Source organism: Hyla sarda, chromosome 4, assembly GCF_029499605.1.
Source record: "Hyla sarda isolate aHylSar1 chromosome 4, aHylSar1.hap1, whole genome shotgun sequence".
NCBI lineage: Eukaryota > Metazoa > Chordata > Amphibia > Anura > Hylidae > Hyla > Hyla sarda.
Genome location: NC_079192.1, coordinates 167,106,061 through 167,250,239, shown reverse-complemented (window position 1 = coordinate 167,250,239; position 144,179 = coordinate 167,106,061). Strand labels below are relative to the sequence as shown.

General features: G+C 43.4%; 3 protein-coding genes across 6 annotated transcripts in view; 2 read left to right on the top strand and 1 right to left on the bottom strand.

Moving 5' to 3' along the window:
• Positions 1-6,055, bottom strand: part of TRIP4 (thyroid hormone receptor interactor 4) — a 47,319-nt gene extending 41,264 nt beyond the window's left edge. The window contains exons 1-2 of the mRNA XM_056572656.1: positions 5,874-6,055; positions 725-891 (exon numbers count right to left, since the gene is read on the bottom strand). Of these exons, the coding sequence (XP_056428631.1) occupies positions 725-891; positions 5,874-5,953 (247 nt within the window). The 5' untranslated portion in view covers positions 5,954-6,055. The remainder of the gene's footprint in view (positions 1-724; positions 892-5,873) is intronic.
• A 27,655-nt stretch (positions 6,056-33,710) lies between these two features.
• PCLAF (PCNA clamp associated factor) lies at positions 33,711-40,930 on the top strand. Its single transcript, XM_056572659.1, has 4 exons — positions 33,711-33,949; positions 36,763-36,846; positions 39,257-39,434; positions 40,628-40,930. Exons 1-4 carry the CDS (start codon positions 33,895-33,897, stop codon positions 40,668-40,670), a joined length of 360 nt encoding a protein of 119 aa, XP_056428634.1. The 5' UTR covers positions 33,711-33,894; the 3' UTR covers positions 40,671-40,930.
• A 15,014-nt stretch (positions 40,931-55,944) lies between these two features.
• CSNK1G1 (casein kinase 1 gamma 1) lies at positions 55,945-141,386 on the top strand. 4 transcript variants are annotated; one of them, XM_056572643.1, is made up of 14 exons: positions 55,945-56,567; positions 85,836-86,225; positions 98,282-98,322; positions 102,279-102,348; positions 109,956-110,107; positions 111,057-111,291; positions 120,898-120,983; positions 122,048-122,132; positions 122,508-122,656; positions 123,720-123,827; positions 125,910-126,020; positions 127,307-127,413; positions 128,890-128,913; positions 139,332-141,386. In XM_056572643.1, exons 2-14 carry the CDS (start codon positions 86,045-86,047, stop codon positions 139,387-139,389), a joined length of 1,407 nt encoding a protein of 468 aa, XP_056428618.1. In that variant the 5' UTR covers positions 55,945-56,567; positions 85,836-86,044; the 3' UTR covers positions 139,390-141,386. The 4 variants fall into 4 exon arrangements, with proteins under 4 accessions (XP_056428618.1, XP_056428620.1, XP_056428619.1 ...); XM_056572645.1 differs by lacking the exon at positions 125,910-126,020 and having other exon boundaries at positions 55,948-56,567; XM_056572644.1 differs by lacking the exon at positions 128,890-128,913 and having other exon boundaries at positions 55,949-56,567.
• The last annotated feature ends 2,793 nt before the right edge of the window (positions 141,387-144,179 follow it).

The following is a 144,179-nucleotide window of genomic DNA, read 5'->3' as shown; positions in this document are numbered from 1 at the left end:
CCGAGCTATGCAGAGTGCTCAGTGGCTGAGTGCGCGTCATAACCGGGACCTGCATTCACCTTTTAGATGCCGCAATCAAAGCTGATGACGGCGTCTTAAAGTCCTGAAATTAACTGCCGGTTAGCTCAGGGATGCTGATCGGGATCACCACGGTGAAATTGTGGTGTCCCGATCAGCTGAGAGGATGGCCGGAGGTCCCTTACCAAGCTCCATGCCATCCGATTGTCGCTCCTTTACTGCAGCCATCCATGGCAGGCAATTGTAAGGGAGCGCCAATAACCCTGATCAATGCTATGTTATGGCATAGCACTGATCAGTGTATGCAATCTATAGATTGGGAACTTAAAAATAGTGAAAGAATTTTGTAATAAATAATTATAAATGCAAATTAACCCCTTCCCTACAAAAAATTTTAATCACCCCCCATTTTCAGAAAGTTTAGATACAATAAAAAATATATAATTTTTTTACTTAAAAAAAAATCCCCTCTTTCTCTTAAAAAAAAAAATTTAAAAAAAAAAACACCCCTTTTTCCCCATTATATAAAAAAATAAAACCCTGTCACATGACATTGAAAAAAGTATCGGTAATTGGCATCAGCGAGTACTTAGAAAAAAAAGTATCGGTACTCTTAGTTGGTCTTAAAAAAAAAATAGTGGGACATCCCTAACGCAGTGTTACAAATTTTGGAGCTACAGATGATAGTTCCGCAGCAGTCACTTACCATCTTTCATATTGCTCGAGGTTGCGGACGAGTTGTGAAGATTCCTTATTCTCTGCCAGCGTATCTTTAAGTCATTGATGAAGTCTAGTTTCTGACCATCAGAACCTTGAATAAGGTCATTAATGTATTCTTCAATTTCTTCCTCTGTGTCGATGGAAAGGATATACCTGAGAGCAACAGTAATACTAAATATTAAATCAAGTCAAATACAAGTCCTTTATTTCTGAGAGAGCTAAAACAGAAAAATGAGTAATGGAAGTTTCAAGTGTTCCTCCAAAGTTTCTGGCCCATGTGATCTTCAGCTCCAGCTTTTGGAGATGCAGTCCGCACTGGGCATGGAAAAGGGGTTGTGTTATGCATGTTACTCACTGGACATTACACAGTTGCCTTGGCAACTGTACCACACAATGTGGACTACGTCTCCCCATGCTGGAGCTGAAGATTGCACAGGCCAGAAGCTTTGGCGGTACACTTTTACTATGCAGCTATCAGGGCATATTAGGGAGAGAGCCAGGTTTGACATCATTGCTATACAAGCGGATAAAAAAAATAATAATAATAATAAAAAACACACTCAAGTCTAAAGTTTCCTTTTTTTTGTAAAACGCCAAGAAAAATGCCAATTTTGCCGCATGCCGTTTTTTCATCCAAAAACCGCTGCGGACAGATGTAAGCTGTAAATCAATGAGAAACCTCAAAATTCTTTTTCAGTTTGGCTTTATTTTTTAATCCTTTTGGCGTTTTTTCACTCTTTTCTGGTGTTTTTTTGCAAAGTTGCAGCATGTTGAGCCTATGGCATTTTTCTCCCTGAAATCAAGGTGTTTTTCTCCCATAGAAGTCTGTGGGAGTAAAAAAACGCCAAGAAAAACCACATGTGGGTTTTAACTTTTTTGCCGGCAAATTAATTATTATTTTTTTTTTACCTTAGCGATCCAAAAGAGTGATGGAGATACCTTTTTTAATAAAATTTCGTAGGGCACCATTAAAAAAATATATATATTATAAAAGATACAGTAGTGATGGAAAAAAATTGTATTTAACAAAATGTATTTTAATTATAACGAGCTGGTTGGTAATGTAACTGTGCGGGAAAACCTTGGTAATAGCGACCACAATATAGTTACTTTTGACTTAAAATGTAGAAAACAAAGACAGACGGGGAAAGCAAAAACATATAACTTTAAAAAGGCAAATTTCCCTGGGCTGAGGGCTGCACTACAGGACATAGACTGGGGGGAGGTGTTCTCAAATACTGATACAGAAGGTAAATGGGACATCTTTAAATCAACTCTAAATAACTATACAGCTAAATATATACCAAAGGGGAACAAATATAAACGATTAAAACTAAATCCTACATGGCTGACACATGAGGTTAAAAGAGCAATAAACAACAAAAAAATAGCCTTCAAAAAATACAAATCTGATGGGTCAGCGATAACATTTAAACAGTACAAGGAGCTTAATAAAATCTGTAAAAATGTAATAAAAACAGCAAAAATTCAAAATGAGAGACAGGTGGCCAAAGAAAGCAAAACTAATCCTAAATATTTTTTTAGATATATAAATACAAAAAAACCAAGGACAGAGCATGTAGGACCCCTTAATAATGATAATGGGGAGGTTGTCACGGGCGATCAAGAGAAGGCGGAGCTACTGAATGGGTTCTTTAGTTCTGTATATACTATGGAAGAAGGAGCTGACATTGGTCAGGTCAGTGCTGGTAACACATCATATAATGTATTGAACTGGCTTAATGTAGAGATGGTACAAGGTAAGTTAAGTAAAGTAAATGTAAGCAAATCTCCAGGGCCGGATGGACTACACCCAAGAGTTCTTAGAGAGGTAAGTTCAGTAATATCTGTACCCTTGTTCATGATATTTAGAGATTCTCTGGTGTCTGGTATTGTGCCAAGGGACTGGCGCAAGGCTAATGTGGTACCAATCTTCAAGAAGGGCTCTAGGTCTTCTCCAGGCAATTATAGACCGGTAAGTCTAACGTGCATTGTGGGTAAATTGTTTGAAGGACTTATAAGAGATTACATACAGGAATACATAGGGGATAATAGTATTATAAGTGATAGCCAGCATGGGTTTACTAAGGATAGAAGTTGTCAAACCAATCTAATTTGCTTTTATGAAGAGGTGAGTAGAAGCCTTGACAGAGGAATGGCTGTGGATATAGTGTTTCTGGATTTTGCCAAAGCATTTGATACTGTCCCTCACAGACATCTGACAGGTAAGTTAAGGTCCTTGGGCTTGGAAACTTTAGTTTGTAACTGGATTGAACACTGGCTCATAGATCGTACCCAGAGAGTGGTGGTAAATGATTCGTACTCTGATTGGTCCCCGGTTATTAGTGGTGTACCCCAAGGTTCAGTACTGGGCCCGCTGCTGTTTAATTTATTTATCAATGATATAGAGGATGGTATTAACAGCTCTGTTTCTATCTTTGCAGATGACACCAAGCTTTGTAGCATGGTACAGTCTATAGAGGATGTGCATAAGTTACAAGATGACTTGGATAGACTAAGTGTCTGGGCATCCACTTGGCAAATGAGGTTCAATGTGGATAAATGTAAAGTTATGCATCTGGGTACTAATAACCTGCATGCATCGTATGTCTTAGGGGGGATTAAACTGGCAGAGTCACTGGTAGAGAAGGATCTGGGTGTACTTGTAGATCACAGACTACAGAATAGCATGCAATGTCAGGCTGCTGCTTCCAAAGCCGGCAGGATATTGTCATGTATCAAAAGAGGCATGGACTCGAGGGGCAGGGACATAATACTCCCCCTTTATAAAGCATTGGTACGGCCTCACCTGGAATATGCTGTTCAGTTTTGGTCGCCTGTTCATAAAAGGGACACTGCGGAGTTGGAAAGGGTGCAGAGACGCGCGACTAAACTAATATGGGGCATGGAACATCTTAGCTATGAGGAGCGATTAAAGGAGTTACAATTGTTTAGTCTTGAGAAGAGACGTTTAAGGGGGGATATGATAAACGTATATAAGTATATAAATGGCCCATACAAAAAATATGGAGAAAAACTGTTCCAGGTTAAACCCCCCCAAAGGACGAGGGGGCACTCCCTCCGTCTGGAGAAGAAAAGGTTTAGTCTAAAGGGGCGGCACGCCTTCTTTACCGTGAGGACTGTGAATTTATGGAACGGTCTACCTCAGGAACTGGTCACAGCAGGAACAATTAACAGCTTTAAAGCAGGGTTAGATACATTCCTGGAACAAAATAACATTAATGCTTATGCAGAATTATAAAACTACATCCCTTTCCCTTATCCCCTTACATCCTTCCCTTCAATCCCCTGGTTGGACTTGATGGACGTATGTCTTTTTTCAACCATACTAACTATGTAACTATGTAACTATGAAATTTTTATAAATTTTTAAACAGGAATCAATTTATGTGGGCGGGCAGGGCACCAAAAATGTAACAGACAATAATAAAAATGTAGTGTGTGCGGGTTTTTCACTCCTTTTACATTTTTTTTTAGGTAGTACTACTACTCCCAGCATAGAACACACTGTTCCATGATGGGAGTAGTACCTGTACTAATTGACAGATCGCCCCGGGTTCGGTTGCGATCCTTCTGTATAATGTATAGATGCCATATATATACACACACCTATTCATATTTCCCACAGAGAGTTGTGATTAGCCAGATGGTTCCAGCCAATCACAACTCTCTGCGGGAAATATATACACGTCAGTGCAGGGGACCATAGAAGAGCGTCCGGACGCATCTATACATTATAATCAAAGCGGGTGACACTCGCAAACTGTCTATTAATGCAGGTACTACAGCTCCCAGCATTTAGCAGAGTGTGCTCCTTGTTGGGAGTAGTAGTAGTACCTGCAGTTAAGGACGGATCACAGTGGGTGTCACTCCTGACACCTGATGTGATCGTCCTTCATCCCTGAGATGCGAATCGGCTTTTTCCTGCGCTGGCATTTCTGCTCTGTACTCCGGCCGGCCACTCATTCATAATTACCGCTGAGAGCAGTGATTGGCTGCCACCATCTGACCAATCTCCATTCTGGGCGGAAAATATGAATGAGTGATCAATGGCTGGCCCAGAGTATAGTGCAGAGATGTGAGCGCTGTATAGAGCCACATCTCTGCTATATTACGGACGATCACATTGGGTCTCAGGAGTGACACCCAGGGTGATCTGTCTATTAGTACAGGAACTACTACTACCATCATTATGGAACAGTGTGTTCCATGCTGGGAGTAGTAGTACTACCTACAAAAAAGATCTAAAAAAAAAAAAAAAAGTACACACACACACACACACCACATTTTTATTATTGTCGGCAACATTTTTAGTGCCCTGCCCACCCAAATAAATTGATCCCTGTTTTAAAATTAAAATTTCGGTATAAAAAAAAATATATAAATTTCATTAAATACATTTTTTCCCATCACTACTGCATTTTTTTATTTTTTTTGTGCTCGACAAATTTTGATTAAAAAAACAACAAAGATGCCAAAAATTCTATTTCCACTCAAATGCAAAAACGCCAGAAAAAAACATCAGAAGCAAGACATTTTTCACAAAAAAAACGCAAGAAAAAAAAAAACTATTGGAAACTTAGCATAAGAATTTTTCTATGTCAGGGTTTCCAAACCAGGCTGCCTCCAGCTGTTGCAAAACTACAACTAACAGGCTGTCGGGGCATGCTGAGAGTTGTAGTCTTGCAACAGCTGGAGGCAGCCTGGTTTGCAAACATTGATGTTGAAGTCCGCCCAATCATTGAATGCAGGGAGATGGAAGAAGACTATATGCTAGTGATTACTGGCCCATACATTCAGAGAACACATTCCCATATGGACAAGAGCAGGGTATCCCCTCATCACAGTATATGATGGAGTGTGAACACTTCCTGACATCTCTGCTGAGCCCTCTGACTCTTTACATCAGTGTTTCCAAACCAGGGTGCCTACAGCTGTTGCAAAACTACAACTCCCAGCATGCCCAGACAGCCAAAGGCTGTCTGGGCATGCTGGGAATTGTGGTTTTGAAACAGCGTTGGGAAATGCTGCTTTACAGACTTCAATGCTCAGTCAGAGGGCAGTGCCACGCGTAAAGCCGGTTTGTGCCCGGTCACCCCGCAGAGCCCACTTACTGTACGATGTCCTCGCTGACACGTAATCCGAAGCGGCGCTCCAGTTCTCCCACACACCAGCTCAGCAGATCCGCGGACATGATCCCAAGACACACTGTATCCGCTCAGCCAGTAACAAGCTACAGCGCTGTCACCGGTAGAATGTGTCATGTGACCGGAAGTGACCGCGGCACCGTCCACGTGACCTGTGTAGGCTGTACAGGATAAGTGTTACTAAGCGGGATGTGTCATGTGACCGGAAGTGACTACGGCTCCGCCCACATGACCTGTGTAGGCTGTACAGAATGTTACTCTGCGGGATGTGTCATGTGACCGGAAGTGACCGTTGCTCCGCCCACGTGATCTGTGTAGGCTGTACAGAATATGTATTTTTGCTGTGTTGACAGTTTCCATCCTTGGTCCTACAATACTTTATTGTATATATGGTTTTATATTTAATAAACATACCCTTATTCTCCATAAGGCAGGTGTCTGGGCTCTGCTCTCAGAGTCACTGTTGGTAATGGCATTTTGGGAGGCAATGCTTCTGGACATGCCAGGTAGCTTGATCTGTATTATAACTATACCAGTAGAGAACTGAGGCAAGTCCCAACGGGCTTCAAAACCTAATTTGCTTATCTTTTTAGTGCAATCACATCAGTAGTTATAGTGACCTATATGATGCTATCAGTTTAGACCATTTTCCCCATCATCCCCACAGACCAAAAGTTGGGCTGTATTTCCATGAGGGAGACTTATCAAAACCTGTCTAGAGGAAAAGTTGTTAAGTTGCCCATAGCAACCAATCAGATTGCTTCTTTTATTTTCAAAGACTCCTGTGAAAAATGAAAGAAGTGATCTGATTGGTTGCTATGGGCAACTGCACCACTCTTACTCTACCCTGGTTTTGATAAATCCCCCCCATGTGTATAAATGGCTTTGTATAAGGAGCTGCTGCTGTTTGCTGTCAGGGATTTCTCTTTTGATCTAAAGGAATCAATAGTCATCACACCACATACCGCAAACAAGCAATAGAGCTCAAACTTTGGTTTCCCAAACGGGTTACCCTATAGGAGTTATAGAAAAAGCCTATTTGAGAGCTGGACAGATAGAAAAACAGAATTTACTGTTCTGTAAAAAGAAAGATCAGAAGAGAGAGAGAAAAAAAAGGTTGTTTTCAACTTTAGGAATACCCTGTTCTATCATACAGCTTTTTCTGTAAAAATTGGATTATTCTGGAACATGATGTATACATTTACATGATGTTGCAGTTAGAAAACCAATAGTTACATATAAAGAGATCAGAGATGAGCGAATTTACAGTAAATTAGATTCATCACGAACTTCTCGGCTCGGCAGTTGATGACTTATCCTGCATAAATTAATTCAGCTTTCAGGTGCTCCGGTGGGCTGGAAAAGGTGGATACAGTCCTAAGAAAGAGTCTCCTGACTTCCGGTTCCGGCGCGGCCTGATGTAGACGGCGAGCGCGTGTGCTCCTCCACCCCCGACTCCTATCAGCTAAGTACCGCTGCACTAACGGGCTTCAGAAGTCCCCGATCACCGCCCGACACCTCAGCCAGTCCGAGGGGATGGACAGGTACCTCCAACGTGGCGGCTCCTCCGGTACATCACAGCCCGCGCCTCCCCAGCACACACCACAAAGCGCACCTGTCATGGCGGCGACGGCGGGACAGAAGCTGCGACCCGCTGCGGGAGTCCCCACACTGCCACCAATGAATGATACCCGCGTGGGGACACCGGGGACTGACGGGGCGACACCGCATGGCGGTTCCCAAAAACAGACACCACCTGCAGTCCCAGAATTGGCGCAGCCCGACTCTGCAGTGATGGCGGAGGCCGCATCGGGGGTGACATCACGGCCACCACAAACGGAGAGGCAGTTAAGCTCTGAGGTAACCGCTATGGAAGTCAGCCTGCCAGCTGACCCACACTTGGGACCGCACACTGCCACCGTGGGCCCCTCACCCCCCGGGACTACTATTGCAACCCCTCAACTTTCCTCAGGGCCGGCCTTTTCCATAGACTACCAGCACCTGGCGAATGAAATGGCGTTGCGTATTACCCCAACTGTACGAAATATAGTGGAGGAGGTCCTAAAAGCAACTCTCCAAAACCTAAAACTGGAAGTACAGGAACATACTGGCCGCCTGTCAGAATTGGAGCACAGAACCTCCCAATTGGAGGATACCGACACGGCTGCAGCTAAACGCCTACATGGCATGGAATTGGAGATGATCCGCATTGGCGAGAAAATGGAAGACCTAGAAAACCGCTCTAGGCGCAATAATTTACGTATAGTGGGGGTTAAGGAGACAGTAGCACCTCTTGACCTGCAACGCTTTTGCGAGCGAGATCTTCCTAAGTCGCTTGGCCTGTCTCATCCCTGCAGGGTGGAACGAGCCCACAGAATTGGCCCATCTTCACACCCCCAGCCTAACCGACCATCTTCCACTCCGGAGGCCCGCCCCCGTCAAGTCATTCTTCGACTACTGGATTACAACGACAAAGTTGACATTTTGAGGGCGTACCGCCGTCTGACACAACCCCTGGAAATTCATGGAATGCGCCTGTTGATTTTTGAGGACTTCTCGGTAGAAGTGGCGAAACGTAGGAGGGCCTTCAGCACTGTTTGCACTAAGCTATTTCAGGCGAAATATAGATTCCAACTTCAGTATCCAGCCACCCTGAGGGTGTTCCATCCTGACGGCTCTACCACCACTTTCAAGACTCCAGAGGAAGCATCTTCATCAATAGACCAGCTGCTGTCCTCTTCCTCCACGTCATCTTCCCGTCCACCAGCCCGGACACCCACTCGTCGTTCGAGATCACCGAGAAGGAATCATCGTTCCCGCTCAGCACCTAGAGATTCGCAATTCTCTGCAAGCCAAAGACACCGACGTAGACGTCATCGCTCTCCAGGCCGTGGCTATGACAGCGACAGGCGATCTTCACCTGACTGAACACAGCTGTTCCTTGTTCCTTGTTCATGATGACTTCACCTTCTTGCCTTTGAGCCTTCTGCTGGGACTACGGGAATGATGAACCGGACGTCCAGGTTTTCTCTTTGTTTTTATCTTCCTCGCCTATATGGCGTTGTTATACGGAAGGTTTTCAATGTTGCCATATTCCAACCCGGCTTTGGTGCTGTAATGTTGCACGGCCGCACGGCAGGGTTGGCCTTTCACCTACCTGACTGAGGGACTCGACCATCTTAGAGGGGGTCGGGGGGAGGGGGGGGAGCATGGGCGTCCAGAAAGGTGTGATATTACTTTGATGCCTATGTCGGCCGAAAAAAGGAAGTCCATTATCCAAAAGGAAGGTTTTGCTAAATTAGCAACACTTTCTAGGATATTCTACAGGATGGTTAACTGTTATTTGCTTGTATACTGTTTTTGTTTTGTTTGTTCTTTCCCACAGCTTGGAACCTCTAGTGAAAACTACTGCCCAGTTTATTATCGGGCACCTATCCTGCCTTATAGAAACTTTACACGGTATTGCTTATTCAGGGTCATGTTTGGTATGCCCCCATTGCTGCTGTGCCCTTTCATATCTATTTACACATATAATATCTGCACAGCCCTCTATGAGGGATTGTCTGGATTGTCTTGATTTACCATGCCTAACATAATATCGTGGAATGTCAAGGGTCTTCGCTCCCCCCAAAAACGAAGACTTTTTATACGATATTTGAAGCGATTCCACCCGGACATTGTCCTCCTCCAAGAAACCCACCTAGCTGGCTCAGATTTTTTTAGGTTACAGCAGCAATGGGTGGGGCAGGTGTTTGGTTCTCAGGCCCAGGATGGGAAAGCAGGAGTGGTCACTTTGATCCACAAATCTTTTGCTTTTGGTCTTATATCACACGACACTGATGATGAAGGCAGGGTCTCACACTTACGACTTGACCACAATGGAGAGATCTTTAGCATTTATAACATATACGGTCCCAATGGGGAAAATAAGTCCTTTTTTCACGCTCTAGCAGACAGAATTCATGACGATAACACGACGAACAAAATAGTGGGGGGCGACTTTAACACAGTCCTCGACCCCCTAGTGGACAGAAAGGGCCCGACATCTCAAGCAATCCCCATACGTAGCAGAGACTGTGTATTGCCCCCTTTCTTAGACCAATTGGGACTGCTAGATGTGTGGAGAATGTCTCACCCGGATGATAGGGAATTCACCCATTTCTCCAATGCCCACTCTTCCTGGTCTCGTATAGACTATCTACTGACATCTCCGGAACTTTACCATAAAGTTAGCTCAGTAGACATTGGAGAACTGGCGTTGTCAGACCATACCCCTCTCTGTCTGCGGCTCCTGCCCTCCTACCCCAAAGGGACAGATATTCTTTGGCGTTACCCCTCACTGCTGGCCAAGGATGATACCTTTCTCGAATTACTTAGGGGTTGGTGGTTAGAATATACCGTATATAATGGGGAACACCGCTCAGACCCAACTCTGTTCTGGGAATCGGGGAAGGCAGTATTAAGGGGAAAATTGATGGCACACGTGGCCCACCTAAAACGCACCTCTCTGAAAAATCTGAATGAAGCCAGTGCTCGACTAAGGGATGTCTATGCCACCTTCGTAGCCCACCCTACTATTCAGAACCGGGAGGAATGGAAATCGGCTAGAGCCACTTTTGAATTATGGTGGGATAGAAGGGAACGCCTAGGGAGGTCCCACTTTGAGGTAGATCTCTTTAGACACGGTAACAAATCGGGACGTCTACTGGCCCGTATAGCTAGGGGAAAGATACCTACCCCTCACATAACAGCACTTAAAGACTCCTCGGGAGTCACGCACAAAAACCCTCACTCCGTTAACAAATTGCTGTCCTCCTACTATAGCTCGCTTTATGAAAACTCTCCCTCTGACCTTTCGGCGGGTGAGGCCTTCTTGAAACGGGTCCAACTTCCCACACTGACGGAAGAACAGAGGGAGATTCTTAATGCACCGGTGTCGGTGGAGGAAATACAGGGAGTTATCGGTCATCTCCATAACGGGAAGGCCCCGGGCCCAAACGGGTATTCAGGCGAATTTTATAAAGCCCTATCAGAGCAGATTGCCCCAGTCTTAAGGGATATGTTTCAGGTATTCATGTCTACGGGATCATTACCCACAGAAGCCTCTCTTGCACACATAAAAGTTTTGCCTAAACCGGGTAAGGACCTAACTGACCCAGGTTCCTATCGTCCGATATCTCTAATTAACCAAGACATCAAGATTCTATCAAAAATTTTAGCTGACCGTCTTTCTCGATTCATGCCAGCCTTAATCGGTTCCCATCAAGTGGGCTTTATTAGGAACAGATCAGCTACCATGAATTTGAGAACGGTTATGGCGGTTCTAGATCGCCTACAACATCAGCCCCAGAGGGGTGAAGCTCCTGCCTTGCTCACTTTGGATGCCGAAAAAGCATTCGATAATGTAAAATGGGATTGGCTGGGACTGGTGCTGGATGCGATTGGTATTCAAGGGTCATTTAGGAATTACATTTCTGGGATTTATGCAACCCCCAAGGCTAGAATACACACACCTGGTATCCTATCCACGCCCTTCCCTCTCTTCAAGGGCACCAGACAGGGTTGCCCACTCTCTCCCCTACTCTTTAATTTAGCGTTAGAACCCCTGGCGCTCTCCCTACTGTCTGAAAATATTTATCCTGGCATTAAGGTGGGGAAGAAGGAAGTAAAATTGACAATGTTCGCAGATGATATTTTATTGTTCCTTGATGGCCCGACTGCTTCCCTAGGACGCATTCTTGAACATCTGAGAACATTTGGGGCGTTCTCGGGTTACAAAATAAATGTGTCTAAATCGGAACTTTTACCCCTAGGCCCTTTCCGTCACCAGTGGCTTCCAGAGATATCAGGTATGGGAGTCCGCATTGCTGACTCCTCCATCACCTACCTGGGTATCAAAATAGGGAGAACGCCCGACACCATATATAGTTTAAACTATACTCCCCTCTTCTCCAAGATTAAAGCTGAATTACGTAAATGGGAAAAACTCCCCCTGAACTTTATGGGGAGATGTGCACTCATTAAAATGGTCAGCTTTGCGCGTCTCCTATACCCCCTGCAAACCCTACCACTTCTGTTAAAACATACTGACGTGAAAGGCTTAAACTCAGCATTCACCAAATTTATCTGGGCGGGGAAGAGGCCCAGAATCGCACTAAACAAATTGATGCTCAATAGGTCTGATGGGGGACTGAATTTTCCCAATGTAAGAGGATACAATCTATCATGTCTTTTTCGATTTGTTAATGACTGGATACATGGATCCTCTTATCATGCTCTTTACGGTCTAGAGAGTGAATTGGCGGCTCCATGGAACCTAGCAGTCCTCTTACATACTACATACTCTAAACTCCCCTCCATAGTGAAACGCTCTGTACTGCTGAGGGATACGGTGGCATCTTGGAAAGAGGTCAGGAAGTTATATGGACTGCCTTACCTCTTATCCAAACATCTACCACTGGCGAAACATCCAGAGTTTCCCCCAAGACTTCCTCCTGAGGTGCTTGGCCTTTGGTCGGACAAGGGCCTCACGACGGCCAAGCACTTTATGGACGTTACTCAGAAACGATGGCTCCGACCAACCACACTGCTCTCCCTACACAACCTTCCCCCGTCTCATGCATTCCCTATGCAACAGATATGCTCCTTCTTCTTTAGTCGATTGCGTAACCTGTCCAAAGAGGCCACAAAGAACGAACTAGACTATCTTATTGGTTCGGAACCCCGTAAATTGTCCATCTCTATGATATACACATCCCTTAGGAAAGTACTACTGAAATTTACACCCTCTTCTATTTTTTCAGCGTGGACCTCATGGGTACCAGGAGACGATATTTCGGAATGTATCTTGAATGGGTGGAATATCATCCGTAAATGCATTATCAATGAGAGATGGCGTGAAACCTACTACAAAATGGCTCACAAAGCCTTATATGGGTTTAACATACTGCCTTCCCCGGATTTCCCCGATCGTATCACGGCCTGCCCTAAATGTGCTACCCCTTTGACGAATATGTGGCATGGAGTTTGGACGTGCCCCCATACAGAAAGATATTGGCAAATGATTATATCATACATCAGAGAGAAATGGGAAATGTCACTACCACATACACCAAGAGCCCTATTGTTTCATCAGTTTAGACCACCTGACTTGACCGACCAAGGCCCCACCAAAACACCCCAACTAGTTCACATTGTCCTCTTAGTGGCACTTAGGTGTATCTTCGCAGCCTGGCTCTCCCCTTCTGTTCCCACCATCACCATGGTCATATCGCAACTTAAATTGTTATGTGGGATAGATAGGCTTGATACTGAACGACACATGAACACAAACACGGCAAAATATTTCGCCAAATGGCAAGATTTTATTGTTACACACTACACATCAGCTGAAATCGAGGACATAGTTAAGCCCTTTAGCTCGACAGACTGGTACTGTCTTGGGGTTTTGAGTGATTCACTGGGTCCATTACGACTTACCTCTTGACCTTGACTTCTAACATACTACGAACATGGCACGCCTAATTAGAGCGAGGCGAATGAATATTGTGATACTGCCGCGCATGTCCACTTGGGTTATCCATTAGCTGTGTGGAGTTTACAGTTTCTGGTTTTGTAATTTATTGAATGTTCTTATGGCTCCTATTCGACGATATTCCGCACTTAACTATCAATGTGTGATGTTTGTTTATAACAATGAAAATTCAATAAAATTTGTTTAAAAAAAAAAAAAAGAAAGAGTCTCCTAGGACTGTATCCACCTTTTCCAGCCCACGGGAGCACCTGAAAGCTGAACTAATTTATGCAGGAAAAGTCATCAACTGCTGAGCCGAGAAGTTTGTGACTAATCGAATTTACTGTAAATTCGCTCATCTCTAAAAGAGATGGTACCAAAGGTGATTTAAATAAAGAAAGAAAAAAAAGTCTACTAATTGGTTAAATAGAATAGACCTCATAGGAAATCATACACCAAGAAACTTCTCCTTTTGTCAGTAAAAAATTTCAGTCTGGGAGGTAATGACATTTGCTAATGTATTACTTGTAGAAGTACCCATGTCACTTACAGTATCATTTGCCCCTGTGTGTGTTACTTTGTGGGTAAGACAAAAATACATCTCTTTAAGTGCATACATGAACACTTGTATTCTTTAAAACCTTAAGGACAAAGGGCATACGGGTACGCCCTCAGTCTTTGGTACTTAACCCCTTAAGGACCAGGGGTATTTCTGTTTTTGCACTTTCATTTTTTCCTCCTTACCTTTAAAAATCATAATTCTTTCAATTTTGCACCTAAAAATCCATGTGATGGATTATTTTTTTTGCGCCACCAATTCTACTTTGCAGTGATACCAGTCATTTTACTCAAAAGTGCACAACGAAATGGGAAAAAAAATCATTGTGCGACAAAATTGAAGAAAAAACACAATTTTGTAACTTTTGGGGGTTTCTGTTTCTATGCAGTACATTTTTCGGTAAACATGACACCTTTTCTTTATTCTGTAGCTCCATACGATTAAAATGATACCCTACTTATATAGGTTTTATTTTGTTGTACTTCTAGAAGAAATCATAACTATACGCAGGAAAATTTATATGTTTAACCCCTTGGGGACAGAGCCCATTTTGACCCTAAGGACGGGAGCATTTTTTTGCACATCTGACCACTGTCACTTTGAGCATTAATAACTCTGGGATGCTTTTACTTTTCATTCTGATTCAGAGATTGTTTTTTCGTGACATATTCTACTTTATGTTAGAGGTAAATTTTCAGCGTTACTTGCATCATTTCTTGGTGAAAAAATAAAAAAATTTATGAAAATTTTGCATTTTTCTAACTTTGAAGCTCTCTGCTTGTAAGGAATATAGACATTCCAAATAAATTATATATTGATTCACATATACAATGGGGGAGATTTATCAAAGGATTTAGACTGTTTTTTCCTGTCTAAATTTGTCGCACAGAAAGTCGCAGTCTAAATATGTGCGACTTTTCTGCGACTTTTGCTGTAGAGGATTTCTAGAACATGATGCATGCAAGTCTATTTTAGACGGAAATGCATTGGAAAATGCATTGGTGCTGAATTTATCAAGTGCGACTTTTGTGCGACAAGTCGCATCTGCCCAAAATACGCTGAAATGTCAGACCATGTTGGAGCAGGTCTAAATGCAGTTTAAGCTGTAGACCCTGAAGTCTGAGCACAGAATTTATCAAGGGCTGTGAGACCTTTGATAAATTAGGAGCACAATAGACAGGAGACTACCACATACGCTGGTCTATAAGCATACCCAGAATAGACTAGATTAGGAAATGTCCCCCAATATGTCTACTTTATATTGGAATCAGAAAGGTAACATGTTTTTACATTTCAATGACATTAGAGGGCTTCAAAGTAAAGCAGCAATTTTCCAAATTTTCATGAAAAATTCAAAATATGATTTTTTCAGGGACCAGTTAAGTTTGAAGTGGATTTGAGGGGCCTTTCTGTAAGAAACCCTCCATTATGGACCCCATTATAAAAAGTGCACCCCTCAAAGTATGTATTCAAAATGACATTCAGAAACTTTGTTAACCCTTTAGGTTTTTTTTTTTACACTAACATGTTCTTGTAGCCCCATTTTTAGACTTTTTACAAGGGGTAAAAGGAGTAAAAGACTCCTAAAATGTGTAGCCCAATTTCTCTCGAGGATGGCAATACCTGTGGATGTTAAGTGCTCTGCGGACACACAACATGGCTCAGAAGGGAAGGAGCAGCTTTGCGATTTTGGAGAAAGAATTTTATTGGAATGGTTTTTGGGGGGGCATGTCGCATTTAGGTAGCCCCATGGTGCCAGAACAGCAAAAAGAAAAAAACACATGGCATTCTATTTTGGAAACTACACCCCTCAAGGAACGTAACAAGGGGTAAAGTGAACCTTAACACTTCACAGATGTTTGACGACTTTGCGTTGAAGTTGGACATGAAAATGGAAAATTAGATTTTTAACACTAAAATGATGGTGTTACCCCAAACTTTTCTTTTTCACAAGGGGTAATAGGAGAAAATGGACCCCAAAATTTAAAGCTTAATTTCTTCCGATTAAGAAAACACCCCAATATGTGGATGTTAAGAGCTCTACTGACGCACTACAATGCTCAGAAGACAAGGAGCAAAATTTGGCTTTTTGAAAGAGAATTTTGCTGAAATGGTTTTTGGGGGGGCATGTTGCATGTAGGAAGCCCCCATGGTGCCAGAACAGCAAAAAAAAAAAAACATGGCATACTATTTTGGAAACTACACCCCTCAAGGAACGTAATAAGCATTACAGTAAGAACTTATACCTCACAGGTTTATTGAACAGTGCGTTGTAAAAGTGAAAAATTTGATTTTTAACACTAAAATTCTTGTGTTACCCCAAATTTTTCATTTTAACAAGGTGTAATTGAACAAAAAACAAAAACAAATTTGTAGCCCAAATTCTCATGAATAAGTAAATAACTCATATGTGGAAATAAATTGCTCGGCAAGCACACTACAGGTCTCAGAAGAGAAGGAGCGCTGTTTGGCTGTAGGAGAGAGAATTTTGCTGTCATTGAAGTTGGGGGCAATGTGCATTTACAAAGCCCCCATGGTGCCAGAACAGCGGAAACCCCCCACATGTGACACCACTTTGGAAACTACACCCCTCAAAGAACGTAATAAGCATTACAGTAAGAACTTATACCTCACAGGTTTAACAAGGTGTAATTAAAATAACTCCCCCCCCCAAAAAAATTTGTAGCCCAATTTCTCATGAATAAGTAAATATCTCATATGAGGACGTAAATTGCTCGGCGAGCGCACTACAGGAGCGCTGTTTTGGCTGGAATTGTAGTTCGGGGCCATGTGCATTTTCAAAGCCCCCATGGTGGCAGAACAGAGGCCCCCCCCCCCAACTGTGCCATCTTTTTGGAACGTATATCCCTCAAGGAACGTAACAAGGGGTACAGTGAGTATTTACTAGGGATGTCCCGATACAATTTTTTTAAGACCGAGTACGAGTACCGATACTTTAATACTAGTACTCGCCGATACCAAGTATGAGTACTTATATTTTAAAGGGAATCTGACACCAGGGTGACCCGGTTTCTGGCGCTGTTTACCGTGCTGATATGTGGGTCCTTGTTGTGTACAATGGAGGCGGCTGCTGTAGTATGAGCCAAGATTTCTCTCTTCTCCATTGGACAAAACAGGGAATTTGCATTGGTGGTGAGACCTGTGACCACATGGTGAGCAGCGGTAGAAACCGGGTCACCTGCACTATCTAAATATATATATATATATATATATATATATATATATAAAACTCAATGGCCCACATTTATCATTAGCTGTCTACCTCCGTGTTTTTGTTGCGCCTTTTTAAACCCTGTATATTTCCCTTCCTTGCGCCTTTTTTATTAAAAAGGTGCACGCATCTTGATGATTTTGGCGCAAGCACAAACCTCAAAAACCAGTGTAACCTTTCTCTTACACTGGTTTTTGTGATAGCGCAGTGGACACGTAGAAGGATTTCCTACACCACCTTGAGCTTGGTGTATATTTTTGCCGTATTTCTGGTCTTTGCGCCTTTTTATGCGCCTTTTCATAAAAAGCACAATTGATAAAACACGTTCATATTATGCGTACTGCCCAAATCAGTGGATCGTAACTCAAAATCAGCAGAAACTTCTAAACAAAAAGGCGGAAAAATAGGAGCAAAAAACATACTTTGCGCCAAATTAGTGCCAAATATAGAAGGAAAAAACGGTGTAAACCCATTGATAAATGTGGGCCAATGTGTGTATGTTCCAGCATCACGTCCAAACAGCTAAAGATATTAACATGAAACTTGGCACACATGTTACTTATATGTCAACAACAAACATAGGATAGGTAATTTAACCCTTACTCACCCCCATTTGCCAGGGGCCGGGTTTATGTTTAAAGTCCCATACAAGTCAATGGGAAATAAATGTTACTGCATAACTTCCAAACGGCTGGAGATATTTCGATAATACTTGGTCACATGTTACTTATATCAGGGGTGTGGAAATTTTATAAAAAAACTACTTGTCCACGAGACTAAAATGGAGCAAAATCTACTTGTTCCTCATGACGATCCACTTGTCCGGGCCAATTTTCGCTTTTACGCTCAAATTTTTTCCTCCTCGCCCTATAATAGCCATAACTACCTACTATAAGGATACCTTTTAATTTTTCAATAACATATTCTCTGAACCCCCAAAAAAATATATATATTTAGGGAAGTGAAATTGAAATAGTAAAAGATAAATTTGCAGATTTGGTGGTTTTCTTTTCTACGCCATTTACCTTGTGGTTGAGGTAACATGTTAGTTTTATACTTTAGGCCGCCTGATTACAGCAATACCAGATTTGTATAGTTTACGTCATGTTTTACTAATTCTGGACTATTTCTAAATTTTTTTAATTGCCATTTTTTAACCCCATGTAGCTCTATTTTGTTTCCGCATACAAGGCTGTATGAGGGCTCATTTTTTGCGCCATAATCTGTTTTTTGTATCGGTACCATTTTGGTATTGATCTGACTTTTTACCGTACGGGATACATAATGTTATATTTTAATAGGTTGTACAATTACGCACAAAGCGATACCAAATATGTTTATTTTTATTATGTTTGCATGTTTTTATATAGGAAAAGGGGGTGATTTGAACTTTTAACATGGAAGGGGTTAATGCAACGGTCTTCAAACTGTGGCCCTCCAGATGTTGCAAAACTACAACTCCCAGCATGCCCGGAATTGTAGTTTTGTAACATCTGGAGGGCCACAGTTTGAAGACCACTGGGTTAATGTGTGTCTTTCAAACTTTTATTAAAACTTTTTTTTTTTTTTACACTTTATTACACTTATATGAGGGGGGGCGATCCACCCCACTAGCCCACCAGGGAGCATTCACATGTCCCTTTAGACGCCGCTGTCAGCTTTGACAGCGGCGATCTAAAGGGTTAATAGCCAGCCATGGCGATCGCCGCATGCTGGCTATTAGCGGCGGCCCCCGGCTACTGAGAACAGCCGGGGGCTGCAGAGTATGGAGCGGGCAGGAATCCTGAGCCCGCTCCATACTCCCCTGTGAGCGCCGCATGCATCTCCCCGTGCAGACATGCCTCCTCCCCTCAGCTCTCCGAAGCTACAGCTGGGGGGAGTGAAGGCAGAGGACGCAGGTCTGCACGGGGAGCAAGAAGCCACGCCCCCTCATCTCCCCTCGCACGTCTGCAGGGCAGGGGAGAGAAGACAAATACACAGCTTCTCATCTCCCCTGCTCTACTTCGGAGGACACAGGTTTTTACAGCCGGGGGCTGCAGAGTATGGAGCGGGCAGGAGTCGGCAGCCCGCTCCATACAGACTGCAGAGGTCCGGGCGACTTGTCAGGTCCGGCCCTGCTTGCCCGAAGCTAAGGGCCGGACAAATTCACCTGCCCGGCGCCCGGAACTGCTTGTCCTGGGCGTCAGGCGACAGGAATTCCACATCCCTGTTATATGTCCACTTAAAATATAGGATAGTTAATTTAACCCTTAACTACCCCCATTTGTGAGGGTCAGGGTTTTTGTTTAAAGTCCCATGCAAATCAATGGGAAATGTATGTTCCCACATAACTTCCGTACAGCTGGAGATATTTCAATACCTGGCACACATATTACGGGTCGGGATAGGAGGTCGAGATAGGAGGTCGGGATTTGAGGAAGGGATATGAGGATGGGATATGAGGACGGGATAGGAGGTCGGGATAGGAGATTGGGATAGGAGGTCGAGATAGGAGCAGGGGATATGAGGATGGGATAGGAGGTCAGGATAGGAGGTCGAGATAAGAGGTTGGGATAGATAGATTGGATAGGAGGACGGGATAGGAGGTCAGGATTGGAGGTCGGGAGAGGAGGTCGGGATAGGAGGTCTGGATAGGAGGTCGAGATAGGAGGACGGATAGGAGGTTGGGATAGGAGGTCAAGATAGGAGGTCGCGATAGGAGGACGGGATAGGAGGTCGGGATAGGAGGTCAAGATAGGAGGACGGGATAGGAGTTATGGATAGGAGGTATGGATAGGAGGTCGAGATAGGAGGTCGGGATAGGAGGACGCGATAGGAGGTCGAGATAGGAGGTCAAAATAGGAGGACAGGAAAGGAGGATGGGATAGGAGGTCAGGATAGGAGGACGGGATAGGAGGTCGAGATAGGAGGATGGGATAGGAGGTCGAGATAGGAGGTCGAGATAGGAGGATGGGATAGGAGGTCGGATAGGAGGTCGGGATAGGAGGACGGGATAGGAGGACAGGATAGGGGGTTGGGATATGACAACAATATATGAAGTCAAAAGCTTGCTCCTTTGTTTATTTTTCTCCCCATTGTTTTCTTTGTAATATGTTCCAAAAAATGTTTTCAATAAAAATGATTTACAAAAAAATAACAAAAAAAAAAACGGGCAATGCCGGGTACTCAGCTAGTCTACCTATAAATTCAAGTTAGTGCAGGTGACTCTGCTGTAAGATTGTCTTTAATAGTAGGTAGTATCCCCTTGCAGACATTAGCAGCAGCCCCCTGGCAGTCATTAGTAGCAGCCCCCCTGTAGACAGCAGCCCCCCTTGTAAACAGCAGCCCCCCTGTAGACATAAGTAGCAGCCCCCCTGTAGACCACAGCCCCCCTTTAGCCAATGGGCCCCCCTTTAGACAGCAGCAGCCCCCCCCCTTTAGACAGCAGCAGGGCCCATCCCTTTAGACAGCAGCAGGGACCCCCGTTTAGACAGCAGCAGAGCCCCCCCAGTTTAGACAGCAGCAGAGCCCCCCCCCCCCCGTTTAGACAGCAGCAGGGCCCCCCACTTAGACATTAGTAACAGCCCCCTCCTTGCAGGCAGCTCACCTCCTCGGGTCGGGTGCTGGTGCTGCCACTCTGCTGCCCCATTCTCCCGTCCTCTGGTCCGCATCGTGTCGTCCTATGGAGGAGCATGTGACATACACGTCACTCTGGTTCCTCTGTAGCGTTACGCTGGGCGCAGGGGAGGAGGCGGAGTGACGTGTGTGTCACATGCTCCTCCATGGAACACTATGATGCGGACGGGAGGATGGTAAAACGGGGCAGCAGAGCGGCAACAGGTATCGGGCATGGTATCGGGGACATTAAACGAGTCCCCGATACCGTGCAAATGGCTAGTATCGGCCCCAATACCAATACCAGTATCGGTATCGGGACATCCCTAGTATTTACAACTCACAGGTTTTTTTTGAACAGTGGGCCGTAATAATTAAAAATCTGATTTTTAATACTGAATTGCTAGTGTTACACAAAATATTTCATTCTTAACTGGGATTATAGGAGAAAAATCTCCCCAAAGTTTGGAGCCCAATTTGTCCCGAGTAAGGAAATACCACATATGTAGATGTAACGTGCTGTGCGGGTGCACAACAGGGCTAATGAGTGAGAGAGCACCGAGCACCTTTGAGGCCTAAGATGGGGATTTGCCCTGCAATGGCAGGAGTTCTGGCCTAAAATAAAAAAAAAACTGGCAAGTGACCTGAATTTTAAAATGACACCCCTCAAGGAACGTAACAAGGGGTATAGTGAGTATTTACACCTCATGGGTTTTTGGATCAGTGGGCATTAAAACCGAAAAGTGTGTTATTTTTCACTAAAATGCTGTTGTTACCAAAAATTTTGCTAATTTACAAGGGTTAATCGGAGAAAAATCCCCAAGAATTTTTAACCCAATTTCTCCTGAGTAGAAAAATACCCCATATGTGGACATAACATGCTGTGCAGGCACATAACATGGCTCAAGACTCATAGAGCAATGTTCGCATTTTAGGCCTATGGCATATCAGTAGCTGACGGTTACATACATTCAGAGGAAAATAAAAGAAAGGAACACCCACATGTGACACCATTACAGAAAGTACAACCCCTGAGGAATCTTTATAGGGGTAAATTGGACATATGGAACGGTCGGTTGTTTCTTAAATTTATTTTCCAGGTATGGATGAAATGTATTTTTGGAAAATTAAAAATTGCAATTTTCCAACTGATATGCTATCTGTGTATGGAGTATGATGACCCAGAGCATAGGCAAAAGTAAAACGTGTGCCCGTCACAAACCCTATGCTCTGCTTCATCATTATGGGAATTTTTTTTTGGGGTGGCCATCCCTAAACGGTTACCTGAAAATGCGCACACCTCTCAGGGGAGGAGAGAGCACTGTGCATTTGAGGCCTGACGGTTACATACATTCAGAGGAGAATAAAAAAAAAGAAACAGCCACATGTGACCATATTTTGAATGGACGGGCATTTCCTAGATTTATTTTCCAGGAATGGATGAAGGGTAGTTTTTTGAAAAATGAAAATTGCAATTTTCATAATAATTAGCAAATTGGGTACCCAGAATGATGCCCAAGGGTATAGCCAAAAGTAAAAATGATGCTCGCCGCAAAACCCTGATTCATCATTCTGGGAATGTTATGTGTGTGGCTGTCCCTAGTCTGTTACCCCAAATGTGCACCCCGCTCAGGTGTAGAGAGAGCGCTGCGCATTTGAGGCAAACTGAAAACCCCCGATGCAAATGACTCTAATACAGTACTCAATACCACTAGAGGTCTTATCAGGGGTGTTATGTTATTGTTTTTTTTAATTTTTTTGGGAAGGGGGGGTTTAAAATTTGGAGGACAATGTGCTCTGGACTGGTACATTGGGGTCAAATCAAGGGGAATTAAAATGGGGAAAGATGATTTTAAAATTTTGTACTCCATGGAAGTGTGATACTCCCTGAAGCAATTTTTAATGCAGAGGCCCGGATGATCAGGGCAAGTGTCGCACTGAGTGGTGGTGTCCTTCCGAATACCTCTCCAACGACACACTCTGCACTTTTTGCCTGGAACCTCCAGTTTCGGAAGTGCTCGGGGCCGCTCCCCCCTGACCGCCAAAGATCAGGGCCTTTATGAGCACCTCCTGGAACTTGAGAAATCTCCCTGTGTTGACAGCGCTCTGGTATAGTACAAATGCATCGTACATGGCAACCTGGACCATGTAGATTGCAACCTTTTTTATATCATGCCCGGGTTTTGCGCATGGCATTATATGGCTTGAGGACTTGATCAGAGAGATGAACTCCCCCCATTTACTGATTGTAGTCCAGAATACAATCGGGCTTGAGGACCGGTGCCGCGGTACCTCGCACAGGGACAGGGGTGCTGCCGTTCCCATGAATTGTGGTGAGCATAAGGACATCCCTCTTGTCCTTATACCGGACCAACAACAGGTTCTCATGGGAAAAGGCACGGGATTCACCCCTGGGGATTGGTGCCTGGAGGGGATAGGTCGGGAGGCCTCTCTGATTTTTCTACACGGTCCCACAAGCGGACGTAGATCTGGCGGCGAGGGATTTGAACAGAGGGATACTAGTATAAAAGTTATCCACGTAAAGGTGGTAACCCTTATCTAGTAGTGGGTGCAAAAGGTCCCACACAATCTTCCCGCTGACACCCAGAATGGGGGGACATTCTGGGGGTTCAATACGGGAATCTCGACCCTCATATATTCTAAACTTGTAAGTGTACTCGGAGGTACTCTCACAGAGTTTATACATCTTCACGCCATATCTCGCCAGATTGGATGGGATGTATTGGCGGAATATGAGTCTCCCCTTAAAACTGATAAGAGACTCATCAATTGAGACTTCCTTTTGGGGAACATAGGCCTCCAAAAACTGGGGGGACATGCTACATTGTCATTGAAATGGAAACATTTCCTTATGGCCTCAAAACGTTCCCGTGCCATGGCCATACTATAGAGCGGGGTCTGGTAGAGGATGTCCCCGCTCCAGTACTGCCTGACACTGGGTTTTTTGACCAGGCCCATATGCAGCACGTTTGTCTGTGTCACCATCATGTTGACAAAGTCATCACTGAAATAATGACTAAAAAGTCTATTTCAGTGAACCCGGCAATGTCAATTTGGATTGCTGGGTTGCCAACAAACCCAGGAATCACAGGCTCAAAGTTCTCTGGTGTAGTCCAGTCAGGTTCACCGGTAGAGGGTACCGGTGGACTTGCCTGGTGGGCTGCCATACTAGTACTGGCGACAGGATCGCTAGTACTAGTATGGGGCACAGGGTCAGTTGCATGGGGGTTGTGGTCTCGCATGGTGGCGTCTCCGCCGCCTTGGGGGCTCATCATCACTACATGATGAGGAGAGCGAGGAAGAGACCAGGAAAGTGGGGTCTTCCTCGCCCTCACTGGCGCTTTCAGCGTCGGAGGCAAGTAAGGCAAATGTCTCCTCCACTGAAAATGCCCTGCAAGCCATTGACTAACACTTATGGGAAGGGGGAGGGAGTATATATATGTGTGTGTGAGTGTTTTACTTTGTGTGTACAGTGACCCCCCGACTTATGATGGCCCCGACATATGATCATTTCAACATATGATGGCCTCTCAGAGCCCATCGTATGTTGAATGCAGCATCGACATATGATGCTGCTGTGTGTCGGGGCCATCGTACAAACAGCTATCTGACAGCACTGACAACTTCAGCAAATGACAGATAGTTGTATAATGTGCCCCGTTCTGCCTCCTGTTACTCACATGCTGTCCTGCTAACTCATGCAGGCTTCCACTGTGAGCTCCGTGTAAGTCCCGCCCCCCCCCCCCCCCCCCCCAGTGCAGCCATAGCCAATAGCCTGCAGCATCTTGCTGCAGGCATCCAATGAGCTGCTGGCTGCCCTTCCTTTCCTATAGAGCTGTAGTCGGCAGGATGGTAATGGAGGACATTCTGTCCCCCCTGAAGGTATTTAAAGAACTGTACAGTACTGCATGTAATGTCACACATCACATACAATACATATACACACTATACACCCCATACATCAATGTTTCCCTATCAGTGTGCCTCCAGCTGTTGCAAAGCTATAACTCCCAGCATGCCCAGACAGTCAATGGCTGTACATGCATGCTGGGAGTTGTAGTTGTGCAACAGCTGGAGGCACCCTGGTTTGTTAAACACTCCCCATACACTCCACATACAATGGTCATCCCAGAACCAATTAGCAGTTTCCCATAGAGATATGTATTCAACATACAATGGTTCCAAGGCCCCAGAACCAATTACCATTTTTACATAGACATATGTACTCGACATATGATGGTTTCAACATATGATGGTTCTCCTGGAACCAATTAATATCATATGTTGAGGGACCACTGTATATGTGTGTGTGTGTGGGGGGGGGGGGGGGTCTACTTTATACCAAACCTAACAAAGAAAAAAAAAAAAAGGAAAAGAAAAATAAAGGGTGTTCTTCTAACGCAAGAAGGGTGTTCTTCTAACGTTGTGTGCGCCACTGATTAGGGCTCAGTGGCAGCAGGGGGCGCAGAAGACACTAAAAGGGGGGAGGAGGGAATAAAAAAGCACCTGCTTGAACCCTAAAAAAAAGGGAAAAACTTACACCCCAGAAAAAATATATGGGGGTAAGCGCCCCCCTGCAGCGCCCCTGTAAAGGCTGGGGCATGGAAAAAAAAAACTCCTCAGACGGAGGACTCTGCAAACTGCAAAAAAAGTATTTTTTTTTTTACTTATAGGAAGCTGTCCCTGCCTCACAACACTATCCCTCACAGGACAAGGGGACAGGGGGCTACAGGGGGGCTCCTAGGGCACAGTATGGAGAGGATTAACAAAATCACTTTACAGTCTCTGCTCTGCTCACCAACTACAAGCTTTTGGTGGGCAGAGCAGGACTTTGAGGTGATTTGGGGGCATCTGGAGGGCAAGGGGAGGGTGCTCCCCTTCCGCCAATACATTTGATTGGACGGTCGTACCGACCATCAAATCAAAGGGCTGTGGGAGGATCATCACTGATTCCTCTCACAGCTACCTTTGAAGAGAGCTAGGTCACGTGTGCTACGCCACACGTGACCCTTTACATCCGGATCACCGGGTCTATGAAGACCCTGAATGCCCAGAAACGCCTGTATTGACCGGCGATTTGCAGCTATCGCCGATATGGGGAGATCCCAGGACCTTCCTCGGCAATGTGCTGGGATGCCTGCTGAATGATTTCAGCAGGCATCCCGTTCCGATCACCGCCCGGCAGGGGTCAAGTCCTGGGAAAAAAAAGTGTGGGAACTTACCCATGATTTCCACTCAAGGGCTAGTCCTGCAGGACTCCTGCTAATGGGAACTGTGTTCCTGCTCTGGAAAAAGTGCAGGAACTCCATTTCTGTGCGTTCCTGCAGTACTTGAGCCCTGCCGCCCGGTGAGTGGCGGGGATCGGAATTGCTGCAAATCGCTGGTCTGAATTGACCGGCGATTTGCAGCGATCACCCATATGGAGTGGTCTCATGACCCCCCTGGGCGATGTGACGGGATGCCTGCTGCTGAATGTTTTCAGCATGCATCCCGTTCTGATCACCACCCGTTGAGCTGCGGTGATCAGAAATGCGGAGGGCGTACAGGTACGCCCTCCGTCCTTAACCTGTTGGGGAAGGAGGGCGTATGGATACGCCCTTGCGTCTTATCACTTAAGGATGGAGGGTGTACCTGTACGCCCTCTGCATTTCCGATCACCGCAGTTCGCCGGGTGGTGATCGCAACGGGATGCCTGCTGAAATCATTCAGCAGGCATGCTGTGTCAATGCCCAGGGGGGGTCCTGAGACCCCCCCCCCATGTCGGCGGTGACCTGGAAAATAAGGGGGATCGGGGGTGTCCAAGACACCCCCGGTTCCCCTGAAGGGATAGGAGATAGGTGGCAGGGGTGCCACCCCTCCTATCCCTGCTATTGGTGGGTCAGAAGCGACCAACCAATAGCAGATCGGGGGCGGGGGGTTAAAGTTCGGTTCCCCCGCTCTGCCCACCGACAGTAATCCGGGCAGAGCAGGGGTACCGTAGGTGATCGGCGCTGAAGGTCACTAACCATCACGGCGGCAGCAGGTAACGATCGGCTGCGGCAGCGGGCGGCGATGATGTGTGGCTTGCTCCCTGGTGAAGACTACGGAAGCTGGTAGGTTGTCTAGCAAAATCTGGAGGGCTACAGTTTGAGACCACTATACAGTGGTCTCTAAACTGTAGCCCTCCAGATGTTGCAAAACTACAACTCCCAGCATGCCCAGACAGCGGTTTGCTGTTTGGGCATGCTGGGATTTGTTGTTTTGCAACAGCTGGAGGGCTGCAGTTTGGAGATCACTGTGCAGTGATCTCTTAATTGTGGTCCTCTAGATCTTGCAAAACTACAACTCCCAGCATGCCCACACAGCAGTTTGCTGTCTGGGCATGCTGGGATTTTTAGTTTTGCAACATCTGGAGGGCCATAGTTTGGAGATCACTGCACAGGGATCTCCAAACTGCAGCCCTCCAGCTGTTGCAAAACTACAAATCCCAGCATGCCCAAACAGCAAACAGCTGTTTCGGCATGCTGGGAGATGTAGTTACGTACCTCCAGCTGTTACATAACTAAATCTCCCAGCATGCCCTTCGGCGATCAGTACATGCTGGGAGTTGTAGTTTTGCAACAGCTGGAGGCACACTGGTTGGAAAATACTGAGTTAGGTAACAGAACCTAACTGAAGGTTTACCGACCAATGTGCCTCCAGCTGTTGCAAAAGTACAACTCCCAGCATGCACGGTCTGTCAGTACATGCTGGGAGTTGTAGTTTTGAAACAGCTGGAGGTTTGCCCCCCCCATGTGAATGTACAGGGTACATTCACATGGGCAGGTTTACAGTGAGTTTCCTGCTTCAAGTTTGAGCTGCGGCACCGTAAACCGCCGCCAGTGCGAATGTATCCTAAAAACACTACACTACACTACCACATAAGAAAGGGTAAAACACTACATATACACCGCCTTACACTTCCCCCCCCCCTCAATAAAAATGAATGTAATGAAACGTATCGCACGCAGTGTTTCCAAAACGGAGCCTCCAGCTGTTGCAAAACAACAACTCCAAGCATTTCCAGACAGCCACTGACTATCCAGGCATGCTGGGAGTTTAGCAACAGCTGGAGGCACCCTGTTTGGGAATCACTGGCGTAGAATACCCCTATGTCCACCCCTATGCAATCCCTAATTTAGTCCTCAAATAAGCATGGCGCTCTCTCACTTCGGAGCCCTGTCGTATTTCAAGGAAACAGTTTAGGGCCACATATGGGGTATTTCCGTACTTGGGAGACACTGCACTACAAATTTTTAGGGGCTTTTTCTCCTTTTACCCCTTATGAAAAGGAGAAGTTGGGTCTACACCAGCCTATTAGTATATGAAAAAAAAAGAACTTACATTAACATGCTGGTGTTGCCCCATACTTTCTATTTTCACAAGAGGTAAAAGGAAAAAAAGACTCCAAAAATTTGTTATGCAATTTCTCCTGAGTACCGATATACCCCATATGTGGGCGTAAAATGCTCTGCAGGCACACAACAGGGCTCAGGAGTGAGAGCGCACTATGTACATTTGAGGCCTAAATTGGTGATTTGCACAGGGGTGGCTGATTTTACAGCGGTTCTGACATAAACGCAAAAAAAAAAATAACGTGTGACCCCATTTTGGAAACTACACCCCTCACGGAACGTAACAAGCGGTATAGTGAGCCTTAACACCCCACAGGTGTTTGATGAATTTTCATTAAAGGGGTATTCCAGGCCAAAACTTTTTTTATATATATCAACTGGCTCCGGAAAGTTAAACAGATTTGTAAATTACTTCTATTAAAAAATTTTAATTCTTCCAATAGTTATTAGCTTCTGAAGTTGAGTTGCTGTTTTCTATCTAACTGCTTTCTGATGACTCACGTCCCAGGAGCTGTGCAGTTCCTATGGGGATATTCTCCCATCATGCACAGCTCCCGGGACGTGACATCATCATTGAGCAGTTAGACAGAAAACTTCAGAAGCTAATAACTATTGGAAGGATTAAGATTTTTTAATAGAAGTACCGTATTTATCGGCGTATAACACGCACTTTTTAGGCTAAATTTTTTTGCCTAAAGTCTATGTGCGTGTTATACGCCGATACACCCCCAGGAAAGGCAGGGGGAGAGAGGCCGTCGCTGCCCGCTTCTCTCCCCCTGCCTTTCCTGGGGTCTAGAGCCCTGCTGCCGGCCCTTCTCTCCCCCTGGCTATCGGCGCTGCTGCCCGTTCTGTCCCCCTGACTATCGGTGCCGGCGCCCCATTGCCAGCGCCGATAGCCAGGGGGAAAGAAGCAGCGCCGACAGCCAGGGGGAGAGAAGGGGCAGCGGCACCCATTGCCGGCGCCACTGCCCCGTTGCCTCCCCCCATCCCCGGTGGCATAATTACCTGTTGCCGGGGTCGGGTCCGCGCTGCTGCAGGCCTCCGGCGTGCGTCCCCTGCGTCGTTGCTATGCGCTGCACGGCGCAGCGCATGACGTCAGTGTGCCGCGCCGTGCATAGCAACGACGCAGGGGACGCACGCCGGAGGCCTGCAGCAGCGCGGACCCGACCCCGGCAACAGGTAATTATGCCACCGGGGATGGGGGGAGGCAACGGGGCAGCGGCGCCGGCAATGGGTGCCGCTGCCCCTTCTCTCCCCCTGGCTTTCGGCGCCGCTTCTCTCCCCCTGGCTATCGGCGCCGGCAATGGGGCGCCGGCACCGATAGTCAGGGGGACAGAACGGGCAGCGGCGCCGATAGCCAGGGGGAGAGAAGGGCCGGCAGCAGGGCTCTAGACCCCAGGAAAGGCAGGGGGAGAGAAGCGGGCAGCGACGGCCTCTCTCCCCCTGCCTTTCCTGGGGTTGTATCGGGGTATACACGCGCACACACGCACCCTCATTTTACCATGAATATTTGGGTAAAAAACTTTTTTTACCCAAATATCCTTGGTAAAATGAGGGTGCGTGTTATAGGCCGGTGCGTGGTATACCCCGATAAATACGGTAATTTACAAATCTGTTTAACTTTCCGGAGCCAGTTGATATATATAAAAAAAGGTTTTGCCTGGAATACCCTTTAAAGTTGCATGGGAAAATGACGAAAAAAAATTTTTTCACTAAAATGCTGGTGTTACCCTAAATTTTTCATTTTCACAAGGGAAAATAGCCCCCTCCCCTCCAAATTTGTAACCCCATTTCTTCTGAGTAAGAAAATACCCCATATGTGGATGTAAAGTGCTCTGCGGGTGCACTACAATGCTCAGAAGAGAGGAGCACCATTGGAATTTTGGAGAGAAAAATTTCCGGAATTGAAGGCCACACGTGTTTACAAAGCCCCCATAGTGTGTGTGTGTGGGGGGGTCCTCAGTCACATGTGGGGGGTCCTCTGTTCTGGCACCATGGGAGCTTTGTAAACGCACATGGCCCCTTACTTCCATTCCAAACAAATTCTCTCTCTAAAAGCTCAATGACGCTCCTCCTCTTCTGAGCATTGTAGTGCACCAGCAGAGCACTTAACGTCCACACATGGGGTATTTCCATACTCAGAAAAAATGGGGTTACAAATTTCGGGGTTCATTTTCTCTTATTACCCCTTGAAAAATGTAAAATTTGGGGAAAAAGCAGCATTTTAGTGAAATTAATTTTTATTTTCATTAACACATCCGACTTTAACAAAAAGTTGTAAAACACCTGTGGGGTGTTAAGGCTCACTGTACCCGTTGTTACATGCCTTGAGGGGTGTAGTCTCCAAAATGGTATGCCATTTGGGTTTTTCTGCTGTTCTGGCACCATAGGGGCTTCCTAAATGTGACATGCCCCCCAAAAACAATTTCAGAAAAATTCACTCTCCAAAATCCCATTGTCGCTCCTTCCCTTCTGAGCCCTCTACTGCACCCGCCGAACACTTGACATACACATATGAGGTATTTCCTTGCTCGAGAGAAATTGGGTTTCAAATTTTGAGAGGATTTTTCTCCTTTTACCCCTTGTAAACATTTAAAAACTGGGTCTACAAGAACAAGAACAGTGTAAAAAATTAAGATTTTGAATTTCCTCCTTCACTTTGCTGCTATTCCTATGAAACACCTAAAGGGTTAACACACTTACTGAATGTAATTTTGGATATTTGAGGGGTGCAGTTTTTATAATGGAGTCATTTGTGGGGTATTTCTAATAAGAAAGCCCTTCAAATCCACTTCAAAACTGAACTGGTCCCTGAAAGATTCCGATTTTGAAAATTTTGTGAAAAATTGCTGCTGAACTTTGAAGCCCTCTGATGTCTTCCAAAAGTAAAAACATTTCAACTTTATGATGCAAACATAAAGTAGACATATTGTATATGTGAATCAATATATAATTTATTTAGAATATCCATTTTCCTTACAAGCAGAGAGCTTCAAAGTTAAAAAGCAAAAGTTTCAAATTTTTCATCAAATTTTGGAATTTTTCACCAAGAAAGGATTCAAGTATCGACAAAATTTTACCACTAACATAAAGTAGAATATGTCACGAAAAAACAATCTCGGAATCAGAATGAAAGGTAAAAGCATCCCAGAGTTATTAATGCTTAAAGGAGTAGTCCAGTGGTGAACAACTTATCCCCCATCCTAAGGGTATAAGTTGCAGACCGCGGGGGTCCGACCGGTGGGGCCCAGCGATCTCCTGTACGAGGCCCCCGACAGCCCGCAGGAAGGGGGCGTGTCGACCACTGCACGAAGCGGCAGCCGACACGTCCCCTCAATACAACTCTGTGACAGAGCCGGAGCGCTGCCTTCTGCAATCTCCGGCTCTGCCATAGCGATGTATTGAGGGGGCGTGTTGGCCGCCGCTTTGTGCAGTGGTCGACACCCGCTATGTGGCCGGAGAGCCTAGCCCCCCTGTACAGAGAGATCGCAGGGGGCCCCAGCGGTCGGACCCCGCGATCTCAAACTTATCCCCTCCTTAGGATAGGGGATAAGTTTTTCACCACTGGACTACCCCTTGAAAGTGACAGTGGTCAGATGTGCAAAAATGCTCTGGTCCTTAACCCCTTAAGGACCAAGGACGTACCGGTACGTCCTTGGTCCTGCTCTTCTGATATAACGCGGGGTTACACAGTAACCCCGCGTCATATCATGGCGGGCCCGGCGTCATAGTGAAGCCGGGACCCGCCTCTAATAGCGCGCAGCGCCGATCGCGGCGCCGCGCGCTATTAACCCTTTAGCCGCGCGCTCAAAGCGGAGCCGCGCGGCTAAAAGTGAAAGTGAAAGTTCCCGGCTAGCTCAGTCGGGCTGTTCGGGATAGCCGCGGCTAATCGCGGCATCCCGAACAGCTGACAGGACAGCGGGAGGGCCCCTTCCTGCCTCCTCGCTGTCCGATCGCCGAATGACTGCTCAGTGCCTGAGATCCAGGCAGGAGCAGTCATCCGGCAGAATCGTTGATCACTGGTTTCTTATGAGAAACCAGTGATCAGCATAGGAGATCAGTGTGTGCAGTGTTATAGGTCCCTATGGGACCTATAACACTGCAAAAAAAAAAAGTGAAAAAAAAAAAAGTGAATAAAGATCATTTAACTCCTCCCCTATTAAAAGTTTGAATCACCCCCCTTTTCCAATAAAAAAAAAAACACAGTGTAAATAAAAATAAACATATGTGGTATCACCGCGTGCGGAAATGTCCGAATTATAAAAATATATCATTAATTAAACCGCTCGGTCAATGGCGTGCGCGCAAAAAAATTCCAAAGTCCAAAATAGTGCATTTTTGGTCACTTTTTATATCATTTAAAAATGAATAAAAAGTGATCAATAAGTTCTATCAATGCAAAAATGGTACCGTTAAAAACTTCAGATCACGGCGCAAAAAATGAGCGCTCATACCGCCCCATACACGGAAAAATAAAAAAGTTATAGGGGTCAGAAGATGACAATTTTAAACGTATTAATTTTCCTGCATGTAGTTATGATTTTTTCCAGAAGTCCGACAAAATCAAACCTATATAAGTAGGGTATCATTTTAATCATATGGACCTACAGAATACATATCAGGTGTCATTTTTACCGAAAAATGTACTACGTAGAAACGGAAGCCCCCAAAAGTTACAAAACAGCGTTTTTTTTTTTTTAATTTTGTCGCACAATGATTTTTTTTCCCGCTTCACCATAGATTTTTGGGCAAAATGACTGACGTCATTACAAAGTAGAATTGGTGGCGCAAAAAATAAGCCATCATATGGATTTTTAGGTGTAAATTTGAAAGAGTTATGATTTTTTAAAGGCAAGGAGCAAAAAACGAAAATGCAAAAACGGAAAAACCTCCGGTCCTTAAAGGGGTATTCCAGGAAAAAACTTTTTTTTATATATCAACTGGCTCCAGAAAGTTAAAAAGATTTGTAAATTACTTGTATTAAAAAATCTTAATCCTTTCAGTACTTATGAGCTTCTGAAGTTTAGGTTGTTCTTTTCTGTCTAAGTAATCTCTGATGACACATGTCTCGGGAACCGCCCAGTTTAGAAGAGGTTTGCTATGGGAATTTTCTTCTAAACTGGGCGTTTCCCGAGACACGTGTCATCAGAGATTACTTAGACAGAAAAGAACAACATTAACTTCAGAAGCTCATAAGTACTGAAAGTATTAAGATTTTTTAATAGAAGTGATTTACAAATCTGTTTAACTTTCTGGAACCAGTTGATATATATAAAAAAGTTTTTTTCCTGGAATACCCCTTTAAGGCTAAACTGGGACTGGTCCTTAAGGGGTTAACAATACAGAGAAACTATTGCTCCGGTTCTGTATCAATCCGCCATATTGCTTCTACATGAACCGGAACCGTAGCCAGTCACACATGTGAGCGGGAAACTCAAGATCTGCACAGACCACGCCTCATCGCCACCAGCACTACTGAAGAGACTTCGGGCGGGAAGGAAACGTGACAGGTTGAATGACATCTTCTTCTCCGCTCTCATTGGCCTATTATCGAGGAGTGGGCGGTGCCTACGGAGATCTGTGCAATAGGAAGACAGGAGGCGAGGCGGAATTTCGAGCGCCAAACTGGGATCTTTAAAGTGCGCTATAGAGCGGCGTTCTGGTATTGAAGCGGTAACGTGTGTCACGGCGTGATCATGGTGCGAACCAAGGCGGACAGTGCGGGCTCATCTACCGGCAGCTACAGGAAAGGTGAGGCGTTTAACGTCAGCACCGCCATCTTTTGTGTGGTCACCGGGTTTCAAGTCTTTTCCTTACTTATAAAATCTGCGCTGTCCGTGTAGTTGGTGATCGATAAAATGTTCAAACTGGGGTCATGTGCGGTAGTGTCTGGGCTACATATGGTGAATGCCGAAAGGACGGGATGGTAAAGGTTAATGTGTTTTGGCGCCAAGGGGAGGAGCGCGCCAAAATACCTGTCAGTGCGCTATCTGTAAATGTCCAGTGCAGTGTTTCTCAACGAAGGTGCCTCCAGCTGTTGCCAAACTACAATTCCCAGCATGCCCGGACAGCCGAAGGCTGTCCGGGCATGCTGGGAGTTGTAGTTTTGCAACAGCTGGAGGCACCCTCGTTGAGAAACTTCTGTAGTGTGTGGTATGGGATACAGGGGGCTATAGAATCTGTTCACACCTTGTTCTGTACTGTGGTGCTTGTTGTAAGACGGTGTACCTCCACCTAGCTGGAGAAGGTGTCTCCAAAATGTTCATAGGTAATATGAGGTGCTGTCACTTGTGCTCTGAGCTCAGGTCTCCCTCAAGGTAGTGTTGCACATGCAGTGTTTTAATGTGTATATTTTCTGCTGCATAGCTTGTTAACTATCAGTCAATGGGTATCAAAATAGCAGCAAAACATGGCACTTGTGACCCTACCCTAAAAGTTTGAAATACTGTACTTTGGTTATGTTCTCACTACTGTGCTCAGCTTAAGGGAGCCCTGTCTCTGAAAGGATGGGACTGATCACTTCTAGTCCTCTGCTCAACTTACCTAACATACTGGACCTCATTCAAGTAAATGGAACACGACTGTATCTGCTGTGCTCTGATCTCTTCAGGGTCTCATTGGCACGAAGCTGAACAAGTCAGAGCATAACAGCAGTGTATACTTGGTATACAGCTCGTTTCACATCTATGGCGGAGAGAAAAATACTGCTAGTATGAACTACAGTGATCCTTCAACATACAATGTCTTTTCTGGACCATTGTAACTTGAAATTAGACTTGGCATACAATGCTACGAACAGTACAGATCTGCGAAACATGTCAATGGCTGGAACAACTGACCAATCAGAATGGGCGATTTACTGGGAAAACCCCTGTATTACTGAAGTGCATGCACTGACTGATCATCTGTACTACTCTTTACCTGTGCTAGGGTCAGATGCTCCGGGGGGGGGGGACGGGACGACAGCTCCATTTAACTTTTTGGACATTGTGTACTGTACAGGACCCTGAAGAAGCTCCTGTCCTCTACATATACAGTGATTACAGCTCCCAGCAGATCTTTATTACTTATATGTAAGGTTTTGTTTTATCTAGATTAGTATATTAGTTAACTACTTATTTTTCTTTTAATACTCACTTTTTCCTATTTTTGGAGGCTTCAGAACCAATTACCAGGTTTCCATAGTTAGGCTGCATTCACATCACGACTTCTCCATTCGACCTGAGTACACAATTTTTATAACTTAAAATCGTATATAAAGTCGGATCCATTGACCTCCATTAAAATCGGATCCATTACACAGATCCGATTTCACACGATTTTTGTTCAGGTCTGAATTCGTGGTCAGACCCGAACAAAAATCGTGATATCGGATGTGTGTAATGGATCTGACTTTATATATGATTTTAAGTAATAAAAATCGTGTGCTCAGGGTGGATGGAGAAATCCTGATATGAATGCAGCCTTAGTCTCCACATACAATGGTTGTTCTGGAGCAAATTAATATTGTAACTTGAGGGACCACTGTATCTACTCTGTAATATTGCTAGTATGGGCTCTAGTAAAGTCAATGGCACACAAAAAACTTATGTATCTTTATTTTTATATATTTTTCTTGAAATGTAGTCATGCAGATGTGAACCTAGCTAAATTCATACTGGTTAATAGAGAAGCCGATATACTGCCGTTTAGCATTTGACTTATTGTTTGCACCTTTTAAAGTCAATAGGTGTGCTGCAGTGTATTCTGGACTAAACTTTCACTTTACAAAAGCTTGTTAAAGGGGTAGTCCAGTGGTGAAAAACTTATCCCCTATCCTAAGGATAGGGGATAAGTTTGAGATCGCGGGGGTCCGACCGCTGGGGCCCCCTGCGATCTCTCTGTACGGGGCCCCGGCTCTCCGCCGAGATAGCGGGTGTCGACCCCCGCACGAGGCGGCGGCCGACACGCCCCCTCAATACATCTCTATGGCAGAGCCGGAGATTGCCGAAGGCAGCGCTTCGGCTCTGCCATAGAGTTGTATTGAGGGGGCGTGTCGGTCGCCGCCTCGTGCGGAGGTCGACACGCCCCCTTCCCGTGGGCTGTCGGGGCTCCGTACAGGATATCGCAGGGGGCCCCAGCGGTCGGACCCCCCGCGATCTGCAACTTATCCCCTATCCTTAGGATAGGGGATAAGTTGCTCACCACTGAATCACCACTGGACTACTCCTTTAAGAAATGAAAGCTGAACTGTGATTGTTTTTTTTTTTTTTTTTTTTTTTTTTTTTTTTTAAATGGGGAAAAAAGACAATTGGGGCTTCAGGCTGATTGAAAAAGCTCCTATTGTGTTTGAGTAAGTTCATATGTATAGAATCTGCCTCAGATTTCAACCACAAGCTTGGCCAAAACTTCTGATCTGCTGCCGATCCTGTTTGTGTGACTGTATGCTTAAAGGTATTCTCCGGTGTTTTATTACTTATCTACAGGTTAGGGGGGGGGGTGAGTGTCTGATTGGTGGGTTACCCAGTGCCTATTTTAATTTAAGAACTTTACCCCTGTATTGACTTTGATATATTTATATTAAGCTGTTGCTGCCAGAGCACCAAGAAAATCGTTTGGCGCCAGCCCTGGTTCCTCGAATCATTCAACATCTCCCACTGGAAAGAAATGTAAGTTATGAAATAACTGCACTTTGTAGAGATGACTTGAGATACATATGTGACTTTTTGTTGTTGATTGGTTTGCAAAGTTTGAGTTAAAGGAAACCTATGGTTATTGGTTAGTTTCAGACATGTTACACTCTAAAACACTGCAGCACTTAAGGAGTCCTAAGGGAAGTTCACTAAGAGCAGTAGTGTATAACACTGTTCTTTAACCCCTTAAAGACAAAGGACGTTAATCTACTTCCTGATTAAGTAATGAGACATCAGTGGTCGTGTTGATGTCCGCCATTAACCTCTAAGATGTCTTAATACAGATCATGGCATCTGTGGTAATTGCGGGTATTATATTATGATTCGGGATCCAATTGTCCAAAATGGATGCCGGAGGTCCCTTCAACTACCTCAGCTGCTCTCCCAGGGTCTTCTGCTCTGGTCCGACATCGAGCAGAAGATTGCTGATGATAATCATTTCTATGCATAGCACTGAACAGTATTGGCAATCAAATGATAGTTATAAATCCCCCTGTATGCATAATTGTCCAAACTATCATGTAGTAAACAAAGTCCAAAATTCCTGCATTTTTGTGTGTAAAAAATAAAAATAAAAAAAAAATTATAATTGCCTTAAAGGTCATACGCACAAACTACAGGTCATGGCACAGAAAATAAACCTTCATATGGAAAAATGGTAGGACAAATTTAAACAAATATTTAGTAAAAACGTTTGGCTTAAAAAAAAAAAAAAAAAAGTAAAATAGGAAAGTAGGTAGCCCCCCGGTGATCTCATGCACAGGGCCCCAGCATTACCGGTCTGAGCGGCTAATGCGCTTAGCGTCGAACTCTCTGAGGTTGATGGTACACCCCCCTCCCCATACAGTTCTCTGGGAGAGGTGGCGAGGCACGAATGCTGTCTCATAGAGATACATGGAGGAGGCGTGTCGGCTGTGGCCTTGTACAGGAGACTGGGGTTGGACCCCCACGATCAGATCCTTATCCTGGGGATAGGGGATAAATTGTTGAAATATCATTCACTAGCTATATAGGACAGCTAGTGAGTGAGGAAACATCATACAGCCATCTACTGTCCACGTCCTTCTCTAAAAGCAGCAACCACTCTCCTGAGATGCTGACCATGTGGTTTCTGGACTGTTGAGTCATGCTCTTTAGTCCTGAGAACTGGGAGGTGTGCAGCCTCAGCCAATCAGACACTGAATCTCTGCTGCTCAGAGCAGGATGTTAAAGGGGTTCTCCAGTGGAAAACTGATTAAAATCAACTGGTGCCAAAACGTTAAACAAAGTTGTAAACTACTTCAATTTAATAATAATTCTTCCAGTACTTATCAGCTGCTGTGTGCTCCATATGAAGTTATTTTCTTTGAATTTCTTTTCTGTCTGACCAGTGCTTTGACACCTGTCCATGTAAGGAACTGTCCAGAGCAGGAGCAAATCCACATAGCAAACCTATCCTGCTCTGGACAGTTCCTGACACAGAAAGGTGTCAGAGCACTGGTCAGACAAAACCCTGTGGAGCATAAAGTGGCTGATTACTTAAAAGATTAAGGGTGGGTTCACACCATGTTTTCAAGTTTCCCATATACGTTTTCAGTATTGAAAACATATGGAACCGTATTGAAAACCGTATGCATCCGGTTGCGTACAGTTTTCTCCTGTACTCAAAACCGTGGTTGACCACGGTTTAGTCTCTGGTTTAAGAACCATACTGCAACTGCATACACTTTAAACATGGACGTCAATGGGAAACGGACATGTATATACGGTTCCATACGGGAAACCATATACGGTTTTTACTTTGCACATGCGCATTTGCATCCTAAAGTCCCCACCCAACACCCCTCACATTTAAAATGGAAAATTTTCAAAAGTGTTTTTTAATAAAAACAGATGGAACTGTATGCACTTTTAAAAACTCACTGTTTACTCTTTCCCCATACTGTTACATCCGTGTTTGTTTTTACGTGTGTGAAAAAAAATTAAATAAAAAAAGTACCTCTTTAAGTGCTTCTGAGTGAGCTGGGTGCCAGAGCTGCAATGATTCCTGGGACTTGTAGGCAAGAGATGGGAAGGCTGGAGAATATCAAGCAGCCAGAGAAGACAAGAGGCCTCAGGAGCCATGCATATGTGACAGGATGGGTTACAGGGAACATATCCAGGTAGTGTGGTGGCTTTGGGTTTTAAAATGTATACTTAAGTACCCCTTTAACAGTTCAAAGCAATCAAATAACAAGATGCTTCAAACAGTCATCTATAGGGACTTCATGTTTTTAATAAAAACAAAACCCTAGTTAAGGCAAACATTTTGTACTGTTGAATAAATCTTATCCAAATATCCTTTTACAATGTGGCTATCTTAATCTACCAAACATTAATTTTTCTTTCTGCTCTCTAACATGTGAAGCTGAAGGCAAATATGCAGGGGGCAACCCTGTATGTGTTAGACCTACACCAAAGTGGCAGAAGGGTATTGGAGATTTCTTTGGTTCTCCATCAACAAGCCGCCCTGAAAAAGAAAACCGCGTGCCATCTGAGGATGAGGAGGAAGCTGGTGGCAGTGGAGTCGGGAAAGCCCCAAGGAAGTAAGTTGCTTATGCTGGTGCTGGTTAAGTGTGTGCTTATGGTCCTTGTTACACTGGAGAGAATGTATACAGACATTTATCAAAACTGTACTAGCTTTCTTGCTGAAAAGTTGCATCTTTAGTGGTGGTCGTGCAATATAATTATCAAATGTTGCCCAGACTCTGCTAAATGACGACAGAACTGTTCTACCTTTAAATGCCACAGAGTAGTGGCCATGCAACAAATGTATTAAATGTTGCATGGATATTAATATAATTGCTGCATAGTTATATATGGCAGGGTTGACCTGTCCTGTGATAACTTCTAAATCTGACCCGTGCAACTTTTCACAAAGTTATTGATCACTGCACAAAGTAATCTAAATAAGAACACTTCATGGCCAAGAAACTTGGTCTAAATGAAATGTTGCACGGGGCCAGCTTGTGACTTCCTGCGACAAATTTTGAATATAGTCTAGAGATGAGCAAAGTTACAGCAATTCGATTCACCGCAAACCTCGCGGCTCTGAGGTTGCTGACTTTAGCCTGCATAAATTCAGCTTTCAGGTGCTCCGGTGGGCTGCTGACTCTCTTCTAAGACAGTATCCACCTTTTCCAGCCCACCGGAGCATCTGAAAGCTGAACTAATTTATGCAGGATAAAGTCAGCAACTGCCGAGCTGCAAGGTTCATAAAGAATTGAATTGCTGTACCTTCGCTCATCTAATAGTCTTAACAGATTTCCCTCACTCACTTTTTAAGGCTAGTATCAATATAGGTGTGATGTAGTAGTTCTGTTTGCTTGGTATAATTTCTGCACAATTATAGAAACCAGTGAACTGCAGAGCTAGGTTTTAAGCTTTGTGCTCATCTGATCTTGTACTTGTCCTATTAGGAGATGTAGGTTTATCAAATCTTCTAAACTTAATTTGCGCAAATACAGCTAAACTGCAAGAAGTGGTAGACCGAACAGTACACAACTTTGAAAATGTCCATGTAGTTTACACAATTGTAATTTTTGCACATTTAGAACAATATAGTATAAAAACTGATGCGCCCCCCCCACTGTTGAAAATAGACAGTAAACTTGCCTCATATGACACTACCCTGAAGGCAGCTGAGTACAACTGCAGTTTAGTATGAGTGAATTTAACATTCGTCTTAATGAATATTTAAGCAGCTGAACTGTAAACACTTTTTTTTCTTCAATTGCAGATCTCGCCCTTTGCCTGAAGAAGATGGATCAGATGAAGACTAAAACTCAGGATATTTTAGTTAATGTAAATTTGTAAATATTTGCCTTTTTTGTATAAATGTCTATTTACAATTCATGTGACATGAATCATTTTTAGCAGTTTATTCTTTTTGTCTAAAACTAACTTTACACCTCACATTTAAAGTTTCCCGAAAACAATACAGCAGTTTCTCTATTGTCTGAAGTAGTATTCTGGTGGACCCCTAAATATATTACATTGGCTTATTTTGTTTAAAGAACTAGACTAATAAAACCATTTTGAATTAACAGTTGTACTTGTTCCTTGTAATCCTACTGTGTTAACATAAGTGGGTGTAAACTTCCAGGAAAGGTGCCTAATCGGGTTGTATAGGGAAAGTTTGATGGCCTTGCCACAAATGGAACATTAATTTGGTGCCTTAAAATTACGGGTCGACTAATTATCAGCTTGGCCGATATTCACAATTTTCTAAGTTATCAGTATCGGCATCTAACCTGCCGATAGCGCAGGTGCTTTTTAAATCATTGAACTGCAGCGGCTTTTGTAGGGCCGGAGACTGCCGCCACTCGCTTCTCTCCCCCTGCCTGTCCTCTCATGTAAGAGGAGGCAGGCGGGGGGCTCTTGAAGACATCATATTGCACTGACTACGCCTCTGCGGTTTGGGAGAGCTGTAAGGAGTATAAAAGGCAGCAAGGGGGGGGTCCAGAGGAGCAGAAAGAGGGAGTGCAGATGGAGCAGAACCTGTCCTGTGGGAGCTTCCCAGTGGAGTGGAGCCCAGATCCCCAGGCTGGAGGTGGAGGTACAGGGGTGGGGGGGGGGGGGGCTGAGCAGCTGGGAGCAGCTGCAGGGAGCATGTGTGAGGAGGCAGGCCTCTCACCAGGGAGTCCCAAGATGGCGGGTCTGCTCTCTTACAGGGAGAGGAGGGAAAAGGTGCCACTTGTGGGGGCAGCTGAGCAGCGCTACGGGGATCAGCAGTCCCTGCAAGCGAGCTGTTAGTTGCACTCACTGCCGGGTTCACGTGCTCAGAAGCCGAAGGAGTCTCCGTGGCAGGGGCTGCAGCAGAGAACTGGGGCTCCAGAATCTGTGCAACAGCACAGGGACAGGCGGGCCGAGACACAGGGCACAGACGGAGCAGCGGAGGCAAAAGGTGAGAGGACATCTCCGGCGTTAGCAGGCGGCAAGCAAGAGAATCTTCCTCGCGGAGCAAGGTACGGCCTCTGGAGCGGGAGCGCAGACCCTGCACGGGTCCAGTAATGGCCGGCAGGCGAGGAGGTGCAGAGGCGGGAGTTGTCTGCAGGAAGCGCAGGATGTCTTCAGGTGGGGTGGAATTCAGCCGGGCAGTAGTGGAAGGATTCTTAACCCTTCGGGAGGTCCTCCCCATTGAAATAGCAGGGTCACCAGGGGTTTAAGGGCTAATTCTCGGCCTCAGGAGCAGTCCTAATGTACAGCCATCTCAGTCGGCGCCAAGGCACGCCCCTAGGATGTCATTTTTCTAAGAAGGCAGAGGTGGTATGAATTTGCATGTTAAATATTATTTTGTGTGCGCATTTTTTTTGCGCTTTTTAACCCCTTAGGGACTCGGGGTTTTTCCGTTATTGCACTTTCGCTTTTTCCTCCTCACCTAGTAAAAATCATAACCCTTTCAATTTTGCACCAACAGACCCATATGATGGCTTCCGTTTCTAAACGTGATCTGAAGTTTTTATCGGTACCATTTTTGTTTTTAATCGGACTTTTTGAACTTTTAATCCTTTTTTTTTTTATGGTATAAGTGGTGACCAAAAAAATTGGCTATTAACTTTTGAATTTAAGTGTACGCCATTTACAGTGCGGTCTAATTAACAATATATTTTTATAGTTCGGACACTTACGCACGCGTCGATACCACATATGTTTATATTTTTATTAACATGTTTGGTTTTTACCCCTTAAAGGGGTATTCCAGGCCAAAACTCGTTTTAATATATCAACTGGCTCCGGACAGATTTGTTAATTATTTCTATTAAAAAATCTTAATCCTTCCAATAGTTATTAGCTTCTGAAGTGGAGTTGTTGTTTTTCTGTCTAACTGCTCTCTGATGACTCACGTCCCGGTAGCTGCGCAGTTCCTATGGGGATATTCTCATATGCACAGCTCCCAGGACGTGACGTCATCATTGAGCAGTTAGACAGAAAACTTCAGAAGCTAATAACTACTGGAAGGATTATTATTTTTTTAATAGAAGTAATATACAAATCTGTTTAACTTTCCGGAGCCAGTTGATAGATAGAAAAAAGGGTTTTGCCTGGAATACCCCTTTAACAGCGAAGGACCGATCGTGGTGATGCCCTGTATTAACCCTTCAGACGCGGCGATCAAAGATGACCGCTGCGTCTGAAGCGAAAGTATCCCGGCTGCTCAGTCGGGCTGTTCGGGACCGCCGCTGTGAAATCGCGGCATCCTGAGCAGCTTACAGGACACCGGGAGGGACCTTACCTGCCTCCTCGGTGTCTGATCGGCGAATGACTGCCCCGTGCCTGAGATCCAGGCAGGAGCAGTCAAGCGCCGATAACACTGATCACAGGCGTGTTAATACACGCCAGTGATCTGTGTGAAAGATCAGTGTGTGCGGTGTTATAGGTCCCTATGGGAGCTAGAACACTGCAAAAAAAGTGTTAATAAAGATCATTTAACCCCTTCCCTAATAAGTTTGAATCACCCCCTTTTTCCCATAAAAAAAATAATAAAACCGTGTAAATAAAAATAAACATGTGGTATCACTGCGTGTGTAAATGTCTGAACTATAAAATTATATCATTAATTAAACCGCATGGTCAATGGCGTACACGTAAAAAGATTCCAAAGTCCAAAAAAGCTTTTTTGTCACTTTTTTATACCATTAAAAAATGAATAAAAAGTGATCAAAAAGTCAGATCAAAACAAAAATTGTACCGAAAAAACTTCAGATCACTGCGCAAAAAATGAGCCCTCATACCGCCCTGTACGTGGAAAAATAAAGTTATAGGCTTCAGAAGAGGACATTTTTAAACGTATAAATTTTCCTGCATGTAGTTATATTTTCCTGAAGTACGACAAAATGAAACCTATATAAGTAGGGTACCATCTTAACCGTATGGACCTACAGAATAATTATAAGGTGTAATTTTTACCGAAATATGCCCTCCGTAGAAATAGAAGCCCGCAAAAGTTACAAGATGGCATTTTTTCTTCGATTTTGTCGCACAATGATTCTTTTTTTTCGTTTTGCCGTGGATTTGTGGTAAAAATGACTAATTTCACAGTAAAGTGGAATTGGTGACTCAAAAAATAAGCTATAATATGGATTTTTAGGTGGAAAATTTAAAGGGTTATGATTTTTAAAAGGTAAGGAAGAAAAAACGAAAATGCAAAAACTGAAACCCTGCGTCCTTAAGGGGTTAAATGGGCATTGTCATCAACATTTTTTTTATATGTTGTAGTACATGTACTACAACATATATCTAATTTTCATTTATTTATTTTTTTTTATTAAACCTTTTAATTTACGGTTGAAAACCGGCCACTAGGGGTCTTCCTCCTAGTGGCCGGCTGCAGGCTGGTGTGATGTCACGCCTGAATTCGGACCGATGCCGGCCGGGCAATCTGTCCGAATTCATTAAGCCTGCGCTCGCTCCCTGCCTGTCAGACAGACAGGAGCGAGCGCATTGGCTCCCTGGCCACTGCTCAGCACATGTCGCCGCTGCTGCTGCAGGATTCTGCGGCATGTAAGTATGTTTAGGGGGATCAGAGTTTTAACACGTGGGTTGGGGGAGAGCGGGGTTCGAGGTTTTAACATGGGGGGGGGGGCGGGGAAGTGCGGCCCTGACTTATTGTTTTCAACACAGGGTGCCTCCAGCTGTTTCACTACTACAACTCCCAGCATGCCCTGACAGCCAATAGATGTCAGGGCAAGCTGGGAGTTGTAGTGGTGAAAAAGCTGGAGGCACCCTGTGTAGATGAACTAAGGGTGGAAGTCGACCCCCCAGCAGGCATCAGTGACGTCGTGCCTGCTGGGGAAGTCTTCCTGGTAGTGAGCACACTACCAGGCAGACAAAATGGCATTTTTAATATAGTAAAAAGAAAAAAAATTAAAAGCAGGGAGGGGGTTAGGGATAGATGGGCAATAGGCAGGGACAGAAAAAAAAAGATGGTTTGAACTTTTATTAGGGAATGGGTTAGATTGGAGAATATAGACGGAAAATATTGATTTTATGAAAGACAGGAGACGAACATTATGCATTTCTTTCTTTACTGCAGAATGTATAGCAGCAAAACTTGAAGAGTTTTACAGTGAATCTGAAGAAAAAAAACTGTATAGGTACAGGTGTAAAGCCAAGGATGTTACCTGAAGACAGGTAACCAATCAGAGTGCACCCTAGTTTATATAAATCAGTGCAACATACATAACTTCCTCTTTCTTTGATGTGAGAAATAGAGAAAACAAAAAAATTATATAAAACATTAACATGAACTGAAGTCTAAATGGTAATCTGTTGATTGTAGGCATATTCCTCGTGCATCCAACAGGGAGGACAGAAGAAATCATGAATTCAGGTAAGTGAACTACTAAACCGGAACCGAGTTGAAGGAAGGCGGTAGAATATTCTGGATATAGGAATCCCATATGCAATGGAAATGGAAGCATTCTCGGGAAATGTTAATACGCTGAAAAAGAATATAAATATATAGTAATAACCATATAGGGATGAGTATAGGGAGGGATAATGCTCATCTCCAGTCATTCATAAAATCAATATTTTCTGTCACCAAGGGTAGGAAAATCTCCAATTTTATATTAAGACAGGAGGCATTCGCATTATGCATGTTTAAAGCTAGAAAGTAGTTACAGTACTACGGTATATAAAATGTAATAAGAAATTAATTAACATAAATTCATAGATACATGTTGTTCAGGTCTAAAATAAGATTGAACAGGTTTCGTTGAAACTGCACCTCTAGTGGAATGGGCACCAAAGACAGATGTGTTTGTTAGCAAGGGACATGACCTGTCTAACCCATCTGGCGAGAGTAGCCGAAGAAACTGGAAGGTGGGGTTTACAGTAAGAAATAAGGAGTTAAGATTGAGAAGAATGACGTAGAGTTAGTATTTTTGATTCATAAGCTTTTTCTTGATAGGGAAAAGAATAGAAAACATTTTGTAGGTTAATTTTTGTTCGTCTGTGAACAGAGAAATTAGCTCCCTGAGGGGTATACTGTCTTCAAGAGATGTCCAAAGGTTTGACATCAGAAATACGTTTAAAGGGGTACTCTGGCGCTAAGACATCTTATCCCCTATCCAAAGGATAGGGCATAAGATGCCTGATCGCGGGGGTCCCCCGTGATCTCGCACACAGCACCCCGTTACAATCAGTCCCCGGAGCATGTTCGCTCCGGGTCTGATTACTGGCGATCACGGGGCCGGAGCATTGTGATGCCACGGCCCCGCCCTGTGTGACGTCACGCTACGGCCCCTCAATGTAAACCTATGGAAGGGGGCATGAGCAAACATGCTCCGGGGACTGATTGTAACGGGGTGCTGCGTGCAAGATCACGGGGCAGCGGGACCCCCGCGATCAGGCATCTTATGCGCTATCCTTTGGATAGGGGATAAGATGTCTTAGCGCCGGAGTACCCCTTTAATAGATATAAGACAAAGAAGAGTGGTTAATTTGAAAGAGAGAAGTTTTAAGGATAAAGTGTCATTGTCTTCCCAAGAGATAAATAGATTGAGAAGAAGATTAACGCCCCAAGTGGATTGATAATTGGGTAAAGGTGGACGTTTATAACGAATGCCTTTTAAAAGTTTGCAGATAAGGCGATGTTTGCCAACTGGCAAAGATAGTCCCCCAAGATCTGATTCACCCTTTCGACCTGACCGTTGGATTGAGGGTAGTAAGCCGAGGAGAAGTCCAGTTTAACTTGTAGACGAGAACAGAGGACCCTCTAGAACTTGGAGACAAACTGGACTCCCCGATCGGAGATATGAGAAGGCAATCTATGGAGACGGTAGATATGACCAAGGAATAGCTTGGCAAGCTGCGGTGCAGATGGTAAACCTGGAAAGAGCACAAAATGAGCCATTTTAGAAAATCGGTCCACAACAACCCACATAACCGTATTGCCCCCAGAAGAAGGAAGGTCAGTAATTAAGTCCATTGCCATGTCGGTCCAGGGCAGCTCAGGAACTGGCAAAGGATGTAGTAGACCAGCAGGTTTGGCACAAGGGGTTTTGTCCCAGGCACAGATTGAACAAGCATGGACAAAATCAACAACATCTTGCTTTAAAGTGGGTCATCAGTAATGTCGGGAGATGAGTTGTTTATGTATTCCAGCATGACCAGCTAGAAGAGAGGAATGAGCCCATTTCAGGACTCAGCCTTAAAAAACTTTTTTTTTTTTTTTTTTTTTTTTTAAATCAACTGGTGCCAGAAAGTTGAACAGATTTATAAATTACTTCTATTAAAAAATCTTAATCCTTCCAGTACTTATTAGCTGCTGAATACTACAGAGGAAATGGTTTTCTTCTTGGAACACAGAGCTCTCTGCTGACATCATGACCACATTGCTCTCTGCTGACATCTCTGTCCATTTTAAGAACTGTCCAGAGTAGGAGAAAATCCCCATAGCAAACATGCTGCTCTGGACAGTTCCTAAAATGGACAGAGATGTCAGCAGATAGCACTGTGGTCATGATGTCAGCAGAGTGTTTTGTGTTCCAAAAAGAAAACCATTTCCTCTGTAGTATACAGACCCTAAAAAGTACTGGAAATATTAAGATTTTTTTAATAGAAGTAATTGACAAATCTGTTTAACTTTCTGGCACCAGTTGATAAAAAAAAAAAAAAAAAAAAAAAGTTTTCCACGGGAGTATCCCTTTTAAACAAGGCGGTATGAAAGTCTTCCCAGGAGGCAAGTGCTGAAGATATTCAGGCGCTGCAGAGATGAGACGATCAGGAAGATAGGACTCCTGGTCTAGTATATCAGAGGATCTGAACAGAGCGTCAGCATGAAGATTCTTCTCAGCATGGCGAAAGTGGATGAAGAAATCAAATCTGGAGAAGAATAGAGACCAACGAGCCTGTCAGTGATTGAGACGATGGGCTGACTGGAGATTGAGCAAGTTCTTGTGGTCTGAATAGATAGATAGTGGATGTACTGAGCCTTCCAAGAGGTGACGCCATTCTTCTAAGGCCGACTTTGTGGCCAAAAGCTCCCGATCTCCGATAGTATAATTTCTCTCTGCAGGGGAGAAGGTCTTCGAGAAGAATCCGCAGGTTACAGTTCTTCCTTTAGAAGATTTTTTGTGTTAAGACTGCACCTGCTCCAACCGAAGAGGCATCTACTTCTTGGAAAAATGGCTTGCTGGGATCGGTTCTAGATAAAACAGGAGCAGAAGTGAAAGCAGACTTTAGCAGTTTGAAAGCTTCTTCAGCCTCTGGAGTCCAGACCCTAGGATTAGCATTCTTCTTGGTAAGCGAGACGATGGGAGCAACCAAGGTGGAGTAGTGAAGAATAAACTGTCGATCGTAATTAGCAAAGCCTAGGAAGCGCTGAATAGCTTTCAAACCAGTGGGGCCTGGCCAATCCAGCACTGCGGAAAACTTTTTGGGGTCCATTTGAAGACCTTGACTGGTGACAATATACCCCAGGAATGGAAGGCTGTTTTTTTCAAAGGTACACTTCTCAAGTTTAGCATAGAGAGGATTTTCTCGGAGATGCTGTAATACTGGGCGATGAGACTGGACATTGGGCGAATAGTGAGTATGTCGTCCAAGTAGACGACGATACAAGAGTAAAGAAGATCATGAAAATGTCATTGACAAACTCCTGGAAGACTGCTGAAGCATTACAAAGCCCGAATGGCACGACAAGATACTCGAAATGTCCATCACGAGTATTGAACACAGTATTCCATTCATTCCCTTCACGGATGCAAATAAAATTATAAGCCCCTCGTAGGTCGAGTTTGGAGAAGATCCTAGCACCACGTAGACGATCAAATAACTCAGAGATCAATGGAAGTGGGTAGCGTTTTTTTACAGTAATTTTATTCAGACCGCGGTAGTCGATGCAAGGTCGCAAGGATCAGTCTTTTTTCTCCACGAAAAAGAATCCAACTCTAGCAGGAGAGGATCACTTTCTAATAAAACCTTTCTTTAGATTTTCTTGTATGTAATTAGACATGGCCTGAATTTCTGAAACCGACAAAGGGTAAATTCTGCCCCGAGGAGGTGTGGTTCCAGGCAATAAGTCGATTGGACAATCGTAAGGATGATGTGGAGGTAAAACTTCAGCCTGTTTCTTGCTGAAGACGTCAGCAAACTCCTGAATAAAAGACGCCAGACCGGGCAGAGGAGTGGAAGGAGACACCAACTTGGACGGCAGGGTATGGAAACAGTTATAGCAGTACGTTCCCCAGTGAAGTACCTCTCCAGTCTTTTAGTCAAGATGCGGGGAATGCATAGCCTCCACAGCGGGAGGCATCGTAGAAGGTTGTGGTGGTTGCTGGAAGCCGGGTGCCAGACGAGGGAAGCACCGAGGTCGTGCAGACTCCCTTTCTTGGCGAAGTTCCTCATGTCGTTCAGAGAAATGGATATCAATCTGAGACGCCAACTGTATGAGTTCATTCAGGCCAAAGCCATTCCAGTTAAAAGACTGAGGATGAAGTCCACCTTTGCTCGTTCCGTAGGAAACTGATCCGCCATGAGTTCTATGTGCATAGAGCACTGTGTCACGAAACCACAACAGGACTTGGGATCCCCCTCATATTTCTCGGGAAGAGACAGACGGAGTCTTGATCTGGAGACGACTGCCAGCGGAGCAGGAGGAGGCTGTGGTTGTGGTGGTGGTTGTTGCTGTGCTGTTAGCAACTGCTGCATCATGGCGGATAACTGGCTCAACTGCTGTGCCTGCTGAGCCAACTGCTGTGACTTGAGCGCCACAATGGAAGCAAGATCCGGATTATAAGGCAGAGGAACCCCAGCGGGATCCATGGCCGGATCTTGCTGTAATGGAGCGTGATGTGGATCCTCTTACCTGTGTGGCTGATGACTCGAACCGCATCGGGGAGTAGAGTCTAAGGTGCTGCTGGTCTTCACCCAGGTCGCTACCCCCGACACGGCTCGACCACACAGGTAGCTGGGCAAGGCGAGGTACCGAAGGATAAGGCAGTAGTGTAGTCAAACGTAGCAGAAGGTCAAGGCAGGCGGCAAAGGTGTGGAGTCTAGTGACGTAGCAGAAGGTCTGGATACACGGGAAGACAAACAGGCAATAGGGAATGCTTAATCTCAGGCTAGGGGCACTGAAGATCGGGCAGGGAAGTGTGGGAGGTGCAGGGATATATGATGTGGTGTCAGGTGCAAACACTAATTATGGGCGCTTTAAATTTAAGAGCTCCGGCGCATGCGCACCCGAAGAGACGGGGACGCGCACGCCGGAGCTGAGACAGGGTGACAGTGGAGCATGGTGAGTGACGGACTGAGATTCGCATGCAATGCGAATCCCAGCCCCGCCGGACCCAGGGAGGCCGGAGCGCAGTGTGTAACACAAGCAATTTAACAGGTGTATTTGATAAAGTGGCCAGTGAGTGTATGTCATCTGTATGTCATCCTCAGTTACAAGGTAAATCAGCAACTTTGCATTTCCAAAGGGTACAACATTTAAAAACAAAATATGTGCATAAATATAACCACCCCACTTCTGCGCAGTGCACTTTTTGGTAAAAAGACACCTTAGTTTTATTCCAAAGGGCCATACGGTTACAACCATACCCAACTTTATTTTTCCATGTACGGGGATGTGTGAAGGTAAATTTTTTGCACTGTGATCTGTAATTTTTTCAGTACTATTTTTGTTTTGATTGGACTTTTTGATCACTTTTTATACATTTTTTAGGGACTTTAATATTTTTTTACACCATTGTCTGTGCGGTTTAATTAACGCTACCTTTTTATAGTTCGGACATTTACGCATGCAGTGATACGACATATGTTTGTTTGATTTTGCTTACATTTTTGTATGGGAAAAGTGGGGTGATTCAAACTTTTATTACGAAAGGGGTTAAATCACTTTTATTAAGATTTTTTTTTTCACACAACTTTTTTGTCCCCATAGGGAACTATTACATGCAATCATTAGACTACATACACTGAACAATACTATGTCATAGCCGAGATTACGCCCTGTGTCCTTAAGAGGTTAATGTTCCTGTGACTACAGTTGTACGTTATTCACAAGTTTGAAGGGCACAGGACTTTAGCCAACCTCCCTGGACATGAAAAATTGATGACAGATAATACAAATGGAAACAAAAGAGCCCAGAACAACATACAAAGACATTAAAGGTGAATTCCAAGGTCGAGGTACATCAAGTGGACTTAAAGGGGTACTCCTGCCCTAAGACATCTTATCCCTTATCCAAAGGATGAGATGTCTGATCTCGGGGGTCCCGCCGCTGGGGACCCCCACAATCTAACATGCAGCACCCACTTGTGATCACTGCAGGAGGCGCTGGAGGCTCCAAGTCTTATGCCTCCCGACCACGGGAATGGAGTATCGTGACATCACACTCCGCCCCCGTGTGACGTCACGCCCCTCCCCCTCAATGCAGGTCTATTGGAGGGGGCATGATGGCCGTCCCACCTCCTCCCATAGACTTGCATTGAGGGGGTAAGGCGTGACGTCACACAGGGCTGGAGTTTCGTGATGTCACGAAACTCCGGCCCCTTAGTCGAGACCTTTCAGACACGGAGTAAACATCGCTCTGTGCAGCTGCCACAGGTGGGTGTCTGCATGAGATTGCGGGGTCCCCAGCGGCGAGACCCCCTGTTAGGATTCGGCTAGCTGGATGTGGATCCTCTGTGTCAGCAAGGGATTGGCGTGGACCGGTTCTAGGTTGCTACTGGTTTTCACCAGAGCCCGCCGCAAAGCGGGATGGTCTTGCTGCGGCGGTAGCAACCAGGTTGTATCCACCGGCAACGGCTCAACCTCGCTGACTGCTGAGAAGGCGTGGGACAGAAGGACTAGGCAGAGGCAAGGTCAGACGTAGCAGAAGGTCGGGGCAGGCGGCAGGGTTCGTAGTCAATAGCAATAGCAGAAGGTCTGGAACACAGGCTTTGGACAACACTAAACGCTTTCTCTAGCACAAGGCAACAAGATTATATGGTTATTATATGGAAGGTTATATGGACAGGGAGCAGGTGGAAGCTATTTAGACTGATTGGGCCAGGCACCAATCACTGGTGCACTGGCCCTTTAAATCTTAGAGAGCTGGCGCGCGCGCCCTAGAGAGCGGAGCTGCGCGCGCCAGAACGTGACAGCCGGGGACCGGGATGGGTAAGTGGCTTGGGATGCGATTCGCGAGCGGGCGCGTCCCGCTATGCGAATCGCATCCCCATCGTGAATGTCAGTGCAGCATTCCCGGTCAGCGGGTCTGACCAGGGCACTGCAGAGAGGAGAACGCCGCGAGCGCTCCGGGGAGGAGCAAGGACCCGGAGCGCTCGGCGTAACACCCCCGCAATCAGACATCTTATCCCTCATCCTTTGGATATGGGATAAGATGTCTTAGGGCCAGAATACCCCTTTAAGGACTAATGTTGCTATTATGTATCCAGGATTGAGAATGTGAATTACTGATTGGATTGTTTCCATACAGAACTTAAAGAAACCCATTGTTAGGAGGTAGATTTTTTTTATCCTTGGCTTCTCGGGAGCACCTTAAACCTCTTTGCTGTGCTCAATTCCTGGGCAGGCCTAGCCCTACGGTTCTGCCTGCCCACCCCCAAAAGGACTGTTGAGGAAGGCTCTTCCCCTTTTTGATGGACAGGCCTTCCATAATCTTTTCCAACTCGGATCTGCAGAATTTACTCAAAGTGTAAGCCACACAAGCTAGACTTGGATACATTGTCATCAACCCATAGATTCAGCCACAAGGGCCTGCGGGCTGCTGACACCAGGGAAATAGACTTGGCTGCTAGCTTTAGCTGAACTGTATCACAATGGTAATCCTAGGTTAACGGTCTTAAAAACTGCGAGAATATCATCTCAGGATACCTTTTGATCCACTGCTGTTTGCAATTGGTTGAGCTGGGACCTCAGGAAGGTGGAAACTTCAAAAGCAACTATGGCCATAGATGCTGAGGCTGCCATATCCGTGTATCCTCTTCTTAACGCACACTTGGCTCTTCTATCCAAAGGGTCTTGCAGACTACACCCATCATCTGCAGGGACCAGAGTGCGCTTAGGCAATTTAGCAATTGCCATATCAACCTTGGTGGAATCCCACAATTCCACCAAGGTGTTAGCCATCGGGAACATGGTCTTTTGGTTAGTACAGGACTTCCTTGTAGACTCTAGGTCTCCTAGCATTGGGATCATAAGGCTCCCCCATGTCAACATCATGGTCCCCCGACCTGATGGATTAACTCTGGGGCGGCAGCTCTCACATCTAGACAATTGCCAGTTGTCCTTCAGAGGGATGATACATTTGAAAGAGTGTTTCCTCTTGGAGAGGAAAACATCACTGCAGAAATAATCAAAATTCCGTATTGTCAAATTTCTAAGAACAAAGAGAGATGTCAGAAATAAATAGCACCAACCAGAGACTGGAGAAAAAACAAAACAATCCAGATGAAGCAAAACCATGGCAGGCAAAAACCAAGAACTAGTACTCAGATTAATGATTAGAGGACTCTGGGAGCTAGCTGAGGACTAGCTGAAGATTGTGCTCACAGAGGGCGAGCAAGGAGACTGGGCTGATAAAAAAAACGCACCCCCCCCCCCTTTAAACCTCATAAATTAGGAGGTAAGAAATAAAATTTTAGTGAAGAAGCAAAAACTTTTGAAAGACCGTAGAGGAAAAAAAACAGCAGCAACGAGCACTGCCGGAACCGCCGCTGGAAGTGACGTGACCAACATCCAATGTCACTTCTGGCAGGATGGCTGCAACCAACAGAACTGCTGGCCGGAGCTGGAGAACTGGGATGCCACCAAGGAGAAGGAGCAGGCACCAAGTGGAGACTTACAGCCATTCCCATCGGAATCGCCAGCCCCTATCGGAGGTGATGTGAACAGGGCAGACGGCACCTCTGGCAGGTTAACCCCATCTCTGCTGCTGGTAAGTCAGTTAATTTTCAGTCAATTTTTGTTAATTATTCGGCAAAAGAGTGCAGTGGAATTGTTTTCAATGGGAGGCTGCTGCAAGCGGATTCTACTTAACCTGTTGGGGGACGAAGGGCGTATGCATACGCCCTTGCGTCCTGGTACTTAAGGACGAAGGGCGTATCAATACGCCCGTGGGAATTTCGGTCTCCGCCGGGCGGGGACCGGGGTGACTGCTGATATCTATCAGCAGGCACCCCGTGCAAATGCCCAGGGGGGTCATTAGACCCCCCCCATGTCGGCGATCGGCGCAAATCGCAAGTTAATTCACACTTGCGATTTGTGCCGATTCTGGGTCATTACGGGTCTATGGTGACCCGGAATATAAGGGGGATCGCGGGTGTCTAAGACACCCACGATCCCCCTAAAGCGATAGGAGTGAGGTGGCACGGGTGCCACCCCTCCTATCCCTGCTATTGGGGGTCTAGACGCAACCACCAATAGCAGATTGGGGGGGGGGGGTTACTTTCATTTTCCCCGTCCTGCCCACCCACAATAGGCAGCCAGAACGGGGAAAACGAAGAGGAGCGGCGCCGGAGTCCACTTACCCATCCGGAGGCAGCGGAGCAACGGCGATCTGCGGGCGGCGTGCAGCAGAAGAGGACGGCTCCCTGGATGCGACGGAAGCCGATGAGTTGCCTAGCAACATCTAGAGGGCTACAGTCTGAGACCACTATAGTGGTCTCTAGACTGTAGCCCTCCAGATGTTGCAAAACTACAACTCCCAGCATGCCCAGACAGCTGTTTGCTGTGTGGGCATGCTGGAATTTGTAGTTTTGCAACAGTTGGAGGTCTGCAGTTTGAGACCACTGCACAGTGATCTCTATACTGCCTCTAGATCTTGCAAAACTACAACTCCTAGCATGTCCACACAGCTGTTTGCTGTCTGGGCATGCTGGGAGTTGTAGTTTTGCAACATCTGGAGGTCCACAGTTTGGAGATCACTGTTCAGTGGTCTCTAAATTGTAGCACTCTAGATGTTGCAAAACTACAAATTCCAGCAAACAGCTGTCTCGGCATGCTGGGAGTTGTAGTTGCGTACCTCCAGCTGTTGCATAACTACATCTCCCAGCATGCCCTTCTGTGATCAGTACATGCTGGGAATTGTAGTTTTAGAACAGCTGGAGGCACACTGGTTGGAAAATACTGAGTTAGGTAACAGAACCTAACTGAATGTTTTCCAATCAGTGTGCCTCCAGCTGTTGCAAAACTACAACTCCCAGCATGTACTGACAGACCGTGCATGCTGGGAGTTGTAGTTTTGCAATAGCTGGAGGCACACTGGCTGGAAAACCTTCAGTTAGGTTCTGTTACCTAACTCAGTATTTTCCAAACTGAAGGTTCCAGTACTTTTTAGCTTTATACTAAAGAGAAATCCAAAAAGGAAATGCATTTTCTCTGATGTCATGACCACAGTGCTCTCTGCTGACCTCTCCTGTCCATTTTAGGAACTGTCCAGTGCAGCATATGTTTGCCATGGGGATTTTCTCCTACTCTGGACAGTTCCTAAAATGGACAGCAGAGAGCACTGTGGTCATGACATCAGAGGAAATGCATTTCTTTTTTGGATTTCTCTTTAGTATAAAGCCCCCAAAAATTTCTGGAAGGATTAAGATATTTTAATAGAAGTGATTTACAAATTTGTTTAACTTTCTGGCACCAGTTGATTTAAAAAAAAAAAAAAGTTTTTCACGGGAGTATCCCTTTAAATTTCTGAGTGGAATTTACTTAGTGTGCATGGGTCCTAACTGAAATTGACAAGGAATGAGATGGGGAGCTATGTTGGGTACAAGAAATGAGATCAGTAGCCTTGTTGGGAACTATAAATAAAATGGGGAGAGATTAAACAGTTATATAAAAAAAGATGGGGAGAGATGCTGGGGACAAGCAAGTGAGAGATTGATTCAAACATTGTAGTTATTTGTCATGAACACTAGGTGGCGCTATACTCCCAAAGTACTAAAGAAACAATGAAGTGTGTTTCCGCATGGCAACTGGAGAAGCCGTCGCTATGGAAAGCCCAGGACGTATATGAGGTTCTGACGCGGAAATACGCAATGCGTCCATTTATTTACCCCGCCATCTTTAGTACTGGCAATTAAAGCAAAAGAGAACCTCCCGGTCTGTAAATAGTCGTATTGCATATATGTACACATGGATATTTCGTACGTAATTTATCCTCAGACGTAATACATTGGGGACCCACAAGACGCCCTCTAGCCCTTTTCTCCAGAGCAGACCACATGACGTCACGTTGTCTTCCCATGTGGTCCCCGCCCCTTTCCTTGTTGTGCGGGCGGGTGGGCGGAGCCGCTGGGCGAGTTTCCGGTTAGGCCCCGTTGTGTGTGTGTGTGAGGAAAGAAACCGGGACACCGGGGCGGAGCGAGTAACCGGAAACAACGGAGTTTGAGCTTGTGTCTTTTTTTGGGGGGCACCTGTCTAGTGAGCAACGAGCAACTTCCGGGTGCCTGAATGGTTTAGTGCAGGCTTGGCTGGCAGGGGATGGTCTAGTGTGGGCATCCGCCACCGCCCTGTGTGCAGAAGAGACCCAGGAAGTGCGGGGCCAGCGCCGGTGTGTAGAGGCCCGGGTTCCGCCATCTCGGTGCCTTATAGATAGGGGTACAGGTCCGCCCACACCGCGGTCCGGAAGCCTCTATGAGAGCCGACATCTGCCCGGGACATAGGTGGGAAGCCAAGCCATTGTCCCTGTGACACTCCCCGCTACCGAGCCCGAGGAGACCAGGTGAGAACGCCCTGTTCACGCTGCCCTGGGCACATCATCCATATGCTGCCTGGCACAACCAGGCCCGTCACTATACATCCATGTCTTCGCTCACACCACTATTTTAGGAGATCTGGGCATAGTAACATAAGCCTCTGTTCACACCTCACGATAAATGTCATAGTCCCAGAGTTGTCCATCCTGTGTAGCTATTCTTACTGCCAATAAATTGCCCTAAGACATTGCACTCCACTCTGGGCAGCTCCAAACTTTGCAAAGCTTCAACCCCCATTGTGCCCTTACAGGCTTCACTGTCAGGGCATGATGTTAGTTGTAGTTCTTCAACAGCTGGAAAGCCACAGGGTGGGGTACAATACACTACACCAGTGTTTCCCCACCTAGGGTACCTCCAGCTGTTTCAAAACTACAACTCCCAGCTTGCCCGGACAGCCTTCGGCTGTCCGGGCATGCAGGGAGTTGTAGTTTTGCCACAGCTGGAGGCTCCCTGGTTGGGAAACACTGTACTACACAATAGGCATTGCTGACAGCGCGTGCTGGGAGTTGTAGTTTAACATCTGGAAATCTCCCAGTTGGATTTTGGTCTTTTTATGGTTTACTTGTCTTCCATGTTCCTATTACAATGCTACTGTATATTGTTATGGTCATTGTATTATCAATTCTTGGAACAGGAAGCACAGGACAGAGTGGTAACAATAGGGGAGGTTTCAAGTTCGGGGTGGTCCGTCATCTCTCCCACAATTCGGACTATATCCTAGTGGACATGTTGAAGTCTCCACAGTTTGGAGACCTAAGATATAGTCCATCCAGACAGCAATGTGTGAATTGTAGGAAAGATGGAAAAATTCTATATTTTAGAGCAGTGTTTCCCAACCAAGGCACCTCCAGCTGTTGCAAAAACTACAACTCCCAGCATGCCCGGACAGGCATTGGCTGTCCGGACATGCTGGGAGTTGTAGTTTTGCAACAGCTGGAGGCGTCCTGGTTGGGAAACAGTGTTCACACCATGTTTTTGCAGTACAGTTCCTGTATCAGGTATTTCATGAAAAACGGATTCCTCAAAACCTGACTAAACTGTATCACAACGTGTGTACAAATTTCAACCCATATACAGTTAAAAAACATAGACGGTTTGAAAAATGATGTCCGGTTGCATCCGTTTTTTAAAGAAAAAAAAAATGTATGTTTTTAACTCTTCACTCCATTTTGAATAAAGTTTCACTTGTTTGATTGAAATTCCAAGAAAAAAAAACTGCAAAGTCAAAAACCGTATGGTGAAAACTGATGGAACCGTATGCACATACAGTTCTGTACGGTTCCCATTGACTCCCATGTTAACAAAAAAACGTATACGGTTTAATACAGTTTTTCACCCGGACCAAAAACCGTGGTAGGCTACGGTTTTGGGTACAGGAAAGAAAACTGACAAAACCGTACAGGATGCAAAACAGACACAACCTGATGCATCTTTTGGCATACGGTTTTCAATGGAGAGTCAATGCATATGGTTTTCACATTGAAAACGTATACGGGAACTGTATAGCAAAAACGTGGTGTGAATGCAGCCTTAGAGTGTGTGATCCCGGCAGCTGATTCTATACCTGCATATCACCGGGGTGGTGTATGAAAACTGTCGTACAGGAAATGTGGACCAGTTGCCTAGGCCAAACAATAAGATGTAATATCTAATGTTATTGAAGGGTCTTTTAAAAGTGAAGCCAGTGGTCTATATATATTGCTATAGACGGCTCCTCCACTTTTCCTTTGCATCCCCCCCATTATTCACTGTAATATCTCTTGGCTTTTTAAGTAGCACCAGTTTATGGTGATATTGATGGTTTCTAAATTCTGCTGTGTTGTCTTCTGTCTGCTAGAACTTGAGTCCTCTAGACCACTCCTTGTACCATGTACACTCAGTGGCCACTTTTAGAGATGAGCGAACTTACAGTAAATTCGATTCATCACGAACTTCTCGGCTCGGCAGTTGATGACTTTTCCTGCATAAATTAGTTCAGCTTTCCGGTGCTCCGGTGGGCTGGAAAAGGTGGATACAGTCCTAGGAGACTCTTTCCTAGGAGTGTATCCACCTTTTCCAGCCCACCGGAGCACCTGAAGGCTGAACTAATTTACGCAGGATAAGTCATCAACTGCCGAGCCGAAGAGTTCGTTTCAGTGCTTGGACCCCTTGTCCAAGAGTGGAGGGCTACTGCCAGAAGGATTCAGTACAACTATTTATTACATGGTCGTTCATTCACTTCAGTGAGGCCCCGGATGTTACTCTAAAGCGGTGTTTCCCAACCAGGGTGCCTCCAGGTGTTGCAAAACTACAACTCCCAGCATGCCTGGACAGCCAAAGGCACCAAGATGGGCGAATTCGCCACTGGTGCCTTGTGCTCTTCACAGTTGAAAGCAGGTTCATTCTGAGCACATGTGACAGGCTTGACAGTCAGGAGACTGTGGAGAACGTTCTGCTGTCTGCAACATTCTCCAGCATGACTGGTTTGGCAGTGAGTCAGTAATGGTGTGGGGTGGCATTTCTTTTGGGGGCCGCACAGCCCTCCATGTGTTTGCCAGAGGTAGCCTGATTGCCATTAGGTACCAAGATGAGATCCTCAAACCCCTTGTGAGACCATATGCTGGTGCGGTTGGCCCTGGGTTCCTCCTAATGTAAGTCAATGCTAGACCTCATGTGGCTGGAGTGTGTCAGCAGTTCCTGCAAGAGGAAGGCATTGATGCTATGGACTGGCCCACCCGTTCCCCAGACCTGAATCCGATTGAGCACATCTGGAACATCTGTTTCACTCCATCCACCAACGCCACGTTGCACCACAGACTGTCCAGGAGTTGGTGGATGCTTTAGTCCAGGTCCGGGAGGACATCCCTCAGGAGACCATCCGCCACCTCATCAGGAGCATGCCCAGGTGTTGTATGGAGGTCATACAGGACGTGGAGGCCCATACACTACTGAGCCTCATTTTGACTTGTTTTATAGGGGTACTCCAGAGAAAAACTTTTTTCTTTAAAATCAACTGGTGCCAGAAAGTTAAACAGATTTGTAAATTACTTCTAGTAAAAAATCTTAATCCTTCCAGTACTTATTAGCTGCTGAATGCTACAGAGGAAATTCCTTTCTTTTTAGAACACTGATGACCTCACAAACACAGTGCTCTCTGCAGATATCTCTGTCCGTTTTAGCAACCATGCATAGCAGATGCATAGTAGATGTATGCTAAGGGCAGCATGGTGGCTCAGTGGTTAGCACTGCTGCCTTGCAGTGCTGGGGACTTGGGTTCAAATCCCACTAAGGACAACAATAAATAAAACGTTATTATTATAACATCAGCAGAGAGAACTGTGCTCGTGATGTCATCAGAGAGCATTCCAAAAAGAAAAGAATTTCCTCTGTAGTATTCAGCAGCTAATAAGTACAGGAAGGATTAAGATTTTTTAATAGAAGTAATTTACAAATATGTTTAACTTTCTGCCACCAGTTGATATAAAAGGAAAAAGTTTTTCACCGGAGAACCCCTTTAAGAACATTACATCAAAGTTGGATCAGCCTGTAGTGTGGTTTTCCACTTTGATTTTGAGTGTGACTCCATATCCAGACCTCCATGGGTTGATAAATTTGATTTCCATTGATAATTTGTGTGATTTTGTTGTCAGCACATTCAACTATGTAAAGACGAAAGTATTTCATACGATTAGTTCATTCATTCAGATGTAGGATGTGTTATCTTAGTGTTCCCTATATGTTTGAGCAGTGCACTACAGCCCTGGTTAGTAAATGAAGCTGTGTTCCCTGCACATCAGATGACCAGAAGGGTCACTATGTGACAGCACAGTACTAAAGTTATGATCCGGATGGCAGTCAGCTCCTCACCTGTGAGGCAGTGGTGTCATATATTAGTGGTTTACCATCACTTTCTACTGTGGGAAAATCCATTTAAAGGAATCCTCCAATTAACAGATTACTTGCCTTATCTGGGGGATAAGACAGAAATGAGTGATCAGTTGTGGTCACATTGCTAGTACCTTTATTGGCTTATAAATAAGGAAACAGCTGAGCATGCTGCCATGCCTTCCTTTCTATTTTTTTTAAATAGAATCTGCTGGTCATTGTTGCCTCATTTGTGGTCTGTGCCTTCCGAGGATCCTGATGCTTCCTTGTCAGTCGTACCTGTTCAGTCTTCTATTAATGGGTTTGCTCATACTTACCATAACAATGCAGGAAATGGCTGTCTGGATTAGTCTTAAAGGGCTAGTTCGGATGAGAACTTAAGCTGTCCTGAGCAGCAGCATGCTTACACAGTGATCTTGAAGGGACATAGCATGAGCTCACACTGTGCAGGAGACAGAAATCTGTAGGTTCATGGCCTCCAGTGCTGTGAAAGTCAGGGGTCTCCAACTGGTGGCCCTCCAGATGTTGCAAAACTTCAACTCCCAGCATGCCCGGACAGCCGTTGGCCTCCTTCATTATCTCTCTGAAGATACTAATAGAGACCGAAATATCAAAATGTTGTAGAGCCCATGTAGCTTAAGTCATATTTGGGGTGGTGGGTTTGGGATCTGTTTCTATGGATTCCTATTGGGATCGACCAATTATCGGTTTGGCCAATATTATTGGCTGATATAAACGATTTTTGGACGTTATCGGCAATTACCTTGTCGATATGCCGATTATGCCCCGCCCCCCTGACCAGAGACCGCTGCTGCTGCCCCATTGCCTCCCCCATCCCCGGTTTAAGAATTACCTATTCCCGAGGTCCGCACTACTTCTGGCTCCTGCGGCATCCTGTGCTATTGCTGTGCGCTGCGCAATGACGAGTGACGTCCTCAATGCGACGTCACCGTCAGTGCGCACAGTGACAGCTCAGGACGCCGGAGCCAGAAGTAGCACGGACCCCGGGCACAGGTAATTATAAAACCGGGGATGGGGGAGGCAATGGGGCGGCGGTGGTGGCTGGACTCAGGACCAGCAGGAGGGAGAAGTGGGCAGCGGCGGTCTCTGGCCAGAGGATAGGCAGGGGGGGCAGCGGCGGTGGTGGGGGGGGAGAGAAGCGGTGACGGTCTGTGGCCCCGCAAAAGCCGCTGCAGATCATTGATTTAAAGCGCCCGCTTTAAATCATTGATCTGCAGCTGCTTCTGCAGGGGGGGGGGGAATAGCCGATAATTTATACCGGAGTTTCGGTATAAATTATCAGCCTCAAAGTTCACAGATTATCGGTATTGGCCCTAAAAAATCAATATCGGTTGATCCCTAGTTCCTACAGTTAAAGGGGTATTCCAGGCAAAAACTTTTTTTTTTATATATCCACTGGCTCCAGAAAGTTACAGATTTGTAAATTACTTCTATTAAAAAATCTTAATCCTTCCAATAGTTATTAGCTTCTGAAGTTGAGTTGCTGTTTTCTGTTTTCACGTCCCAGGAGCTGTGCAGCTCCTATGGGGATATTCTCCCATCATGCACAGCTCCCGGGACGTGACATCATCATTGAGCAGTTAGACAGAAAACTTCAGAAGCTAATAACTATTGGAAGGATTAAGATTTTTTAATAGAAGTAATTTACAAATCTGTTTAACTTTCCGTAGCCAGTTGATATATAAAAAAAATTTGTTTTGCCTGGAATACCCCTTTAAGCTTTTCCCTTTGCATTTTTTAATTTGTCATTGATCGTTGTTAGGGACAGCCTTAAACCTTCATAGTATCTTGGAATTTTTCTTGATCAATGCTAAAAGCCAATTTCATATTGTATGTCTGACATAAGGTGCCATTAACTTATTATCTGATCACTGGACATTTAGATGTACTCCATTTCAGTACATAAACAGCTACCCAGCATACATTCTCAATCAGTTCTTAGGGTTGTTAAGATGTCTGCGTGCTGTAATTTATAGTGTACTTAAAGTTTACAACAGATTTTGACATGTCAAAGTAACTTCTCAGTAGAGCCAGGCACAAATGGTCACAGCCCTTGTGCCCCCTTGTTTTAGGAGGGCATTGCTGCATCACCTTCGTGGATATTCCACAGCTCTAGAATAAGGACCTGTTCACATTTGTATTGAGGGTTCCATAAAAAGCCATTGCAGATTCTGGATATATATATATATATATATATATATATATATATATATATATATATATAATGAATTCTATGTGTATGGCGACAAGGTGATTGAAGAACTCCATAGATGCTTAGCTGATTCTGGTTTAGGACAGTTCACTTCTCCTATCGGGGTTGGATTTTCTGATGGAAGCCTTGTACTTGGTATAGGGTGAGAAGAAAGCCCTGCTCGGTCCTGGAGGTGTAAGAACAGTGTTAATGGCAGACGTCAGCAGTCTTGCATGAGTTAAGATTGTAGTTCAGTTCCAGAACAGGAGAAGGTGACTCACAAAGCAGACCTTTTTGTTTCCTTCTGTCTGTGCCCACACCCATTTATTTAATGTAAAACAAGCCATTAACCCATTATGTCGGAGACGACATTTAAGGCTTATTATTTATTTTTTTGTCTAGTAGCCTATTATGAATTAACAGTAGGACAGTGAGAGATTTGCATGGTTTTGTTGTTCCTTTACATAGTCATTTCTAGGGGTTATCCAGGAAAAACATTTTTTTTCCATATATATCAACTGAAAGTTAAACAGATTTGTAAATGACTTTTAGATAAAAAAAAAAATCTTAATTCAGTACTTATGAGCTCCTGAAGTTGAGTTGTTCTTTTGTCTAAGTGGTCTCTGATGACACCTGTCTCGGGAACTGTCCAGAGTAGAAGCAAATCCCCATAGCAAACCTATTCTACACTGTGCAGTTCCCGAGACAAGCAGAGATGTCAGCAGAGAGCACTGTTGTCAGTCAGAAAAGAACAATTCAACTTCAGCAGCTGATAATTATTGGAAGGATTAAGATTTTTTTAATAGAAGTAATTTACAAATCTGATTAACTTTCTGGAGCTGAATGATATATATAATATGTTTTTCCCTGGAATACCCCTTTAAGTGTACTTTATGTTGCTCACTAGGTTTTTTCCTATTGGACATAATGTGAAGACTTACATATAGTAGCTTTCCATAACGTCTCCCTCCTTTTCCTGGATACTGCACAGATCACTGTTATCATCACCCTATTTTTACACAGTGGCATCATCACTTTGAGGAAAGTCAGTACTTATTGGAAAATCAGAGTTGACAGGACTAGGTGTAAATTTTAAATTTCAGGACCAAAAGGTAGCTTCTGGAAGCAGACAGTAACATTTACTATTATAATATTAAAGGGGACATCTGCATTGACCCCTGCTGCCTTGACAACAAGTGATAGGTGCGCTTCTGGAATAAAATGTTGAACACTGTCAAACACTATATAGAAAGTGATGTGTAATAGATTTGAGGAGATTCGAGGCCTCTGTCTGGAGATTGTCGGGGGGCGATTTGGTCCCAGAGGTTAAACTTGCAGAAGTGGCCTGAAACAGCATATACCGGTCCTTCTCTCCCATAGCGAATTTATTGTGAGGTGCACCCTTTTCATATCTGCTTTATCTGGGGCTGTCCGTTTTCTACACCATCTCTAAGCTGGCCTAATTTATGCTACAATTTACGCCTGCTTGCATATGTAAATTGTACATTCTGTCCAGGAGGAGGCCACACCCCCTTTTGCGTCATGTTGCATGAAAAAGTTTTCAACCTCCCAGCCATGTGAGTTGGAACAGATGGGTTAAATTGGGTCACATCGCTTGACTACTTCATGTTGCGGTACGTCATGGCTCTGTGAGGGGGACCTGTTTGGTACCAACAAGTGAAGTACGGTAGCTTCTTTTACACCTTATTTGGGCGCTGCTTGGTGATTGTCTGATTATTATTTTTTTGCACACTCACTCACCTGCACTCACTCTCACCTGCACTCACTCACCTGCACTCACTCTCACCTGCACTCCTTACGTGTATCCAGTTTTAGTTGACAGCAGTATGTTAGATATTTCAGTCCATTTGCTTGGTAGCTTTCAGGAGTTCCATGGCTGATCTTCCGTAGACTTTAATCGTAGGGCCCGTCAATATGAATATAAGGTAATCTTCCCAAATTATAATGCTACTTAATGAGTCAGTGGATTGTGAATCCTTACATTTCAGCATTTTAGCCCCTGGTGTTGGTAATAGCTTGGTTCTCTGTGGAGCCAGGTATATTCCCTCACGTTTATTTTAGTATGGAATGGTAATGGGCCATGGACATGAGACCTCAGCCTCAGGTTTGGGGAGATAAGGATAAGTTCACATGATATAATATAGATTTATGTAACTCTGTACACACTGGACATTCCGCTGTGAAATTTCACTTGCAGCAGAGTTCCATTGTTTTCACAGAGACATGTCAAAAGTTTAGATAGGTCTTTGCATAGACCAGCAGTAGTCAGTACAAGCATGGAGAAGCACACACTTAACCACCTTAAAGGGGTACTCCGGTGGTTAAGATTTTTTGGCTATATTGCATCTTCTTTTAATGTTCATATTTTTTGCAATTGACATGTATTATATGTTTGTGTAACATGTGTCTTTTTTTCTTACCTTTTTGTGGGCCAGGAAGTTCTGTAGTTCTGTGTTGGATCTCTTACTGTTGTCCACAACGTCGGCCATGTTAGGATTAGGCTGTGGACAACATGTCATGTTTTTTTTTTTTTTTCTGTTCTTTCAGAACTGCATGAGAGAGGCCACGCCCCCTCATCTCCCCCTCCTGGAGGACGCAGGTGTGCATGAGAGAGGCCACGCCCCCTCATCTCCCCCTCCTGGAGGATACAGGTGTGCATGAGAGATGCCACGCCCCCTCATCTCCCCCTCCTGGAGGATACAGGTGTGCATGAGAGATACAGGTGTGCATGAGAGGCCACGCCCCCCTCATCTCCCCCTCCTGGAGGATACAGGTGTGCATGAGAGAGGCCACGCCCCCTCATCTCCCCCTCCTGGAGGATACAGGTGTGCATGAGAGAGGCCACGCCCCCTCATCTCCCCCTCCTGGAGGATACAGGTGTGCATGAGAGAGGCCACGCCCCCTCATCTCCCCCTCCTGGAGGATACAGGTGTGCATGAGAGAGGCCACGCCCCCTCATCTCCCCCTCCTGGAGGATACAGGTGTGCATGAGAGAGGCCACGCCCCCTCATCTCCCCCTCCTGGAGGATACAGGTGTGCATGAGAGAGGCCACGCCCCCTCATCTCCCCCTCCCGGAGGATACAGGTGTGCATGAGAGAGGCCACGCCCCCTCATCTCCCCCTCCTGGAGGATACAGGTGTGCATGAGAGAGGCCACGCCCCCTCATCTCCCCCTCCTGGAGGATACAGGTGTGCATGAGAGAGGCCACGCCCCCTCATCTCCCCCTCCTGGAGGATACAGGTGTGCATGAGAGAGGCCACGCCCCCTCATCTCCCCCTCCCGGAGGATACAGGTGTGCATGAGAGAAAGAAGCCAGAGCAGGGGGAGAGAGAGGACATTACTTCTGAGGACGCAGGTCTGCACTGAAAGAAGACAGAGAAGATAAGAGTTATCTGAAGGGGAGGATGGGAAGGTGCACGGGCTGGGGATGTATAGACTGCAGGGGAATAAATCTCATACTGGGGATGATTTCTGTGTGTGAGGGGGGGGGGGGGGGCGGGGACTCCTGAATGACTCATACTGGGAGTTGTAGTCCCTGTTATGTGTGTGTATGCTAGTGTTTACAAACCAGTGTGCCTCCAGCTGTTGCAAAACTACAACTCCCAGCATGCCTGGACAGACTTTGGGCATGCTGGGAGTTGTAGTTTTGCAACAGCTGGAGGCACACTGATTAGTAAACACTTTTCTAGCCTATTCAGTATATTAACATTGTTTCCCAACCAGGTTGTCTTAAGCTGTATCAAAACTACAACTCCCAGCATGAAAAGCTGTCCGGGCATGCTGGTAGTAGTAGTTTTGCAACACCTGGAGGCACCCTGGTTGAGAAACACTGGTGTATGCCCTATAGAGGTGTGGTGAATTACAACCCCCCCAGGAGACTACAGAAGCAGCATGCTGGTGTTCTACCACAGACTGAAGACTCCTGAATGACACATGCTGGGAGTTGTAGTCCCTTTTGTGTGTGTGTGTATGCCAGTGTATCCCAACCAGGGCTGATTATATTAGTGTGCTGTGTATAAGGGGGCCGACCCGGGAAAATAGTAGGGTGGGTAAAGGGCAGAACAAAAAAAGGAGCTGCCCCAAACCAGCAAGGCATGTGGCTTGCTGGGATTTGTAGTTTTCAGCACAGCAAGAAACAGGAAATAGAAGCAAAAATAGGAAAACAAAGTGGGGGATAAAAAGACAACAAAGAACGTAAATGGAGTAGCCTAAACAACAAGAATAGAAATTAAACAAAACAAATAGGGTAAGTCAAAAATGGAAAAACACGTTGACCACCGGAGTACCCCTTTAAGGAGTCCATCTTGGCATTAAAGGGGTACTCCAGGGGAAATTTTTTAATTTTTTTTTTTTTTTATGAACTGGTGCCAGAAAGTAAAACAGATTTGTAAATTACTTCTATTTAAAAATCTTAATCCTTTAATATCTTCTGTAGCATACAGCTGCTAATAAGTACTGGAAGGACAAATATTTTTTTTATAGAAGTCATTTACAAATCTATTTAACTTTCTGGCATCAGTTGATTTAAAAAAAAAAAAATTTCCACTGGAATACCCCTTTAACCCCTTAAGGACGCAGGACGTAAATGTACGTCCTGGTGAGGTGGTACTTAACGCACCAGGACGTACATTTACGTCCTAAGCATAACCGCGGGCATCGGAGCGATGCCCGTGTCATGCGCGGCTGATCCCGGCTGCTGATCGCAGCCAGGGACCCGCCGGCAATGGGCGACGCCCGCGATCTCGCGGGCGTCCGCCATTAACCCCTCAGGTGCCGGGATCAATACAGATCCCGGCATCTGCGGCAGTTCGCGATTAAAATGAACGATCGGATCGCCCGCAGCGCTGCTGCGGGGATCCGATCATTCATAACGCCGCACGGAGGTCCCCTCACCTTCCTCCGTGCGGCTCCCGGCGTCTCCTGCTCTGGTCTGTGATCGAGCAGACCAGAGCAGGAGATGACCGAAAACACTGATCTGTTCTATGTCCTATACATAGAACAGATCAGTATTAGCAATCATGGTATTGCTATGAATAGTCCCCTATGGGGACTATTCAAGTGTAAAAAAAAATGTAAAAAAATGTAAAAGTAAAAGTAAAAAAAAAGTGAAAAATCCCCTCCCCCAATAAAAAAGTAAAACGTCCGTTTTTTCCTATTTTACCCCCAAAAAGCGTAAAAAACATTTTTTATAGACATATTTGGTATCGCCGCGTGCGTAAATGTCCGAACTAGTAAAATAAAATGTTAATGATCCCGTACGGTGAACGGCGTGAATGAAAAAAATTTTTAAAAGTCCAAAATTCCTACTTTTTTAATACATTTTATTAAAAAAAAAATTATAAAAAATGTATTAAAAGTTTTTTATATGCAAATGTGGTATCAAAAAAAAGTACAGATCATGGCGCAAAAAATGAGCCCCCATACCGCCGCTTATACGGAAAAATAAAAAAGTTATAGGTCATCAAAATAAAGGGATTATAAACGTACTAATTTGGTTAAAAAGTTTGTGATTTTTTTTAAGCGCAACAATAATATAAAAGTATGTAATAATGGGTATCATTTTAATCGTATTGACCCTCAGAATAAAGAACACACGTCATTTTTACCATAAATTGTACGGCGTGAAAACGAAACCTTCCAAAATTAGCAAAATTGCGTTTTTCGTTTTAATTTCCCCACAAAAATAGTGTTTTTTGGTTGCGCCATACATTTTATGATATAATGAGTGATATCAATACAAAGGACAACTGGTCGCGCAAAAAACAAGCTCTCATACTAGTCTGTGGATGAAAATATAAAAGAGTTATGATTTTTAGAAGGCGAGGAGGAAAAAATGAAAACGTAAAAATTAAATTGTCTGAGTCCTTAAGGCCAAAATGGGCTGAGTCCTTAAGGGGTTAAAGGAGTTGTGCGCTGCCCTGCCTTTTTGAGCTCCGCACGCAGCGTCCGAAAGTTCATTACTCCGAACGCTGTGTGCGGGCTTCCATGTTCGCGGCCGCCGGGCGTGACGTCACGCCCGGCCCCCTCGTGACGTCACGCCCGCCCCCTCTACCAAAGTCTATGGGAAGGGGGCGCGATGGGATGGGGGCATGACATGACGAGGGGGCTGGGCGTGACGTCACAGCCGGCGGCCGCGAACACGGAAGCCTGCACACAGCGTTCGGAGTAATGAACTTCCGGACGCTGAGTGCGGAGCTCCAAAAGGCAGGGCAGCGCTCAACCCCTTTAAGGACACATCCAGCTTTAATTTGTGTTTTTCCTCTTCCTTTTAAGAAGCATAATTATTATTCCATCCACAGACCCATGTAGGGGATTTGTTTTCTGCACAGCATATTGTATTGACCTCTTTAACACCTTAAGGACCACATGTTTTTTAAATTTTTGCACTTTTGATTTTTCCTCCTCACCTTCTAAAAATAAATTTTCCTCCTACAGACCCATATGAGGGCTTGTTTTTTGTGCAACCAATTTTACGTCAATCATTTCACCAGTAAAAAATAAATATATATTTGGGGGCAAAATTGAAGAAAAAGCCCACCGTTTTCCGATTCTACGTAGATCACTTTTTGTTCAAAATGACACCTTTTATCTTTATTCTGTAGGTCCATACAATTAAAATGATACCCAACTTATGATTTTGTTTTACTTCTGTTAAAAAATTATAACTTTCTGCACCAAAATTAATGTTTAAAATTCTTCTGACCTCTATAATCTGAACTTTATTTTTCTGTATATGGGGATGTGTGAGGGCTCGTTTTTTGTGCCCTGGTCTGTGGTTATCGGTAACATTTTTTGTTTTGATCGGACTTTTTGATTGCTTTTTATAATTTTTTATTTATTTTTTGATTATACAAATAAGCCGTCGCACCCCCTTCCATAGACCTGAATGGAGGGGGCGTGGCATGACATCACTAGGGGTGTGGTCATGATGTCATGTCCCCGTCTCGGAGGCAGCGCCCGGCACAGAATGCCGGGAGCTGCACAGAGATCGTGGGGGGTCCCCAGCGGCGGTACCCCTGCTATCATACATCTTATTCCCTATCCTTTGGATAGGGGATAAGATGAATAAAGCTGGAATACCCCTTTAACATAACATATAACATTTTTTTTTGTTTATGGGAAAAGGGGGTGATTCAAACTTTTATTAGGGAAGGGGTTAATTCACATTTATACATTTTTTTTTTATTTACATTTTTTTTTTTTTACTTTGACACAATGTGTTTTAGTCCCCATAGAGGACTATTACATGCAATCTTCTGATAGCATACCATTGATCAGTGTTATTGGTGTTCTGCTGCTCCAGCCTGCCATGGCTGACTGGAGCTTCAGAGCAACGATCGGACTGTGAAGAGGCAGGTAAGGGCCCTCCCGCCATCCTCTAAGCTGATCCGGACACCACGGTTTTACCGTGGTGGTCCCGATCAGCCCTGCTGAGCTGGCGGGACTGTCTGGTTTTATTTTTTATTTTTTTTATTTTAGATACTGCAATCAGTTGATTGCGGCGTCTAAAGGGTTAATGCCGGGCATCACCGTGATCATTGACGTCTGGTATTAGCCACAGCTACGACTTCAGCTCCTGAGCCCGCTTCATAGAAGGGGAGCGGGACAAGGGCGTACAGGTACGCCCTTAGTCCTTAAGGTGTTAATCTTACCACAAAATGTACAGTACAACAAAAAAATTATTTGTGGGGGGTAATTTTCTTTTGGTTTTCTATTCTGCTGGAAGTACCTCGGCTTTATCTGCTGCAATAAATCCTCATTATGCATGCTGAGTGCAGTCTGCTTTTTATTCTTTTATTTGTAATTACAATTAAACTGATACCCATGTTTATCTGTATTACCATATTGGGGTTTTAACATATGGTGCAATACAGTTATGCAGTTGAAGCTGGGAAAATCCCCCCGACCAATTACAATGGTTATAATTTCTTATACTTTTTAGTGCTATGCATAGACATAGCACTGATCAGTGCTATTGGCGATTTACTTCTATGGTCTGCCTTTTGGCTGATGAGCTGGTGAGTGGAGTGCCAGAAGCCATCTTGTCTCATTGGATTGCAGGGGTCCAATCAGTCTCCACAACTGCTTTAGGTGCCATGATCAGTTAGTGCTGGGCGGTATACCGGTTCATACCGAATACCTGTGTGTTTTTTCTTCTTTACGATATGAATTTTTCACATACCGCAATACCGTTTCCATAGCAACCAACTCCAATGTGTGATGGCGTAGATAAACGTCCATCCGCACAGCGTCTCTGGGAAGTGTAGTCGGAGCATCACTGAACTGACTGTGATGAGCTGGGAGGGACTACAACTCCTGGCGGGCATGTGACTTCCGGGTGGGTGCGGGAAACTCGAGCAGAACTGCGGAGACATGGAGGAGAGTTACCGGGCGGCCTGACCGAGACCCCGGGTACCATGGTGAGACCCCCGACCACCTGACAATATACTCAGGACCCTCCCCCCGAAATACTATTAAATACTGTGAAACGGCCATAATTTAGCAACATACTGTGATATACATTTTTGGTCATACCGCCCAGCACAATGATCAGTATTGAGGGTTAATGGCAGACCAGGTCCCCTGCTGCTGATAGAAGCCGGGAACTGCTACATATGAAGCGAGCGCAGCTCCTGTTCTCGCTTCATGTACAAGAGGTTAATGTACGTCCTAGTGTGTTTAGCACCCAGGCACCAGAATGTACATTTATGTCTAATGTCCTTAAGGGGTTAAACTTTACCTGTCACCAAAGAAAAAAACAAGCCCACGGATGATACTTTCAATACAATTAATATCCTGTAAGTTAATTTTCTTTAATCTGTTTTTTTGGCCAGATATCTGCTCAGTAGCCTGCCTCACTTCCCCCTGCATTCCTCTACCTAGCAAGGGGGGTGTCCCTGGGCAAGCCGTGTCAGCTTTTACTACGTAACTCTCTTAGCCGAGGGACCCCGGTGATGAGCTCGTAGATAAATGCCTGTGTGGGGACATCTAGTGGCCTGAATTAGAACTACCATCTATAAGATAAAATTTAAAAGACATATATTGGAAATAGTGTCAGAATTAATATATACCTGCAACATATCAATCATTTATGTTGGTGAGAGTTCCTCTTTAAGTGCTTCACAACCTGGCTAGTAGTGATTTCCATCCAGCCCCATTATAAATCTATAGGGCCAGACAGAGACCGTTGCAAACCAGGGAGTTTACAGACTGCACACAAAATTTAGTGTGGATTTACGTGGAGAAACACTACAAATATTTCAGAGTGTGCACATGTAGCAGATGAATTTGAACAGATTTTCTGTAACTGAAAATGAACTATTCTTCGAAATGAGGATATTCTGGAAGCAAGCATATAGATTTCTACAAACCCCAAAAGTAAAAGCAGCAAACTGTTGCTACAGGAAGCTGCTTCATTTTCCAAGAAAACTTAGAAAATGTAGTGCTGGGATATTATACAGGAGACTTAATGGGGTATTCCGGCGCTAAGACAACTTATCCCCTATCCAAAGGAATCTTTTATCCAGCACCCCACTATCATCAGCCTCCGCAGCAAACATTGCTCTGGGTCTGATGACTCCCGATGAGGCCGTAGTATCGTGACGTCACACTCCGTCCCCTCAATGCAAGCCTGTGGGAGAGGGTGTGACAGCCGCCAAGCCTCCTCCCATATGCTTGCATTGAGGGGGCAGAGCCGTGACGTCACAATACTCCGGCCCCGTAATCGGGAGTCATCAGACCTGGAGCGATGTTCAATCCGGAGGCTGATGATAGCGGGGTGCTGCAGGCAAGATTGCGGGGGTCCCCAGCGGCGGGACCCCTGCGATCATACATCTTATCCCCTATCCTTTGGGGATAAGATGTCTTAGCACCGGAGAACCCCTTTAATATCTTCCCAATATTTCTTCACCTCAAGGGTACGGTCACACGTGCATATTTTCTGCTGCAGATTTGCTTCCGATTTACTGTAACAGATTTTGCTACCCATCAATGCACAATTTGCAGCTGAAAATAGGTTCATGTAAACTGTCCCTAAGGGTGTATTCACAGGTACCGTATCCTGCTCATATTTGATGCACAGGATTTAAAGAGTACCTATCATGATCTAGACTCTCCCTCTCACTGACACTATCCCTGTGTTTCTTTTCATTCAAACCCCCGCTCTTTCTACCTGATTTATTGTCTTCTTGGCTGCTCATTAAATAGAAAGAAGCATATTTCTTACTAACCTGCTATTGGAAAGTTATTCTGCATACATTAAAGGGGTAGTCCAGTGCAGAAAAACGTATCCCCTATCCTAAGGATGGGAGATAAGTTTCAGAGCGCGGGGGTCCGAGCCCTGGGGCCCCCCACGATCTCCTGTACGGGGCCCCGGCTCGCTGGCCAGATAGCAGGTGTCGACCACCACGTGAAGCTGCGGCTGACAAAAACGCCCCCTCAATACATCGCTATGGCAGAGCCGGAGATTGCAGAAGGCAGTGCTCCGGCTCTGCCATAGAATTGTATTGCGGGGCGTGTCAGCCGCAGCTTTGCTGGTGGTCAACATGCCCCCTTCCTGCAGGCTGCCGGGGGCCCCAGCGGTTGGACCCTCCGCAATCTGAAACTTATCCCCTATCCTTTTAAACGCTGATTCCGGTCGGCTCATTTTTGCCCCGTATGCGGTTTTCCCACTCCACCTAAAATCGTAGTCGACCAAGGTTTGAGGTGCGGTGGAAAACCGCATACGGGGCATAAATGAGCCGACCGGAGTCAGCGTTTCACTCCGGCCGGCTCATTGAAATGAATTACATACGGACGGCATACGGCAGGGATACGGGAGCACAAGGTTTTAGCTCCCCCCACCCGTATGCACTCCCGTATTGGTAAAAACATGATGTGAACCCAGCCAAAGAGGGAATTTATAAAGAGTAAACACAACTGTTTGCATGTTTAGATGCTCCAGGATTGGTAAGTGCTTCTCTGCATTGTGATCGGGTGCTTCGTTTGAATGTCTCGGCTGCAAATATGGCTCGGGCTCAATATATGATGATGTACAAACTTATGGGGGAGATTTATCAAAACCTGTCCAGAGGAAAAGCTGCTGAGTTGCCCATAGCAACCAATCAGATTGCTTCTTTCATTTTTCAAAGGCCTTTTCAGAAATGAAAGAAGCGATCTGATTGGTTGCTATGGGCAACTCAGCAACTTTTCCTCTGGACAGGTTTTGATCAATCTCCCCCATTGTATCTACTATGATATAACTTTGTTATTGTCAATTGGCTATGTTGCTGCATTCTGCTTGTTGTTCAGTAGCATGATGACTGTTTTACTGACCACAAAAATGTTGCTGGACTGAAAAGCAAGTTGCTAAAGGTTTTATTATGCATTGTTTAATAATGCTCTTTATTTATTTCGATTTCCATTTTTAGACCTTTCAAATTTAGACCGTTGCTTCAGGGAAGGCTCAGATGATCAGTCATCTTATTTTTCTTTTTTTCTGTCAGCGGAAGTATGGTGAAACTTCTGCAAATAGTTTGGGTATAAAAACCAACGCGTTTCCTGCTGATAGATTTTTGCCCTGAAGAAATGTCAGCGGTGCAGCTAGCTTGGATCTGAACTGGTTAGTCCAGTGTGCAGGTTGTCATGTTATCCAGCCATGCAGTATTAATGAGGCCTGGGCAGGGGCTAGCCAGTTAAAAATGGATTGTATTGATTGTCATGTGTACACACTAGGCCTTTTCTCCTCCGCTTTGCTTTCTGCAGGGTGGGGGTGCTTTGTTACAGGCAAGGGAGCTCATGCTGAGCTTTCTGCTCTCGTCACAATGTTCCTCCTCTTCTGAATGCGTGTGGGGAAGATAATTGCTGACACCCACTCGTGGAAGCTTTTCCCTGCTTTCCTCTATGCGGTGATAAGCAGGGGAGGTAATCTCACCATCTCTAGATGTATAGCTTTGGTCCCAGGTAGCAGTGAAGGAAATAACCCCAGACATGCCAGCATAAAGCTATATGCCTGCGTGCTCCTGTTGTGTACATTGCTAACACCAGGGTGCCTCCAGCTGTTGCAAAACTGCAACTCCCAGCATGTCCGGACAGCCGAAGGCTGTCCGGGCATGCTGGGAGTTGTAGTTTTGCAACATCTGGCGGCACCCTGGTTGGGAAACACTGGCTTACACAATGCAGTAGTGTTTGTCAACAGCATGACAGATTTCTATCTGAAAAACACGATATTGAAGCAGGTACTGTTTTTTATGTTTCTAAAAGTATCCTTATCGATAACAACCAAAATATGCTGTTTTCACCCAGGTAAACTAACAAAGGGTGAGAAAGGGTTTAGAAGCAGTTGATCTATGTGAACATCTGCATAGGTGTTCTGTGGCAAAGTCTGTTTTACTCCGGTGGAAAACTTATTTTTTATTTTAATCAACTGGTGCCAGAAAGTTAAACAGATTTGTAAATGATTTCTATTAAAAAAAATCTTAATCCTTCCAGTACTTGTTAGCGGCTGTATACTACAAAGGAAATTCTTTTCTTTTTGGATTTCTTTTGTCTGACCACAGTGCTCTCTGCTGACACCTCTGTCCGTGTCAGGAACTGTCCAGAGCAGGAGAAAATCCTCATAGCAAACATATGCTGCTCAGGACAGTTCCTAAAATGGACAGAGATGTCAGCAGAGAGCACTGTGGCTAGACAGAAAAGAAATCCAAAAAGAAATGAACTTCCGCTGTAGTATACAGCAGCTGATAAGTACTGGAATGATTAAGATTTTATAATAAAAGTAATTTACAAATCTGTTTAACTTTCTGGCACCAGTTGATTTAAAAAAAAATATATATATATATATATATATAAAAATAAAATGTTTTCCACCGGAGTACTCCTTTTTAAATAGAAGGACTTAAGCGGATTATTGCAAGTAGACAGCTATTCATTTTTTTTTTTTTTCCCCCTACCATAAACTTGCATTCTCAGCCAAAATTTTTCGAATGTGTATGGTCACCTAAAAGGAGTATTGCCTTCCATCTTTTAACCCTTTAAGGACCCATGACGTACCGGTACGTCATGAGTCCGCTCCCGTTCTATAATGCGGCACCATGGCGTGGCTCCGCGTCATAGTGAGTCGGGCCCGGCCTCTAACAATGGCCGGGACCAATGGCTAATAGCGCGCGGCACTGATCGTGGTGCTGCGCGCTATTAACCCTTTAGACACGGGGTTCAAAGTAAATCATTGCCGTGCGATGAAATCGCGGCATCCCGAACAGCTATGACACAGCAGGAGGGTCCCTTACCTTGCCTCCTGGTGTCCGATCACCAAATGACTGCTCAGTGCCTGAGATCCAGGCATGAGCAGTCTAGCGGCAGAATCATTGATCAATGGTTTCCTATGAGAAACCATTGATCAATGTAAAGATCAGTGTGTGTATTGCTATAGTTCCCTATGGGAGCTAAAACATTGCAAAAATAGTGAATAAAGATCATTTAACCCATTCCCTAATAAGTTTGAATCACCCCCCCCCCCCTTTTCCCATAAAAAAAAAGTGTAAATAAAAATAAACATATGTGGTATCGCCGCCTGCGTAAATGTCTGAATTATAAAAATATATTGTTAATTAAACCGCACGGTCAATGACGTACGCGTCAAAAAATTCCAAAGCCCAAAATAGTGTATTTTTGGTCACTTTTTATATCATGAAAAAATTTATAAAAAGCGATCAAGAAGTCCTATCAATGCTAAAAACTTCAGATCATGGCGCAAAAAATTAGCCCTCATACCGCCCCATACACGGAAAAATAAAAAAGTTACAAGGGTCAGAAAATAACAATTTTAAACGTATACATTTTTCTGCATGTAGTTGATTGTTTTTCCAGAAGTACGACAAAATCAAACCTATATAAGTAGGAGATCATTTTAATCATATGGACCTACAGAATAAAGATAAGGTGTCATTTTTACCGAAAAATGTACTGTGTAGAAACGGAAGCTCCCAAAATTACAAAATGGTGTTTCTTTCACCTAAGCAATTTTTTCTTTTTTACTTTGGTAGTAACTTTTTCTGCTCCATGTTTGAGCTGGAGTAGATTTAGTCAATTTTTAACCTTTTTTTGGCGCAGTTGTGACTGTCGCAGTTAATAAATACCAGACTACCCGTAGTCCATTTTACAATTATTACTACGTAGTTACGTTTTGGAAAACTTGCTTTTCTCGCTTTCCAGTCAATATCTCGCACAAAAAAAATTGCGTATTTGCAGGTGCGACATTTGTGCAACATTTTTAGTAACTTTTTTTTAACTAAATCACTTGATAAATGTCTGTCAATTATTTTTTTTTTTCGTTTCGCCGTAGATTTTTGGGTAAAATGACTGACGTCATTACAAAGTAGAATTGGTGGCACAAAAAATAAGCCATCATTTGGGTCCTTAAGGGGTTAAGAACACATGGTTGGTGAATGCTTGTTGTGTAGTGTGTGTGGTCAGATTTTTTCTATTCCCCCCCCCCCCCACCAATGTGTAAAAGAATGCAGTGATGGCACATAACAGTACATTGTTATGGTCAAGGTCAGGAACCAAGTGACCTTTGCTACTGTCAGGGCTAAGCAAGTAACCACAGGTAATGGCTATACAGTCACCTCTCCTCCTTCATCTACAGCTTACCCCATGACAAAAATGATGCTGTTACATAGTAGATTCTTTAAAAAGCATTGAACAGAATGATGGTAGCTAGTACAGTATATAACCTACTGTGCAGGTTGTGTTATTTGAAGCCTCTTAAATACATATCCCTGCTTTGTGCTTGGCCATCCATAGGTAGTATGTGGAACCATGGTCAGTCTTTTCCTGTTAATATGCAGAAATACTTTTTTTATGCAGGAACTAGAATACTGTAAAGGAAATAACATAACTGAACCACACACTTAATGTATGTATGTTCTATTGGCACATGGAATTCCCCTTAAGGGTACGTTCACATGTATGCAGATTAGATGCGCAGGATTTGATGCACAGAATTTTCTGCTGCAGGTTTCAATGAAAGCTACATGACTGAGCACAACTTCTAATCTGCAGTTAGAAATCCTGCACATCAAATCTGCGCAGGATCCTGTATATGTGAACATACCCTTATGGTGTATTCACACGTTCAGTATTCTGCGCAGATTTTATATTAAACTAAACGCATCAAATCTTCACAGAATACTGTGTGAATAGACCCTAACTCTACATTTTAGGCTATGTTCACATCAGCATTGTGTAGCTCCAATACAACTGCTTATAATGGGGCGGGGACGGAGACTGTGACACAGAGAGCCAGTGGAACCCAGACTGTCCCATTCACTATAAATGGGGTCCATCAGGGTTCTGTTAGATGCCTGTTATTTTTCACAAGTTTAGTGGAGCAAAAACACCAGACATGCAGGATTTTATCCTGCTCAAAGGGGTACTCCGGTGGAAACCCTTTTTTCTTTTTTTTTTTTTTAAATCAGCTGGTGCCAGAAAATTAAAGAAATTACTTCTATTGAAAATTCTTAATCCTTCCAGTATTTATTAGCGGCTGTATACTACAAATTATTTTCTTCTCTATCGGCTCCATTGGGGGACACACACTCTGGGTATATGCTGCTGGTCTCTAGGAGGTTGACACTGTGGTAACCAAAAAGTCTGCTCCTCCCAGCAGGATATACCTGCCTCCAGGCCACTGAGCAATTCAGTTTTTGCTTACTTCCCAGAGTCTGTGTCCCCCCTTACCGTAAAATCTTTCTCGAAGGATCCATTGGGGGGACACAGCTCCCGCACTTTTTCTGGGGTTCCTTTTCGGTTATCTGTCCGAGGGAGTGTTCAGTTATTGTTTCTTCGGACAGTTCATGCTTTTTTTTCCTTTTGACCTGTCGGTCTCCTCCTATTGCTCTGAGACTAAACTGAATTGCTCAGTGGCCTGGAGGCGGGCATATCCTGCTGGGAGGAGCCGACTTTTTGGTTACCATAGTGTCAACCTCCTAGAGACCAGCAGCATATACCCAGAGTGTGTGTCCCCCTATGGATCCTTCGAGAAAGAGATTTTACGGTAAGTCTAAAAAAATCTCCTTTTTTGGGGGGATTTTTCTGTCACGACCAGTGCTCTCTGCTGACACCTCTGTCCATTTTAAGACTGTTTAAGAGCAGCATATGTTTGCAATGGGGATTTTCTCCAGATCTGGATAGTTCCTGACATGGACAGAGGTGTCAGCAGAGAGCACTGTGCTCGTGAAAGAAAAGAAATGCAAAAAGAAAGGAATTTCCTCTGTATTATACAGCTGCTAATAAATACTGGAAGGATTAAGATTTTATTTGCATTTTAATACAAGTCATTTACAAATCTGCTAAAGGGTAGCTCCCACCATTTTTTTTTTTTTGCTAGCCCGTTCCCTCATTACACTTGCAGCTACTGCAGAGTCCGGCAGCGGGCATGCAGGGACAGCGGCGGCAACGAGGCGGCGGCGATGTGCGGGAGGAGTGGCCTCCCAGCCAGTGGCCGGGGAGCCAATGCACTCGCTCCCGCCTGTCTGATTGACAGGCAGGGAGCGAGTGCAGCCTAATTGAAAAAGGACTGATTGCCACTCCAAAATCAGTCCTTTTTCAGTGGCCGGTTTTTAAATGTAAATTAAACCTTTTTAATGAAAAAAATCAAATAAAAGTATATTAGAGATGTGTTGTAGTGCAACATATCAAAAAATAAAGTTGGTGACAGTGCCCATCTAAACTTTCTGGCATCAGTTGCTTAAAAAAAAAAAAAAAAAAATTCCACCGGAGTACCACTTTAGGTCATGTCATTTCAATGGAATCGGCGAATGAAGCTCCAAACACTGATAGTATAGATAGCCTTAAAGAGTACCCATCACCATCTAAACTTTCCCTAATTCCCCTCCCCATCTGTCCCTGACTCTGACAGTCTATCCCTGCATTTATTTTCCTTTAAAAACCCCTAAAAATGCCTTTTTTTCTATGTACTTCTTCAGTAGCTCAGTTGTAGGCACAGAGCAGGGGAGGTTGTCAGAGGGTGTAATAGCAATGGCAAGTCCCTGGAGAGAGTGAGATGAGCAGTGCATATATAATTAGCAATGTGGAAAGTGGACAGAGGGGAGAGGAACATGAAAAAGAAGAGGGAATGTATCCTCTCTGTTTGCTCCCTTCTTGTGTACAGTTCAGTTCTTCCTCCCTCCTGCCTGTCTGACAGGATGGAGCTGCACTGAGCTGATTTCAGACTCACTCACTGAGTCTGAAATGCTTGCGGACAGGATTGCTAGGGAGACCCCTAGTGGAGAAGTTTTTAAAGTAAAAAAAAAAATGAAAGGAGGAATTTTTTTTTTAAATAAAAGCAATTAAAAAGTTGTTCATTGAAGGATAATATTATTCCTCCTGTCATGTAATATAGTCACGTTTGAAAAAATAATTAGACCACATCTTTTGGTTCTTTTGTCTGTGTGTGGTCAGTCCTTGTTGCTAAAGGACGTGTTTTGGAGCAGTATCTGTCATCTTGGTCATGTCCAGTCTCCTTAATACAGTACTTAATCACTCCACTGTCCTTCTAGGTTCTTTAATAATAAATGGGCTGGTGGCTGTGTGAGCTCATTTCTATATAGCAGACAGTAGTGCTGGATGAAGGGGCTTCTTGTCACAATCTTTTAACATTGATTTTTTTTCTTTCTTTTAAACCGATGAATTGTATATGTGTGCTATATACTTGTGATGCTGCAAATAAGAGATGATTCACTTTTTTCTTAGACAAATGATTTTGAACAATTTCATATACAGTATTCTTGTAGTTTTAATGTACCGGAATATTTTTTGTTAATGGTGCACATACATTATCTCACAAGTGAGTCAAGGAAATGACACTGTGCTACAATGTAAAGTAATAAGTGCACAACCTGTATAAGTGTTTAATGTTTCTGCCCCTCAAAATAACTCAACACACAGCCATTAATGTCTAAACCTTGGCAACAATGTAGTACACTCCTAAGTAGAAATGTCCAAATTGGGCGCAAAGTGTCAATATTTTGTGTGGCACCATTTTTACAGCAATGCTTTGGGCACTTTATACTAACCACCGCTAGGTGGCATTCTCCTGGCTCAGTGCCCACATGCCATTATTTTGCAGAACACTGGGTTCCGGCGGTTCGGCGTGCTGGTACACAGTGAATGAGATTACAACAGCTTTCTCTGTGTAGGCAGATCATTCAAAGGATCTGTCTCTGAGGTAGCCCGCCCAGCAGTCATTGCGGCTGCGATCTCCATACTGAGAAGACTTTCCTCGAATCTCTGCACTTTGCATGATTGGCTGCTGGGTAAGAGCACATGACTGCTGCAAACGGAATTCCCCCCTCTCTGCTGGATTTCAAAGCAGTGAACAGTTTTTCATCAGCTAAAACAGGTAAAAACTGCATGAACAAAGGCCAGAACAGTAAATTTAAAAGCCCATCAGTGATCTATTTTAGTGGCTGGGTAAGCCAAATTTTTTTTTATTATATATATTTTTTTAAATTTGACACATAAGCTTTAAGCCTTTTTGGCATGGATTTCACCAGAACTTCCTAGGTTACCACTGGAGTCCTCTTCCGCTCCCTAATGATGACATCACAGAGCTGGTTGATGTAAAAGACCTTGTGCTCCCCCACATTCCGTTTGAGGATGCCCCACAGATGGTCAATAGGGTTTAGGTCTGGAGACATGCTTGGCCAGTCCATGATCTTTACCCTCACCATCTCTAGCAAGGCAGTGGTCTTCTTGGTGGTGTGTTTGGGGTTGTTACCATGTTGGAATATTCATCTTCAGCCCAGTCTCCGAAGAGAGGGAATCCTACTCTGCTTCAGTATGTCACTGTACATGTTGGAATTCATGGACTGTAGCTCCCCAGACCATGACACTACCACCACCATACTTTACCGTAGGCAAGACACACACTTGACTTTTTACTCCTCACTTGGTTACACACACACACACACACACACACACACACACACACTTGACACCATTTGAACCTAATAAGTTTATCTTGGTCTCATCAGATCACAAAACGTGGTTGCAGTGATCCATGTCCTTAGTTTCCTTGTCTTCAGCAAACTGTTTGCAGGCTTTTTTGTGCTTCTTGCCCAGTTTCAGGGTCTTAGCATTTTTTATAGCCTCAGCCATCCAGCAACCAGTAACAATTCTTCTTTTCATCTTTTCAGATCCTCAAAGTTCTGTGTTCTGAAGTACCATGTTGAACGACCAGTATTAGAGAGTGTGGAGGCAATATCACAAAGTTAGACACCTGCTCTAAATTCACACCTGTGATCTTGTAACACTAACAAGTCACATGACATTGGGGAGGGAAAATGGTTATTGTGCCCAATTAGGACATTTCCACTTAGGGGTGTACTCCACTTTTGTTGCCAAAGATTAGACATTAATGGCTGTGTGAGTTCATTTGTAGGGACACAACATTAAAGGAAAACTGTCAGCTTGCTCCCCCCGCACTAACCAGTGGTACTGGCTGGTAGTGTGGGGGACACTGATCAGTTTGCTTACCGTGCCCAGACCCGCCGCACCATTCGGTATATGCTAATGAGTTGCTAACTGGCACCGGCCGGGCTAACTGGCACTCTGACATCAGTGCCGCTGGCTGCAGCGCTGCCCAGCTCATCAATATTCCTCCCCTCTCTCTTCATTACAGAGTGGGGAGAAGAGGGAGGGGAGGAATATTGATGAGCTGGGCAGTGCCGCGGCAGGCGGCAATGACGTCAGAGTGCCAGTTAGCACCTCATTAGCATATACCAAAAATAGAAGATTGCGGCCAAATGGCGCGGCGGATCCGGGCACGGTAAGCATCAAACTGATCAGCGCCCCCTGCACTACCAGCCAGTACCACTAGTTAGTTTCGGGGCGAGCAAGCTGACAGTTTTCCTTTAAACACTGATATACAGGCTGTGCACTCACTACTTTACATTGTAGTAGAGTGTCATTTCTTTGCATGAAAATATAAAAAATAATTACAAAAAATGTGAGGGGTGTACTCTTATGTGATATACTGTATGTGGAAACAATTTGCAATGTAAGAAAATCACAGTGCGACTCTGGAGAATAACCAGACTTGATTCTATTGTATCACGTTCAGGTAAATCTGCAATATTATGTAATGGTTTCATGGTGTCTCTCTGCTCTTTCCATTGTTCAGCAATATTTTTATTTAGGGATGTCCCGATACCATTTTTTTAAGACTGAATACCGATACTAGTACTCACCGATACCAATTAAGAGTACTTCTATTTAAAGGGAATCTGACACCAGGGTAACCCGGTCTCTGGCGTCGTTTACCGTGCTGATATGTTGGTTCCTTGTGGTGTGCAATAGAGGCGGCTGCTGTAGTAAGCCATGATTTCCTTCTTCTTTTAGGTGGCAGACCCCCCCCCCCTTTGGACAGCAGGGCCCTCCTTTAGACATTAGAAGCAGCCCCCACCCTTGTAGACAGATCATCTGCGGCAGTCCTCTGACGGGTGCTGCTGCTCCTCTGCCCCTTTCTCCCGTCCGCATCATGGCGTTCTATGGGGTAGCATGTGACAGACACGTCACTTTGCTTCCTCCATAGCATTATGCTGGGCGCAATGGAGGAGGTGGAGTGACGTGTGTGTCACATGCTCCTCCATGGAACGCCATGATGCGGACAGGAGAACTGGGCAGTGGAGCGGCAGCAGGTATCTGATTTGGTATCGGGGACATTGAAAGAGTCCCCAATACCATGGAAATGGCTAGTATTGGCACAGATACTAGATACTGTGCTGTCTTTGTGTTCTTGGTATTTGCAACTACCTCGATAAAGTTGCTCTGTAAGAATCGGTAGCCCAGCCATAAAGCATGTTGATTGTCCATTGCATGTATCGTATAGCTCCACTTTATAGCTGTATTAAACATATGGTAATACTTTGCAGCCGAAGTATAAAGTGGCATTTAGTGTTTGTTGGGATTTTTTTTCCTAAATGGGTTGTTTGCTTTGATACCTGATCTACGCAAGGCACTACTTCATGCGTTGAGAAAATAAATCTATCCATAGATCTCTTCACGCAATGGAATATCCACAAGGAATTTTGTGCAGAGTCTTTCCTGCAGCATCTCCCATTGATCTTAATGGGAATTTCACTGCTCAGTTGCCATGTTGGAAGCTCAGTGATGGCATTTCCGGCAAGGAATTTGATTACCGCACAAGATTGAACATGTTCAATCTCCTGATGAAATCCGCCAGAGAATTAGTGCAGGTTTTCAGCTCTGGACTCTGCCTTGGAAAATGCACGGAATATGCCATATGTGGGCAGAAATGATAAAGATTCAGAAGCTGCAGAAAGGAGTTCTGAGGAGTAAATGCACAGCAGCAGGATCTAAGGGGTTCTATTATTTGGATATAGAGAAGTAAAGTGGTTTGCTAGGAGTTCTGGATGAATAGAAATTTACAGGAAAATCCAGCCCATCTGCTTCAATAACATTCCTCCTTTTATTTTTATTTTTTATTTTTTTTGAGGGGGTGTTGCGGGTCTGGTGTCTTTTGGTAGGTATTTGTCATAGGTAGCTCACAGAGGCTGTAGAGAGGGTGGAGAGAAGGTACAGGGCAGTCTGCAGGGGAGAATCACAAGTGTAGAGGTAAAGCAGATATTTTATTACTGTTGAAAAGCCAAGCAAATTTGGTGGAACCTGTTGGTGATTTCTGCAGCTCTAACAGATAACAGGATATGATAGAGAGCTGAGCTTTGATGTCTAGGGGTTTTGTATGTTTTGGAGCAGGATTATTTGGAAATCTACAGTAAATCTTAGGAAGATCCTGCTTGGGCTGCATTCACACCTCGTTTTCAGCCTACGGTTGCCGGATCCGGCTGGGCAAGGGGAAAACCGGGCGTTCCCGTACCCCAGCCGACTGGCGTTGAAATCCATTTACTTTAATGAGCTGACCGGAGTCAAACAGTGACTCCGGTCGGCTCATTTTTGACCCGTATCTGGTTTTGTGACTGGACCTAAAACCGTAGTATACTATGGTTTGAGGTCCGGTCAGTAAACTGGATACAGGTCAAAAATGAGCCGGCCGGAGTCACTGTTTGACTCCGGTCAGCTCATTAAAGTAGATGGATTTCAGCGCCAGTCCAGCTGGTGTATGTGAGCGCCCGGTTTTCCCCTTCCCCAGCCGGATCCGGCAACCGTAGGCTGAAAAAGAGGTGGGACTTCAGCCTTACTCTGCATACACAGGCTGATTGACAGTCTTTTTCTACAGGACTCTTTGGGAGAGCCGTGATTTTTTTTTTTTTTTATTATATACACCATGTAAGGCAGTTTCTTGCATACAAAATTTGCAAGATTTTGCAAATTTTTCCTGATTTGAATTTAGCTGGAGGTTAATGGCCCCCAATGTCTAACCTTTTTGCTATAATTCACACTACAATATTGTGTGAATTTGAGCAGTAATCTATACCAGTCATTGGCAATGCTGTATTGCTATTGTTTCTGAGCTGTAAGCATTGTGTTGTCTATTCTGCCTCCTAATTTCCTCTTTCTGCTCACCTGTTTGTACCTGCCTTCTCCCTGCACTTATTCGGGGCTGACGTTCAGGAGGAGTTCTCATAATAGAGAGGATTTATCTTGGCCAGTTTTGTGCTGTCAGCAGTGAACACTGGCTGGGGGTAGGTTCAGGGTTGAGGCGTTCATCAAGGAAATAGATCTGGGAAGCCACCACCCAGGTTAATAAGTTCTTTGATGTGCAGAGTCGGCCCGCAGCAGGCAGGGTAAGATACAGGAGATATTTATAGCAGCACAAAGGGGAGGAATAATTTATATGGAAAGGCTGACTACTGAAATGCATTGATATATGAAAGTGAAAGCTTCTGTACATTGTGTACTGCCCTTTAGTCTGTCCGCAGCTCAACACCTATGTTTTGAAATATTAAAATAATAAACTTAGTGAAAAGAAGAATTAAAGGCAACAAAATGTCTCTTTGATGCATTTGCTTGTTACCCATGTCCCATTTTTATACTTGAAATTTTTTAACTAATAGTATTGTGCAAGTGTCTGGTCCCACCAACTCGGAGATGTTTGTGGTCGCTTTTCTTGGAAGTCAGTAAATGTTACAGTACTTCGTAGGTTTACTAATATAATCTTTTCTTTTTTTCGCTTAGGGATACTAGAAGACACCTCAATCATGAAGCTGCTGTGTGGATGTGAGATGGTACCTTGGTGATGTGATCAGCTTATTTGGCCCCTGAGGATACTCTTCTGGGTCGTTTCTTTGACCCTCCCTCAATTTATTTTTTATTTTTTGTCACTGGATTGGGAGTCTCCTAGCATCAGCTGGGATTTAGCGGAATAGCTCTTATGGTATATTAACATGGACCATAGCAACAGGGAGAAGGATGACCGACCACGAGCAACTAAAGCTTTGCCAGTACGGACTGGTCATAGCTCCCGGCCATCCAGCTCGACCACTTCCTCAGGGGTTCTTATGGTGGGACCCAACTTTAGGGTGGGAAAGAAGATTGGATGTGGAAACTTTGGGGAACTACGGTTAGGTAAGATAAAATAAATCTTTTGTTTTAAGAGTTGGTAAGTGTTTTATCCCAGCACAGAAAAAAATCTTAACTGTATTAGAGCAAGCTCTTAAAAGTTAGGAACTACCACAAAGATTATAAGAATTTTTTTTTTTTTTTTTTTTTTTTTTTATGCCACTGATATTACTTATTGCAATATATGTGAAACCCTGACCTAAAAGATATGCAGCAACTATTCAGATCCATGTTTGGTTCACATGTAGTATTTTAGTTAGTATTTTTATCCCAAACCAGAGGTGGGCCCAAAACACAATTGTAAAAGTAAAAATGTGCACCTTTTTTCTGTGTCTGTATCGCTTCTTGTTTTGCCTAAAAATACAGTACGAAATAATGACCAAAGTAGAATTTCCTTAAGTGGATTATGTTGCTACCCATTGGCTTTAATGGGTAGCAGATTATGTACTTGTAAACATACCCTAAGTGAAGGGTCAAATGGAGTGCATATGCAGCGTATTTCATGCTGTGGATGTGCTGACAGCAGTTACAAGAACGAGCTCCCTGCTGCGGCCGGGTAGCTTTGTGTTCGATTGTAGCGGATGATTTCCTACTACGCATCTGCTATGAGAAGGCACTATGTCTACAGTGGGAAATCCGCCGCCACGAGCAAACACACAGCTTCCCAGCCACAGCAGGGGAGCATGCTCTTGTGACTGCAGTTGGCACATCCGCAGCTGGTGACCCTGCCCTTAGGATGTACTCTCGCACACAGTGTCTGCTGCAAATTTGAAGTTGTAAAATCTGCAGTTCCGCAACTGCAGATTGTGCAAGGCAATATACAATTTGGATTTTTGATTGGCATGTCAATAAATGGATTGCTTTGTAAAATACTAACCACAATTGCCCCGTAGGCTGAACAGCCCAGGGTACAAGATCCCTATAATTACTGACTACCTAAAACCTAACTTAGAATATTTAAATAGAAAATAAACCGTGATTGTGAGTTAAAAACACACGTCACTGTATCCTGTACAGTTACTTATTTTGGTGGGTCATACCCACACAGTATATGGAATGGGGACCTGTCAAGTACCACCACCAATCTGACCAATTTATATGGGTTGGTCACACTCAGGTACACAGTAAACACGCTGTCAAAACCAGAACTGCCTCCCTCTACATGTTTTGGTGAAACACCATCATCAGGAGGTAACAATGAGGCAACATGTAGAGGGAGGCAGTTCTGGTTTTAACAGCGTGTTTACTGTGTACCTGAGTGTCACCTGCACATACAAATGGGTCAGATTGGTGGTGGTACTTGACAGGTCCCCACTCCAGATACTGTGTGGGTATCACCTTCCAAAAGAATACATTATACAGTGATGTGTTTTTTTTTAACTCACAATCACTGGTTTATTTTATATTTAAATATTAAAAGTTAAGTTTTAGGTAGTCAGTTATTAAAGGGATTTTGTACCCCGGGCTGTTCAGCCTACGGGGTAATTGTGGTAAGTTTATATTGGAATCCCTGACTTACCTGGGGTATTTGTGGTCAACTTTGTAAAATATGCAACTGCGGATTTAAAAGCTGCAGTATCCTAACTTTAACCCATCCGGGGCATACATGTGCGCCCTGGCGTCCTGGGACTTAAGGACCCAGGGCGTACTTGTACACCCTGGACGTTTCCATTCACCGCCAGTAACTGGGCAGTGAACGGAACAGGATGCCTGCTGAAATCATTTAGCAGGCACGCTGTGCAAACCCCAATGTCAATTCAGACTGGTGATTTGCGGTGATTCAGGGTCAATCGGGTCCCCGGTGACCCTGAAAAAAGGGTGATAGGTGCTGTCCAAAACAGCACCTATCACCCTTTACCAACATGAGTGAGGTGGCACTGGTCGTCCTGATTCATCGGCCGTTACCGACCGACAGATCAGGACTCCTGCTGGGGGTGTCACTAACGGCACCCACTCCGCCCCTATTCTGGAGGGCAAGAGTGGGTGCTGGGAGTGTACACTGGCACCTGGTGCCCCCAATCCCCGGCATCTGTGGTGGGATTGGGTCCCCAGGACAAGCGGCAGCGATTAGCTTGAGGGAGCGCAGCAGCAGGAGGTAAGGCTGTGTCTCCTGCTGTTGCTTAGCAGAAACTCCCGGCATACACAAAAGGGCATGCTGGGAGTTGTTATGCAACAGCAGAAGACATAACTACAACTCCCAGCATGCCATTTGGCTGGCTGTGCATGCTGGGAGTTGTAGTTATGCAACAGCTGGAGGCACATTATTATTATTTTCTATGAAAAAGTGTGCCTCCAGCTGTTGCATAACCACAAATTCCAGCATGCGCGGACAGCCAAAGGGCATGCTGGGAGCTGTAGTAGTGTGCCTCCAGCTGTTGCGTAACTACAACTCTCAGCATGCCCTTCGGCTGTTAGTGCATGTTGCAACAGCAGAAGGCACACTGGTTGTGAAACACTGAGTTTGTTACCTAACTCAGTGTTTCGCAACCAGTGTGCCTCCAGCTGTTGCAAGACTACAACTCCCAGCATGCACTGACAGACCGTACATGCTGGGAGTTGTAGTTTTGCAACAGCTGGAGGCTTGGCTGGAATTGAAGGCCTTTACAAAGTCCCCATGGTGCCAGAACAGTGGACCCCACATATGTGGACACCACATGTGACCCCATTTTGGAAACTACACCCCTCACGGAATGTAACAAGGGGTGCAGTGAGCATTTACACCCCACAGGTGGTGACAGATTTTTTTGAACAGTGGTCCTCGGTTTAATTTTTCATTTGCACAGCCCACTGTTGCAAAGGTCTGTCAAATTCCAGTGGGGTGTTAAATGCTCACTGCACCCCTTAATACATTCCGTGGAAAAAAAAAAAAATAATTTATACATCCGATTTTAACAAAGTCGTTTAACACCTGTGGGGTGTAAAGGCTCACTGGACCTTGTTATGTACCTCGAGGGGTGCAGTTTCTAAAAAAGTATGCCATGTGGGGTGTTTGTTTATTTTTTTTGTTGCTCTTCTGGCACCATAGGGGCTTCCTAAATGTGACATGCCCCCTAAAATCCATTTCAGCAAAATTCACTCTCCAAAATCCCATTGTCGCTCCTTCTCTTCTGAGCCCTCTACTGCACCCACAGAGCACTTTACACACATATGAAGTATTTCCTTACTCGAGAGAAATTGGGTTACAAATTTTGGGGGCTTTTTCTCTTATTTTTTTTTTTACCCCTTGTAAAGATTTTAAAAAAATGGGTCTAAAATAGGCCTGCACGATATATCGCAACGGCAATCATATTGCGATTTTTGCCAATTGCGATATGTCTATTTGGTTGTGGCTAAAAAAGTGCGATTATTTACCTGCTCCCCGGCCGCTGCGGCTCCGGTGACAGAGGCCCGAAGGCAGGAGCTCTGGTTATGGCAGCAGGGGCTCATGTGGCGGCGACGAGGATTGGCGCAGCAGAAGCGCCCCACTCCACTCCCCTACCTTCATTGGCGGCAAGGATTGGCCCAGCAGTCCACGTGACTGCACTCTCCTCCTGTGATTGGCGGCGTACATCAGGTGAGGAGGTTAATCCCACCATGGCCGGCCGCCATAAATAAATGGCGCAGCCGTGCAGCAAGTAAATGAAGCGAGCTCAGAAGCTGAGCTTGCTTCATACTGGCTAATGCCGGACATCACCAATCCGGGTGATGTCCGGCATTAACCCTTTAGATGCCGTGATCTAAGTTGATCGCGGCGTCCAATATGCCCAAATGTCCAAAGTGCCGGTAGCTCCGTGGACGTGATCGGGACACCCGCGGTAAAACCTGTGGGGTCCCAATCAGCTGAGAGGACGGGCGGAGGTTCCCTACCTGCCTCCGGCTCGTCCGATCGGCGCTCTAATAATGCTGGCAGTGTAATCAGCCAGTAGTAATGGAGCGCCGATAACACTGATCAATGCTGTGCTATGGGCTCCTATGGCACAACATTGTCCAGTGTCTGCACAAGATTGCATCTAATAGTCCCCTAGACAGTGTTTTTTTTCCAAACAGTGTGCTTCCAGCTGTTGCAAAACTACAACTCCCAGCATGCCTGGACAGCCTTTGGTTATCCTGGCTTGCTGGGAGTTGTAGTTATGCAACAACTGGAGACACACTGTTTGGAAAGCACTGCCATGGGGACTAATAAAATTGTGAGGAAAAAAAATTTAAAAACAAAGTCAGAACTATTAAAATATAACCGAATTAAACTGCACGGTCAGTGGCGTAAACGTAAAAAAAAGAGAGAAAAAACGGGATTGCTAATTTTTGGTCACTTAATATACCAGAAAAAAATTACATGTATTAAAAAGTGACCAAAAAGTCAAAACAATGGTACCGATAAAAGCTACAGATCACAATAGAAAAAATTAGCCTCATACAGCCGGTATATGGAAAAATAAGAGATATAGGGGTCAGAAGAGGACAATATTAATCATAGGAAGGACGTCCCTGGACATCATCGTCAAGGCAACGTCACTAGTCCGGGGCCGGCTCGGAGCGGAGAAGAGAGCCTCCCGGTGAAAATGGACAGCTCGGAATGACTAACCCTCCCAACCGGACAGTCCCTGCAGCATAGATTGCCCACAACAGCTCACCCTTCCTTCCCACCGAGGGGAGGTGAGTAGGAAAACTAAAGGGGGGTCTGGATGATGTAGAAGGCCGCAGCGGTCTTCAACCTGTGGACCTCCAGATGTTTCAAAACTACAACTCCCAGCATGCCCGGACAGCCGATGGCTGTCCGGACATGCTGGAAGTTGTAGTTTTGCAACATCTGGAGGTCCGCAGGTTGAAGACCACTGACGGGAGCACTGCGGAAAAACTCTGCTTATACTCAAGTATATACGGTACACTATACCAGGCCAGGAGAGTGTGCGGACTACACTACACTATACCAGGCCAGGAGAGTGTGCGGACTACGCTACACTATACCAGGCCAGGAGAGTGTGCGGACTACACTACACTATATTAGGCCAGGAGAGTGTGCGGACTACACTATATTAGGCCAGGAGAGTGTGCGGACTACACTATATTAGGCCAGGAGAGAGTGTGCGGACTAAACTATACCAGGCCAGGAGAATATGTGCGGACTACACTATACCAGGCCAGGAGAGTGTGTGCGGACTACACTATACCAGGCCAGGAGAATATGTGCGGACTACACTATACCAGGCCAGGAGAGTGTGTGCGGACTACACTATACCAGGCCAGGAGAGTGTGTGCGGACTACACTATACCAGGCTAGGAGAGTGTGTGCGGACTACACTATACCAGGCCAGGAGATTGTGTGCGGACTACACTATACCAGGCCAGGCACATGAAATGTGGGGGAGAAATTAAGCTAATTTCTCCTCATTTCATATCCAATCCCCTCTATTTTATGTTCAGTCAATGAACATGAAATTGGCTAGTTGGCTTCATGAAATAGAGGGATTGGACATTAAATAGGGGGGATTTCACCATTTGTTTATTATATCGCAATCGCATATCGAAATCGCAATATTTACCTCCATAATCACAATTGCACATTTTTCCCATAATCGTGCAGCCCTAGTCTAAAAGAACATGTGTAAAAAAATTCAATGTCCTTTTGAATACTGAGGGGTGCAGTTTTTATAATGGGGTAATTTTTATGTGGTATTTCGAACATGAAGGCCCCTCAAATCCACTTTAAACTGCACTGGTCCCTTAAAATTTCCAATTGTCAACATTTTGTTAAAAATAGCAAAATTGCTGCTAAACTTTAAAGGGGTACTCCGGTGAAAACCTTTTTTCTTTTAAATCAACTGGTGGCAGAAAGTGAAACATTTGTAAATTACTTCTATTAAAATTTTTTAATCCTTCCTGTACTTATTAGCTGCTGAATACTACAGAGGAAATTCTTTTCTTTTTGGAATGCTCTGATGACATCACGAGCACAGTTCTCTCTGCTGACGTTATTATTATAATAATAATACTTCATTTATTGTTGTCCTTAGTGGGATTTGAACCCAATTCCACAGCACTGCAAGGCAGCATTGCTAAGCACTGAGCCACCATGCTGCCCTTAGCATACATTTGCTATGCATGGTTACTAAAATGGACAGAGATGTCAGCAGAGAGCACTGTGCTCGTGATGTCATCAGTGTTCCAAAAAGAAAGGAATTTCCTCTGTAGCATTCAGCAGCTAATAAGTGCTGGAAGGGTTAAGATTTTTTAATAGAAGTAATTTCCAAATATGTTTAACTTTCTGCCACCAGTTGATTTAAAAGAAAAAAAGTTTTCACCGGAGTACCCCTTTAAAGCCCTCTGATATGTTCAAAAAGTAAAAACATGTCAACTTTATGATGAAAACATAAAATAATAATAAAATGGCAACATAGTATACCCGGTACAAAGGGCTTCATATATGGCCTCCAAAAATTGTTAAACAAAACACAAAAGAGAACGGAGTCATTTAAATGGAATTAAAACATGATTGCTTTTATTAGTTACATAAAAACATGGGCATAGGGGAAGGACAAACCAACTGGGGGAGATTAGACAAAAAGGGGCGACATTACCTGCTCATGTGCATAGACAATATAGTTCAATAAAAGTGCTTGGTGCATTAGATAAAGTGCATACATCAAAGGGTCGGGAAAAGACCTCTATAAAGTGCACATAGCTAAAAATACAGACATGCAAACCACTCGTAAGGGGTAATTGATAATACCAGCAGCAGAGCAGGAGCGACGCCACCCCTACGATCGTTTCGGCGAACCTTTGTCCTGGGGGTGAAAACATAATGAAACATAAAGTAGACATAATCGGGGACATTTATCAAAATGCTGGTCATCGAAGTAGTCCACCAAATCCGAAGGAGTCCACAGGATACACGGATCTGAAATGAGAAGAAAAAACAAAAATGGGTTAGTACATTTATTATCACCTGCTAGCACATCTCCCGCCCCGCAAGAAAACTCCCAGCATGCCCTTACAGTAAGGAGCTGGGAGTTGTAGTTGTGTGGTGCAGGAGATGTGTGGGCAAGTGACAAGCTTGTCCCCTGCCACCAGCTGCAGGACGACAACTCCCAGCATGCCCTTACAGTAAGGACATGCTGGGAGTTGTAGTCCTGCAGCTGGGGGCAGGGGACAAGCTTTAAGGCAGTTGCGATTTTTTTATTGCCCAGCTGTGACTGTCGCAGTTAATAAATACCTGACTAAAGAAAATCCATTTTGAAAAATTAACTACGTAAGCAAGTTTGAATTTTCTTGCTTTTCTTGTTCTTCATGCAAATTGTCGCACGAAAACACAAGTAGTCGCAGTTGCGACAATTTTGCGAAAATTATAGTAAAGGAAACCTGACTAAACCCCTTGATAAATGTCCCCCATTGTATATGTGAATCAATATATAATTTATTTAGAATGTGTCTATTTTCCATTACAAGCAAAGAGCTTCAAAGTTAGAAAAATGCAAAAATTTTCAAATTTTTCATAACATTTTTTAATTTTTCTCCAAGAAATGATGCAAGTATCGACGAAAATTTACCACTATGTTAAAGTAGAATATGTCACGAAAAAACAATCTCTGAATCAAATTCATAAGTAAAATCATCCAAGAGTTATTAATGCTTAAAGTGACTCACATGTGCAAAAAATTCTCTGGTCCTTAAAGGGGTTATCCAGGAAAAAAATTAAACGGATTTGTAAATTGCTTCTATTAAAAAATCTTAAAGGGGTACTCCGGTGCTTAGAAATCTTATCCCCTATCCAAAGGATAGGGGATAAGAAGCCTGATCGCGGGGGGTCCCGCCGCTGGGGACCCCGTGATCTTGCACGCAGCACTCCGTTAAAATCAGTCCCCAGAGCGTGTTCGTTCCGGGTCTGATTACTGTTGATCACGGGGCCGGAGCATGGTGATGTCACACGAGGGCGGATCCGTGATGTCCCAATGCTCCGGCCCCGTGATCGACAGTAATCGGACCCGGAGCGAACACTCTCCGGGGACTGATTTAGATGTCTAAGCGCCGGAGTACCCCTTTAATCCTTTCAGTACTTAGAAGCTGATGAAGTTGAGTTGTTGTTTTCTGTCTAAGTGCTCTCTGATGACAAGTGTCTTGGGAACCGTCCAGAGTAGAAGCAAATCCCCATAGCAAACCTCTTCTACTCTGTGCAGTTCCCGAAACAGGCAGAGATGTCAACAGAGAGCACTGTTGCCAGACAGAAAACAAGAACTCAACTTCAGCAGCTGATAATTAATGAAAGGATTAATATTTTTTAATAGAAGTAATTTACAAATCTGCTGGAGGCAGTTGAGAGAGATATATACCGGTATCTATCTCTATCTATCTCTCTCTATCCTCTATTGCAAACCCCTATCATAATTTTTTTTTTTTTTTTATATCTCTATCTATGTCTACCCATTATGACTCCACATTATCGTTTCCCTCCCATATTTACTCCCGTAGTGCGGCCTTCAGACTTGATTTCACATAAAGACAAACTCCTCCCCCTTTCCGTTTTGTCCGATCCTTCCTGAATAGACTATAACCCTGTATGTTGACCGCCCAGTCACAGCTATCGTCCAACCAAATTCTGTTATACCCACTATGTCATAATTCTCCTCAGACATTATCAACTCCAGTTCGTCAGTTTTATTGGTCAGACTTTTATTAATCACAATAAGTCAACATGCAATTCAATGGTGTGGTTTTTTTTTTTCCCCCTATGAAACCTGTAAAAGTTTAAACCCTTTAGGTGGTTCACAGGAATAGCAGCAAAGTAGAGGAGAAAATTCAAAATCTTCATTTTTTACACTAACATGTTCTTGTAGACCCATTTTTTTTTTTTTCATTTTTACAATGGGTAAAAGGAGAAAAAGCCTCCCAAAATTTGTAACCCAATTGGTCTTGAGTAAAGAAATACCCCATATGTGTATGTAAAGTGCTCTGCGGGCGCAGTAGAGGGCTCAGAAGGGAAGGAGCGACAATGGGATTTTGGAGAGCGAATTTTGCTGAAATGGTTTTTGGGGGGCATGTCGCATTTAGGAAGCCCCCATGGTGTCAGAACAGCCAAAAATCCCCATATGGCACACTATTTGGGAAACTACACCCCTCAAGGAATTTAACAAGGGGTACAGGGAGCATCTACATCCCACAGTTTGACAAATTCAAAGTAAAAGTGAAAATTATTCATTTTCACAAGGGGTAATAGGAGAAAAAGCTCCCCAAAATGTGTAACCCCATTTCCCATTTCTTTGAAGTATGGAAATACCCCATAGGTGGATGTAAAGTGCTCTGAAGGCGCACTACAGGGCTCAGAAGAGGAGAGCCATTGGGCTGTACGAGACGTTTTACATTTTTATTGGGGTGGTGGGGGGGTGTTAGTGTTTTGCAACCAGTGTGCCTCCAGCTGTTGCAGAACTACAACTCCCAGCATGTACCATCTGTCAGTGCATGCTGGGAGTTGTAGTTTTGCAACAGCTGGAGGCACACTGGTTGCGAAACACTTAGGTAATAAACTCTGTTTGTCACAACCAGTGTGGCTTCACACTAAAAGCAAAACTGAAACTCTCAGCATGCATTGACAGTCGAAGGGCATGCTGAAAGTTGTCATTATGCAACAGCTGGAGGCACACTACTACAACTCCCAGCATGCCCTTTGGCTGTCTGTGCATGGTGGGAGTTGTAGTTATGCAACATTTGGTGGCACACTTTTTCATAGAAAAATTGTGCCTCCAGCAGTTGCTTAACTACAACTCATACCATGCATAGACGGCCAAAGGGCATGCTGGGAGTTGTAGTAGTGTGCCTCCAGCTGTTGCATAAAGACAGCTCTCAGCATGCAATTTGGCTGTGCATGCTGGGATTTGTTGCTAAGCAACAGCAGGAGGCAAACAGCACTTACCTCCTGCTGTTGGATCCCTTTGCCATTGACCGCTGGGACCACCGCCGCTCTGGATCGCCGCTACACCAGACCCAGTTACCCAGGTGAATCTCCCCACACACCCCACCGCCGATCCAAACCTGTACGCCCTGTGTCCTGGATGGGTTAAACAAAATGGTTGGCATTGTTGAAATTGTACTGAGCCGTAGAATAAAGTTTGTATGTCAGTCTTACTGTATTGTGAACATCGAAAAAACTATTTCCCTACAATTGCGTAGTTCCATTTTTTATTTTTTTTTATTTTGCCCTACATATAATTTTTTTCTGGCTTTATACATTATTTGATAAAATCAAGTATGCCAAGGAAAAGTATAACTTATGCCGCGCAAAAACAAAAAAGCCCTAATACAACTTTGTCAGTGGAAAATGGGGGTTGGAGGTAAAGAAAAAACATAAGCCAGAAATCAAATCATTTGCCTGGTCAAAAAGGGAATAATCAGAAGTTATTAGAGTAATATCCAAAAGCTATTTAAATGTAGAGAAAAAGGTAGCAGGCTGTTAATAAAATCATTCCATCTTTATTTTAAATGAAAACATGGTGCAGGTGAGGTGCACAAAGCCTGCAGAGTGTTTTGGCTCCCCCCCCCCCCCCCCCCCCTATAAAAGTGAAGAGACCTGTGCAAATGAAGGCAAACAATCAATTTATTCTTCACCTCTTCAAGTAAGTCATGGAACCCACATTCTCCACATAAGAGTTCTGTGTTGAGGTCTCCTTGATCTCAAAGTTTCTTCTGTTGTTTTTTTTAAACCCAAATGTCACATATGATCAGTATCAAGGGGGAAAAAATGGTTTTTAAGCATAACTGTCATTATAAAACAACTTTTGACCCATTTTACACTTGTCAAAAGTGTTGATCACACCGGGTCCTGAGACCCGCAGTGTTCACTAGTTATCAGCTGGAGAAGCGAGTAACAGCACGACGCTTGCTCCCCATTCAGCAAATCCGCCCTTGATTCTTTAAAAGTCTGTATAGAGACTGTAACGTAAAAATGTCGGATCAGCCGAACGTTACACATTTATAAGTGTACAGTGATCCCTCAACTTACAATGGCCTCAACATAGAATAGTTTCAACATACAATGGTCTTTTCTGGACCATTGTAAGTTGAACCCAGACTCAACAAACAATGACAATCTGGATAAAGACAGTCCAGATCTGTGAAACTTGTCAATAGCCGGAAGAACTGACAAATCAGAATGGGCAATTTACTGGTAAAATCCCTGCATTACTGAAGCGTATGCACTGACTGGTGTCTGGTAGCACCCCCTACAGTACAAGGGAGATATTATATGTTCTGTACTCTTTACCTGTACCAGGGTTAGCTGCTCCTTTGGACACCAGCTAAGGGCGACTCCATGTTACTTTTTTAGGACATTGTGTACTGTACAGAATCCTGAAGAAGCTCCTGTCCTCTACATAGACCAGTGTTTCCCAAGCAGGGTGCCCCCAGCTGTTGCAAAACTACAACTCCCAGCATGCCCGGACAGCCTTTGGCTGTCCGGGCATGCTGGGAGTTGTAGTTTTGCAACAGCTGAAGGCTCCCTGCTTGGGAAACACTGAGATAGACAGTGATTTACAGCTCCCAGCAGATCTTTCTTACTTTTGTATATAAGTACTTGCTTTATCTATATTAGTTATCTACTTATTTTTCTTTAATTCTCACTTTTTCCTATTTTTGGATGACATTTTGGATCTTAAGAACCAATTACCAGAATTCCATAGAGTTCTGGTCTCAACATACAATGGTCATCCCAGAACCAATTAATATTGTAACTTGAGGGACCACTGTATTTCGCTTCAATGTCCTGTACTGGTATTATTCACCTGTATAGTCCACTTTACATTGGAAATGCTCATTGCTATTTTTTTTTCTAGTACGAGTGAAAAATACATTAAGCTATGCTCCCAGTACATGTGGCCATTTTCATGTGTGTTTATTTGTTTTTATTAGCATGTGTATTTTATTTGTTCTGTTCGTGTCCTTCATCTTATACTTTCCCTGGATTTTATTATATTATCCTGGTACTATTACAAATAACAATATGCAAGCATTAAAGAACTTTAAGCCTCAGGTCTAGAAAATAGCCCGATATGGGTAAGTGTCTGAACATTGTAATTTTCTATATATTCTCTCTCCTTCAGGCAAGAATCTTTACACAAATGAATATGTGGCAATTAAACTGGTGAGTATATAGCAGTTATGTTTGTGCCCTTGTCAGGATTACGTTTGTCTCAAGCTTCCTGACCCAAACCCCTGCTTCCTTCCTTTTCCTGCTGTTAAGCACATGTATAAACTACAGCTTGCTTCCTGGTTCAACATGTCAGAGTTCACAGGTCACCTAGATGTTGTAGACCACACTATGACTGTCTGCTGATTTGTTCGTGGGACTTAAAGGGGTACTCCGGTGGAAAACTTTTTTTTTTTTTTTAAATCAACTGGTGCCATGTTTCGCTATTTTATATACACTGCTCAAAAAAAATAAAGGGATCACTAAGAGAACACATCCTAGATCTGAATGAATGAAATAATAAGGTCTGGATATGGAGTCACACTCAAAATCAAAGTGGAAAAACCACACTACAGGCTGATCCAACTTTGATGTAATGTCCTTAAAACAAGTCAAAATGAGGCTCAGTAGTGTGTGTGGCCTCCATGTGCCCGTATGACCTCCCTACAACACCTGGGCATGCTCCTGATGAGGTGGCAGTCTGGATAGTCTGTGGGGCAATGTGGCGTTGGTGGATGGAGAGAGACATGATGTCCCAGATGTGCTCAATCGGATTCAGGTCTAGCATTGTCTTGCATTAGGAGGAACCCAGAGCCAACTGCACCAGCATATGGTCTCACAAGGGGTCTAAGGATCTCATCTCGGTACCTAATGGCAGTCAGGCTACCTCTGGCAAGCACATGGAGGGCTGTGCGGCCCCAAATCTTGCTAATTTTCCTTTAATTTCCACCTGTTGTCTGTTCCATTTGCACAGCAGCATGTGAAATTGATTGTCAATCAGTGTTACTTCCTGAGTGGACAGTGTGATTTCACAGAAGTGTGATTGACTTAGAGTTACATTTTGTTGTTTAACCGGTTACCGTCTAAGGACGAGCCGGCTTATCCTGACACGGCAAGCTGTGTATGACGCAGGATCCTGACTCGAGCCTGCGCCATACCGTGCGGCCCCCAGATGATTCCTATAGCTGGGGGCCACCGTTAATAGCAGCCGGCCATTAACCCTTTACCTTTCCTCCGACGGCTGCCCCAGCTCTGTGATAGAGCCTGGTTGAACCAGGCTTTATCAATCAGGCGCGGAGCACATTGATCAATGTGGTTCTATTGATCTGTATGAGGAATCTACAGATGTTTCCTAAAAGCCCCCAAAGGGACTAAAAGTGTAAAAAAAAATAAAAAGAAAGAAATAAAAAAAAAAGTTAAATAAAAAGTTTAAAAAACATCCATTAACCCCTTCCATATTAAGTTTCAATCACCCCCCTTTTCCCAAATCCCATATAAAAAATATGTAAACATAATAAACTGTTATATAATGTTATATAATAAATATTTATATAATAAATAAAATGTTAGTTAAACCGCACGGCCAATGGCGTACACATAAAAAAAATTATAAAGGCCCCTCAAAACAAAAATGGTACTGATAAAAAACTTCAGATCACGGTGCAAAAAATGAGCCCTCATACCGCCCTGTATATGAAAAAATAAAAAAAAGTTATAGGGGTCAGAAGATGACAATTTTACACATACAAATTTTGGTGCATGTAGTTATTTTCTTTTTTTTTTTTTTTATAAAATAAAATCTACATAAATTAGGTATCCTTGTAACCTACAGAATAAAGATATGCTGTCATTTTTACCGAAAAGTGCACTGCATAGAATCGTAAGCCCCCAAAAGTTACAAAATTGAGTTTTTTTTTCAATTTTGCCCCACAAATATTTCTCTTCTGGTTTCACTGTTAACTTTGTGGTGAAATTATTGGTCATCATGAAGTTCAATTGGTGTCGCAAGAAAAAACCTCATATGGGTCTGTGTGCAAAATTGAAAGCGTATTATTTTTTAGAAGGTGATGAAGAAAAAACAAAAGTGCAAAAACGGAAAAACCCTGCGTCCTTAAGGGGTTAAGTGTTCCCTTTATTTTTTTGAGCAGTGTAGTTTATAAGGTTTGAAAAAAAAAGACAATAAATCCCTGGATCAAAATTCTATCCCCATAAATCAAGCATCCATAACCTGTAGTAATATATTTTTTTCAGAAAAAGTTCCAGGCCCACGAATAGAAGGGTAAGACTAGGTTCACTCTGCGGACTCTCCAGGCAGAAAGTTCAGAGTACGGCCAGTAGTCTCCAATAGACTGCAATGTGTTCCGTGAGTAGTTCCGCCTGAAGAATGAGCAACGTCATTCTTCAGGCGGAAAATTTCAAGCGGATTTTCCTTTAACAAATTCCGAAGTGTGAATTTATGAACTGACACCCATTCACTACACTATACATTTTAGCAAGCGGAATTTCTGCCTGCAATTTCAAAGCGGAATTGCAGGCAGAAATTCCGTAGTGTGAACCTAGCCTAATACTTCAGGTAATGCTGATTCGAACCCTGTTTATGCTGTTTTTCTACCTAGCCCCGTTCAATGCTTATGCTCCAATATGCTAATGAAGTGCTTTGATGCACTTGGGACGTTCCCAGCCCCTTGGTACAATCTGCTGCTGCCTAACGCCTATCAAATGATCGTTATCATAACAGGTCCCTCAGCCACATTCTCTTTATCCTGCACTGCTGAGCTCTGCCCTCACATTTACTGGTCACAAGATAGTGCCATCATCAAAGGTTCTAAATTTCCAGCATGTAGCACAGTGTTTCCAAACCAGGGTACCTTCAGCTGATGCAAAACTACAACTCCCAGCATGCTTGGACAGCCGAAGGCTGTCCAAGCATGCTGGGAGTTGTAGTTTTGCAACAGCTGGAGGCATCATGGTTGGGAAACACTGATGTATTAGTTACAGTGCATGTCCTGGTCTGCAGTCACTGCTATTGGGTGTAGAGATCTCTGCTCCTCGGTGACTACTCGACCAGGATCTGCTAGATGCATTATGTGGGGGCGGAGATCAGCAGCGCAGGACAGAAGAGAATGTGGCTGAAGAACCTATGATGATATTCATGTGATAGGAGTGCGCTGATCTAAAGTTACTTCCCTTTAGGGTACGTTCACACTCAAAATTCCGCCGCCGAATTTCCGATGTGTGGTTTTCTGTTATTTATAAAAGTTCTCATTGCTTGGCTGCTGAAAGCCTTATAATCCATTACTTCCAGTGTAATGATTTGGCTCCTTATGGCAGAAAATGATTGTATTTCAAATGGAGAATAAGCAAGATGCAAGCCTTACTATTAGAAAAGTCTTGGAATCAGGTGGTTTCTTCCGATATTGCTGACATTATTCATACTGAACAATAGTAATGTAAAAGCTTGGAAGAACGGTTGGATAGAGGAAACTCCACCCATGTCTATAATGCCAACCAGCAGACTTGCTGCTAAGAAGCTCAAAGGAAGTCGTAACTCTGTGCTTTGTTTACCTGACCTTGGTTCCTAGTTCCATTTACTAGTTAAAGTATCCGTATGTTACCCAGCAGTAGGGGTTCTGCTTCTGTGCAAACATTTATCCTACATGCCCTGTTCTAGCACAGTCAGACACACAGTATATTTGGATCATTTTTGAAAAGTAAGTGCAGTGTTTTTTACCTGCCCCAATACTATTTTGTTTTTGTTTTTTTACTTTTAATAAAATTACTGTTTATTTAAACAGTTTTCGCATACCTGCGTTCAAAGGAACATGCCCTCTCTGTCTTCTTTACACTACCTTGTGGTATAGCCTGAGACTTCTATATTTTGATTGATTCATGTTTATCCTTTAGTTGCTAGACATCACGACATATCTATATGCTATGCCATTATGCATTGCAGATGGGAGTGTGCTCTTCACATGAATGAACAATATTGTATGTACTCAGATAGCAGTAGAGATGGGCATGGTAGGTTTTTCTAAATGATCTATCTATATGTTGGAAACATGCCCTGATTTACTGTACATAACTTGTTAGTTATCAAAGCCTAAACCTTTTTTCCCTTTTTTTCTTATAAGGAACCAATTAAGTCTCGTGCTCCTCAGCTTCATCTGGAATATCGGTTTTACAAACAGCTAGGGAGTACAGGTAAATATTCTATCCATATTTAAGGGGTCTCTAATTAAATTATTGGCATAGATTGGTACCTATTCAGGGTACAGCCACACATGACATACACACTGGATTTCTATGTGGAAATACTGTGGATATTCTGTGTGGCCATACTCAAGGTATATCCCATCCACTTGGAACTTCCACTTTTTTTTGTTTTTGTTTAACAAGCCTGAAGGGCCTTTGTCTCCTCATGAAATAGAGCGGCATCCTTGGTTATCTTTGCCAGTCCCATTTGAGAGTGAATGGTTCAGTGGTTAGAGTGTGTGTGTGTATGTGTCTTTGTTCACTCTGGAATCAAGGAATTTCTTCTTGTGATCTCTCTGGGGGTGGTGGTTTCGGGCTAGGGCTTGGGGTTACTCTGGTTGGATCCTCACCTCACCGATAAGATACATATAACCTATCCTGTGGATAATTAGTGATACAATTATCGTGTGGTTACTGAAAGTATCCCGAGTGCTCTCTGGGGGGTTATCCAGTCTTAATACAGTACATGACCCTCCTTGCAAATTAATTTGCTGGAGTTTAGGGTTTACTAGACTGAAGGCTGTTATTGGACATAGTAGACATTGAGAGGTGGTCCAATTATACGTAAGGGCACACATGACATACACACTGTTCACACTGCAGAATTTCTGCCTGGAAAAGCCCATTAGTCAATAGGGCACTTATTTCCTTAGTAAAATTCAGTGCTTAACAACCTCTCTTTCTTCATTGTGCATTGGCCCTCAGGTCCAGTTCACATTGAGGAATTTCAATAGAAACAGGAGACTCTATTAACAGCAATGCAGTTTGCGTAGAAATCTGGCAAAAGAATGAATATGGCTTTCCAACATGTGAATTGTGCAGCGGAATCCCATTGACAGCATTGGGAAGCTGCTTAGAGCTGGTGGAATTTTCTCATTGTGGATTGGCACTAAGGCTTCAGAGTTTCCAATCCCCTGTACAGTAGACTCTTTACCCTGCTAAGACTTTTTTATTTTTATTATTTTTTTAAATCCATGATCATTGTATGGTGGCTAAGTACTTTTTGTCCTGGGATATTTACTAGCTTAGTTATTGTATGGAACGTCTTCTGGTCTAAATTTTTCATTTTTTATTGGTCTTGTTTCCTGCTTGTTTTTCCCTAAAGATTTTCTAGGATTAGTTTGTAATTTTACTAAATTATGTCTGTTTCCTAGACTGTACTATGATCATTGTAATTTTGGTTGCCAAGTAATGACCTTAACAGTAACACATGAATATGCAGTATTTGCCCTCAAAGGATACCCATACTAGTTGGATGTTCATGCAGATGTATTACTCTGCAAGTTAGCCCCCAGACCACAGAATAAAAGTAGTCCTAGATAGATCTGCTTCTAGAAGCTCCTAACCACCTTGTTGAAGGTTTATGCAATTCATATTTATCTACATTGTACACAGGAAAACACTGCTAAAATAGCTTCAGTGGGGCATGGTTTGGATGGCCGACTGAGAGGATGGGCGCTTGGGAGCTCCTGCCATCCTGTTAATTCTCAGTTTATCCCTGCCATCCTGCTGCAAAACCTGTATGGGGAGAAAAAAAGAGAGACCAGAGAGGGCGCCTCGTGTGATACCGTTGGGTGGTTGAGGGAAAAGGAAGGGAAGTAGGTGCGGGGCTTGCAGGCCCCTTAGGTAGTAACTGCTCACCTTCGAGCAAGTATTAAACTTGCATATCAACCCAATGCACGGGTTACAAAATAGCCGGAACCGCTGCTGAGCCTGAGGTAACAGGTGAGGTAAAAACCGTCTCCTGGAGAGAGTACTTGATCATAAAAGAGCAAAAATGACCTCGCAAATGGCGCTGCTGGTTCCGTGGAGATGTAGGAATAAACCAAAATCCAAGTTGGAATATTGTAAAAGCTTGTGGATTTTATTGCAAATGAATAAAACCAATAAAAGCAATAGCAATAAAAGAGTGATACAAGTTAAGATTACGCGTTTCGGGGGAGCCACCCCCTTCTTCAGATCAGTATCCTGCTGCAAAAGTTATACAAGGACACTGCTGGGTGTTCCCTGACACCACCAGACCATCCTGTGCTGTGTCTGCCTTGCCGGGAGGCCCCTTGCTCACCTCTCTTTTCCTCCCGAGCAGCGCAGCCTCCACCATCTTGTCTGCAACAGCTGCAGGCTCTCACTCCTGGACCCTCCTCCATCCCTGCCCAGCCGGTGTCTCTACTGGTGCGAGATCCCCTGCTTGATTGCCGCCGCAATCCTGGCCATTCCTGCTGCTCTTTCTTTGCTGCTTTCCTCGGCTGCGTCCAGGTCCCGATGTCTCGCTGGGCAGGTTCGGGTGTGAGCAGGGCAACTGCAGGGGTAGGCACTCTATCTGGCTCCTCTGAGCGCTCACTACAGCGGTGCTGAGTGCAGTGCTTGGGACCTCCTGAAGAGGGAGTGAGAAACTCATGCTGCACAGCTCCTATAAAGCTGTGCCCCCTGTGCTGAACTGTGATCCTGCTCACCTCAGGTACTGAGAGAGATCTATCTATCTATATCTCCTGGTGCCCTGCTCCTGGCACCCTGTATAGGGTGTCCTTTCCAGGATAGATTTGGTGGTGGGTGATGCGGACACAGCTGGTATTGTAAGGGAGGTGAAATACTTGGCTAGGGGTCTATCTGATCATTCCCCCCATCCGGTTGAAGATGATGATGTCTGACAATACTGGGGAGGGCTGCCCCCCCTGTGGTGACTGAATCTGTTGTGGCTGCAATTACTATCTACTTCAGAGATTATTGCTGCTGAACTATAAGATTCTTGCTTTGAATGCTGGATCAGCTTCGGTGTCCACAGTCTAGGACTCGCTTAAAGCATATTTGAGTGCCTCTTTATCAGAGACATTAGTGTTCAGAAGTCTGGGACTTGAAGTTGGGGTAAAAACAGGCAGTGGTGGATACATTGGGTTTGTGCACAGTCTGAGTACAAACAACACCTGGAACTGAACACTGAGCATAAGAGGTTTTTTTTTTTTTGTCAGTCAGAGGTATTTTGAGAGTGGGGAAGGTACGGATAGACCGCTTGCCTCTATTGCTAGGGCCCAGCAAGGGGTGGCGTTTATTGGATGTCTGCAGGATTCTGCGGGAAGGATTGTTGCAGATGACAGTGGCATTCTACAGGTAATGTTTGAGTTTTACCAGGATGCGTACTCTTCTAAAACTACTTGTGCCCTTGCAGAGTTAGATGCTTTTGTGTATAGTATCTCCCTCCCCTCACTCTCCCAGGCTCAGAGAAAAGTTAGATTCACCTCTTGCTATGGAAGAGCTAGAGGTGGTCTTAAAGGACTCGGCAAATTAGAAGTCCCCGGGGGTTGATGGCATTCCTAGTGAGGTGTATAAATTCCTTGGAGTTCTGTTGCCACAGCTTTTGCAGGTTCTTGAGTAAGCAGAATCGCTCCATGCTTGAGGCCATAGTGTTGCTCCTTTTGACACCTGGTAAGGATCTGATGCAAGCAGGGTCTTAAACACCAGCTTCTCTACTATGCGTGGATGTTAAATTACTGGCTAGGGTACTCGCAAATTAACTGGTAAAAGTTGTTCTCTCCTTGGTCCACGGGGATCAAACAGGATTTATGCCTGGGAAATCCACTGGGGACAACATTTGCCAGGTGTTTCTTAATCTACAGATGATGCAGGAGGGAGCAGGGGCCAGATCTATTTTCACTCAATGCTGCCAAAGCTTTTGATAGTGTCAAATGGAACTATTTATGGTCGGTTAGGAGTTGTATGGGATTTGGGTCCAGATTTATGTCCTGTGTAAAATTATTATACCAGAAACCGATGGCCTGTCTTAGAGTAAATGGAAAGCTCTCTGAGCCATTCGAGTTGCAGAGGGGTACGCGACAGGGGTGCACCCTGTCGCCACTCCTGTTTGCACCCTGTCGCCACTCCTGTTTGCACTTGCCATAGAGCCTTCGGCATGTCTGATATGGTCGTCTGTGGACACTGTGGGATTTAGATATAGAGGTATTAAAGAACGCATTGCGTTGTATGCTGATGACATGTTGCTCTTAGGGGATACCACAAAGTCACTGGCCCCTGTTATGCGAGTGGTCTGAATTTAGCTCATTTTCAGGTCTTCTAATAAATTGGGATAAATGGGTCCTCACTTGATCCACTCCTTGATCGGCCCCTTGATCCACTCCCCTGGCTCCCACAGATTGCAGAACATAACATTCAGTTAGTAACTAGCTATTAATACACTGCTCAAAAAAATAAAGGGAACACTTAAACGGCACAATGTAACTCCAAGTCAATCACACTTCTATGAAATCACACTGTCCACTCAGGGAGAAACACTGATTGACAATCAATTTTACATGCTGGAACATAAAAGAGAACAAGCACACTCGCCATGTTAGTTGCTTCTTAAAGGGAACTTTATTGAAGAAATCCATGAACAGATATGCAGTTCCTGGATGTCTTCAATAAAGTTCCATTGAAGAAGCAACTAATGTGGTGAGTGCGCTTGTTCTTTTACGTTCCTGTATATGCCTTTGTACCTGCTGCCTACACAAGCTAGCACCAACGCCATCGCACAGGGCAGAATCACTGCTTTTATGGTGTTAATGAAGGGGATACCAGTTTTCCATACTCCACATAGAAGTGCCAGGTTTTCCTTCTTTTTATACTCTACAATTTTACATGCTGTTGTGTAAATGGAACAGACAACAGGTGGAAATTATAGGCAATTAGCACGACACCCCAATCAAGGAGTTGATCTGCAGGTGGTGAACACAGACCACTTCTCAGTTCCTATGCTTCCTGGCTGATGTTTTGGTCACTTTTGAATGCTGGTTGTGCTTTCATTCTAGTGGTAGCATGAGACTGAGTCTACAACCCACGCAAGTGGCTTAGGTAGTGCAGCTCATCCAGGATGGCACATCAATGCTAGCTGTGGCAAGAAGGTTTGCTGTGTCTGTCAATGTAGTGTCCAGAGCATTTAGGTGCTAACAGGAGACAGGCCAGTACATCAGGAGATGTGGAGGATGCTGTAGGGTAACAACCCAGCAGCAGGACCGCTACCTCTACCTTTGTGCAAGGAAGAGCACTGCCAGAGCTCTGCAAAATGACCTCCAGCAGGCCACAAATGTGCATATGTCCACTCAAACGGTCAGAAACAGACTTCATGAGGGTGGTATGAGGGCCTGCCATCCACAGATGGGGGTTGTGCTTACAGCCCAACACCGTGCAGGATGTTTGCTATTTGCCAGAGAACACAAAGATGGGCAAATTCGCCACAGACGCCCTGTGCTCTTCACAGATGAAAGCAGGTTCACACTGAGCACATGTGATAGATGTGACGGAGTCGGGAGACGCCGTGGAGAATGTTCTGCTGCCAGCAACATCCTCCAGCATCACCAGTTTTGCGGTGGGTCAGTAATGGTGCGGGGTGGCATTTATTTGGGGTGCCGCACAGCTCTCCATGTGCTTGCCAGAGGTAGCCTGACTTCCATTAGGTACCGAGATGAGATCCTCAGACCCCTTGTGAGACCATATTCTGGTGCGGTTGGCCCTGGGTTCCTCCTAATGCAAGACAATGCTAGACCTAATGTGGTTGGAGTGTGTCAGCAGTTCCTGCAAGAGGAAGGCATTGATGCTATGGACTGGCCCGCCCTTTCCCCAGACCTGAATCCGATTGAGCACATCTGGGACATCATGTTTTTCAACATCCACTAATGCCACGTTGTACCACAGCCTGTCCAGGGCTCATCAGAAGCGCTGTAAGGAGGTCATACGGGCATGTGGAGGCCACACACACTACTGAGCCTCATTTTGACTTGTTTTAAGGACATTACATCAAAGTTGGATCAGCCTGTAGTATGGTTTTCCACTTTGATTTTGAGCGTGACTCCATATCCAGACATCCATGGGTTGAAAATTTTGATTTCCATTGATGATTTTGTTGTCAACACATTAAACTATGCAAAGAGGAAAGTATTTCATACGATTAGTTAGTTCATTCACTCAGATCTAGGATGTGTTATCTTAGTGTTCCCTTTATTTATTTTTGAGCAGTGTACTTGGGAATACAGGCAACTCAATTTGTTTATGCTGATGTCCCCACTAATCTACTGCTTCTCCTGAATGGGAGTTCCCAGAAGGTCTCAGTTTGGTGTAAACTACCTTTGTCTGTCATTGGCCATGCTAATCTTGCTAAGATGGTGTTGATGTCCCAGTTACTGTATATTCTGCAAAACTCAGGATGCAATGGCTTTTTAGACTGCTTGTATGGGGGGCTAGATATGCCAGGATAAGGTTGGAAACACTACAAAGGGGTAAGGCTTCTGGTGGCCTGGCTCTGCCGAACTCCTGGTTATATTACTTCGCTTTTCAGTTACATGAATTAATGGGATAGGCAGGGAGGGCTGCTATGGGCCTCACTGGAAAATGATTTATGGCAAAACATGAGGGGCGTGTACCGATCCATATCCTGGATATTGGCATCTTACTAGGCTCCCGGATCTCGCACAATAATTGAGTTGTTGGTGAAAGCTCTGGGGACATGCCAGAAGTATGCTGGGTTTGTCGGGATGTTTGAAATTTACACCTCTGTGGCGCAACCATGGCCTACCTGAATTTCTCTCCTTCCAGGATGCAGGATTTTGGGAGGGAGTACATAGGGTGGAGCAGTTAAGTGCAAGTGGTGTGTTTTTAAGGCCAATGGGGATCTTCAGACTGGGTTTGATCTGCCGCGTTCCTCCTCCTACAGATATTTTACAGTTAAGCCATTTGTATGAGGATCAGGGCAGATTAAGGTTGCTGGAGATCCACTCTAATGGTGTGTCAGACTCCTTAGTCACTACTTTGGATTCTGCTGGGTTTATTTCATGTCTCTACCAAGAACTGCTGGATTCTTATCATAAGGACTTTCCCTTGTTAGTCCCGGATAATGGGGGAGGGATCTGGGAACCTATCTTGGATGAATAATGGACTGCTGTTCTGACAAACCCCCTTCGGTCTTTATCTGGAGCGAACTGTATGTCCAAACTATTTCTCTTACATAGGGTGTATAAAACTCCTGCGCAGACTGGGTCTCCCACTGATTCTAGTTGTCTGAGGTGTGGATGGGTAGGGGCTCATTTGTTCCATATGGTTTGGGAATGCCCGCTCTTAACCCCTTATTGGAGTTAGGTGCTCTCACTTATATACAATGTATGAGACTGTCGTCTACAAAGAGCACCTTCATTCTGCAGGATGTCTCACTTGTACATGGACATTTTATGAACCGGGGACCGTCTTGTTGGGGGGCTGCTGTGGGTATGGCTGTTGGGGAGGTAAGGTGGGTCGGGGAGGATTATGGGGTTTATGTTTTCATTGTATAAAACTGTTAATTTAAAAAAATCTGCTAAAAAAATAAAATAAAAATAAAAAAACAAATAAAAACATTGCTTCATTGCTATATAGCTTCAAAGAGTTGAGGATTTACTGACTGCACATAGAAATTAAGCACTGCTTTAACCATGCACTCCTGAAGTATTGATATGCTTACTTGTTTTTTGGCTTGAATATTTGTGTATTTCTTGTAATTATTTTTTCCATCCAGTGACTTACATTTATTTGTTTTACAGCTGATGGGCTACCCCAGGTTTTCTACTTCGGCCCATGTGGAAAGTACAATGCCATGGTACTGGAGCTTCTAGGTCCAAGCTTAGAAGACTTGTTTGATCTGTGTGACAGGACTTTTACTTTGAAGACTGTGCTTATGATAGCAATTCAGCTGGTGAGCAGGCTTTTTCTGTTATCACTGCCTAACAGAGTTTTACATAGCAGTCTTGTGTTCTTCCTAACAGTTTGCCCATATATGAAGTCAGACTTATTTTATACTATTTTATATGAAAACTAAAATTGCCTGTACTCAGAAATGACTAAAATGGGAAAAAAAAATTCACATGCCAGTTGTCATTCTGCAATGGATGTTGCAAATTGTGGAAGCAGTTTTCCATGTAACGAGAAGGTGAAGATTAGCTAAGAGGGATGGTTTTCAATTAAAGCTTGCCACACATATAAGACATGATTTCAGCAGGATTGGTAGCCCATTTAAAGGTAGCCATGCATTTTCAATAACTGTTGGCTGAACGTTTTTGTCACAGTTATCTCTCCCGACCTCCTCATATACATAGCTGAACAGTCTTGTGTTTTCAATGGGAAGGAGGTAAGCCAGACTCCCCTTGCGCCAGCCAATCCCTCTCAGAACAGTAAAATTTAACATAAAAAATCCAACATGCCTGCAAGGGGATTTCCAAATCAACTGGTGTCAAAGTTTTATATAGATTTGCAAATTACTTCCATTTAAAAATCTCTTCTCTGCTGTATACCCTGCAGGAGTGCTTCATACTGCCACCTCTGTCTATGTTAGAAACTGTCCTGCTCTGAGCAGTTCCTGACACACACAGGTAACAGCAAAGAGCCCAGTGTCTGACTGGAAAGACTACATGACTTCCTCCAGGGCATACAACAGCTTTAATGTACTGAAATGCTTTCAATTTTTAAATAAAAATAATTTGATAATCTGTATAACTTTGTTACCAGTTCATTTGAAAACTATTGTTTTCCGAAATACCCCTTTTAAGCTTGTGAAAGTGTCATATTTGTTAGGAAAAAGTTGTGTTTGTGTTTTTTGTAAGCCAGACCAATACTTTTAAATTGCATTCTCTTCTTAAATTCTTTAGATCTCAAGGATGGAATATGTTCATTCTAAGAACCTCATTTACAGAGATGTTAAGCCAGAGAATTTTTTAATTGGTCGCCAAGGGAATAAGAAAGAACATGTCATCCACATCATTGACTTTGGACTGGCCAAGGAATATATAGACCCGGAAACCAAAAAGCACATACCTTATCGGGAACACAAGAGTTTAACTGGAACAGCCAGATACATGTCCATAAACACTCACCTAGGAAAAGGTGTGCACATTTGTCTTTTTTGTGAAAACATATTATGAATATATTCACGCACAGCAGGTTTGTTGCAACAATTTCTGCACCAGTCTTATTGGTTTGAATGGAACTTCAAGCACAGGATTAGCAGTTTGCTAGAACCACAGCAACACCATATAAAGAGATCATAGTTGGAAGAAAATAGCTCCATACATTGTGTAGTGTCTGTGCTGGGTTATTGCTGATCAGCTCTCACTAATTTCAGTAGATGAGTTGCAGTAACTCTTGCAAGCTGGTGAAAGGTGGGAGTGCCGCACGTCGGACCTGCGCAATCAGATATTGATGTAAGGACAGGGCCATAAATAGATCTTCAATTGAAATTTTAAGTTTCAAAGATCCCCACTTGGCAACATCTAGTGGGGGTATGTATGTTTACACAACGCTGATACTAAACATTTATCCCCCTAAATGCTGCGGGCAATCATAATTGCTACATTTGAGGTTGCCTCAGGCTGGGACATTCCACACATTTGACTTAGACTGCAATGCATTTCCTTGTGGACTCCGCAGAAAGAATGGACATGTCTATTCTTTCTGCGGATGCCGGAATCAGAATTTTCGTGGCAGAAAAATCTGGTGTGGAAATTCTGCTGTATGAGCAGTGCAGCAGAATACCATTGAAATTACTGGAACTCTGCTGCAGCAGAATGTCCGTGCGGATATTCCACAAACAATCCGCCGTGTGAACATACCCATACAGTTGCCACACTGTCGGCGCTCTGAAATCTAAATAAATAAAAAGAACAATCTCACCCTTAATATATAAAACAAAAATCAAACCTTTTGGTATCGCAAACTATTAAAATATAGAACACTAATTCTACATGGGAATGGCCCTAAACAAAAAAGGTGCCAGGTTTGTAGATTTTTTGTTTTGTTTTGTTTTTGTTATATTTACAATACATTCTAGAAATTTTCATTAGAACAGTAATCAAAAACTCTTTATCTACCCCCAAATTGTACACATAAAAATTACAGTTCACAGCACAAAAGCATGAGCCCATTTGCTGATTATTGGGCAAAAGAGCTAAAATTTGAAATACTTATTTATGTAGCTATTTACAGTATCATCATAGGCTGCATGTCGTCCTCTGCAAACAGGGGATGTGCGCCTAACAGTAATGAATGTAATGGGCTGCATGATTTATCGAGCCTTTTAAATGCTCTGTTATCCTGCACTTCTTGTCCCACATGAAAAAGCCCTTTAAAAGATTAAGATAAAACAAACAGAAATTAGTTTGGCTGCTTCCTTAAAGGGGTAAAATGAATGTCATTGAATTTAAATTGGTGCAGTGCTACGTGAGCTTAGGGCTGCATGAGTTATAAGCTATAAAAATTATTTTGTTTAATCATCATAGACTGGCATAGCACACCTTTCAGTCTTTAAGCAGAAGCCTTACATAAGTCGGTGGGGTTGGCACATGCTTCATGCATTATCTGTGCAATTGCAAGAGACAGAACACAAGTTCTGTACTTGGGTATCTCTGGCGCTCTCATAGACAATTAAAATTGAGACAAAGCCGTATCCCAACTCTTACAAATGCACTGGCACGATATCCATTATGAAACAACCTATACACAGTTATGGCCGTAATTCTTGGCACCCCCTGAAATTTTTCTAGACAATGAAGTATTTCTCACAGAAAAGGGTTTCAGTAACACATGTTTTGCTATACACGTTTATTCCCTGTGTGTGTACTGGAACTAAACAAAAAAAGGAGGAACAAAAGCTAATTGGACATAATGTCACACCAAACTCCAAAAATGGGCTGGACAAAATTATTGGCACCCTTAACTTAATATTTGGTTGCACACCCTTTGGAAAAAATAACTGAAATCAGTTGCTTCATATAAGCATCAATAAGCTTCTTACGCCTCTCAGACGGAATGTTGGACCACTCTTCCTTTGCAAAATGCTCCAGGTCTCTCTTATTGGAAGGGCAATTTTTAAGATCTATCCTCAAGTGTTCAATGGGATTTAGATCTGGACTCTCCAGCGTTTTGTTGCCATCCATTTCTGGGTGCTTTTTGACGTATGTTTGGGGTCATTGTCCTGCTGGAAGACCCAAGATCTCGCACGCAAACATAGCTTTCTGACACTGGGCTGTACTGTGCGACCCAAAATCCGTTGGTAATCGTCATATTTCATGATGCCTTGCACACACATTCACGGCACCCAGTGCCAGAGGCAGTAAAACAACCCCAAAACATCATTGAACATCCACCATATTTCACTGTAGGTACTGTGTTCTTTTCTTTTGTAGGGCTCATTCCATTTTCGGTAAACAGTAGAATGATGTGCTTTACCAAAAAGCTCTATTTTGGTCTCCTCTGTCCACAAGACGTTTTCCCAGAAGGATTTTGGCTTACTCAAGTTCATTTTGGCAAAATATAGTCATGCTTTTTTATGTCTGTGTCAGCAGTGAGGTCCTCCTGGGTCTCCTGCCATAGTGTTTCATTTCATTTAAATGTTGACTGATAGTTCGTGCTGACACTGATGCTCCCTGAGCCTGCAGGACAGCTTGAATATCTTTTGGAACTTGTTTGGGGCTGCTTATCCACCATTCAGACTATCCTTCATTGACACCTTTCATACATTTTTCTCTTCTGTCCACGCACGTCCAGGGAGATTATCTACAGTTCCTTGGGTTGCAAACTTTTTGATAATGTTGCGCACTGTGGACAAAGGCAAATTTAGATCTCTGGAGATGAGCTAGTAACCTTGATTGTTATTTTTCCACAATTTTGGTTCTAGAGTCCTCAAACAATTCTCTTCTCCTCTTTCTCCATGCTTAGTGTGTCAAACACAGAATGCAAAGACTAAGTGAACAACTTTTATTGCTCACACCTGTTACTTGCCCCAGGTGAGTTTAAAGGAGCTTCACATGCTTGAAACAATCTAATTTTCCACAATTTTGAAAGGGTGACAGTTTTGTCCAGACCATTTTGGAGTTTGGTGTGGCATTATGTCCAATTTGCTTTTTTTCCTCCCTTTTTTGGTTTAGTTCCAATACACACAAAGGGAATAAACGTAAATAGCAAAACATGTGTTACTGCAATCCTTTTCTGTGAGAAATACTTCAATTTCTTGAACAATTTCAGGGGTGCCAACATTTACGGCCATGACTGTAACAGCAAAAAAAACTAGGTACACCATAGGCTCCCAAGATAATCTGATGGGTAACAATACAGCATAAGGAACTGAATAAAGATCACTATAATGACATCATATAATGGATATCAGGACAATGGGGAGTGGGGTAGATTTATCATTGGGGTTTACCCAATGTTTCGTGGTGTTGCATTGTTGCACGATTTGTCTCTGTTTAGAAACTTTTCATTGTGACTTTTGCTTTTGAAGCTTTTTCTACTGTGCAGCTATGTCATAAATATATCCTGTGTGACATTTTGCACATCTACACCAGCTCAGACCTTGCTTAGAAAACTGTTGAATGCATAGTGTAGAAAGCAGCACAATTTGGCGTAAGAGGGTTACAAATTCATGAAGGAGGGAACCATACAAAGTGGTGTACTGCCCTGCAAAATGTGTGCTAGCACCATATTTTACCACCATTTAATAAATTTGGTGCACACACATTACTACTATACAAATAAAGGGTGTATAAAAATTGTTCAGCTACACTACCTTTTGTAAATCCCCCCCCCCCCCCAAAAAAAAACTTTGTTTAACTGCTCAACTACTTTGTCTCTCTAGGACAAGGGCTCCGCCATCTCCTTTACAGTGCTACGCCGTTTGCTGAACTTTTATTTACTTGGGATTTGCATAAACAACAATGATTAACTCCCCATTACATAGGAGTACAGGGTAACAGTTACATGGAGAAGACTCTGCACCAATTTATGAGTACTCTGTTAATGAATAACTCTCATAGGTCTGACCTTCCAAAGAGAAGTTTTCTGTATCAGTGTCTTACAGATAATAATATAAATAATTTCAGTTCTCCTAAAAGTGACCAGTGAAAAACAGAAAACAAAACTGCTGTACACTAACAGCACAGTTCTAGAAAATGGTGAAATGAACCTTCACACAAATATCTGTAACGTATCAGAAGTTCTGAATCTAGAGGTATGCTTGAAATTCCAGAATACTACTTTAGCGTAGGGTCACATGTAGCGCATCCACAACATATTTGACGCTGCTGATGACTGTCCCTAGAGTAAGCCTCCTGCTGTGTCTGCGTCCTGTGTTGCTGCACATAACAGCAATCTGACACTATGAGCAGACACACAGTGATCTGCAAGTTACTCAGACATCGCACCCGCTCTCGGCCTAGCTCAAGGAGCAGTGCAAGTGGCTGCAATGTCTGCGAATAAACTGCGCTTGCAGATCTGTTCGTCTGCTTGTATTGGTGGATTGCTGCTATGAGCGGACAATGCAAGACACGTGCATAGCAGGATGCTTTCTCTAGGGACGGTCATCAGCGCATCCACTGCATCAAATACACTGCAGATGTGCTACGCGTGACCCTGCTATTAGGGTACAGTCACACATGAGCATTTCACTACATATTTGACTTCAAATGATAACAAAATCAGCTGAAGATTTTCTGCATGTGTGAACGTACCCTTTTGAGTGGTTTTGGTCAAAATAAAAAAAAATAAAAAATCTGTTAGTTATTCACGCATGAAGCGTAAGTGGATTAAAAAAGACTGTGAAATACATAGGAAGGACTTTCGTTTTGCCTTCTCTCTAGATTTATTTCTGCTTTGGATCCATAAACTGTAGGTGCCTTTATCCATAAAACTGTGTGTAAAACAATTTTTATGTTAGTACTCATGAGACCTGTTTATTGACAGGTGCATTTGAAAGTGCTTACTAGTTGCAAAACTAGTTGCTGGTGTGTGAGCCAGAATGTTTGTTTGCTTTTTGTTTTTGTTTTATTTGTATGATTTATTTTAGTTGTAGACACCAGTGCCCTATGTACAGTCATGGCCATAAATGTTGGCACCCCCTGAAATTTTTCAAAAAAATTAAGTATTTCTCACAGAAAAGGATTGCAGTAACACATGTTCTATTTTGTGTCTTGGAACTAAACCTAAAAAGGGAGGAAAAAAAGCAAATTGGACATAATGTCACACCAAACTCCAAAAATGGGCTGGACAAAATTATTGGTACCCTTTCAAAAATTGTGGATAAATAAGATTGTTTCAAGCATGTGATGCTCCTTTAAACTTACCTGGGGCAAGTAACAGGTGTGGGCATTATAAAAATCACACCTGAAAGCAGATAAAAAGGAGAGACGTTCACTTGGTCTTTGCATTGTGTGTCTGTGCTACACTAAGCATGGACAACAGAAAGAGAAGAGAACTGTCTGAGGACTTGAGAATTGTTTAAAAATATCAACAATCACAAGTCCGTCTCCACAGATCTAGGTTTTCCTGTGTCCCACAGAGCACAACATTATCAAGAAGTTTGCAACCCAAGACACTGTAGCCAATCTCCCTGGGCATGGACGGAAGAGAAAAATTGATGAAAGGTGTCAACGCAGGATAGTACGGATGGTGGATAAGCAGCCCCAAACAAGTTCCCAAGATATTCAAGCTGTCCTGCAGGTTCAGGGAGCATCAGTGTCGGTGCAAACTATCTGTCATCATTTAAATAAAATGAAACTCTATGGCAGGAGACCCAGAAGGACCCAACTGCTGACACAGAGACATAAAAAAGCAAGACTACATTTTGCCAAAATGAACTTGAGTAAGCCAAAATCCTTCTGGGAAAACGTCCTGTGGACAGATGAGACCAAGATAGAGCTTTTTGGTAAAGCAAATCATTCTACTGTTTACCGAAAACGGAATGAGGCCTACAAAGAAAAGAACACTGTACCTACAGTGAAATATGGTGGAGGCTCAATTATGTTTTTGGGTTGTTCTGCTGCCTCTGGCACGGAGTGCTGTGAATGTGTGCAAGGCATCATGAAATCTGAGGATTACCAATGGATTTTTGGGTTGCACTGTACATCAAAGTTTCAGAATGCTGGGATTGCGTCCAAGATCTTGGGTCTTCCAGCAGGACAATGATCCCAAACATGTCAAAAAGCACCCAGAAATGGATGGCAACAAAGCACTGGAGAGTTCTGAAGTGGCCAGCAATGAGTCTGGATCCTAATCCCATTGAACAACTGTGGAGAGATCACCTGTGGAGAGATGCGTTCTTTGACTGGCTTTTTCAGTATGAAATACTGCGAATTTTCAAATGGAAGCAATTGGTTTTGCAGGCTTTACAACATATCAAAAAAAAATTGGTATCGGACAGTGCCCATTTAAGTAAAGGGTGCCAGCCCATTTTTGGAGTTTGATGTGACATTATGTCCAATTTGTTTTTTTTTTCCATTTTTTTTTTTTTTTTGTGATTTAGTTCCTACACACACAAAGGGAAAAAATGTGTATAGCAATCCTTTTTTGTGAAAAATACTTCATTTTCTAGAAAAATTTCAGAGGTGCCAACATTTATGGCCATGATTGTATTTACAGAACTGTTGCTGCGTTGAATATTGTGTGTAAAAGTTACTGATACATTGCGGTTGGGAAGGCCGGTGATGTGGTTTCCATTTACATTTCATTTAGTCATAATTTGTTTGCCATCTTATATCCTAAGACTTTGATATAGGCTAGTTGTCCTGTAACTATCCCAAGAAAAACATTGATACTTTATCGTAATCCTAGGCTATCAATTTTTGATCATTGCGGTCTTCCTTTCACTGTGGAAATTTGGAGGCACTGTAGTTTTCTATCTAATAATGTGGTTTGATGGGCAGGGTTCTTGGGGGTCAGACCACACTGATGAAACACAAATGGCCTGTCCTATCCAGCTTTAGGAAGCCAATGAATGGCTCTTTTTAGTTATTTTATGCTAACTTTAAATGTTTGCTTATACATAGCAGCCTGTCGGTCACGGACAAGAATCATACACTGGAATCCTAAACACAGTAAACAGATTAAACAGAACTTTTCCCACTTTTTTTTTTTTTTTTTTTTTACAGCTTTTTCTTTTATCTTCATGTATAACAATTATCTAAATGGGTGGATAGCTCAACAACAAATTGTATGTGGTTAACTGGGTACACCTGTACCCTCAGGTGTAGGAGAATAATAGAATAAAAATAAACTAGATTCAAAGTCCTCAAATACCTCAACCAAAATTGATGTAAATAGATATTTGGTAAATAATGATATTTAGTGCGTTAAAACTAGATCACATAAAATAGTCACAGGGCCCTTGTGATGTGCAAATACCCAATAGTACAATAATAAAGATACAAAATCCTGCAAAGTAAAAAAAAACGTAAGTAAAATGTCCCAAAATAGTCCTGTGGTAGTGTAGATCTTATGATATAATAAAAGATACTGAAAAAATGCTGGCAAAAATGTCTGTTAGTGCAAAACCGTAATAAAGCCAGTTCGTTAATGAATTGTCACCTGGAGCGATCTAGTGAAAAATGGGGTATTCACATGTAATATAGTAAATATGTCGCTCACCGACTTAACAGCAACGATGTCTCGCTTGTAACATGTGGGTCCTGGTCGTCAGCTCCGTTAGTGCAGTGGTTCCCCACAGCGGCCCCGGTGTGGACCCCGTCTCACCGTTCTAGTGCTCGGCACAGTGTGTGAACAGTGAGTCTCGGCGGAGTTGGCGTCTCTAACGTCACGGGTCAGCTGATCGGTTCTCAGCTGAGGTTTTGAAGCGCTGGTACAATGAAGTACTGATGTACCAGGTACAAGCGCTGTGTTGTGAAGCACTGATACAATAAAATGCTGATATAGCAGAGCGCTGATAGAAGCCTGGTGAGTGTTACAGGTGCAAGGTTGTAGAACGCTGATATGGCAGATCTCAGATCATTTCCAGTGTATGCAATATACCAGATAATGTGAATAGGCTTCAGTAGATCCTGGCTTGAATGCAATAAGCAGTCCTATGCAGAGGTATGGTTGGCAATCCAGAGAATGGTTACAGAGCAAAAACCAGTCCTTTTGCAGCTTGGTAAAATGGTAATAAATGAAAACAAAGGATAAAAATAGGCCAAACGTGTTTCGGGGTGTGGGCTAGGGAGTTCTAACCCCTTCCTCAGTGGCTGGTCATACACTGCTAATATCTTGACCTGCTACGTTTCGTTTTACTGCATTTGGCCCAGTTTTTTTTTTTTTTGTTTTGTTTTTTCTCTTCCATATCCTCTAACCAGCCTGTTTCATACTTAAAGGGGTATTCCAGCCCCTAAAAACTTTTAACCTGAAGGTCACTGAAAGTAGTGTAGAACTGATCACTTACAGTATGTGTATCAGAGGAATGAATCCATTACCTATAATGTGTATGAGTTAGTCACTTGCCGGCATGGGTTCCTTGTCTCTCTTATGCAGTGTTTGATGTGTAATGACAGCTGTTTAATAAGTATATTCAGTTGATTACAGGATGAGCTTGTGACTGGCTGTTGGCTATAGAGATTGCATTGTTAAACCTCTTATTATTCTCTGTTGCTAGCTGTTTGACAGACTCTGTAGACGAACATTGCATAATGGCATGATTTCTATGGCAACTACAGTGCAAAATGTTATATCAAGGCTATTACAATGCTGTGCTTTATTCTTGCACTTCCTCACCGCCTCAATGGAAATATTTTGCATTTGCTTAGATGAATCTATAAAGTGACTTTCTTTTGAGTATGTTGGCTGTATATTCTTAAATATATACATTTAAAGTTGAGACATTACAGTGTAGCATTTCCAGGGCTTGTAAAGTCACTCGCAGCCATTATTTTGAATCCTGCAGGCATGATCTGTTGCCAGAATTACACAATACTTTTCCTCTTGTTGGTAGAAAGGAAATGCTTAATTTGCTTTTTAAAAATATAAACAAACCCTTGTTTATGGCTATATTTTATAATTATTGATCTTGTGTTCTAAAACAAGATGATGGTATAGATGTTCCAACAGAATGTTGAATAGTTTATGGATACAGTCCCAGGAGCCTGGATGATACATACCTAACCTTATCTCTTGTAAAACTTAAAGGGGTACTCCCGTGAAAATGTATTTTTTTTAATCAACTGGTGTCTGAAAGTTACAGATTTGTAAATGTATTTCTATTAAAAAATCTTAATCTTTCCAGTACTTTTTAGGGTATGTATACTACAGAGGAAATGGTTTTCATTTTGGAACAAAGAGCGCTCTGCTGACATCATGACCACAGTGCTCTCTGCTGACATCTCTGTCCATTTTAAAAACTGTCCAGAGTAGGAGAAAATCCCCAAAGCAAACAAATGCTGCTCTGGACAGTTCCTAAAATGGACAGAGATGTCAGCAGAGAGCACTGTGGTCATGATGTCAGCAGAGAGCTCTGTGTTCCAAAAAGAAAACTATTTCCTCTGTAGTATTCAGCAGCTAATAAGTACTGGAAGGATGAAGATTTTTTTAATAGAAGTAATTTACAAATCTGTTCAACTTTCTGGCACCAGTTGATTTAAAAAAAATTTTTTTCCACGGGAGTACCCCTTTAATATCTGTTAACTACATTGAGTGTATGTATGTTTTATTAATAAAATGTTTCTTCTACCTGCGAAGAGCAAAGTCGTAGAGATGACCTGGAGGCGTTGGGACATATGTTTATGTATTTCTTACGAGGGAGCCTTCCATGGCAAGGCCTTAAGGTAACGCTCTAGATTTATTTTCTCTTAATTTAAGGATGTTGGGGCTGGGTTCACATCAGCCATGTGGAGCTCCATTAGGTAGCTCTGTTACAACAGCTGAAAAAGGCTGGGATGGTGGGTGCAGTTACTGACATGAACGGAACCCGACGGGTCCCATTCACTTTGAATAGGGTCTGTTGGGGTTTCTGTTGTGTTATTTTGCAAGTTTTAGTGCAGGAAAAAAGAAGCTGAAGTGTAGGGTGATTTCCCCCCCCCCCCCCCCCCCCTTGCTAAAGTCCTGTCATTGTAGCGGAATCAACGAATGTAGATCCATATTGGCTCTCTGAACGCTGATGTGAACATTACCTAAAAATGGGGTGATCTTGGATTTTGGAAAATCTCATAGCCTGCTGGGGTTAGGAAAAACAAACACAAAGTAATCTCCAGTCCTCAATGACCTCTAATGTGTTTTTACTTGACAGGTGCTATAACATGGTAACCTTATGAAAGCTTCAGGTTCTACATGCTTAAATGTCAGCTTATGGCAACACTCCAGTTTCTATTCATGTAGTCAAAGGCAGTCAGAATTGTTCCCTGTATTCTTAGAAATGTTATAGCGTAACAGCCTAAAATAAAGAGATGCATCAGTCATCTGACCTGTTAGTCAAATAGTCTATTTTGGAGTCTTTTTTTTATTTTATTTATTTTAGCTTTTACATACTGTCCATAATATATTTGTATAGAGTAAGTTCCTAATGTGAGTCTTATTTGACTACTTGTAAGATTTAATAATTTAATATGTTTACATATACATTATTTTGTTCTGTAGAGGTATATATCAGGAGCAGTTATGGCACGTATATATTTGCTCATGAGGACAACTAGGCAATAAGGGCACATGCTCATACAGCTTGTTATACTTGGTTGATTTAAGCAACAGAACTAAATTTAGCTAGACTTGTTTTAGGACATTGCTTATGCATCTGAATTTTCTTTTTATTGGATTATATGACGTGTAATAAGACTTGAGGTTTGTTGTTGTTTTTTTCCACTTAATCATGTATGTTGTGGTTGCAAACCTACAGGCAGATACGCTTAAAGAGCGCTACCAGAAGATTGGGGACACAAAACGGAACACTCCTGTAGAATTCCTGTGTGAGAACTTTCCAGGTGAGAGCATTTTGGTTCTATACAGTGTGTTCTGTCTGCCTGCGGAGTAAGACAAGTGTCACTGTGTGAAGTTGTGTCCATCTGACGGTTTAGGTATTAGATGTATACTAATGACAGATGCCATACATATCTAGTATTTGTTATGGCTATATGTTCATTAAAAACATTGAGATCACTACTTAGGATTATTAACATGAGGAGAAAACATAATGTCAACAGAGGTTGGAACTTTTCTGGGACTCCTGCACAGTTGGTTTGGGGCTGACATTTATTAGTAAGGAAGAACCCTCATGTACGTGCATATTAATGGAGATGTTAACACAGATGTGTTCGGTTTTGGAAACCACCCATTTTAATTGTTTTTGTTCTCTTCAGAGGAAATGGCAACTTACTTAAGATATGTAAGAAGATTGGATTTCTTTGAGAAGCCAGATTATGATTATTTGCGGACACTATTCTCAGAACTGTTTGAACGGAAAGGATACACATTTGACTATGTTTACGACTGGGTTGGCAGGCCAATTGTAAGTAGCTGGTCTGCTTTTAATGTTCATACATTTATTTCACTTGCTCAGAAAATATACAAAAAAACCTTACCTATCTTTATGCTATGTGGTTTCTTGCACAGATATTTACTGTGGAATCTATTCAGATTTGTAGCTAGATGCTGAGAAAAACCTGTATGTGTTGTGTGCAGATTGGGGCTGCACATTTATTTAAAGGGGTTGTCTAGCAAAACCTTGTCCAGAAGTGTGCCCAGGCTTTGTTATAACCTAAAAAAGCCTGTCGTTTCCACCCACCCTCGCAGCCTCTGTTATCAGTGTCCTCTCTCAGCCAGTGATTGGCTGAACGGCAATGTGTTGTGCCATCTACGGCAGCAGGAAGTGAAGAGAGTGCTTGCTGTGATAGCAGAGGCTGCAGGAGAACAAGGGAGGTCAGTACAGGTTTTGTCTTATCACACAGCCTGGGTGTATTTATTGTAAAAAAAAAAAAAAAAAGCTTTTGCTGGACAATCCCTTTAAGGTCATACTCCTTCGGTCACATCTTTGTGGTAGAAAGCAGTGCTCAATACACTTCTGCTGGACTTGTGTGAGTACTTGGGTAGTGTTAAAACACTGGGTTTACGTGTGTGTGTATAAGAGATTCATACACACCAATAGACAGAGAGAGAGAATGATATATACAAACACCAAAACAAGTTACTGGTGGAATTGTAGTAGTAGTCTAATACGTAGTCTGAAGCTAAACCTTTTTCAAAGATTGTGATTTATAAGATTACACTCAGATTGCTTCTTTCATTTCTCACAGGTATCTTTAAAAATAAAAAAAATATACAAACTGGTTGCCATGGGCAACTGGACCACTCTTCTAGACAGGTTTTTTGTTAAATCTCCCCCTATGTATTTATGGATTTGTGCTTTTGTATGACTTTTTACTATGAGAGACTTCACCCTAGTATTGCATCTGATGGATCATGAGAATATAGTTGAGTAAATTAACTCTGCTTAGTTTTTCCTTCCATTTTGGGGTCTGCCCTACTAATTTATATTGAAGGCATGGTAATAATTGTTAGTTTAACCTTCCCAGCCTACCCCTGTGGGATCCGTCCATGTAGATTCTGGAACCTCTGCGATAACAAGGGACAGCCATGTCCATCGGGAGCGGCCGTCACAGACCCAGCCCCTAAGAAACCAGGTGAGCTCCTATACTCTTAACCTAAGGCAGAAGTTTTGACTATGCTTGTATTTTGTTTGTAGTATCTGCTGGGGCTGCTTTCCTGCACATTAACCCTTTTTAATGAATGTTATAATTTTGTCATAGAAAACTACATTTGTTTAGCAATATTTTTTTCTTATGTGTATACCTTGTAATAAATACTAGAATCATTCAGCCCTTTTTATTTTGTGCATATTTTCCTATATTTCCTAAACTTCAATAGCATCAGTCCAATAGTCATATGATGTGTTAGGTTTACTGAGAGCTGTGAAACATACCTGCCATAGTATGTTTGTAACAATAGCTAGCTATGCCTATTTTCTTTTTGCAATTCTTTCTCCATGAGCTTCCCCTACAGATTTCAATATTACTTAAGCTCTGTTCACACTGGCGCCATGGCTTATCTTTAGTTACCACAATTGATGACTGATGCATTTTGCAATGCAGTGTCTATGGACTATAATGGGCTATGCCTAAGTGTTTGAAGACTATAAAAAATAAAATAATATAAAAAACACTTTAAATCTTGTTACTTTGTTGTGCAGCTTAAAGAAAATATATTTTTATAAAAGTATTGATTAGAAAACTTTTTTTTTTCCTTTTCTTTTTTGGACAGAATATCTGCATAGGCATTTTTCTTGCAGAAGGGCAGGGATGAAACAGAAATGTTAAATAGAGCAATAGTGCCCCCTAGTGACCAAATGTTTAAACTAGAATGAAAATTGTTAGTTGTCCTCTGCAAGCCAAAGGGTATTTTTGACAATTTCAAAAACCTCAGTAAATACTGTGTGTAACTAAATCACAAGTAGTGATAGTTCCATCCTTTAAGATTCCCTGCCATTACTACTGGGCCTACTACTACCAGTGATTGGCCCTGTGTTTGTAATAAATTCCTTTAATTGTTCCCCAACATATGCTTTGATCAAAAAAAAACAAAAAAAAAATGTCCGGTGAAATTGAAAAAAAAATAAGCAATGTTGCAAATTGGGGCGGTTTCTTTATCACTCTGTTCTATGTGCAGTTAAACTAACATGTTATCTTGATACTTTTTAGGTCTGCACGATAACAATAACACATTTTTGTAGTTTCTGTCAGATTTTACCAATTTAAAAAAAAATTCTAAACATATATTTTTTAGTCAGTCTGTTTTGATTGGTTTATCGGTACCATTGTGGTATTGATTTGACTTTTTTATCGCTTTTTTTCAGGGATATGATGTGATAAAAAAACACAATTCTGGGAATTTTGTATTTTTTTTTTTTTTTTACTTATAACCTTTATCCAGACGGTAAATGGCATACATTTTAATAGTTCGGACAATTACACACACGGAGATAACAATTATGTTTTTTCTATTATGTTTACATGTTTTTAATATGGAAGATGGGTAAAAAGGGGGGGGGGGGTGAATAAACTTTTAATATGGAAAGGGCTAATGTGTTTTTTTTTTTTTTTTTAAACCCCTTTGTTACTTAGCTCTCCGGCTACCTCTACAGTTCGTTGTTGATAAAAATAAAAATAAAAAAATAAAAATAAATAAAGCACCCTAACTTTGGTAGGAAAAACCAAACCCATTTGCTGTTGATAAGTAGATTATTTTAGCTACTAGAAATTAGAGCAGTTTTAATACTAATTCTGTATTTGTAATACTTTTGGACTGATGCCTTGGAGTTAAATAAATGCATCTCGCTATTTTTTGTTAAAATTTATATATTTCTTGGACTTTTAACAGCCCTCACTTGCAGGAGAAATGGCAAGCTGCATATTTTAAGATTCATGTAAAAACAGGTGCAAACATAGTGACCAGACAGATTCTGGTTGCTGTGGGCAACACCTTATCTTATTGTTTTCTCGTTTTTATACATCAGACTCCATTTTTCAGTACAGAGAGGGCTGAGTGTTTTGCTCTGCTTGCAGCACGCGACCATAGCTTGGCTTTCTACTCACCTTCACTAACACAGTGATCTGTTTCCATTGCTTTGGCCTGGCTGATCTCCTTCTCCCCAAATACCCCTCTCCTCCACACCTCGCAATCGCATGCTTCCTAACGCCTCTGCGCAGACGGGTGCTCCAGACCGCCGAGGAGCTTGGGAGTTACAGGCCAGCCGACAGGCCCACCCCGCTTACCTGGCACCTCACCTGGCATCAGACCGGCATGGGGGATCTGTGCAGGTATTAGAGCATGTTGGGCTAAGTATTTTTAGGCACGTGGTGCACGATTGTTGTGAGTAAATGATATGAATGCCGTACAGTTTTATTAGATAAATGCCTTGTATGTATGTGTCCACTTGGAATGTAAACTTGTTGCTCCTTTAGCATTGCTCACATTTATTAAGTGTTGTAATCTTTAACAAATATCTAAGTTAAAGCTCGTCTGATAAATAGACATAGGTTTTGACAGATTTCACTATGTGGCCTACTTCTATTTGCTTTTCATTTTCCACAAGATACATCTGTTTTGTGAACACTAATACCACAATTCTGAAAATTACATCCTACAGAAAGTCCTGAGGTGATTTTTTTTTTTTTTCATATGTGCACCAAATTTATCAAAACGGCGCACAGACTGATAAATTTAGCACAAAAGCCAAAAGCACAGCAAACAAAAAAGGTTGTGAAGTGGCTGCACACACACATATTAATAAATCTCCCCTATTATGTTTTGAATGGCTGTTTACCTGAACTCTTATAACACCACTGTGAGTTCTCGTGATAAGATTAGGTGCAGCTGCCTACAAGGTGGGATCACACTGCGCATCTTTAAAGGGGTACTCCGCCCCTAGACATCTTATCCCCTATCCAAAGGATAGGGGATAAGATGTCAGATCCTATACTAGTAATGACTTATCCTAGCAATATTTATGTGTTTGGAATACCTTTTAAAGGGGACCTTTATCCAACCACCAAAAAATTGATAACCATTAAATAACTAAATAAAGGGTGCCCTGATCTCACACACCTTTTTATTGTTTCTTCATACACATTTCCATTCCTGAGAGATGTTGGTTTATATTTTTTGACATTTTGGGGAATTGGTCAGATGTGTGGAACTTAAATTTAATAATGGGAAGGGCTAGCAGGTGATAGGTGCTTTTATACAGTCAGGGAGTGTGTATTAGGCATACATACCCCTCAATGTACAACATTCACACTCCCTGACTGTGTATTCCTGCCCGTCACCTGATAGACACTCATATTATTAAAACATAATTCACGCCCATCTGACTAAATCCCTGAATTCAGACAAATTATAAACCCTCATATATCTGGAACTGGAGGAGGTATCAAGAAATTGGGAAAAAAATCTGTGGAATCAGGTAACCCTGGGCTTTTTATAGACACACTTTTTGGGGAGTTGGCCACAGGTCCTCTTAACACCCACATTTGGACATGCTAGTGACTATGTTCTTCAAAACCGTATGATTATTATTAATACTATTTTTACATTTTTGCAACAGGTGATGAGTTCAACAAATGGGCAGCTTAATGCTGATGACCAAACAGGTGGTCACTCCAATGCACCAATCACAGCGCAGGCCGAGGTGGAGGTTGTGGAAGAAGCTAAGTATGTGCCCTTGTTTGGTTCCCACTTAAAATCCCATCCTTGCACGTTAACCCATTTATTCCATGCCCATGTACCTCATCTACTTTCTTGTCTTCCATCTTGTGCTTTTTTGTTAATTCTGCTGCTGCAATGCACATCACTGCCTAAATTGCAGCCATTTCTGCATGAAGTCTGTCTTCAGGAGCATAGTAGATAACCACTGTCCCTGTCAGACACTGCACTTTACTTCAAGAGAACGGTTTCTGGACTCTGATTACCTTTTGTAAATCAGATGTATTTTATAACAGGCAAGTTTATTGACCACACAAATTAATATGTGTATAGGTATAGTTCTAGGTATGTTTCCATAATACTTGCTTAACATTTCTCACCTACATCTCTGCTTTTGTTTATATTCATATTTTTGAAATGCATAACTTAGAACATATAGCAGATGGTCTTAGGTTACAAAAGGCAGTTTAACACTCTAAATGGACATTAAAGGGTTAATGCGTTGTCTTAATTTTGTGTTTTTGTCCTGGTTTGGATCTCCTAGCAGTATAGGTGTATGAGCAAATTTGGGCTCATGATTGAGGTTTTTGACACTGTATGCTGAAATGATTACATTAAAGGGGTATTCCAATAATTTTTTTATTTGACTATGCTAACTGTAAAGTTAGGGTCATAATATAGTGTCTGTACCTGTGTGGTGGTTTTCTCACAATTCTTCTGTGATTTTCATCCCAATATTTATTTTTAACAGCATACAAAATGACTGTCGTCTCAGATTTTTCCCAGGCTGCAATGCGGCTGAGACCTGACTCACTAGTCAGCTGATGACAGGGAGCCTGTCTGCTTCAATGGGTGGAGGGATCGCTTGGTGGGAGAGAGATCAATCTGCAACTAATGCAACAGCTATAGGCACCCTGAATGAAAACCACAGGTCTTTTGAATGGATGCAGCTCATTTATGTTTCAACGGGTGGGGTGGCTGATGTGTGGGAGGGAGGAAAATGGAATTATGGGATTTGTAGTCAAAAAAAGAAAACTCAAGCAGGAAATACCAGTTCACATAAAGCTAACCACAGTGTTATGGTAATCTCACAACATAGCCATTTAGCCCCAAGACAAGTGCAGATCCTTCCTAAGCATGTCCATTACTGCCTGACAGATACATACTAAAATCACCTTAAGGTGGAAAACCCCTTTAATATTGCCATCATTTTTCGAAGAGTTCCCATTCATAGCTGATTTTTATTAGTTTTATGTATTTTGGAGTGGATGCAACATTAGCTTTCAGTTTTGTTTAGGTCTCTCTGTAGAATGGTCAGATCTTTGTGTCAGTCACAGCCGCTTTTGACATTAATGTAATATCCCCATTTTTTTTGACCTGCAAGGCATGTTGTCTGCATGGCTGCATTACCCCATTCTCTGCCTAGTGTCTCTTGGGTGTATTAATATTTATCTCTTTCTCTCTCTGTCTTTTAACACACTATAGCTGCGTGAAAATGCTCAACTTGTGGTGAGTCTCTCTCTGAGGAGTGCACACCATGGAGAGAACCCCCCCATTTTAGGATTTGGCCTGTGGGATTAGCTTCTGTACCTCTTTAAATCCCTGCAGAGTAGATTTCGTAGGGTGCATCTAGTCATTTAATACTATGTGATCAAAAAAGGACTAATACACTAAAACATCTGTATTTGTTCCAGTAGTATTTAGCAAATAAACTCTCTGCATTCATAAACTGGCCTTTCATATCAAAGTCCTCTTAACCCACCAACCATCCAATGTGTTTTCAGCCTCCCAACTTTCCTATAAATGCAGATATCAAGGAATCAAAGTGTGAGGCTTATTGCCCCCATCCTTTTGTTCTTGAAGAGAGAAACTGCTATCAGAGGTCTGGTAGAGGCATTCTCCTCAATTAGAATACACGCACGTTCAGCTGATTTGAATGTGCATAGTTTATGTTTGGATCAGAAGATATAGCTGTCAGCCAACGGAGTGTTTGGCCAACAGCTGTGTAAAACATGTGATCATCACACATGCAAACTTTCTGCTGCTGACATAGGGCTCGTTCACACGGCCGTCTGTCCCCTTAAATAAATGCCCATTGTCAATCAGTTTGCAAAAGGCTGTGAAATAATCACCCATTTGCACACGTTTGCTTCCTGTTCCTTTTTTTTGACAGGAGAAAAGTCGTTGCTTGCAGTATTTTCTTCTCCCATCAAAAATAACTAAATAGAAACGGATATTATAAATTTAACAGTGACGTCTAAGGCAAACGGATGAACCTTTTAATGTCATCCGTTTGCACCCGGTTTACAATATCCGTTTTTGAACAGTTATTCTGAGCATGCTCAGAAGAGGTGACATCAACAGACTCCTGCAGTGCTGAGGGACTACTACTGCTCCCATCATGGGACAGACTTGTTTCCATGATGGGAGTAGTAATTCCCCAGCTAATTTATTGGCCCCAGTGTGCATATCCTTATCCCCCCCCCCCAATGTCAGTAAAAGGCAGCGATGAATGAATTAAGCCGACATGTCCCGCATGTAGGTTTCATCATTGTTCATTCATTCACTGCTGCCCTGCTCCTAGCGCAATCGGAGTGCTCCGCCAGGACATGTCTATTCTCTGCTGCTCATTTCCATCGGGTATGGCGGCAGCGGCGAATGATTTCAAAATGAAAGTTTACACAGTATATACATTGCAGGGGAGTGGAGCAGGCCGCCCGCTCCCTTGCTTTATAACTGCTTATCGCATTGGGTCTCAGAAGGGAGACCCGGTGCGATCAATCCCTCAGCCCTTGTACTTCTACCCCCAAAATGGAACCATGATGGGGGTAGTAGTGCAAACACTAATGTAGCCTCCCCAGCCGCCTGCAGACTCCCGCAGCCAGGGACCTACTACTCCATCATGGAAAGGAGTCTGTTCCATGATGGGAGTAATTTTAGTCCTTGCTGCGGGAGTCTGCAGGCGGCTGATACTAAGGGATGAAAGACTGATGCAAACGGATGCTCCTAAGCTAATGCCCCTGTGCATCAGTTATTAGAATGGTCCGTTTAGGAGGAAATAACGGAGAAAATATGAACGGGGGACAACGGCCGTGTGAACCTAGTCTTATCAGCAAAAAAGAAGACATTTTTAAGAAGATACGTAGCATGTATGAATGTACCCTAAGGTTTTACATCAAGTAATTTGCTGCGAGTTTGAGCCTCGACTTAAAGGGGTACTCCGGTGAAATTTTTAATTTATTTCTTTTTTTTAATGAACTGGTGCTAGAAAGTTAAACAGATTTGTAAATTACTTCTATTAAAAAATCTTAATCCTTCCAGTACTTTTTAGCAGCTGTATGCTACATAGGAAATTCTTTACTTTTTGAATTTCTTTGTGTTGTCCACAGTGCTCTCTGCTGACACCTCTGTACGTGTCAGGAACTGTCCAGAGCAGCATAGGTTTGCTATGGGGATTTTCTCCTGCTCTGGACAGTTCCAGATACGGGCATCAGGTGTCAGCAGAGAGCACTGTGGACAACATAAAAAATAAATAAAAAAATAAAGATTTCCTCTTTAGCAAACAGCTGCTAAAAAGTACTGAAAGGATTAAGATTTTTTAATAGAAGTAACTTACAAATCTGTTTAACTTTCTGGCACCAGTTCATAAAAGTACCCCTTTGAACTTTCAGCAGGAGAAACTCACTGTAAGGCTAGGACTCCACTGAGATTTTTGCCCTGCGATTTTTGTGGCATAAAAACGCCAGAAAAACTTCAGTTTTTCCCTGCGTTTTTTTTCTGGCGTTTTTACCTTTGTGTGGAATTTGCCGTTTTTGGCCCCTTTTGCTTTTTTTTTTTTTTACAAAAAAGTTGGGTAAGAAAGAAAAAAAGACGCAGTAGGGATGTAAAAATGTATTTTAACTAATTGTACATTTTTTATAACAAAATTTTTATAATTTTTTTTTTTTTATAAAGTGTGTGTGTGTTTAACGTTTTTTTTCAATTTTTTTATGTAGTACTACTATTCCCAGCATGGCACAAGACTGTTCTATGATGGGGAGGAGTAGTACCTGTACTATAGACATATCGCCCCGGGTGTCAGTCTGACACCCGATGCGATCGTCCATAATATAGCAGTGATGTGGCTCTATACAGTGCTCACATCTCTGCTCTATTCACATCACTGGCCGTTCATATTTTCTGCCCAGAACTGTGATTGGCCGGATGGTTGCAGCCAATCACAGCTCTAGGGAAAAGATGAATGAATGAGTGGCCAGCCCGGAGCATAGTGCAGAGCAGGGATGCGAGCGATGTATACAGTCGCTCTACATCTCTGCTATAGACAGGACGGCCACTGTGATGTGTCCTTTAGCAGGCACTACTACTCCTCACATGGAGCACACTCTGCTCCATGCTGGGAGCTGTAGTACCTGCATTAATAGACAGATCGCAGCGAGTGTAACTTCTGACACCCGCTGCGATCTGTCTGTTAATGCAGGTACTACAGCTCCCAGCATGGGGCAGAGTGTACTTCATGTTGGGAGTAGTAGTACTTGTAGTTAAGGAAAGATCACTGCGGGTATCACTACTGACACCCGCTGTGATGCTCCTGTATAATGTATGGATGCAGCGGCCGACACTCTCCTGTGGTTCCCTGCACGACATATATATATATAATATATATACATTCTGATTTCTCACAGAGAGCTATGATTGGCTGGAACCATCTGACCAATCACAGCTCTCTGCGGGAAATATGAACATGTGTATGTATACGTCCAGTGCAGGGGACCAGAGAAGAGCGGCCGCCGCATCTATACATTATACAAAAGGATCGCAACGGGCGATCTGTCAATAAGTACAGGTAACTACCACTCCCATCATGGAACAGTATGTTCCATGCTGGGAGTAGTAGTACTGCCTAAAAAATGTTTAAAAAAAAGTGAAAAACACGCACACACTACATTATTATTGTCGGCTACATTTTTAGCGCTTTACCCGCTCACATCCCTGTTTAAAAATTAATAAACATTTCGTAATAAAAAAGATACATTTCGTTAGGTACAATTTTTTCCATCACTACTGTATCTTTTTTATAAATTTTTTTTTATGGTACCCTACGATATTTTAATAAAAAAAGGTATCTCCATAATTTTTTTGGATCGCTAAAGTCCATAAAAAGAATAAAAAACGCCTGCAAAAACGCAAAATTTAAAACCAACATGGCGTTTTTCTTGGTGTTTTGCAAAAAAAACGCCAAACTAGGTTTTTGCAGGGCGTTTTGAAAATCCAGCCTCTGAGCCAGAAATTGCTGAAAAACACCAAAAGGATTAAAAAAAACGCCAAACTGAAAAACGCCAAGTGAATCTGGCGTTTTGCAGTTTACCATTGACTTGCAGCTAACATCTGGACACAGCATTTTTTCACTGAAAAAATGCAGTGTGGGAAAATTGGCGTTTTTTATGGCGTTTTTGCAAAAAAAACCTCAGTGGAGCTCCAGCCTAAACCCTTAGGGTAACGTTCACACAGGCAGATCTTTTGTGGGTTTTAGCAGCAGTGGATTTTCCACAGCAATATACTTCCATGGGCGGCGGCTGTTTTTTAATTTTTAATTTTTGTTTTTTTTTAATTCAATTTTTTTTACTTTTTTTTTTATTATTATTTTGCTGCAGAAATTCTGGCAATGCTAAATCTGCAGTGGGAATTTTTTATTTTTTTTTTGCCAAAATCTTCTGCCTTTTTGAGTTAGTGTCGGTCCACCAATAAAAATTTCTGTGCCCATGACATGAAGTTCATAGAAATGATAGGTATACTACACTTCTATTTACCACAAAATACAGCTGTATGAGGGCAGAAAAGCTTCGTGCACCCTAAACTTAATGGGGGGAGATTTATCAAAACCTGTCCAGAGGAAAAATTGCTGAGTGGCCCATAGCAACCAATCAGATCACTTCTTTCATTTTTCAGAGGCATTTACAAAAAATGAAAGAAGCGATCTGATTGGTTGCTATGGGCAACTCAGCAACTTTTCCTCTGGTCAGGTTTTGAAAAATCTCTTCAATAGATGTGTTTTCCATAGTTCTAATCCACATCTAACTTTCACTTGCGAACATTCTAGAAGTGAAAAAAAAAATAAAATAAGTCTGCTATTCAAGCAGAGGTGCTCTTCTTTTGTCTGCATTAGTTTTTATGTCTAATGCCCACCTGGGTATGAATGAATGAATTAAAAGATTTGAGTTATTCTCACTGATTAAAACAAGGGTAAAGTCAGCTGTCTAGGCAATACAGCTCCAATGGTTTCAACTATTTCGAGCCTGCCATAACATAACATAGGAGTCCTTTCTCTTTTAAATTGAAAGGAAGTGGGATTTTATTACTGTAGACTTGGCAGTATATTTGTGATGGTAAAGTAGTGGTCTTTAAACTGTGGCCTTTTGGATATTGCAAAACTTCAACTACAAACATGCCTGGGTAACTGTTGTCTTTCCATACATGCAGGAAGTTGTAGTTTGCAACATCTGGAGGGCCACGATTTATTATTTTTTAATTCTTTAATATTTGTTTTTGTTTATGTGTAACATATATATATATATATATATATATATATATATATATATATATATATATATATATATATATATATAAATTCACAAGGAGTTGACCGCAGCACACAGGAGTATTAAAGCAAAAAAATGTGGTTTATTCCATGAACAAAGAGTGCAACGTTTCGGTGCTCTCACAGCACCATTCTCAAGCCCTTGAGAATGGCTTGAGAATGGTGCTGTGAGAGCACCGAAACGTCGCACTCTTTGTTCATGGAATAAACCACATTTTTTTTTTGCTTTAATACTCCTGTGTGCTGCGGTCAACTCCTTGTGAATAACCTTACTTGGACCCTGGGATCAGGGCCCCTTGGACTAGCCTGCACCTACTCTCACTTTGGATGTGCTGCCTTCTTTTTCGTTATATATCATATTATCGTGGGGGTGGGGGGGGTTGATACATTTTGCCCACATAAAAAAAAACTCAAATCACTTCTGAACACAATTTTGTATGATTCCTCCTTTCCTGTGCGACTTTCTGCACACAAAAAGTGCTTACGTGCATGTTCGACATTTCGGGTGCCCAGTGTAGTAAAAAAAAAGCTCCGAAGACGATGGTAAATCTCCCACAATATGTTTGCAAGATCAGACTACATAGAATATTTTTGTAGTCTGCAGACCTCCTATGTCTCCTGTTGGCAAAGTTGCTTCATTTTTTCAGAAATTAGAAAACATAAAAATAAAACTAATACTTAAAATTTTTCTGTTTCACAAAGTTCAGTGGAAATATGGGAACGACTTCTGCAGGATGAGAACTTACCGTATATACTCGAGTATAAGCCGACCCGAGTATAAGCAGAGACCCCTAATTTCAACCCAAAATCCCAGGAAAAGTTATTGGCTCGAGTATAAGCCTAGGGTGGGAAATACCTCATCCCCCCTGTCATCATCCAGACCCGTCATTAACATCCTCATCATCATCCCCTTGTCATCATCCCACACATCCCCCCTTCATCATCCCCTTATCATCCCACACATCCCCCCTTCATCATCCCACACATCCCCCCTTCATCATCCCACACATCCCCCCTTCATCATCCCCTTATCATCCCACACATCCCCCTTCATCATCCCCTTGTCATCCCACACATCCCCCCTTCATCATCCCCTTATCATCCCGCACATCCCCCCTTCATCATCCCCTTGTCATCATCCCACACATCCCCCCTTCATCATCCCCTTATCATCCCGCACATCCCCCCTTCATCATCCCCTTATCATCCCACACATCCCCCCTTCATCATCCCCACCCCCCTTCATCATCCCCACACCCCCCCTTCATCATCCTCTTCTCATCATTCGCCCTCAGTGGTCTTCAACCTGCGGACCTCCAGAGGTTTCAAAACTACAACTCCCAGCAAGCCCGGGCAGCCATCGGCTGTCCGGGCTTGCTGGGAGTTGTAGTTTTGAAACCTCCGGAGGTCCGCAGGTTGAAGACCACTGCGGCCTTCAACATCATCCAGCCCCCCTCTCACCCCCTTTAGTTCTGAGTACTCACCTCCGCTCGGCGCTGGTCCGGTCCTGCAGGGCTGTCCGGTGAGGAGGTGGTCCGGTGAGGAGGTGGTCCGGGCTGCTATCTTCACCGGGGGCGCCTCTTCTCCGCGCTTCCGGCCCGGAATAGAGGCGTTGCCTTGACAATGACGCAGTAGTACGTTGGCAATGAATGCACCTCTGCGTCGTTGTCACGGCAACGTGACTATTCTGAGGCCGGGCCCGAAGCGCTTAGAAGAGGCCTCCCCGGTGAAGATAGCAGCCCGGAACCACTATCCCACCGGACCACCTCCCCACCGGACAGCCCTGCAGGACCGGACCAGCGCCGAGCGGAGGTGAGTACTGTACAGAACTAAAGGGGGTGAGAGGGGGCTGGATGATGTTGAAGGCCGCAGTGGTCTTCAACCTGCGGACCTCCGGAGGTTTCAAAACTACAACTCCCAGCAAGCCCGGACAGCCGATGGCTGCCCGGGCTTGCTGGGAGTTGTAGTTTTGAAACCTCTGGAGGTCCGCAGGTTGAAGACCACTGCGGGTGGGGGAGTTCACTCGAGTATAAGCCGAGGGGGGTGTTTTCAGCACGAAAAATCGTGCTGAAAAACTCGGCCTATACTCGAGTATATACGGTATATAGCATTCCTTTATATTTAGTGAACTACAGAATGCCAGTCCAGACACCCTTTGTTTTTATGAGCTAAACTGACACCATGGCCCTGATTTATGAAGAATTGCCTGTAGTTTTCTTTGTGGGTTTTAATTCTCTACAATTTTATTTTCCACAGTATTTACTAAGCTTTCCCTATATTTTGCAGTTTTCTCTACACTTTGTTTTTTATTTTTTTTACACATGCTCTGATCTGTAGGGTTTTCCTGAGATCAAATCCACTAGATTTTCTATGGAAGTAAATATGTTGGGTTTTTGTGAAAATGTCAGGGACACACCCCTTTTCTGTAGCCACACCCACTTTAACAGGCGACCAAGCCCCTTTTTCTGGTTTTCTCAGTAAAATGGAGAGCACGTTTTGTTTTTTTAAATTTTTGGCGCAGACAGAATTTCTGGCGCACAACCCGACAAAGCATGTCAGGTTTAAAATAATAAATGGGCCCATGTCTCTCTTTGCAGCCACAGAAAATACTTTAGCTTTACAACTGTCACCAGTTTAACCCCTTAAGGAACCGGGGTTTTCCGTTTTTGCACTTACGTTTTTTCCTCCTCCACCTTTTTAAAAATCGTAACCCTTTCAATTTTGCACCTAAAAATCCATATGATGGCTTATTTTTTGCATCACCAATTCTACTTTACAGTGACATCAGTCATTTCACCCAAAAATCTACGGCGAAACGGAAAACATATTTGTGTGACGAAATTGAAGAAAAAAAACGCCATTTTATAACTTTTGGGGGCTTCAGTCTCTACGCAGTACATTTTTAGGTAAAAATGTCACCTTATCTCTATTCTGTAGGTCCATACGATTAAAATAATGCCCTACTTGTATAGGTTTGATTTTGTTGTACTTCTGGAAAAAATCATAACTACATGCAGGAAAATTTTATTTTACTGCTTGTGGGGTGGTATGAGGGCTCTTTTTTTGCGCCGTGATCTAAAGTTTCCAGTGGTACCATTTTTGTATTGATCGGACTTTTTGATCGCTTTTTATTTTTTCATGATATATGCGGCGATACCACATATGTTTATATTTATTTTTATTTACATGGGTTTTTTTTAAATGAGAAAAGGGGGTTGATTTGGACTTTTATTAGGGAAAGGGTTAAATTCGTGAACTTTTTTTTTACTTTTTTTTTTCCAGTGTTATAGCTCCCATAGGTGTCTATAACACTGCACACACACACTGATCTTTTACACTGATCACTGCAAAGCCATAGCTTTGCATTGATCAGTGTTATCGGCGGTCGATTGCTCAAGCCTGGATCTCAGTCTTGGAGCAATCAATTGCCGTACGGACGCATCGGAGGAAGGTAAGAGGACCTCGGCTTGCGTCCTAGCTGATGGGACACCACATCAAGTCCTGATCAGCCCCACGGGAGCCAGCCAAGGATGTAAATATACGTCCTTGGTCCTTAAGGGGTTAATAGGGATACTTTTCATTTGACATTCACTTTTAAGGCTCCTTTCACACTACCATTAGGACACGGCACAGTGGCGCCCGTCAGGGGAGCCTTGGAGAATAGTGGGAGAAAAAATACTGCTTGCGCTGTCTTTTTCTCCCGCTATTCCCATCAAAAAACAGCACCTGCAGACCCCATAATAGTAAATAGGAGCCACAGGGATCCGTTATTGCCTGTTGTGTCCCGTCACAAGAACGGCCGTTAAAGTCGCAAAAAAAAATAAAAAATAAAAAGAGACTTTAATAGCCTTTCTTGACAGGGCGCAACAGCAGTGTGAAAGGGGCCGAAGTCTGGTATTAGTAGCATATGTATCCCATAATTTATTTTATCTCTTGGGCTAGTTCTGTTTTTATAGCATAGATGAAATATTATGCTTTCGCCCTGACGGCTTTCTTGACTAAGAAGCGTATGGGTTCAAGTATCCTAAAGTGTATATTGTTCTTAATACAGCAGGCATGTACCTTTTTTATTTTATTTTTTAAATAAACTGTTCATATCAGACCTCAGAAGCCAATGGGCTAAGAACCATATATTTAAATATTAAATAAACCAATGCCTTTTTAAAATAACAATTTACAGGTAATTTCCCATATTCTAAAATCCATTAAATACTAATAGATCTTATCATAAGGTAAGGCCTCGATCACACTGCCGCTGTGCTCTTCTTAAGGGAGCTCTGTTGCTCAGTAATCTCATAGATCCCACAAAACCTAAGCAGATTTTCTTTTGTCTGGTGTTAGGCTGGGAGATGGGAAAAACAGGCGCTCCGTATCCCAGCCAGACCTGGCTCCCATCTCCTTAATTTGAATGAGCCGACCAGAGTCAGATAGTGACTGCGATGAATGAGATGGGGGCCGGGTCTGGCTGGGATAGAGGAGCGCCCTATTTTCCCATCTCCCGGCCGTGTAAGGTCCCCATATGTGATAAACATGGCTTGGCTAAAAAATGTTATGCTTTGTGCAGAATATATATAGCATTTCTTTATACTTGGTAGGCTACAGAATGCCAGTCCAGATACCCTTGTTTTTCTCAGCAAGAGCTAAACTGACATTTATGTCATACACTAAATAAAGGTAACCAACTGCACATTTGGCAAATGGCATGTTCTGCTAACTACACTGTAAATGTGCATGTTTGGCCTAGCATCCGTGTTAATTTAATTGGAAAGGGGGAATAAGTCTTTATAGTGACCAAATGACAGCAGAGTCTAGGGCTCAAAGAGGTTGTAATGGTTATTTCTAGCAGTATGGATGACAAATTGCTCCATTTATTATTAGTATTTACCTAGCCACTTGGGTCCGTCCTATCCTTTCACCTAAATTCCTACTTTGTCTGGCTTAGTTGTTGTCCACTCCTTATCACCTTGTATATTGTCTGCATGCAACACACCAGTGTGTTTCTTGTTCCTCGTCATTCCTCAGATGTCTTTAACCACCCACATGGTACATCCAGCCTCTACTTATCTTTTTGGTTTAGAGTCCTAGTCAGATCAAGGGACCAGCACCTTTGCAGTGATGCTAGTAATGTAAACCTTGTTCATTGCCAATGTTTCTCCTACAAAGCTGTCTGGCCCATCTGCAGAAAACCTTTCTGCGCATTTGGTTGTTTTTTTTTTATTTTAGAGTCCCCTCAGTGCAGTCTTTACACAGCAATGAAAGTGCATAAATCTTCAGCAAAAAAAACAGTAACTTAACTGACCTATCACTTTTCTTTTGTTTGCTTTTTTGACAGGTGCTGCTGTTTTTTCAAAAGAAAAAGGAAGAACCACTCTCTAAGACACCACAAGTGAACTCCATAATCCACTGGGGCGGAAACTATAAGATTAGCATCTACAGTGTCGCTGTGTCAATGACTGTAGGGAATTGGGGGTGAAGATGTAGGTTCTATATGGTGTAAATCTTCAGGGGAAAATTGGACAACAGAAATCGAATGTCATCGGCTATAATGGAAGGCCGACCCAGAAGTGGTTCCTGAGTCAAGGTGCAATAATGCCGATTCCTCAGAGCTTAGAGCCCTAAGTCAAGGGGCCATGCCTACGGCTCAGAACGGTGGAGCTGCCAGGGACCACTCTTCCAATCCATTTGTATTAACTACATAGGTTACTGCACTCCCTCATTGCTTGAATGCAACAAAGTCTTCACCAACAACCCATTTTCCCCCTCAATAGCCATGGTCGGGGGTTGCATCTCACAGCTCCCTTGATTTCCCTTACCCCAGTACTTTGGGCTGGAGGAAAAAGAAACTTGACTACATTTTATTTAGAAAAAATGGTCCAAACACTTGCTCCCTTTTTTTTTTTTTTTTCCTCCTTCTACTCTTCTCCCTTTTGTATCTCCCTAGAAATAAAGTATAGACGATTTAAAGCATTCCACAGTAGATGGGCCGCTTCCTGCATGGGTAAATGCCTCACGGAATCTGTGTTGCACTACTGGCTTTAAACTAAATATACCTTTTTTTTTTTTTTTTTTTTTTTTTTTTTTTTTTTTTATAATAAGACGTGTACATTCTCTTGCTCTGCTGCACGTTCACCTCAGAGCGAGGCTTGGGCTCAGGTTTTAGAATGATGAAGCCTTGTCTCCCTGCTTAGCTTTATGTATACAGCAGACCACAACTGATTAAACTGAGGATAAGTATTTAGTGTTGCTGCTTCAGGGGAAAATCAGATAGGAACTGATAAATGGACTAAATACTATGGGAATACCTCTCTATGCTTGAATTCTTACTGTAGATCTTCTTGCAATGTTATACTTTTAATATGAACCATCAGAATCCTTCAGTTTTTTTTTTATTTTAGCATGGTATTTTAGACTATACCTTTCCTACAAAACAATACTTTGTTGTTTGATTTTCAATTACTGTGGCGGGTAACCAATGTTCCCCCGTGTTATAGCATACACTGGGTTTGGCTGCAGAAAACTGTGAATTTTTCTTTTGTACAAATATTTAATCTTCTCTTTATCACTGCTGGTTCTAAGTTTTCATATATATACATGTTTTTTTTTTCTTTTTGGTCCAGATGTTATTTTGTTGAATTTTCTTTGGTGAAATGATGAAGTCCAGCACTTTGCATCAATGCAATGAGAAAGCAAACTTCAAAATGGCCATACACGATATTGCAGTAAGCCAACCATGCATAGGTCAGACATTCCACAATCACTAGTTTTATCATTATGATTTCTGCATCACATTTCTGTTGTCTTGTCATTCACTTAGAACCAGGATTGAATCCTTCTCTTTTCAGTTTCAAGATTGTGAAATATTTCTAATCCAGCATTCTATAGTTTCTACTACAGTTTTTCTGATCATCTGGGAGCCTTGGATTGCCAGAAGTGATTTATTTATCATGCACTGATGAGACAGGGATACCTGGTGTGTATACAGAACAGAGGTTTCCTGCTGCTCCAGTGCCTTTTATTATTTGGTTCTGATCAGTCTTTATTTCAAACTTCCAAACACTGAAAACAATTGCCACAAGGATATGCCTCGCGTAGAAGTTTTTTTTTTTTTGGGAGGTAAACAAAGACTTAAGTTATTCCTCCTTCCGTTTCATATTCTTTTCCACAAGGATGGATCAATCCCTTCCCCTCAGGAAACTTCAACTATAATCCCCTCATTGTACAAAGATCACTTTCTTTTTTTATTTCTTTTTGTTTTTGTACTTTTAAAGGTATATTTAATTTAGAGTATTGCATTGCACTGTAGCTAAAGGGGGATTTTTTTAAGCTGTTTTGTGTTTCTTTTAAGAACTTTAATAAATGTTTGTCTGTTAAATGTTTTTGCCTGAGATATATGACTGACTTTTTTGAGCTGGAGTGGTATGGGTTGGCACTTACTTGTTTGCTGTTTAACCCCTTAACGACAATGGACGTAAACGTATGTCATGGTGCCGTGGTACTTACCGCACCATGACATACATATGACCGCTATGACTGCGAGCTCCGGACCAGAGTTTGCATCATGCTATCAGCAGCCAGGGACCCGCCGGTAATGGCGTACATCCACGATCACGCGGATGTCTGCCATTAACCCCTCAGATGCCGCTATCAATACAGATCACGGCATCTGCTGCCACGGGGATCCGATAATCTATAATGGTGTGCAGAGGTCCCCTCACCTGCCTCCATCCGTCTCCAGGGGTCTTCTGGTCTGAGATCAAGCAGACCAGAGCAGAAGATCACCGATAAAAACTGATCAGTGCTATGACCTATGGGGACTATTAAAGTGTAAAAAAATGTTTTTTTTAAATAAAGTTAAAAATGTGAAAAATCCCCTCCCCCAATAAAACATAAATCATTAGTTTTTTCCCATTTTACCTCCCAAAAAGCGTAAAAAAAATAAACATATTTGGTATCGCTGCGTGCATAAAAGTCTGAACTATCAAAATATATTGTTAATTATCCCATACGGTGAACGGTGTAAATGTAAAATAAAGTCCAAAATTGTTGCATTTTTGTCACATTTTATTCCCCAAAAAATTTATATAAAGCAAAAACCTAAGCAAAAGTGGTACTGATAAATTACAGATCACGGCGCAAAAAATTTGACCTCATACCGCCCCGTATACGGAAAAACTTGAAAGTTATAGGTGGTCAAAATAGGGCAATTTCAAACATACTAATTTTGTTAATAGTTTGAGATTTTTCTTAAGCGGTACAATTATAGAAAAGCATATATCATGGGTATCCTTTTAATCGTATTGAACCACAGAATAAAGAAAATGTGTAATTTTTACCATAGTGTACACCGTGAAAACGAAACCTTCCAAAATTTGCAATTTTCCCACATAAATAATATTTGGGTTGCGCTGTACATTTATGGTAAAATGATTGATGACCTTACAAAGTACAATTGGTGATGCAAAAAACAAGCCCTCATATGGGTATGTGGATGGAAATATAAAAGATAAAATAAAAATAATGGAGAGAACAGCTGGAGACACCTAAAGCAATCAACAGGATAAATAGAAAAATGAACAACCAAAGGTCACAGCGGTTCGAAAAATAAAGCATCTGAGATAGGCGGTGGTGCAAAGGAGTCGAGAGAGTAAATACTGAAATAACATAGAGAAAAAGTCCAGCAACTCACCGCAAACGACAATAAGTAAATTGCGGCCGCCATGGATATCCAGGATCTTGCAGGAAGCTCAGAGGCCTCTGAGCTTCCCACAAGATCCCGGACATCCATGGCGGCCGCTATTTACTGAGTGTCGTTTGTGGTGAGTTGCTGGTCTTTTTCTCTTATTTCTGGAAATATAAAAGAGTTGTGATTTTTAGAAGGCGAGGAGGAAAAACAAAAATGCTAAAATAAAAATTGGTCTGATCCTTAACCACTTAGGGACCACGGTCGTACAGGTACGCCTTCGCTCCCTGGTACATAAGGACCAAGGGCGTACCCATGTGATATTGATCAGCAGACACCCCGCACAAATGCCCAGGGGGGTCATCACACCGGCGATTTGCGCCAATCCTGGGTCATACAGGCCTATGGTGACCCGGAAAATAAGGGGGATCGGGGTTGTCCAAGACACCCACAATCCCCCTGAAGGGATAGGAGTGAGGTGGCAGGGGTGCCACCCCTCCTATCCTGCTATTGGTTGTCTAGAAGTGACGACCAATAGCAGATCGGGGGGTTTAACTTTCGGTTTCCCCGTTCTGCCCACCCACAATAGGTGGGGCAGAACGGGGAAACCAAGGAGGACTGACGCCGAAGTCCACTTACCCATCGGATGCGGCAGAGGGCGGCGATGCGGCTCCCTGGATCCTACGGAAGCCTGTGAGTTGCCTAGCAACATCTGAAGGGCTACAGTCTGAGACCACTATACAGTGGTCTCTAAACTGTAGCCCTCCAGATGTTGCAAAACTACAACTCCCAGCATGCCCAGACAGCTGTTTGGGCATGCTGAGATTTGTAGTTTTGAAACAGCTGGAGGGCCCCAGTTTGGAGATCACTGTGCAGTGGTCTCTAAATTGTGGCCCCCTATATCTTGCAAAACTAGAACTCCCAGCATACCCACACAGCAGTTTGTTGTCTGGGCATGCTGGGATTTGTAGTTTTGCAACATCTGGAGGGCAACAGTTTGAAGATCACTGTGCAGTGGTCTCTAAACTGTGGCCCTCCAGATGTGCCCAAACAGCTGCTGGGAGTTGTAGTTTCTTACATCCAGCTGTTGCATAACTACATCTCTCAGCATGCCCTTCAGCGATCAGTACATGCTGGGAGTTGTAGTTTTGCAACAGCTGGAGGCACACTGGTTGGTAAAATATTGAGTTAGGTAACAGAACCTAACTGAAGGTTTTCCAACCAGTGTGCCTCCAGCTGTTGCTAAAGTAGAACTCCCAGCATGCTGGGAGTTGTAGTTTTGAAACAGCTGGAGGTTTGCCCCCACCATGTGAATGTACAGGGTACATTCACATGGGCGAGTTTACAGTGAGTTTCCTGCTTCAAGTTTGAGCTGCGGCAAATTTTTTGCCGCAGCGCAGACTCCTAGCGGGAAACTTACCCTAACCCGCCAGTGCGAATGTACCCTAAAAACACTACACTACACTACATGAGCATGGCGCTCTCCCACTTCAGAGTCCT

What these genes read in the sequence shown, in the direction of transcription:
- CSNK1G1 (XM_056572643.1), top strand. Translation starts at nt 86,045, where the DNA reads ATGGACCATAGCAACAGGGAGAAGGATGACCGACCACGAGCAACTAAA. An exon ending in CAAACAGCTAGGGAGTACAG is followed by an intron (nt 102,349 to 109,955) that starts GTAAATATTCTA and finishes TTTGTTTTACAG; the next exon opens with CTGATGGGCTACCCCAGGTT. An exon ending in TTATGATAGCAATTCAGCTG is followed by an intron (nt 110,108 to 111,056) that starts GTGAGCAGGCTT and finishes TAAATTCTTTAG; the next exon opens with ATCTCAAGGATGGAATATGT.
- PCLAF (XM_056572659.1), top strand. Translation starts at nt 33,895, where the DNA reads ATGGTGCGAACCAAGGCGGACAGTGCGGGCTCATCTACCGGCAGCTAC. An exon ending in TACCGGCAGCTACAGGAAAG is followed by an intron (nt 33,950 to 36,762) that starts GTGAGGCGTTTA and finishes ATTTATATTAAG; the next exon opens with CTGTTGCTGCCAGAGCACCA. An exon ending in GTCGGGAAAGCCCCAAGGAA is followed by an intron (nt 39,435 to 40,627) that starts GTAAGTTGCTTA and finishes CTTCAATTGCAG; the next exon opens with ATCTCGCCCTTTGCCTGAAG.